A 144,179-nucleotide genomic window follows, 5' to 3' on the forward strand; every position below is an offset into this window, starting at 1 on the left:
TCTATTTCCAAACAGAAGATGAATAGAACAGATTATTAAAAATCTGTAAAGCTCTTCTCCTAAACTGTCTTTTAGGAAATCCAGATCGTTCTAAATTCAAATTATTCCAAGTTCACAGTTGTCTTTAATGGTTGCATGAGATATAAAAGTAGACAGTCTTGGTTCTTCCTGTGTTCTACAGATGATCACATTTTGTGAGTACATCTGGAATGAGTACCGCTCCAATTGTTACTAACATTTCTAAAAAATATTCCTAAAATTCTTGTCTCAACCTTGACAGTTCACAAAGCAAAAGAACAGGAAGTGATATCTGATTAAATAAAATGTGTTATCTTACATGAACTATGAAAAATATATTGCTCTTTTGAAAGTAAAAAAAATTGCACTGTTCTATTGGTTTTGTTATTGGAGACTCGTAATTAAGAAATTCTAAATCCTGGAAAAAAAGAAACGTAACTTTCAAAACTGCTTACAGAATAAAGAAGCTTCTGTAGACCCTACTGAAATCAGTAGAAGTTTTGTCTATTGTTTTGTCAATAGAGAAGCATTTGTCTACATACCTATATCATTAGGTAGATGAATATTTTGCATTTTCACTTAGCAAGCTCTTCAGCTCTCTTAGAGGTGCTCTGCTGAAAATTCTGAAGGAGATTCAAGAAGGTAAACTAATCTGAATTATTCTGAAGGAGAACAACATAGTAAAAAAATTCTACTATAAAACTATCACTGAGTGGAAATATTTTCTGGGATTATAAATATTTATTTTTTTTAAAAAAAGTGACTGCTTTTAAATGAAAACTTTTAGATCTCCATTAACTACTTTTTGTGTTTGACTTCTCAGTTCCTTTCATGGGCTAGGAAACATGTCTTCATGTGTGACCTAACACATCCTATATCCAAACATGTTGGCATTATTATTGATGGCAACAGACAAGAACTAGAACAGGAAGGCTTATGCATGGTTCATGCTATATAAATGGTAACTTATGAGAAGGAACTTCCCTGATTATTTGGGAAGAACAAAGAGAGATCTATTTTTAAAATCAGAAGGGAAAAAACTAAGAAAACAAAGAAACTGCAAGATGTACTTGATAGTCTCCCGTTATCCTCTCTTTAATTGGGCTGTTGCTTTTGGCTGCAGACATCCAGTTCACAGACCATTTTCCATTTCCTTTGTTTTCATTACAAGAACAAGCTGGTTAAAGAAACTCCACTCAGTAATTTTAAACTAAACCTTCAGCATCATACTGTAGGAATTTAAACCTTTCCCACCATTCCTTTCTTTATCTCCTCAGTGCCTTCCCAATCAAATCCTGTGAAAAGCACTTTTAAGAAAAGGCAGGTGGAAGTTGTGTAAATATTCATATCTTTAAGAAAATTCAATATGAAAACTTCTTGCAGTGCTCCACGGCCATTTGCTATAATGCAGTGGCCTCAAACATCTGTTCTCAAATTTCAGTTTACTTCATCTGCCAGGTGTTTCACATTGTTAATAATGGTAACTCACAAATTTACAACAGTCACGTAAGGCAGTTACATAAATACAGTTATGTCAATCAAGTTCACTGCATCTTTCCCAACTAGACCGCATATGACATTTTTCTTCTTGCTCTCTTATCCTAATAAATGGATGAAGACTATATTTCTGTAAAGAGAATCCCTGGAAAATATTCTGGTATTGAAGTCAGAGAAGTCACTGAAGTGCATTTCAGCAATGTCCAACAGTTAACTCAACCAGGAAGTAGATGTGATGTTTTTCACTTCACATGTAACAGAATCGGTGCAAAAAACCCCACTTTAAACTAGTTACTTTAAACCTTTTGGTCCAAATACATAAAATAAGCAGTATTTACAGCATTTTATTCCTTTTGTAAATGCAATGCTTTAAAACACGTTATAAAGCACCTCAGTAAAAATATTCTACAGATAAAAGTATTGAAGTAGTAGGAAAACCCTAGCCATACCACAGCTCACTAATAGAGTCATAATATGGATTCACCGATACCTCAGTTTACAATTATTACAAAGAATCCATGGAGAAACTTACTGAATTTACAATTTTTATACCACTGTGTGAGGATCAACTAGAACTGCAGACAATACCAAATTTCTTTGTAGTTTTCCCAACCTCAGTCAGTGGTGGTGGTGATTAAAAAAAAACAAAACAAAAAACCCAAAACCCCACTGTTCTCATTCTTTAGCTTTTTACAATATTAATATGAAAATGACATTTTAACACTAATGAGTAGTTGTAATTTTTTAATAAAACCACATATATAAATATGGGCAATTCCAGCAGCAGCAGCATTTCTCAGCAGAACATGATTAACCATCCCAATTAATATCATGTGACATGATTCTCAAAAACAAAGTACAGATGTCAACCAGTTATTAGGAGTACTCATACTGTATACAACCAAAATTTCCATGTTGAAAGCTGGGGAAAATTATTTCCTCTTCACAGAAGTATAAATGAAAATAAATTGCTCTGAAAATTAAAAAGAGCATCAACAGAAGTGTTTTTTTTATTGTTTATATTTTCAAATAGAACTGCCATGTATTAATTGCTCCGAATTACAGTGTAGATTTCTTCAGGTTAAGGATATTGACTCCCACTGAAAGTATTAGTTAGATAAAAGAAATGAAGCCTTTGCTTCTGGATTACCAACACAGCTATATCCAAAGCCCTGGAGGTGATCCACAACCCACTTTTCTTGTGTAAAGAAATGTCTTGGAGGTCTACAAGCAATCTAGTTTCCATGGCTGAGGACTAAGATGATGTTGTGACCAAAGATTTAGGTCCATAAATCTTACAGTATAGCATTCTTAGTTTGATTTAGGGTAAATCTTTTCATAGAAAAAGTTTTGAGCCAGAATATATAATTCTCCATCTTTTTCCCGAACTGCATGTGCTCTGACAAACTGAAATTGCTCCAGTGCAAATTCATAGAACTCATTCTCCATTTTCCAGATTTCAGACTGCTGTAGCTTGGCAATAGTTTCTTTTGTGGGAAGTTTTTTCTCAGTTGTTTTCCTAAGATGCGACTTCTTTCCTAAATGCAAAATAAAGCAATAACTTCACTTTCAAGTTCATGCGCTCAAAAAATGTTTACAGTCCTTTGTAATTTACAGAGTTTTTAGATTCTCAGTGTGTTGATAAACTGCATCAGAAGGAGCAGGCTTTAATCCAAAATTTATTAACACAACATGTAGAGTTGGAAAACTGCAGCCCATCTCACTAAATGTTTATGAATCTTGCATCCATTCTTTCAATTCCTCCTGTTTGCTCTAAAAAACTCAGGAAATGAACATTCATTTAAGGAATAAGATTACTCCATATAACCTACCTGGAGCAAAACTAGTGTTTCAAAATTAATTATTTAGATGTTAATCTGGTATCAACTGTTAAGTATTTTAGGGACTGCAGGAGAGACTTCTTTCATAGAACCATCAAAACATTAAAATGTTTTGATGTTTCATGGAAAAAACGTTTAGGATCATTGAGCCCAACCACAAACCTAACACGGCCAAGTCCCAGTCAGCCATGTCCCTGAATGCCACATCTTTTAAATATCTCCACCACTTCTTTACATCTTTTAAATACCTCCAAGGAAGGTTATATTCAGCTCAGACTATGAAAACCCCCGCTGTTCTGGTGTAACTCTCTGTAGCTCTCCATAAAAGAGAAAGAAAGTCTTGTTTTCATGTGATTTCAACTGTCTATTTCTAATCAAAATATAATCTCTACTAATAGCATTTAAACCATTATTCTCCCATCTAAATAGGATACTATAGTCTTATCATAAATGATACATATGCCAGATCCCTGTTCAACAGAGTTTCTGAGACAAAGATGACCAAAATGATGACCAAATTTTCCCCAAGGAGTGCTGCTGCTTTGTAATTAACTTGTTAATACTACATATCTAGGCTCTGTACACCACATCCTCTTCTCCCTCTATTTGCAGATAGAAGTCCTGCTAGATAGAAAAGATAGAAAAGATAGATCTTTTTTTCATCATAAATTGCATGGCCAGCTCCTAGAAACTGAGCTACTTGTTGTAGCTAGGAGTGCAGGAAGATAAACATCTACTTGGGTCTCTGCATCCCTCAGGCTTTATTGCTCAGCCAACCAGGCTGCATTGAGCGCAGTTAATTCCAGCAGGGCTTCTGAGGAAATGGAAATCTGCCACATCAGCCACTTTATGAACCTGAAGCCACTGCAAAACCTTAAAAAAAATTTCTGTTACAAACACATCACAATGTAACATGCAGTATACCTACACGCCTGCATTTACCCGAGCCTTAAATATTTACAATTTGTGCAAGGCAGCAAGATACTTGGACTAGCACTGCCCTGGAAAGAGAGAAGGAGAGAGAGGAGAGAGAGGAGAGAGAGAGGAGAGAGAGAGGAGAGAGAGAGGAGAGAGAGAGGAGAGAGAGAGGAGAGAGAGAGGAGAGAGAGAGGAGAGAGAGAGGAGAGAGAGAGGAGAGAGAGAGGAGAGAGAGAGGAGAGAGAGAGGAGAGAGAGAGGGGAGAGAGAGGGGAGAGAGAGGGGAGAGAGAGGGGAGAGAGAGGGGAGAGAGAGGGAGAGAGAGAGGGGAGAGAGAGGGGAGAGAGAGGGGAGAGAGAGGGGAGAGAGAGAGGAGAGAGAGGGGAGAGGGGGGAGGGGGGGGGGAGAGAGGGGGGAGAGAGGGGAGAGAGAGGGAGAGAGAGGGGAGAGAGAGGGGAGAGAGAGGAGAGAGAAGAGAGAGGAGAGAGAGGGAGAGAGAGGAGAGAGAGAGGGGAGAGAGAGAGAGAGAGAGAGAGAGAGGAGAGAGAGGAGAGAGAGAGAGAGAGAGGAGAGAGAGGAGAGAGAGAGGAGAGAGAGGAGGAGAGAGGAGGAGAGAGAGGAGAGAGAGGAGAGAGAGGAGAGAGAGAGAGAGAGAGAGAAGAGAGAGAGAGAGAGAAAGAGAGAGAGGAGAGAGAGGAGAGAGAAGAGAGAGAGAGAGAGGAGAGAGAGAGAGAGGAAGAGAGAGAGAAGAGAGAGAAAGAGAGAGAAAGAGGAGAAAGAGAGAGGAGAGAGAGGAGAGAGAGGAGAGAGAGAGAGAGAAAGAGAGAGAAAGAGAGAGAAAGAGAGAGAAAGAGAGAGAAAGAGAGAGAAAAGAGGAGAGAGAGAGAGAGAGAAGAGAGAAAGAGAGGAGAGAGATAGAGAGAGAAAGAGAGAGAAAGAGAGAGAAAGAGAGAGAAAGAGAGAAAGAGAGAGAAAGAGAGAGAAAGAGAGAGAAAGAGAGAGAAAGAGAGAGAAAGAGAGAGAAAGAGAGAAAGAGAGAGAGAAAGAGAGAAAAAGAGAGAAAAAGAGAGAAAAAGAGAGAAAAAGAGAGAAAAAGAGAGAAAAAGAGAGAAAAAGAGAGAGAAAAAGAGAGAAAAAGAGAGAAGAGAGAAAAAAGAGAGAAAAAGAGAGAAAAAGAGAGAGAGAAAAAGAGAGAAAAAGAGAAAAAGAGAGAAAAAGAGAGAAAAAGAGAGAAAAAGAGAGAAAAAGAGAGAAAAAGAGAGAAAAAGAGAGAAAAAGAAAGAAAAAGAGAGAAAAAGAGAGAAAGAGAGAAAAAGAGAGAAAAAGAGAGAAAAAGAGAGAAAAAGAGAGAAAAAGAGAGAAAAAGAGAGAAAAAGAGAGAACTGAGAATCTTCAAAAAAAGAGTTTTTCTTTTCTGTAGGAGTATGATCCAGCTGAGAGACAAATCTGGCAGATTAATTAAAACTATTATCAAAACTATTAATCTAGATCTAAAGAATTCACACTAAAAAAGGTAATAAGTAGATGAAATGATCCGTGGAAATCAACTATTTAAATACCTGTCCGGTATAGTTCTGTGGCACCCCTGAAGAACCGGGGCAAAGCTGCCTCCAATAACATGATAAAGTCTTCAAGCTCTTCAGTAACTCCCACAAGGAAGTATTCATTAATCAGATTGTATTTGGCTTGTTCCAAAGCCCATCTGCTTCCCACATTCCTAAAATGACAGAGAACAATTATAGCAAATTCTGATGTCAGCCAACAATCCTTGGTCCCTAGATAGGGATTACTTCACAACAGGACATTTGTATAGGAAAGGCAAGACTTACTCCAAGTTATAACCATCCTAACTTCATGTCCCTTTCCAGTTTCTCTCATCTGGGTTCTTACCTAAAAATGTGAGTTCTCTACTTATAAAAGAGTCTCAACAAAAATATGCGACGTGTGTGTGTGTATGCTTAATGCCTCTATTCAAGCAAATTTTTCAAGGATTTACACTGTCTCTATATTAATACCCTGTCTCCACTTTCACATTAGATACCAGAAATCTGGCAAAAACACACCTTCCCTTTTGCACCTTTCTCTGCTTCTCCACATGGCCAGAGAGTAGATAGGACTGAACAACAGGCACTGACAGAGAAGCTCCCAAGTGGCCATTTACTTTGCTTGTGTTTGAATGAACAGTACCTTTGACAAATAATTGCCCTTGATATCACTCAGAATCTTTCAAATAATCTATGGGGTTTTTTTGGGTTTTTTTGCTAAAGAGCATTTTAAGTCTTTGCCATCATTATACAGTATGTTGTATTGATAGCACCATTTGATTTTGTTTCAGTTTCTGCTAAGTAGCATTGACTACTGGATATCTGGTAAAGGTTTAAAAAGATGAATTTATCCTTATCTCAATTATTGTGTACTCCCTAGGAACTTTAGGAGCTTGAACTAAAATATCTCCATTCCAAAAGGATACTGTAGTCTGCCATAAGAGAAAAATGTCAAGACTCTAAATCTGCAAAAATGATTTTTAAAACTGAAAACATATGTTTTCCCTCATAGCACTAGTGATACAGTATTTTAACATACTGCTAGTTTAAAGAACTGCAAAACTCTTTCAGCAAATCCATTTTCAACAGAAAACACATTACTCAAGTATCCACTGCTTCACTCTGCCTCGCACTTTTATCAACTGGACTACATATTGAAATTTGTTAAAGTTTAGATTTCAGCACTGATGTACTTGACAAACAAGCTACATTTATTTCCCTACCAGCATTCTGAGCTGTGGCCACAGAAGAATGGAATTTGAAGCCAAAGTTTCTCTGGAGCACAGTCGGAACCTCCAGCTGCCACACATTCATCAAAGGTCTGCAACAAAGACGAAACTGAGCTGAGCTTTAAAATCTCATACATGTATCAAACATCTCAAACTAGTTAGTTGCTAAATGTGGTGGGGACAGAAAAACACATATGACGTTCTAGAAAAAAAGTAAATTCAAGCCTTGCTTTCACAGTGTTATCAGGATGATCTATTGTCTCAACTAAACAGGACTTGGACAGTCTTTTATGGTTACAACTAATGAACAATTGATCTTACCTGATACATTGATACCTTTGATATAACTTTAGCAAAGGCTATTTGTCAAAACTAGCAAAAATAGTCAATAAGTGTTAGCATAATTGTTTTCCCCTATAAAAGAAGTCACTAAAGATACAGCATCAAATGCCATCTGGAATTGTGTAATCCTGCAACAGCTGGATGTTTATAACACAGAACATTGTGCATGTTTTAGATTAAACAAGGTTCTATTACATTTTAATTATGACAAATAACTTCCATTTCAGAGACTAATTTTGTTTTGGCAATCAGAAGAACTGAAGTTTTTCAGGGCATAACAGAATATCCCGTACAATATTGCTCTCTACATGGATATACAGCTCTAGTAACCAAGTTTCAACTGCAGTAACATAGGAATGACAAGGAACATAGGAATTACAACAGGAACTCCATTAGTATTGGAAGGAATTTGTAAGTGCTTTACTGTGTCACAATAAAGGAAGTATTTATGGTATTTCTAATCAAGATAAAAGGTCTGTATCTAGGATATATTAAAAAAAACCAAACAGATAACATAGACAACTTTTGAGACTGCTTCTTCAGTATAATTACAAGTTTCTGTTCAAAGCAACTATGTAAAAACACATTTGTTTAATTACTTGTAGTTTAAAACAAGGACAACATAATTTGCTTCTATTTTGAGGTGAAGTTTATGAGATAATTTAAAAAAATTACTGATACTATGCCAAAGTAGGGAGTAAACTGTGGTGCCCTGGTTCACATTGAACTGAGTTTAGAATAGCTTGTACATGTTGCACATCATAGATAAAAACACAGCTTAAGTAGGAAAACAAGACATTGGTATGCATTCCCTAGCATAGTTCTCTAGAGAAATTCTGCACTGATCTATTGTTAAATGTACCTCCTAAATTATGAATGTTTATACTAAAAATGAACTGGCATCTGTGTAAAGAAAGATTTCTGTGCTTATACCTGCAGGTTATTTTACAGTTAATAAGCAAAAGGAAGCAAGCCATTTTCTAAGTAGGCTGAAATAGGACAGACTTCCTTCCACACTTCCTCTTATGCACCTACCTTGGCTGCGCCATCCAGAGATTTTATTATAAAATACCCTTGCCTCTACAGACTCTGCATTTACAGCCAAGCTATCTATGACTGGAAGCACAGGGATACAGAAAACAACCTTGTTAAAACTTCTTCTGTATAAATGCCATGCTATGGACTAGGAGGGGACAAGAGTATAAAGTGCATTGAGATTCATTTCTACTAATAAAACAACTGACTTCCAATAGAAGTATTTTCTGACCTTCCCTACTTTTCATTTGAAGAGCTTTTCATGAATCTACTGTAACACATACTAGAATAAAGACAATGCAATTGGCTCAATCCATTTCTGAGCTTACTGAATTTTAGAACTAATGTATACAAAACTTACATAGTCTATATATGGACAGCTCCCCAGGGACACTTTGGAAAAATAGTACTACCTGATTTAAATGAAAGAAGCCAGAAGTTTGATATAGTAAATCAATTTCACTTCAAATGAACTTGAAATGCTTACAGAACATGTTAAATCTGTATAACAGCTAAGTCTCTCGGACCTAAATAAAGTGGTATCATAGCAACAAAATGAAAAAAGCATCTTCAACAGAAAAACATAAAATAAATAATGCAATTCATTGCAAGCATTATAAACAGGAATGCATTTGACCTTTTTCCCAACAAATCAAAGCTTAGAGTGCAGTCTATCAACCAGCAACACTAAGAATTTTTGGCATGTTTCCCAGTGACTACCTAAACCAGGTTACTTGGATTATAATTCAAAATTAAAATAAACACTGTTAAATTTCACTCATTTTAGTAAGTTTTATGACCTAGTACAGCTCAGACTTGGCAGCATGCTCAGGTTTCCAAATGACTGACCTCCAGCTGGAAAGAGGAAGACAGGCTACAAAAGATGAGATCCTATCTCTCTTTTTAAAATTGCCTTTATGATATCATATTGTATCACCTGTTCATCTGTTTAGCTAGTTCTATAAAGACAAATTTTAAGCTTAATTTCAATTTATTCTTGAAGCTTTCCTTTTCCTATGCTGCTGTGCTGCAGGATGCCTGGACAAACTGAAATGCAGTAGCTGAAGATGGCGCTAAATCCTAAATAACAGAGGAGCAGTTAGTTCCCAACTGGAAAGAAAAGAGGAATGGTCTATTCCCAATATTTAAAAAGCACTATTTGGATGGGAGCAGCATACAAAACGATTACTCACATTTATTAGTTGTTACGGCATTTACAGACTAAGTTGTATTTAGTGCAATTTTTGGTTATTTTTTCAATGTCTCTTGGTACCCAAGCAGCACTTATCAACAAATTAAATTATCAACGTAACAGAAAAACAGTGTCAGCTTAAGAAAATATTGTCACTGAAACTGTATAAAGTGCTCGGCTCTGTAAAGTACAAAAATTCATTACATTTTATAGGATTCCACACTGTTCTAGCTACAGCTTTGTAAACCATACTCATATATTTAATACCCTGCTTTTCTTCCAAGTACTAGAAAAATTCAAACCAACATGGCCAAAAAACATCATACTGCAAAGCATGACAGTGGATGTATAGATTCTTTCTGGAACAAATCCATTATGAAGCCTGGATGATGTTGCCATCCTGAAACTGTATTAGTAGTCAGTGTTTGAATGTGCTAACCTGAACTTATCTACAGCCACCTAAGACATAAGGAAGAAGTACAGAAATTTATGTATCATACTCTACAGTTTCCAAAAAGACATTGAAATGTTTCCATTTAAAAAAAAAATAGAATAAATTGGGTTGCTAATTATATGAAAATAAACAACAAAGCCAAAGCATGAGCAGTTCTACAGCTTTTGGTGAAAAAATGTGTCTCAGTCTTCAGGAAGAGATGTAGCCTTCTTACACAGGAGGATAAGCCTAATTTGCTAATTACAATTCTGGACACTTAATAACAATAACAAAGAATATTTTATTTCATATTTTTAGTAAATTGCAACATACAGTGAATTTATAAGGGTACAAAGAACCTACTAATGCCATGTTCTGCTCCAGTATGGACAGGAAATGGAGAATATAACTTACAAAGCCACCATTATCACCAAGGCTGATAAAAGAACAAGTTGGCTTTTATCAGGGCATTTAAAAAATTGTTTTCACATTAATTTTATTAAGTTAAGCATATATTATTGGGTGTACTTTACCTTTTTATCCCCCTGTTTTCGCCTCCGTAGCCCTGGTCTGTAATCATCTCCAAAGCGCAGAAAGTAATAATAAGAAACTAGGCGCTCTATAGGATCTCTTATGACATTTATGTAAATTGGTTTCTTTTTAACACCAAATCTAAAGTAAAAGAAGAAAAAACATCTTTAAATGGACAAATCAAAGCTTCTCATCTAATATATAAAAACCTGTTATTATTGCTACAACTGAAATCTATACACAGAATACATGACAGTGAAAGGAAGTTTAATGATTGCTTCTTTTCATCCTCATATCCAGTGCATTACATGGATGGGAAAGTAAGTTCAATTTCAGTCTGCCTAAGATTATGATTTCAAGGACTTATTATTAAAGAAACAAACAAAACAGACATATTGTCACACAAATAGGTACTAAACATGTTTACACAACTATCCTGACTCTAGACATGCCTTAACCAGTTTAGTAGCCATGTACATGTTTATAATAAGTACAAGAAGTTTGATATTGAGTTCCTGCTTGCGAACTGGGCTTTGCAATGCTATGAGTGGTTTTCCTGGCACGTCTCCAGTTGTCAGAGATATTAACAGCAGGAAGGCAGAGCTCAGAGCCCATCCATTGCCTGGGTTGAATGCATACAGCTATGCTTATTAAATCTAAGTCTAAGATAGTATCTATAACCGTATTAACTTCTCTATTGAAAGATATTAAATTTTCCCTTAGACATTTACCCTTCGCAAATTTTGATGTACTCCAGTACAAACAGAAGCCTGATGAAATGAGGTGGTTAGCTCATGTGACACAGGAGAAAAATTTAAACCACCAAACTGTTTTGTGCAAATGCTACATTTCAAAACCATCTATGTTTAAGTCAGCTTTTACAATACATTTCTCAGTTTTATTTTCTTTTCCATTTGAAAAGTGCTGTGGCAAATAATTATGGTATCCAAATATTAAAGAGTTTATATCACAATGAAAATTGCAAGTGTGTCAAGTGCCCTGAAGTAAAGCTAGAAGCTGGGAAAAAAAGATCTCTTCTGTTCCTATGCAAACTGGGAAAGCATTCTGCATCGAAAGAGGGCCATTCATGCCTCCTAGCTTGGCTAAAACAGAGCACTCATAGTTTTAAGATGCAGTACTATGATTTTTAAAGGGGTACATTTTACTACCAGATACTATGCATATGAGGAACATTAAGTTGAAAAGCTGAAGAACAGAAATTTAGCAAAAGCAGCAGAAAGGAGGAAGTTAGGAAAAAAATCAATTAACAGGCATTGCTTTTGCCAAAAAGCAGCACTACAGACAGAGAAATTGTTAAAGGCAACAGAAAGAGCAACTGATTCTCCAATGCTGCCAGTAGAGTACCAATGAGTCAGACTGAAGCACTCAAAGGCCGAATTGCTGACATCTGTCTGCATGCCAGCTCTGACTTCCCAGAGCCTGAAGTGTAGAGGGTGTGGATGTTTCAACCATTCTGATGTGAAGTCCATGCCTCGAACTACACCCTCTTTAAGGTCCACTGAAATGCATAAGACATGCACGTGTCCCCTTCAACAGATGACTGCAAATGCTGAGGAAGCTGTAACAAACCCTTTTGTAACAAACCATTTCCATACAGCAGCATACTCAACCAATGAACAGCACATATCAGCGACTTAAATGAAAATTACATTTTCATTTACAATAAATGCTTGTGCTGGATTGTACAATCACCTGCATTTGCACACCAGCTTGCAGAACTAGTTTCAGTTACAGTAACATAAACCTACTAGTAACATAAGTTATTACTGTAACTTTATTAATAATGATAATGAATTGGCAATTGCATTGTCAAAGAACTTTTTTCCCAACTATTTACCAGAGAAAATAGGGAAAAAGAATGGATAAGAAATTTTAAAAGACAGACAGAAAAGGGAAAAAATTTAAAATTTTATTACCATAATTTCTACATGGATGGATCACAATAACCTGTCCTCAATACTCTGAGTTATCACTGGAATATGGTACTTTAATTTTCAGCATATTTTAAGAGGTACTTCTGATATTTGACAGTGGACCTAAGTCTGATGTCTATGTATATGGAAGCATTGACTCTTCTGAAATATTTTACATTTAACTACAAGAATGTTCATTACAAGAACATACCTCACAGCCTTAAAGGTGTGGGCCTTGCCAAGCACAACCAGCGTATTCAAGATATTATTTTAATAATGAAAACCCAAAGTATGAGAAAGCAAGCTGTTGTAGGGAAAAAAAAAATCACTCAGGTGAAAGGATAACAAACAACAAAGACAAGGATAACACAGTCCTGGAAGGAAGATGCAGATGAAAGAAATCTGTGAAATTGCTTAGATGCTTTCTAGATGTAAAATATTTTAATTCTGGGAGTTCCAGTATCTGAAAATGTTTTCAGCTTTATGAACTAATGTATAAAATAACATTCAGCTTTGCTGCACCAGAAAGCTGTTACTCAGTTCAAGCATTTATTAATGTTGAAGCATTTTAATTTTAAAAAGGCAGAAAAAAACTAATGGATTTTGATATATTTTATTTGATTGACTGATCTGTAACTAACTTCTTTTGCCTGTTACTTTTTGTAAACTTGGTGCCACTGGTCGTTTTCAGCTACTACTATAGCTTTTAGCCTTTTCTGATAACGTACTGTATTGGGAATCTGCACAAGCCTTGCTTCCCCATCTCATTCTTTGTAATAAAAAGTTCAAATTAAAAATCATGTGTACATGACAGAATGAGAAATTAAACAGAACGACTAAACAAAAGGAATTATTACATACAAAAAAAGAATTTAAATAAATACTTCAATGCACAGAAACAAAAATGCAGAGTGAGTCAGCAAGAGGTAAAAGTAGCAGTAACTATCATTAACTATCATTAGTATAGTCAAATGCACTGAGATCTGAAAATTCCACTTCCAATTTTAAATCATCTTCCACATGCTCCAAGTGCAAGATGAAGCACTGCCTAGTAAGCATCTTAAGCAAAACTGACTTGTCAGTTCAAGGGGAGGTTTCCTAAGACTGAGCTACTGAGGATCACAGCTTTAGATCCAGAAGCAAAAATAAGACAAGAAAAGAAACATATGAAAGTGGGAATAAAGATATGATCCTGAACCTTTGAAGTCAATGGAAGGATTTTGATGATATTTTATTTAATTTTAGAAGTAGCAGCATTTAACTCCACAAGAATTACTTCAATGCTTTTTCTAGCAAGTCAAACTATTATAGACCAGAAAACTACTTCAAAATATAACTTTTCATATTTTTGATAAAGTACAAAGGGATACTAAGGTAGAGAAGAATTACATAACTTAAGAGGCAGGTGGTGTTACTCTTTATATGAAGCATTTTTGAGACTAAGTATGTTAAACTTCCCCAAATGGGAAGCCAATCCTAAAATAGAACTGTCAGTGTTTCAGAGGAAAGCCATCATTTTCAGCAAAACAAGCTTGGAATTTAGACAAGGAATACCAATCCCAGTATATAAACTTTTTTTTTTTTTTTTTTTTAAGTGAGACTCGGCTACATTTTATCATGCAAGAGAACAAGAGAAATGGGCGACGATCAAGCCCAAACGCCGGCCGTCTGGGAAGGCCAGCGGGCGGCTCTGAGCAAGCTGCAGGTGCCGGGCTCCGGGCGCTAGAGGGCGCCGGCAGCCCGGCCGGAGCCCAGCCGCAGGTACCGCCGCGGGAACGTACTTGGCGAAGTCCAGGTATGATATATGGCCATGGTAAAATCCTGGCTTCATCTCCTTCCAGGAAGTCACATTCTTCACAAATCGGACCTGTGAAAGTGGGCAACAAAAAGTGTTTCTGTACGGCTCATCACATTTCTCCATACACGGGGTTTCCTGGCTTTTAGTCTTATAATGAGTTAGATAAAAAAGTCTATTTTGAGTATTATCAAAAAATTTGTGCCACCTAAAATAGACTTTCCTGCAGCATAAAGATGACCGATTTTAGATCACCAAATTTAATGATCAGAAACTAAACAAAAGCAGAATACAGAAATCAGAAGGACAGTTCAAGGAAAGCTACCACAAAAACATCAAGACAAACATTTATATTTTTGTCAGTCCATTTTATTTGTAATTGTAAAGGAATGTAGAATTCTTTCAGTAGAAATGCAAGTACATATTTGATGGCATTGTCAATGCTCCGTATTCAGTCCCTCAACTAAAAGTGTACCAGATTTACAGCACGCTCTTAGACCTCTTTTACTGGGATGTATGAAATTAATCTGATGGTTCATTTGCTCCTCCATCCCAAAATGCAATGCACAAGTAATCCAGAAATGTTATAAATGCATGTAATGTAAATCAGATCTATAGTTTGCTATTTTGAACAGTCATCTTAAGCCTAACATTTCAGTGAAACTTTCATGCTAAAGCATGAAGTAGCCCTTGAATGAGAGCTGATAGAGCAGTTATTGGCAAACTTCACAAAAATAGGAATAGCTTTACATTTCAAAGAACAAAATAAGACACATGCCCCAAACCAGACAGCGTGATCAAATTAAGTGGGACATGCAAATCCTGATAGAGCTTGGCTTTACTAGATGAACAGAATATTTTAACATCAAAGCATGTAACTGAAGGTTATTTCAAAACTAGTGAATTGGATAATAACGAGAAGATGATAAATTTGTACTGCCTGAGCTGTCTGACAAAGATATGCCATTTCTGAGGCTGTGAATTAAAAGACAGTGTTCTCTACACATCTGCAATATCTTTTCTGTTATACAGAGAAACAGATAACCACAAAGATTCTGAGGTGAGACAAGAGAGACAAAAAAGTTTGAGAGCTCAAGACAACACAAACTAATATTCTGTAAGGTCAAGTGGATCGAGAGTGTCCTGAAGCATAATATTTACCAGCTGAAGATTTTAAGAGGTGAGACTGGCCTGCTGATTCTTCAATTGTGCAAAACTCATGGTCTACAATTTAAGAGGTTGGTAACCTGTACTTATTTCTTTAAACACTGCCTCTTGGACTCTCAGATAACAAAAATTTAAATTACCTTTTAGTAACAGGCAACATTAATTTTTTCAGTGTACAAGTTTCACAGCCTGTGGCATTACAAAATTTAAAGCATATATTGCACATGAAAATGGTGGCAAATTGAGCTGAAAAGCACTGCACAATGTTACACAACAGTGTAACTGCATTGGCTTTCTGTCTGGTTTTGTCCATAGCACAAACTGATAATATGGGACTTTGAATCTAGTTGAACTACCTTAACTGCTACTGAAATAAACCACACTTCCATTAACTGTATCTTTTCAAGGTTAATGACCGGATATTTTCAGTGTAGAACCTCAGCTATAAATATTTCTTTACCTGGCAAAGGTATTTCCTAAATACAAAATATAAATCACCTTTCATTCCTTCACCCACAAACCCCAAAATGTCATGGTTGGTTGATACAACTCTGCAAGTAAACCAGTTATGCTATTTAGGCTGTGCAGTGCAGCCAACATATTAAAGTGTACATTTATGTTTCCATGAATGAGCTTTTTGGAATCTCACATTATCTAGATTTCAATTTCTAACAGACTAGGACTAGACATAAGGTAATGTTAAGCACAAAATCCCAAGGTTTTTGTTTTAGATACCCATGCCAGCATCTGGCATCAAATCATAGATTTTTCAGTAAGTTAGAAAAATCTTCTATTGCCTTTGTCTTACTGTGTTGTTGTCTGCTATGGAAATAATTTTTATGAACATAGGATGGATAGTCTAGCCACTAACACCAGACAAGGTAAGAGAAGGCTAGGAAGGTTTTATAACACACCTGTGACATTTACATCTGTCTTAAGATGGACCTGCAACATGCTAAGCCCCTGAGAACTATAGTTTTTAACACCTGTAACTAGCCTGCAGGTAAGAGATTTTCTTTTTCTCCCACAGTTTGCAGCATTCCAAAAGCCAGAGTTGTTCCAGGTCACAGGCAACCTAATGAGTCTGGATTCACACATTTTAGGTCAGAGATGAATATTCCTCCCTGCTTCATACTGTTAAATATGATCAATTTCACCTTTCTTTTCAGGGCTTAGCAGATACTGGAGCTTTCAAGAGACAGAGAAAGCTTCTCCATCTGTGCTCAATCAAATAAAATTTGAGGTGACTTTAGAAGTTCAGATAGACGTGAATGGAATTCCTGTGAAGTTGTTTCATGGTGCTTTTATATAATCAGCTACAAAGTTGCTTCACAGCCTTTAGTAAGTGGGAAATCAGCTGAGGTTCACTGAATTAAAAAGCCAGATCAAACGCACTCTAGGGACATAAGATGTCCTGAAAGGTAAGTTAAACACATTCAGTTTCTAGGACAGTAGGAATTTAAAACAAGTCCCAGTGAGCCAAAAGGAGGAAAAACCCAACCAGCATACCTGGTCTGAGAAAAAGCCATGTGTGCAAACTAAGTGATGCTCTAAGTTCTTATCTCAGTCCATTAACTGCGACCATCAGTCCCTCTTCTCTACAGTCTGACCACACGCACTCACATGAGCTCATGCACACACACACTCACAGTCACAGACACCCTCACACATGCATGTGTGCAAGAGCCTGCGTGAGTGTGATTGTGTGTCTGAGTGTATCTGACGGCATGAGTGTGAGCATGACTGTACTTCTCAGTGTGAGCGTGTCTGAGTGTGTGTATGTGTTAGTGCGCAAGAATTTGAGTGTGCATGAGTGTGTCCGAGTTAGCTCTGAATCAGAGGGTCAGGAATGCTGGAAACAGGCAAGCAACACACCTTTGGCTGCATACCATGAACAACCACAAGAAGCTCAAGGCAAGGACAGTTGAGAAGAAATTTTGTGAGATGGTGAAAAGATTGAATTCACCAGTTCAGCCACAGAACAGCCAGGATACCTGCCTTGCACTAATAGTCCTTTCTCAGAAGGAAAAATTCAACTGGCACACATGCAGCATTCATACTCAGTAGACCATCTAACTCCAAAAGAAAAATTCTTAAATGTTCACAAGCACATGACAGTACTTCTACTCATAACAGAGTTGCTGCAGCCTTTTCACTCGTTCCACTTCTGACATAACGGAAACCTGCACTAGCAGAGGAAGTAAGTACCACAAAAGCCACTATGTACTGTCCTCTGAGAAACCATTTTAGAATGTACTTGAAAGCAAGATAATGTATTTTCATGCTGCTCTTTTGAGAAAAATCGAGAGAGAAACTGTAGGAGAAAAAAACCCAAGAATCAGAAAACAGCAAGCTGAGGGATTGAAACATTGGATAATTGTAGCACTCATAACAGTACAGAGAATGCTCCTCACACCCACTTTTTAAATAACATATCTAGAATACTTGCTGCAATGCAGAACAGTCATTTAATTTAAAATGTTTTAGATGACAACTTCACCATGTAACAAAACCAATGAAGTTTGTGTGGATGGTATGCCATCCTGATAGCCACAGGCATTCTTGGATGGACAAAGTGTCACTGCTGAAACATGCAAGCAACAAATAAAACTCAACCAAACAACTACTCTGACTTGATTACGAAAAGCAAGTGTTTCTACTACAGACCACACAGGTCAGAATGCAATATAGGCAAACATGGCACTCAGTTTGCTGCAAAGAAAAGGCCACACCTGGGGAAAGAGGGGCAGCTCCCAGGATCCTGCTGCCAGAGATGCTGCAAAGGAAAGGAGGGCTATTGGGAGAAGTTAAACTTGAAACTAAAATGTGTGTTAGGAATTCTTATCAGATTATCTCAAATCAGATACATACTATATTTGGAGTGGATTTTAAATATCATTTTTTTCATATTGCATTCAAGAAGTAAAGGTTTCACATATGGACAGAGAACTTAAAATCTGTTACAGAACTACAGTAGTTTGTAAAAAGTACAGCAGAAAAACTGCACAAAAGAACACTCACTAATTTACAAACTTGTCAGGCCTGAGGCAATCTTCACCTTGCTTAGGGAGATTTACTTTAACTAACAGTATCACTAACAATTTTGTCTCTATGATATGTTTATGTATTTTACTACTGGCACATATACACCTAACACACCTAAATAAGCTATACTGGTGAAGGTGGCATATGAATGTGTCATACTAACCCAAGCCCACACAGAGTAAACATCATCAGCTACCACTCAGCACCCCTGCCATCTCTAGAATTACGCGTGGTGACTTATAGTGTCAAGTTGTTGTCTCCATGTATTAAAGATGAATAATTATTTGTGCATTTTTGAACAACTGTTCAATATATGAAGTTCTTCATTGTCAGCATGTCCCAGTTAATGGCCACCAAGGAAGAACAGTATCAAGTGTCTAATGAACTACATAATTTACCACTTTGGACAAGAGCATGGTATCAAATGAAGGTAGGACTGACAGTATTGTGTACATGCTCAGCACAGACAGATTTTCATTTTTTAATACATTATTATTAGAGAGAAGATGAAGAGTTTCTCTGCTATAAAACAAAGCCAGCAAAGAACAAATTTTATTTAAGTTCAAAGAAGTAGGCATTTAAGATAGCCTGTGTTTAATTTATACCTATTCAATGACTAGCCCTCCTATCCTTTAGGACAGACCTCCATTTCAAGACACAACTTGACAGAAGCAGAATTTGTTTCTGAAGTGCAGCCTAGGTATGACTGACTTGAGCATGATTTTTCATCAATAGACACAGGTTTATTAAATCTTTTGAAAAATCACTCTTTGTGCACTGGTCTTTAGTACTTGTTCTATACAGTGACAGTCTACCAGACTTGATAATCACAGTAATCATATATGACAGTATCACCTTCATACGTAGGAAGCAGTTTTACAGGAGGAAATACTCAACAGTAACACAACCCCACTACCACAAAACAGATTCCAGTATCACCCAAGTCCATTATTTCCTCTGCACAGAGATCCCTACCTCAACCTTTCTCCCACATTCAGAACTGGAAGTGGAGGGCCTTCAGCATCTGCTTCCCTCTGCCCCAGTCCAGCTGTGCTGAGCTGCTTCAGCCTGCAGACATGCACTTAGAGGAGCTGGAAGGCTCAGTGCTGACATGCTGCAATGCAGAGCAGCTCCTGCCTCTGCTGCATATCAGCTTAAGTGATCAGCATACAACTGGCAGTACAGAGTTTGGAAACATTTGTTTTACAGGCAGGGATGATGACAGTGATGTTTCAGATCTCTAACCTGGATTCTCTGCAAGAGCACTCATGATAGACAAGGAAATATTAATGAAAATAAACCAATAAACATGCTTCCTCAGCCCAGCCGAACAAAAACACAGCACTGAACCCTCATCATCTTCTTAAAATACTCTTTTTAAATACAGTATCTATGATAATTTCTAGTCCGGTACTACAGTGATTTTTAATAAGAACTTTTAATGGATGCAAAGTGACCTGTCCTTCACAGTGCAAACTATTTACAAGCACTTTTCTGTATGTGTTTTTATCACCTGTGAGACCTGACCAGCCCCAGTACCAAAGACAGAAGTCTAGACCTGACAGCATGGCACAGTGCCTGCACTACTCAGAGAGCAAATTGCCTAAGACTGCATTCACTGCAGATGGAGATGACAGGCAAGTTGTAATACACAGCCAAAAGAGCTATAACAACAAAGGTCATTTCTACCCCAGTCATGCCCCTCATTAGCTTTGTTTTTGTCCAATAAATAGACACCACCTCCAGAAGCCAAGCAAAAACCTAAAGCTATTAAGAAATAATATTAATTCTCTATGAAGAAAATATGAAAACATTAGATTTCATTTATATTGGAAAATGTGACAAAAAAGCCAAATACATCAGACTACCCAAGTTTACAATAGCAAACTGTTTTTTCTGTGTTCTTCCCTCATTTCATAAAGACATCCCAAATTCAACAGCTTACCTGATCTTGCAGAGACATAACAGGATTATTTTTGGTTGTATTGATATGTAGAACATGGTATTTGTTCTTCGCACAGAGATCATAGGCAATATTTGTGAAGGATGTGCTGGCAGTCTTGGGTACTCTGTTATAAATAATTACCACATCATCTTCTTCATCCACTGTCACATCTTGTCGGGGACCATCTACTGTATGACGTTGCTCTATTTCTCTGACTTCATGCCTTGCAATAGCCCTTTCTGTTAAGGAAGAAAAATATAAAATTTCAATGTAACTGTCAACAATTCTAAAGTTCAAACCTTAGAACACAATCTGGTGAAAAGCAGTAACTCCTCAGCAATAAAGGAAACACTTGCTGTACTATGCATTTCTGACATATCTGAACAAAACTTCATCAATAAAAATGAATGAAAGACAGTCCAACACAGAACACAAAGCCTAGAAAACAATGTTCTTAGGGAACACAGACCATACTCTGATTCACACTGATGTCACTGTCTTTAGACTAAATGTCTCTATAGTTAAGTCTCTAGTGCACTATGAAAATGGCGACATCCCTGAAATATCCCACATAATTTCTACAATACTCCTAGTTAAAAATTATAATAGAAGAAGTAAATCAAACAATTTTAAGAATATAAGTCTTCTGGAAATAGTAGAAATAATAACACCAGAGACCACAGTCAAGTGACTGTGCAGAAGCACTGTCATTCAGATGAAACCACAGGGTTTTTATTTCAATTGATACAAGCCCCAAGAGTAAAGCATTGAAATAAATGGCTTTGCAAAAATTCAATTACTTTTATTAATTTTAAGTTTGATAAGAATAGAAGCAAGAGGTGCCTACAAAACAGGTAACATTAAGGTGAGTGATCTCTGAGTATGAAATACATCAAATAGAAAGAAACATGGGAAGGCAAGCTCTGAACAACACATTTTAGCAGAGTCAGTACTTTGCAAATAACCCATCTTTCCTTTTATACAAAGGGCAATACTCAAAGTAATTGAACATCGCTTCAAGTGCTAAAAGCTTATTTGGCAAATAAAACTCACAGTATTACAGCATTTTCTTTTTTTTTTATGCTGCAGAATATCAAATACCCTGTGCTGACTGAGGTTCAGGTTTTTTTCTGATCCTGATAAGTATGAACATTAATACAATTTGTAATACAGATATCAAAGCACTTTTTCTCATTCATTTATGGTGATACTGCTTTTAATAATGTATTCAAATAAATCTGCATTTGTCAACAGTGTAAGCTGAAGTTGATATCACAAGAGTAACCTGTATTTCTATGTATTATGTTCTTTTACAGGGTATAGCTCTTTATGTACGACAAGCTTGTAACAGCAGCAGCAGCTCTTGACCTTTACTTCCCTTGATTCTTTAGCCCAGTTCCTTCTATTCTTTCACCAAATCTCTTTAATTATAACACAGAATCACTTTTAAAGCAGAATCATCAAACTGTGAATAGCCTACCCTTTAATTCCACGTAAATTGTCTTAAACCACAAACTTCCATCTGTCTGAAATGCTTCAAAGCTTAAACTCACTCACTCTCTCATATGCTCATATCTCACACCCCATAACTAAGTTACATCAGTATGAAAATGTTTGTAGGAAATGCTTATTGAGTATATCTCAATTTTCCACATGACATCTGTTGCTCCCCACTACATCAGTCACAGTTTTTGCTCCTTCCTTTCTCATTTGTTACCTCTCCCATCAATGCTGGCAAATGTCCTATTTTGGAAAGCGATGAGGCAACAGACTCAGGTTTCATCTCTCTGAAGATGGCTACAAAAAAATGGGGCTGGCAACTCTCCCCTTTCTGCCAGTAATAGATTAGAGGAAGTATTTGGTAGGGAACATAGTTAACCATGTGTCTGCACAAGGCTACATAGATACTGAATACCACCTAGAGAGGCTGAAATTAAACAAATTTAATTGGTATTTTCTACACCAGAGTAGTAGATCTAAGCTAGATTTGAATCATAGCTACACAGAACCCCAGGGCTGATGAGGCTGGCTGGCACAGAGCTTCCTCTTTTACATGGAAGAGGGAAACATTTGTGAGAGGGAGACATGATTTGCCAGAGGATTGATGAGGAGTATTCCTCTAATGAGGTATTTTAAACCTTGATGATTCAAGAATTAGTGTGATAAGGGCACTTTAAAGACCATGCATAAGACATAAAAGCCGCATGATTGGATGCAATTAGCAGAAAGGCTATTGCATCCAACCACCTTCAACTTCTTCCCACTGCGAGGGGGAAAGCAAGAACTCAGGTATGGAGCAGAACCTTCACAAGCCTGAAGTATACAGACAGTCCTATTATGGAAAAAAAAAAAAAAAAAAGAGGCTTTAAATTTCAAATGAAAACAACAACTAATCTTTAAGATGAAGCACTGAAATCACCTTTTTGAAATAACTGCAGTAGTTGAAAAACAAAAGTTGAAATGAAGTAAAGGATGTAAACTGCTAAAGTGCAAGGGAAGTTGAAATGAGAAGCAGAGGAAGCACCTGGAAGTGTCTAACCTGGTCAGTCATCCTAAAGGCCTATTTCATTCTTGTCTATGAGTAATAGTTATGAAAACTGCTAGTTTTGTAAAAGTGCACAGTTTTTTCCCAGTCACAAATAGTTGGCAGTTTTTCCTGTGAAATCAGGAAGCTCTTCTGATACTTACTGAAAAGTCAATTTAATTCTTAAAATGATGCATTATCAATTTTATTTATTTATAAGGTTAATATATTATTTGGAGAGAGGAAAAGGTACAGTAATGGTAACATGCTGAGACTAGTCTTTGGGATACATATGTAATCAGAAGTTAGAGAATTCAAGGAGCTAATGGGCATTTTCATCATTTGCTCTTTCTATAAAATTTAAATAATCTTGGAAGTAGCCCTATAATGGCTGAAAAATGAATGATATGTTTTTAGAAATATGGTAGAAAATGCAATGCATGCTTTAAAGATATTTTACATGTGGAAGACAGGGAGCAGTATTTACTAAATATATTGTGTTTACTAAAAATCTCCTTATATGACAGCCCTGCAAACATACCTTTGATTACAAGAACCTGTCTACATAAGGTTGGACTTGTTTCACTGAAAATAATTTCAAAAAACTTTAAAAATCAGGATGGGTGATTTCTTTCCTCTCAGAGATCCAGTGGAAAAAATGTCCTACAGTCACATTGCTTTCACTGAATTCACTGTTGTAGGAAAAACACCTGTGCCAAATTATTAAGAACCAAATGCTTAGACAGGGTTAAGATCATACCCTCTAAATTCTACATAACTACACCCATTTAAAAAGATATGCAGCATTTAAATAAGTGATACCTTTGAATACAAGACAGGTTTTCATAAAACTGTAATACAGAATAATTTTAAGGCATAAGATATTCTGTCTCACACTTTTTTATTATTGTTTGTTTAATTTCACTGTAATACACAATATAATTGCTATACCCTTGGGCTAAACTTTGTTCAACATCTGCAGTTGTCCTGCAAGCAAACTGTCATCAACTGCAAGGACACTTTGCACATAGGCAGTACCAATAACAGTTGCTGAACTGATTATTTACCAACAGATGAATTACTTGCAGAAAGTCCTTAGCTGGCTGAAGTAGCTGCTTTGCAAACAGTAGAACAAGTTTGTTTTCTCACCTTTTTGTCTACATTTTCTTCTAAATCTCCTTTCTGTAACTCAGCCTTTTAGCATAACTTACATTTCTTGAGCCATCCTATTGTAGCAATAAACCAAAAAATATCATAGCTAACAACAAATTGGTTTGCCAGTCACATGCTACTAGAAAATAACATATAAAGGGCAAGTAAGTCTTCTCCTTCAGCAGAAACACTAATAGCAACATCTCATCCTTGCACCTTCATTTCAAGGTCACTGCCCTTTCAAGTCAGGGACGTTTCTCAACAAGCTCAAAAGTTACTAACAAGAAACACTTGGAGAGAAATGGACAGGCCAAGGATCTCAACTAATAAAATCACCTGAGCAAATGTATGGACCCCATACATCTAAAAATATTTGAAAACTCAGATGAACCATATTTACATAATTACAGAAACAAATCACCCAAATAAACAATATTTAAATAATTATAGAAACAAATGACTGGGATCATAAGCAACAGTCTACATTCCTTGCACATTCAAACACATAAATGTCTTAGGTAAAACAAGCTTATTAGCATTTACTTCAAATCCAAGTGTTAACTGCGTACAAAATCTTCCCAAAGAAAACAGTGTATCATGGGTTTTAACAACTTAAAGATTAACAAAATCAAACACTTCAAATTCCTCACATTTTTCACAGAAGCATAAGAACCTCCTGGGATTTCTGAACAAAGAAATCTATCAAAATCAGAAATCCTTCTTTACCCTCTAACTTAGTACTTACCACTCTTGATGAAAGACACATTTAGAGCCTTGCTGGCTGTCAAAATCAAGTTCAACTAACTGGAAAAATGATTCAGAGCATAGTGCTCTACTCTCCCAAACTATGTTCTTTGTCCTCTACATCTATTTTCCTTCTGTACATATCTACAGATATTATTTAGGCTCTCTCTTCAATGTGTCTTATGTGCCTGCCAGGCTTCACTGTGAAAGCTCCCACTCAGATGAAGAAAGACTCAGTCTTAAAATAAATTTTAGCTCAGCAGTCTTCAAGTGTTGCCCTACAGAAGAAAAAGACATGGATTCAAACTTCAGCCACGCTGGCTTGATGTGAAGGAACTGGGCAGCTAGCCTTGATAGCACCACCCCTGAGCAAACTGCTGCTGCATATCTACACTACTGGATGCCACGTTAAACCAATAAGCAAGTTTCTTCGAGTTGGGAACAACACCAAAGCCAGGTGACTTGGTGTCTCAGCTTTCTTTCCACTGTGCTCTCAGGCCAATTAGGCAAGCAGCTGGTAGCCTGAGGCACTGAGCACCTCTCAAGCTGCTTCCCTGCCCCAAAACTGCGTTAAGTATGATTGGTGTAAATACTGACCCCGAGCAGGACTGCAAACTTACTCACTGTGGACTCCTTTCTCCTCTGATGAAGAATGAAACAGCTTAATAGCTTAAAACCAAATCATAATTCTGTAGCAAAGCTCATGTTCTGAATCATTTTCAACACCCACCATGTACACACAGCCTTCATCTGCCACTGAAACGTGGCCTCTCTGGGAGCTGTTTAGCAGCACACAACTTACGAACCAGAGTGCAGCTGTATGTAGATACTTCAGGGGTGGAGAGAAGAAGAAAAAGAATCAATGGTGCTATGACAATTTATGGTCATGGAGGACTTGTGTCACTTTACCCAATTAAATATGAAGGAAAATTTTAGATTTAATTAATAAAAACTGCCTTAAATTTTTACAAGGTATCAGTATTAACATACCAACTTTTTCAAAGACCTTTATAAATAACAACTATATTCTGCTCTAGTTTTAAGTCCTACTAAGAGCAGAACCACCATGGGTTCTCTAGAAACTTAATTAATTAAAGACCAACACATATTTGTGGGCAATAATAATAAAAGATATTTCTAAGAAGCAAAAATGCAGTTTTGTTTAATTTTTTTGAGTCACACAGCAAGAACACTGGTATGCAAGCAGCAGCAGCCCACTGCCCTTAGACAGAGGGTAGACAGTCCTGCTGCATTCCCAGCCCCTCACACATACTACCACCAATCACTTCACAGCTTCAGAAATTTTGGTTAACAACAATACCATTCAGGGAATGACACTTGTGGAAAGCACTGCTACTGCCTTATGCAGTAGCCATAACTTATTCCAGTTAAGAGAGTAACTTGGACCTTTTACTTTCTTCTTTTCTTAAGATATTTATTTGTGTGGTTCAGAACAAATTTCCTAATTAAAAACATCTTAACTCTTAAGGTTTTTTAGTTATTTACATTTTAGACAGAAAAGACTGCTGGTCTCATTTGCAAGTCTAGCTGTCCTAATCAACCCATGAAATACCTGCAAAACCTTTAACATTTACCTTTACGAAGTCTTCAAATTCAGGACAGCCTTAGCACATATGTGCTCTGAACCCAGTTCTGACCTACAGCAAGCAAAGATCACATGCAAAGCACAAACCAGGATGGAAATAGAGTACAAAGCTTAAAATAATACCAGAAAAGTAATTTTAAGCTTTTCCAGTCTGGTCAAAAACCCCACGTTTTCTTCCCCTTCTAAGAATTCAGTTGCCTTATCAACAAGAAATTCTATTGACTAATTTTAGAAATTTTATTGTTTCTTTTCCAGTAATGTATGAAAAGAAATAGGTACAATAGGTATTTTATAATAAACCCCAGTAGTTTAGTGACCAAGTAGAAATCACAAATATAGCCAAAACATTTTCTTTCATAGTGGTTAATGCACTTTCAGAACAGAAGGAAAAGACTGTTCTGTACTTCAGAACTGCCCAGACAGAAGAGAATGGTTTTCAAACTCCACTTTAAACTTCAACAAATGCTCACTGGAACTAGTTAAAAGAAAAAATAAGAAATCCCAACACAGACAACCAAGTAGGCACTGAGATCGGTAACTGAAATCTAATGCAGCAGCTGCCTGAAAATTAGAAGGAGCAATTCTAAAAAGCCTACTACAGTTGCATTGGCATTTGCTATCTCCCTTTATTTCAAGACAGCATTTTTACCAGGACTTTATTTTGAACATGTAAGTAGAAGCATACTGATTAGTGAATAATACTGTTATGGCTTTTATTTTAAACTAAAAGACAAAAGGTTTACTCTTAACAATGAAATCACTATCCCACATCTACATCCAACCTGGTTTGAACATCAGAGCCTGCATTTCTCATTTTTCTGCTAATTTTGTTATGGAAGAGAGATTAGGGTCTGACCAAATACTTGCTTGCTTGCTTGCTTTATTTTTTTTTTCCTTAAGACTATAGTTAACATACAGCCTTATATATTTTTCTTCCAGCATTTAATTGGCAAAAATATCTTAATTAAAGACTATGGATTTAAGACCAAGAATACCATGCATGTACCATTAAGTCAACCTGTCTATTAGTAATATGTAGGACAGGTAAGGGCCTACATCTCAAATTGTCCCAGGAATGGCAAAACTAGACAAACTCCCATAGGAAGTTAGATATCAGATGAATTGCATATTTAAATCAAATTTTAGGTACCCCAAGAAGCATGGTTCCCGGAAATAATATGGCTTATATCAAATACTTGGTAAAATAGCGTCCAATAGAACAGAAAAAAATAGAAGACATAATTTCACCTAATAAGAAACCTTCAAACATTTGTAAATGCTTTAAAACAAAAGGTGCATACTTAAGACACACCTTCAGCTATAACTACAGCATCACTGCTACGACTCCTGAATATTGCACATAATGCTAACTATAAAGTTAGATAAAAATCTACAAAAGCAACATGTTTAGGCACCACGATGTAGAACTATATTTAAAATAAGCATATGTCAAGCAGTTCCATGAGCTTTCCAACTTCAGACTTATCTGTTTTGCTTGACCCAAATGTTGACTTCAAGTTGATGAATTAGCACGAAAGCAAACGCAACAGTCACCATTCATCTTTATTTTCTCCCAGTCACTTGCAATTTCTTGTTTTGTTAGGACAAGTAAACAGCTGTAAAGAGAAGGATGTAATCACACAAGGAAAAGATTTGTGGCATTTCAGAACACCAGAACTGTCAGTAAACTGTTAAGAAGCACTGTGACTATGATAAGAGCAAAGAAAAATAAGTTGCAAACCAGGGATTTGTTCTCTAAATAATAAACCTCAGCCGAGTATATAACAGCAGGGTTTGCTCTTATTTAGAGTGCCTTAGTATCTTAATGCAGGTCTGCAATGTTAGCAAGGTAAGTTAATGGAACTGTTTTTCACACACATAGAGTTGTCACAAGCATTCCACTATACAAATATGCATGTCACTCCTTCAAGAACAATCCAATTCAAATAGTGAAAAAAAGCAGGATCAATATAGAGTGTCTGATTCTATTTAGTAAGGCAGCCTGGAGACTGGTACTTATTTATATATATTTGTTATCTATATTATTATGTGAGCTTTCTGCAGCCATTTACTTCTTTAAAAGAGTATTGACTAGCAAAAAAGCAAGATGAATAATTAAACTGTCTGTTAAAATCATTGAAAGACCCATATGTAAGGACAATGCTGTATTCTAGTAAGTCGTCATCAGTTTAATAAAACTAATTGCTAAGATATACTGTTATTTGCAACATATTGCACTTATACCCCTGCTTGTCTTCACACTTCTTGGCTAAACTAACCTAATCTGGAAAACAAGCTATTGCCATCTGGTCTAACAGCCAAAAAAAGGAAGACAGCAAACAGCACTGCCTTCTGATCAGAACGGCAGCTGACGTGGTTAAGGTAGAAGAGCTAAATATTTTACTAGGAATCTTAGGAAGTTGGAGTACCAAGAATAACCCTACAAGAACTCTGTGTAGCACCAACAGATAAAGCGTGATATTTGCTTAATTGACACTGGCTATGAATAGATTAAGCATTTACAGTGATAAACATGATTTCTAACCTTAATGTTGTTATAGGAGTTTGTGTAAAACAGAAGTTTTGAAAGAAGTTTTAAAAAAACAGAAATGAGCCTGTGTGCTTCATGAGCATGAGGCTGTTAAGTCATTACAGAATTAATTTTCATTAAATTTTTAAAATACTGATTAGATAAGCTCTTGGTTATATTTTTTGTTTTCTTTATGGAAACCATTTATCTTGGTCTTAGCTTAATTTAAGAACTTCAATTTAATTCTATACCCTGTCTGCTTTATACATAAATCAGAAGTAAATTTTATTTTTCCCTCAAAATGTGAATTGTTAATCAAGATATTTGCTATTTCATGTAGCTAAAACATCAACACAGATAAAAAATACTGCTTTATCTTTTTTTTCCAATCTAAGGTTTGCAGCCTAAAGACCTCCTCTGCAATGGAGATCAAAAAGATAAGCATGAATAAAGATAAGCTCTAACAACATATAGACCACTTCAAAATTACATTTCAGGAACATCAAAGCTATTTTAAGTAAATGAAAGTACAAAAGCCCCCCTATTTTTTAATTAAATGCTAGAATTACAGCAGACACTAAATTAAAACTTTTTAATTATCTCTGGATTTATCTGGGAAACTCTTCTTGCTGTGTCCTTCCCCCCTTCATAACTAAGTCCAAGCTATTATCAGGCAGAACTAGGAATAAAAATACAGGCAGCATCAACCTGGTTCGAACCTTTACAAATAGAATAATCACCTGCTTTAAGGGGAGCCCTTCCCCTTTGACTTTCAGAGGATTCAAAGGGGCAGAGGCCCAGTGGACTCAAGGAGTCCATAGAGGGAACATTACAAAGAAGTCCTCTCAACACATACCCTGCCTGACCCTACTCTGGAAGTTCAGCTAGACTTTCATGAGAGAAGCCCACATGAAATCCTCAGTACGAGTATGAAACCATGTGTTATAGAACATTTGTGACACAACTAGCAGCTAATGCAATCCTTCTCCATTATAAGAAACAGTGATAATCATATTTCAAATACTTGCATATCAACATCACTACTATAACATCTCTTTGCAGAAGACATTGATTAGCAAAATCAAAATTATACAAGCCAGAATTTGACCTCATTTCATGTCAGTGTGATATGGAGCTCCTTGTGCCTGGTAAAAACAGAAACAGTCCAAGCTAGTGATGTACAGTAAGGTAGTTTTGTACAAAAAAAAGTTCCCTCTGGTAGCAGAGCCAGCTGGCTCATTGAAAGCCTCTTGGTGTTAATCCTGATTTAGATTGGATTAAGCTTTTTAATTAAAAATAATTATTTTCCTACATGCATGAGAAATATTCCAGTCTTCTCCCAAATCTTTTTATGAACAAGAAGGACTTTTTGATGAGAATTTGTCCAGAACAAAAGGGCAAACAATTCCCTCAACTGCATCTCAGGTAGCTGATACAAAAAGCTACAAACAGCCCCCTTGCTCAATACTTTGGTCCTAGAGCCGTAAGGGATGCAACAGATTTGTATTCATCAATCTCTACCAATGCTTCCTGACCACAATGCAGAATAATTATTCATTATCAGAAGACATACCATCACTGAACTTACTAAAAGTCAGAACTATAGAATGTTGTGCTGGGTAAGGCAATGCCACTGAAATTAAAGTCAAAAAGAATTCACCCCAGTAAGTCCAGAGAAAAAGAAGAATCAAGATTCTCTTTTAAGATTTGAAATTCATTATAATACTTATTTTATGCCAAGAAAGGTGATTTAGCTTTACATACTGTTTTGTTAGCAGTCAGAATTGCACATTATGCAAAGAGTTGACTGGTCTTGAGAAAAAAAAAACAAACCACCCCAAACCAAACACTAGGAACACTCACATATTTGGTCAGATTATCTTTTGCCGACATTAAGACTTTCAGTTGTCAGATTTTATTTTATACAAGCAAAGTAATCTGCTTCCAACAATAGTCAATAGGCTAAAATCTAGCATTAACCCATTTCTAATAAGGCTGAAACCTGCAGAGCTCTCTAAGGCAATAATCCTTTTGGCGCCATTGAGAGCGGAAATGTTTTGAACTCAGTACCGTGGCACTGATGGTATTTTAACTTGATTTTAAAGAAATATTACACGGTCAGCACAGCTATGAATAGCAATGTTAAATCTCTATTTTGAAGAAAAGGTTTGTGGAAACTTCACAGCCTGAGTTCCCAAAGAGGCTGTGACACTGTGCCCTCATCAGGTGTGCAGGTATTGGTCTGAACTCAGCTTTCCCCAGAGAAGCTGTACAGCCATAACATTTCCTTTCTATGCCAGTATGAAAACTACTGAATTAATCTAAAGCACTTTCTCCCTGTTCTTCACATCTCCATTCATGAACCTGAATTCTCCTGAGGTGCTTTTGGTTTGAGCCTCCAGTGACCATCAATGGTTTCTGTATACACAATTTAAATTTTTCACGCTGTTGCATTAAGTCTACATCCTCAAATTCCATAAGCCTCAATTACTATTTTTGCATATATGAATAGTAAGGTTCAAAAGCTCATTTTTATGGTAACAAGCTGCAACCATGTAAGGATATATAAATAATTTGTTGATAATTCAAATAAAGCATGTATGAAAAAACACACAAGTCTTCCCTTCTATATGAAATGGAAGTTACTACTTCAGAATTTTAAATCAGAAAGATATTTTAATCAAACCCATTACTAGAGGGAGGGGCTACAAAAGCACTACTCTGAACTTCTGTGGGGAGATATAGTGATTGATACAGTTTTTTATAAGAAATGCGTTATTTATCTGGTATACTTCAAAGGAAAAAAATACCACTGGTGAATTCTGATGACACATCACCTTCCAGATATATATTAAATAGTGAAGTTGCTCTTTAGACTCAGTGAGTAGAGGGAAACTTGAAAAACTTCTTTGTCATGATACAGACTCTCTGGCAACACTGTTACATAAGGAATAAAATAACATAAAATAAAGTTTAAAAATAAATAAATGGAAATAAATTTAATTTTGACTCATGACACTCAGCAAATTTAATTGTCACCCATGTGACAACAGTGCTCAGAAGACAGCATATTATGTTAGGAACAATTCATACTGAAGTTTGGGCAGAAAAGATAGAGGGAAAGTCATGAGGCAACAGTCCTCTATAGTATGACATGGTGCAAAGGAATCTCCATGATGAGTAAACACTGAAAATGTGCATACTCTCATCCTTCAGCTCCTCAGTTACTCTTCTATATCTACTTCATCATTTTCATCTTCTTTTCCAATTCACAGTTTATCCTTAAAAAGGCAGAAACACTATGGCTGTATGTAAGTAGTAAACACCAACCTCTCTTGCTCATATTAAAATAATTTCTGAAGTCTTATTACTTCTACATTCCTTGATTAAAGTAACTTCTCTTAGTTTCCAAACAGCCACCTCAAAATATTTTCACACCTCTTCTGACACCTAGTTCATACCAACTTATCTTCTCAGGAAGGCAAGGATATCTTGGGCTGACATCAATATGCAGGATTAAAACTGACTCAGGGTAAAAATTCTCACTACATTTCATACATCACACTATCAATGAGAAAATGGGTCACTTTTCACCAAAGGGAAATTATGTATTTTAATTGTGGTCGATCAGGACTTCACATCTCTGTACACTACTAGCCTATTACCAACTGAGAAGAGAACTCTCAAGCAAGATGCACGGCTGTACCACAGTACATCTGCATAGCTATGTTTCAGCAAAACTATGTCAAATTTAAAAGAGTTTATTTTGTCCAACTGTCCCCCTCTCTGTGTTCCCAAAGGTGAACATATTATCCCAATGGTGATTTGGTTAAAGTACCAGACATTTATTCCAGAGGCTATGGAAAAGTCAATGTCACAAGACTGCAACTACAACAGGTGGTAGAAATTTCACTTGACTTTACAGGTGGCACTTAAAAACTATCAGGAACTTCAGTAATTTTGTCTGCCCCATGAACTATTTTAACCAGTTCTTCAGCTGAGGTACAATTTCTGTAATATATTGACTTCTAAAAACTGTATTAAAAATTGTACAGAGTAAGTTTTATTTCAAAATACAACATTTCCTGTTTAACAAAAATGCAATGAGCTGCCATGGCTCTGCTCTGCTTTTGTGCCTTCCAGCTGCTCAGAGGGGGAAAAGGAGCTGGTTTAGGTATTGTGAGGTTTTGTTTTTAAATCATGCCTCTCAACACCTTAGAAGCAAAGGAGTTTCATGCTGCTCCTCTCTGCGGAGGAAAAGGAGCCTGTGCATCAGTGCATGGCAGAGGTGAGCGCAGCGCTGCGGCTGCAGGGCGGTCATTGACACGAGCTGAACGGAGCTGTCTGGCCCAGCTGAGCTGTGGGAGTCAGACTGGCTGTCTCTGCACATCTGTTGTGGATATAAGCATTTGAGAACAATCCCTGCTTTCAGCCCAGATACGAACTCATCCAATATATTCATCAAAAAAGCAGCTGAATCCAATGGCTTTCATTTTCCAAAATGATAGAGACACGCTCCCTCATGACTACAAACGTGACTAGTTCCTACTTCTGAACTTGAGATGGAATACTCCCAGCTCTTCTGTGAAGGGTCACCCTGTGCAAAGAACACAGCCACAGGAGGCAAACCATAGGAAATCAGCTTACTCATTGAGAACAGTTCTGAATTGATAACAACTGAGCTGCAAAAACCTATAGAAATTCACATTCATGCCACTAAAACAACTGCAACTGCCTTGGTGAAAGGAAATTCACCATGGATATGAAACACATTTTTTTCAGGAAGTGAGAGCTCTTGATGATAATTATTTAGGCTATTACAAAGCTAAACCTCACGAGGCTGAGAACAGTTCTGCCTCTCAGAGGCACTTTCAGCCCAATTTGGAAGTCACTGACAGCATCCTGGCTCATTTAACACACAATACAGCCGTCCTTAAATTAGTCCTAAACTGATAAATATTAAAATGATTTGTCATGTTAATTTTATTATTCAGATTATCACTGCATGTGAAAGCAGGAAACTCTCAAGGAGTACAGGTATTTTAAGGTAACTTGATTGCAAAGTTTATAAAGAAAAGCAACAGTAATTTACCATTTATCACAGAATAGTTTGGGTTGGAAGGGGCCTTTAAAGGTCATCTAGTCCAACTCCCCTGCAATGATTTACAGTCAGTTGTACAGAAATCAAGACTGATGTGATGAAGAGCATGAATAACACAGGTAAGGTTTTTTTATTTGCTGTCTTGTTTTCTCACCATACAGTAACACGTGTTTCTCATTACAAAGTCCTTTTCCCCAGCTGGGAAAGGTGAAAATTTTCACTGTAAAACATACACTGACATACATATTTTCAAAAGCTAGAGTTTTAACAGTTTTATCAATTAGTCTAAATCACCTGAGTTGTCAGAATTAAAATTATATCTGTTACAAAAATGCTCCTTAATCTAGTCTTCACTAGCTGAGAAATACACTGCAGAGATCACAGAATTTTGCAACTAAGAAACATTTCAGCAATTTTCCTGTTTCTGTTGCCTAAGGATGTATTTCTGAGCCTAAGGATGTACTTTATTTTCTTATTTTACCTTTATTTTATTTTTTTATTTTACCTTTATCTTTATTTTCTATTTTTACAGTAGTACAACTATGCAAACCTTTCTTTTAAAAAATACTGTTACTAGAAAGAGGAGGCACTATTTTTTCTAATTAGTGGGAATTTTTGCATCAAGGAAGCTGTCTTTCAAATGAGTTCTGTGTCTTCACAATTATATAAAGTACCAATTTAAGAAAATAATTAGTATGTATAACAATCACTTGAAAGCCTATCTCCTGCTATAGGACATTTCCATTGGGCAGCAATCTGGACTGCATTATAAGACACTATTATACATGAAAAGATGGAAATCATAAACTGATATTTAGCTACAGAATTCCTGTCAGAAACTTATATAAAAAGAAAAGAAGGAAATATGCTTAACATTTTCCACTGGCGAACATCAAATCACTGAAAAAAACCAGAGGCATCCATGTAATGCCTATAAAACAGCAACCTATTTTAATCCATATCTTTTCATATCCCTTGCATATCAGATAATCTTATTATGCCTATGTTTTTATCCTGAGGCACACAATATAGGATCAAAACCAATAAACTACGCACAAAAGAACACACACACATTTCAGTTACAGTTAAAAATTAAGACTTCTCATATTTGAATCCTTAATTTTGGCTGAAAATCAGTAGAAGGCACTGAAGCACTACAGAGTTTCACAAGTTTGTCAGAACTGATTATTGTATCACAGGCCAAAAATGTATTAAACTTTCCCATTATAAGTTGTAATGAACTGTCTTGGCTAGAATAGCAAACACATTGTTTATATCATTCAGATATGAAATAAACTTGAGTTGCAAAGATTAAGGTATATAACACCAAAATTAGTATGAAAATAAACTGCTCCCTTTGTTTAAGGGCAAAGTAATATCAGCTGTTGCAATCAATACAGCTATTTTGAAATACAGTATTGTCTTGGATTACACAATCAGAACCTTCTGCTTCACTGCTGGAACTGAAAAAGAAAAGTAAATATTAATGCTATTAAAACACAATACAGAGATCATTCAGTTGCTGAACATGCCATCCAAGAAGAATGGGGAGTATGGGGGGTAAGGTACAGAAGTCATCTGGGTTACGGGAGGTGTATTTCACAACTCATAAAACTGGTAACTTCAGCTACCTGAAAATGATAAAATCTCCAAAATATTATTTCATAAAACTTCAGAACACATTAAGCACCACATGAATGTTTCCGTTTGTATGTAAGTCATTAGTAGTGTAAATTTTTAGTCTGCACATAAGACTGAATTTGCTATTTTCTTTATGGATTTACCAATGAAAGCTTGTAATACTACTATTCTACACATTCAGCTTTTTTAATTTAATTTTTCTTTCTGCACAAATATAATACAAGCAACAGAACATACAGACTTTCTTCTGTTTCAATGGTCTTAAAGACAAATCCACCTTCAAGAACACCGATGACCTCCAAAAATATTTAAATACTGGGAGTGCCTTACTATTAATTACTCCAGGCTAACAACCTGGGGGTTCAGACACAACCAAGACAACAAACTGAATTCCCCATTTCACATGGTGAATTCATGAGGTCAAACTGCATTAAACATGGGAAGGAAGGAAAAGAATTAGAAAGAAAAACTAATGTATAAATTGGCTATCAATTAGAGTATGTTGTGTTACTCCACACTCCACTAAGGAGCCAACTCTGAATCCAGGATTTCTTATTTATACATAAGTTCACATACTGTTGCATAAAAATTCAAAAAGTCTGTGTTATTATTTACTGAGATCTGGGAATAGTCAACACAAAATAAACCTGGCAGCTCACAGCTATCTCAAAGTTACCCTTGGGAAGGGCATCAGAATTCTGCAATATTTGTCTGGACACAGCTAATAAGCCTTGTCATTCATAATTAACAATGTTCTCCTTTTATTTTATACATTATGCAGCTGAATAAGAACTTGTCTGTTAACCCAAACTGGAGAGAAAGAGTCTGAAGGTTTACTGAAAGCCACCATTAAAATACAACCACAGCTCTAGCAAGTGAAGTTAAAATAAAAATAGCCATTAAAAACAAACAAACAAACAAAAAACCACACTAAAAAAGGTGGGAAACCATCTTAGGGAGAAGAAAAATATACCCCTGTACACTACAGTGAAAGAATGCCAGGCACTCTTAAGGGTTAACCAGATGCACTGGAGGTAAAGAAGTAGTGCTACTTCCAGACAAAAACAAAAAAAAAAAAAAATCCAGCAGTTTCAAAAACTTTTAAAAGTTTTTTTAGGTAGCTTTTAATGGACTTGAATGGAAACACTCTGAGGCCAGAAAGCAATGAGCAGCCTGAGGATCCCATCTTCCAACCATTAGGCTTATGCAATCCACTGCCTCAGCCTTTTTTCTATGGCTGCTTTATCAAAGAATAAATACAAATATTTGTTTATAAAGCTGCAGGAATTTGAGGGGCAATGGACATGTGGCTTTCTTTATCAGAAGAGTGACAGTCTTCATGGATCTTTTTATATGTAAGGCAGTTGAGGTAACATTAGGTCTTGTCCTAATGGATTTTGTTTTAGTATCTTCCAGCTCAGAAGTAATATAACATGACATACAAAAGGCTTGTGAACAGGCTGAGAACACTGGGGACATCACTTCAGCTCCCCTTAAACTCCCTCCAAGCACAAACTTCTGCTCTATAGAACAAACCTATTATTATAAAATTACTCAAGGTATTTCTTTGGTAATTTATTAGAGACTGAATAGGAACCAAGAATACAGAGCTGCTGGTCTGCTTAGAGGAAGTTTACTAGCATGTAGCAATACATCCAAATAAGGAACCAGAAGATCTTTCAATACACTTAGTATTTGTGCTGGCAGACACAAATAACAGTAATCAAGTTTTTTGATTGTAGACCTCTAAACTAAAGGGGAAGAATATATCGTCCAATTCCTTTCTTCCCAAAGCTCTGCCACTGGGAACAAAGCACTTACTTCTTGTAGAGGAAAAAAAGCACCTAGTACTTAATTGTAGTACACCCTGAAACAAATCCCAAACTTAAAAACCCCACCCAAGGTAACTCCCTGCCACCACCACCAAAAACTGCTGATCAGTACATAATTATGCCAAGTACTTCATAGTGAAGTTCACAGCTGTGAGTTTTCAGCTGTGATGGCCCTATTTGTGTTCTGTTCACAGCTATCAGTGTCTTCTCAAACACACCTTGTCAACTCTCACTGGTGTCATTTTAAGCACCAAGCCTGCAGCTGTTTTTTCCAATGTGAAATCTCCCCAGTACTTCCTAAACCCTCTGAAGCTCCTACTCCTCTGTCTTAAAAACACCCAAATGTTAAGATGCCCACATACAAGTTGCTGTTGCCTAGTTTCCATTAACAACTAAAAATAAAGTAACAGGAATAAAGCTAAACACTTAGGGATAAAATCACTATTATTCTGATCTAAGAAAATTCACATTTATCAATTAATGCAGAAGCAGTCCAGATTAAGACAATGGCAGTTGAAAGACAGTTCCCCCAGGTCAATACACCTAGAAAAATAAACAAAAATTATGTTTTTATTTCAGTTAAGAGTTTTGTTCTACTTTGCATTCCACAAATTCTATCCCTTAGCAAATTTTGGCTATCTCAACTTTAATTTGTTAAAGTTTATTCTGCTTTAAAACCCAGCAGGAAAATTAAACCCCTTCAAGCCGTCCCATATCCCCTGCCTCCTTCTGATAGTGGAGGAAACACTGGGAGAGATTATAAAATGAAATCACAATTTACTGAAAAATCGCAGTAACCAGAACATTAATAAAAGTGTACAAAAGAGTGTTTTAGCCCCAAAAGGGGATTCACCACAGAACAACCAAAAACACCTCCTGAAGACGGCCTCCGGTGTGGTTTCCCAAAGGCAAAATGGTGAGTGCGCTGGGCCTGCGGTTCATGGGAAAACAAATGCTTAGCTTCCCCAGGCCCAAAACGGGGAAAACAGGGACAAGGCAGAACCTGCTGGGACCTGACAGGGCTCTGAGACAAATCAGCCGACGCTTCTCCTGGGCCTGACTTTGTTGGAGCGGGACTGGAACATTGGGTGCTCGGCTCGGCTCCAGCAGCCGCAGCTCGGGCCTCACACGGCTCTGCTGGGCTCCGTGCCGGTCTCTACCTTTTCTCTCTTGGGGAGCCACATCTTGGGCTCACCGGCGCTGTCTTTCAGCACCAAACCACAAAACCTGCAGCTCGCAGGAACAGAAGGAGCCAGCAGCTGTGGAGAGGGGCTTGGTCCGCCAGGCTGACCCAATGCCTACACAGCCCGAGCCCGAGCTTTCTGCTTCCAGCTGCCTCCTGACAGCCGCGCCACGACCTGCGAGGTATTAAACAGCGCTAGAAACTCCAGCCCTTTTCTCTATAATCATAATGTGAATAATTTCTCTATTTTCAATAATTTTTCATTTTTTTCATTATTTTCAATAGTTATTTTCAATAATTTCAATTATTGAATCGAATAAAAAATTATTGTCAATTATTTTCAGTAATTTCTCTATAATCAATAATGTGAAACAATAATGCTTCACAAGATATTTACCTCTGGTAATTCATATATACTTCCTGAAAAAAATCCCACTTTCACCCTGAAGAAGCTGTGAACACCAGACAAACAGAAATCACTTGGAAATATTTATTCTTAAGTTCTCTTATATATGTCAAGTCTAGATAATCACTATGCTGTGGCAAATGAAACTATTTGGGTTTGTTTCAGTTGTGTTTGTTTTCTGCTCCATGCTGTATTTTTAGAGATTTATCTCTCAATCCAAGTTAGTCATATGCATTTTTATACCTATATTTTGCTACAGAAAAAGAAGAAAAAGAGAAGGAAAATTTCTTTTACAGAATAAAACATTGATATAGCAATATGCAGATGACTAATATACAGATTAGGTGCTTGAAACAGCTTCTACTTCAATCATTTCTCTATTTAACTATTCAGTAAAATGAAACCAACCCTTGACTGACAAAAAATACAAAAATGTCAAATTAAAATATTTTTTCAAGTTCCAGACATATAATATTCTGCCGCTCGTACTGGTGGTCTATAATTATGCAACACAGATATAGCATACTTATGCAAATTAAACTTATGCTAAGGGATCAATTTCTCCATCCTTGAAGTGCAGAGACCCAGCAGAATATCTTCTAGCACAAAATCAGAACTTCCTTTGAGTGGAAAAAATTCTCAGTAAAAAAAATTAAATATGTATATTTGAAAGACTGTGTTCAAGACACTAGAATTCTTATTCCAAAGTGAAAATAATCACTCTTCTGCCTATCACTAGGACAGCCTATTGTCAATATCTATTTTGGAACCAACTATTATATATCAGCTTGAATGATATATAGTATCATTATATCAATATATAAATATCTATAAATATATATCTATATATATCTATATCTATATATAAAATAAATATATCCCAGCACTGAATGAATGCAAAGGTTCACAATAGTGAACTGTTAATTCATGTCCTTTCACAAAGAATCTGGGCAATTAAAGCTTTGCTGTTCCTTCTCAAAACAAAGCACACCATCATATTGTCATTATAACTTCAGCTAGTATGTACACTTTGTACACCAGTCAAACTCTTTGTAAAATCAAACCCAGTAATCATCTTTATGAAGCTGGTCAATAAATTTGTGCTTTACTACCAGAGTGTCTGCTTCCTTCACAGTATTTATAGTAGAGGTGATAACAGATGTCTCCTGCTTTTGTTTAGCTTTCCTAAAATTCCAAATGCCAGTGCAGTATTTGTCAACTTCCTCTGGCCTCTCAATTACTGTACAGAAGAGCTCAAGCAGACACAGCAGAGCCTGAGAAGTACCATCCCTTAACAGGAATGAGGAATGGGCCATGTGTCTGCTCCTCCCCAGCCCTACCTCCCATCTTAGCCTCTTGTCACAAACCCATTTCCATCAGTGGCTTAAGCCAGTATGGTAAAACATGAACAGGTGACAAGAGTTTTCAATGAAGACACAGCAAAGAGCTGAAGGAAACGCAGGACTGATGCTCATTTTCAATGGCCATATCAAAATATAACAAAATTCACCTCCCAGGGACAAAGATTGATTCTCAGTTTGAGCCTCCTGAGAGATTTGCTTCATCTGGAAAGCAGTGCTAGAGATTCTGGGAGAAAGGTATTTTGTTGAAACTCTCTGATGCTATGGAAATGTCATAGTCATTTCAACTAAGAAAAGGTTGGGATGGTAAAAGTCAGACCACTATTTGTTTTGCATAAGGGCAATTGAAAGAAAAATTCATATTTTCTCAGTAAATTCATGGGCTTTAATCAAACAATTCACAGGAATAAAGTCACCATATATATAGATGAATATTACAAAGAGAAAGCAAGTTATCATTGTGTTGCTATTACTGGTCTCAGTTACTTATTTTTTCCCTGCTGCTGTCCTACAGCTGTACACACAATCATCCTATTCATCCAAAAGAAAATGAATTGTGCAATGTCAGTGCAGAATAAAGGGTGCAGTCCGATGGTCTGTGTTTTAACACTGATAATGGATGGCTTACCTCAGTGAGCAGCCGATAGAAAACTGGTTTCTACTGTATGAACCGAGTTCAGGGACAGAATTGCTTCATACAGTCTGCATATGACTTTTATGACAATTGGACACTTGACAGAGTGACGAGTACCGCATTAACTGAGCCCTGATTCTAAGACCGCAAGAATGGCACTGAAACTTCAAAGCAGGCCCAGCAATACTGTTATGGGCACGGATAGTGCTAAGGGATGAAAGACGCTGTCATACAAGCAGGAAAGTAATCCTTTGGGGTTTTGTTTTTAGTCTTATTTCTTTTTCCTATAGCCTCATCTTTCTCAGTTTTCCATTCTACTGCCTGTGCTCTGCCACATCATCATTTGGCCAGAACATTCCATGGAAGCCAATACAAATTTCTCTCACCAGAAAATCTCCTGACTCCAGAAAGGTGAATGCTAACTTTTGGGTTAATTGGGTCAATTAATAAAACAATTAAATACATGACACTCTTGGAATATGAAGAGAAAAAATCCAATCAAAACACAAAAAACTAACCCACCATAAAAAACCCCACCAAAATTACACAGCCAATACAAGTTGACTGGCATTTTCTTCTTAATAAAGAGTGTCACAAATTATTTTCTTATGCCTCCTCTCATAATTTCTTATACAAAATACCATTACAAAGAACAGAGGTAGCACACAAATGAGGTCTGGCATCACTTTGTCTAAAAATATCTATTTTTACCTCTATATATATTTCTCTGTTTCTCTTAGCTTTAAGCTGATTAGGTTTCTACTTTTAACAATGGAGAGAGGAAATAAAGCAAATATAACAAGAAAAAAACCACACCAAAACCAACCAACCAAAAAACAAACAAACAAAAACCACCACAAAAAAAACATTTAAAAACCAAAAAAGCCCAAAAAAACCCAAAAACACCCCAACCCCCCAAAAAACTAACAAACAAAAAAACCCCTGAACCCAAAACAAAACACAAAAAATAACCAAACAAACTAACAAAAAAAAAACCCCAAAACAAAATCCAAACCTGCTTCCTTTAGTATGCAAGTCAAAAAAATTTCGAAGATCTTCATAAGCACCTGTTACTTGTTGGTTCCAAAGAAAAAGTGGTACCAAACCAGCAGAAGGGAATTATGATTCCATGAACAGCTAAAAATGGAAAGTGATCCTCTAAATTAAAAAGGTTGAGAAAGATTAGGGAAAGTTCAGATAAGATTTCTGTCTAGAGAGCTAGCAATAGGAATGACTTATAAAATATCAATCTATAAAACATCATAAAAGCACATCTAATATAGAACTTGTAGTAGGGATAGTTAACATCAGTTTTCACCATGACAGCAGCTTGTACTTTAAACTAGTTGTTAAATTTGTGTTACAGACATGCACATAGTAAAAGTTAAATTTAAAGTCCTGCCCTTTTCCAAATGTTAAGAAAAAGTACTTGATTAACATTATGTAAATGTATTCCTATTTTGATCATGACCAAGCAGAAAGTGTTCATTAAGATGCAAACACAATATGCTGAGAAACTGTCAGTCCACCTCTTTTGCAAATTATTCATTGGGAGTCAGGCACTACGTTAACACAAATTTCTATGACAATAAATACACATAGATCTGAAGTTTAATGCGGGATAAAATGATGGGAACACTCACATTTTGAGTGTTTTTAAATGTGTGACTTTAATACACTGTTACATAAAGTTTCATGACTAGTGATGGTCTGATTTATATTTTGTGAAACAGCATATTTGATACAACTTTTTGGCTGCTCCCCACTAACACTATTAACTTAGTCAAAAGTTTGTAAAACATTCTGATAAAAACTCCTGTATATTTACATTTTTACACAAACAGTAAAACTACTACTGCTAGAGTTTAGTCCAATGTTTACACTGCACTGGAAAACAGAAATCAAAATTAGTGAATATGCTTATAAAGATTAAACGGACAAATGTGCTTTTCCATAGCTTTAAATGAACATTAAAAAGAAGAGAAAGCCAGTATTCAGAATACCAGAACAGGTATTTCAAAGTAACAGAAAAATAAGTACATGTTCTTGTTTGAAGTTTGTTCTTGTAAAAATCTTCATAGATGTGATCCAAGAAGCCACTAATCACACCAAAGGAATTGACACAAACACTTTTTAAAGCAGCTCCACAAGCATGGCACTAAGTTTTCATGTTTGGCCAATATAAAGCAGTGGTTCCTTCCCTGCTCCTTCCTCCAGCCACCCTCCCAGATTCCACAACTGCAGGAATAATCAGAGGGAATGTACTTGGTTAGAACTTTACTCTCTGCAAAACAAATCTGAGTTTCTGATAGCTCACAGGGCTTGATTAGGCCTTTCACCATCTTTGTAGCCTTCCTCTGGCCTCTTCCTAAAAACATCTTTCTTACATTGTGGCACCCAACTGTGTTGCTAAAAACATCTTTCCAACTCTTACAGTGATTCTTTTTTACCCTTTTGGAGTACCACAAAGGGCTGGAAGGTTGCAACAGATGTTTTAAACTCCTTAGAATCTGGTCTTGTTTTTTCTCTTTCACTTCTGTGAATTACACCACACTTTAATTACCAAGCTGAGAAATTAGTGCAACTATTTACTAAATTAATATTATTCTCAGAGCCTGAATTCCTAGCAAGGAGAGTGCTTGTACTGTTGAACAGAGACTTTTTCATAGAACTAGTAAGACAGAGTAACATTGCTGATACCAAGTGTCATTGCAATTACCTACAGCTTTTGGATTCTAAGCTGGCGCATTCCTAAAAAGAAGTATTTTCTGTATGAAAGATTTTTAAAAGTAAAGAAAAAGAAAGAAATATTTCTGAAAAGTACCTAACTAGTATACACTTGTCCTTAATGTAATCATTGCAACCTAGATTTTTTTAGTCCATGGTAGTGCTTTCTTCTATCTTTGAAGTTTCTGGAATTACCATAATGACCACATCTACCACGAGACCTGCATGCCTCCAGAATTTATGGATTTAAACCCACGAAACTCCTTTGAGACTGGAAAACTAATCTTTCCATTTTATAAACAAGGAGGCATAGTACAAAGAAGCCATTTGCCTGTGCATGCACACATGCAGCCCCCAGCCAGAATTTAAAGCCAGACTGCATAAATCCTGGGCTCAGATTCAATCGTAGTATCAGTATCACAGCTCTCTGTAGCCCAGACTGACACAAGAGCAGCTGATATTTCAAGAAGGGTGTCCTGAAATCTTATTCAAGTTTGTATCTCCAAAGAAAGACTTCAGCTGCACACCATAACACATTTTATTTTCTTCTTCACCAGAATGTTTTGTCAAATAGCTAGGTAGGATTTATTTTGCTGCGGCATCACCTTATGCCCTAGTCTGCTACTAATGCAGTCCTCTAATATGCATTAAATTACCTGTTTGGGCACTTGACACTGAGGTAGCTATATTGAAAGTACGTTCTGTGTTAGGTTTGAATCTTGCATACTGCAGAGGGTCAAGACAGCAATGAATTATCTACTCAGTGTAGATAATTCAATTACATTACTGCATTAAGTACAATACCTTATAAAATTCTGTTTAGTCACCAGTATCCTTTGAGAATTACAATAGACACAAAACCATCAGGAAAATAAAAATCAGCTGTTAAAAGTTTACCTTTCCCTACTCAGCTCTCCTGCGTGTATCAAATTACACAAATTATATACTTGAGGGTAAAGAACCAGGTGAGCAAGTATCCAGTCCCTGCAGTATCAGGTCTGACAAGAAATGACACTTTCCAAACTAATTAGAGTTTAAGAGAATTGTGTTTAGTTAAACTTAACTGTACTAATTTGTCCCCTTGAGAACAAAAGGATAGCTGGCTTTCAGAGTACATCACCATGGGACCATGCTGCCAGTACCTGTATAAAGACACACAAAAATTGTTGCATATCTGTTCATGAAGGGTACGCCACCAAGCACAAATTTTATGCAACAAAATTTTAAATTTTAATTATCAGACTTACCTACCATCTTGTGGTTTGCCCTAAGAGTAAGGCCCAAGATATCAGTAATACCATTCTACACTGCCATTAGACATTATCCATTTATCTCAACTATGTGACAATTCATCCTCACATAACAGATTCATGTACTTTGATGTATTTTTCTGAGCACCCAGTGAGACTTGCAAGCTCTGCAAGGTCTGGCACCATGTGCTGTTTGTTGCTCTTCATCAGTTGTGATTTAATAGAGCAGGTGAAAGAAGCTCTGGCAAATCCATTCAAGATACATGTTTCCCCTCCCCTCCAATACAAGTACTAATCATATAATGACTTTTGTAGGTATTTTTAATTAGGAAGTATAAGACTGTTAGAGATGAACATTCTCTTTAAGAGTAAATTTATTTAGCTTTTTAAAAGAAGCAGCTTTATCTCCCAAAAAAAGTCCTTTCTTTCAGGTGAAAGTCCTGCCAAAATTGCAAAGGAAAATGTCAGCAGTGTTAGCCTCAAAAGCAGATGCAGTGCTACGTAAGAACCTGGCTATATTCCTCAGCCTGTTTTGTGGACAGCAACTAGTTCTGAAGAGGTAGGTTTGCTGGCCTTTATAAGCATCCATTTTGTTAGACTTAAGCTCATTACTGCTTGGGTTTTCCACTTAGATACTTGATGTTAAAACTGATCTGCAGTCAATTCTTTGTGCTTTGTGCTTTTGGAGATGAAAACAATTCTTTGCATCTTGCAGTTTCCATGACTGATAATATGATCTGTTCTTTCTATCACATATACATTATGATTTTTTCTTCTTGGGGGCATTGAATAAAGTAATTTTCTAAACATTAGATACATTTTTAAAAAAAGACACTCACATACTATTGTACATTCCCTCTTTATAGAATTAAGAACTGAATTAAGGGCTTCAATAAAAATTTTAAAAAATGTCAAATACTGACCACACTTTATCATCAATCAGTATGTTTCCTGTGCTGATTAGAATAAGAAACCACCAATCTGTAATCTTATCTGTCCAATGAATTGTATGATACTAACCAATCAGATTTTCATAAAATGAAGTTTAGGTTCTGGAAATTCATGATCACTCTCAAACTATGTATTTCATCACTCAAGATACTCCAGGGTCTAGTGATAGGAAGATAACCCCCTCCTCTTCCCAGCTTCCACATTCACTACAGTGCTTTAAAGCTGTGTAACCCTTCAGCTTTCTCCAAAAATTACTGCTCTAAGAACTTGATAATCTAAATCACTGTTTTGAAACTACATGCCCCAAAATAGATTTTTATCCTAATATCTCATTTTTAGAGGAATGTACCAGTTTATGACCCGTTTCCACATTTTCAGGTTTTTCTACAATCCTGATAGGAAACATTTACAAGTAGGAATCAACAGGCCCACAGCAGACCCAATCAATGAGATCAAGGAATATAATTTATCTGCCTGAGAATCACCTTTTATACCTGGCAGTCTCCACATAATTACTCAATTGTTGTTTAAAACAAATACAGCACTACTGGAATGAATGCCATCAATCAGCAGGCAGCCTATACAAATCAGCCACACTTGACTTCAAAGCATTATAGGCAAATTATTTCATTAATTTTTTATTAAGATTTTAATGGTTTTATAATGCACCATACCAACAAATCAGCAAAACTAATATAGCTGGAAATACCACTGTAAACTCTACTGAATTTCCCTGGCAGCAACGAGAAGCTGGTAATGTCAATGTAAAAACCAGGCCTTAGTTCACCATTATTCTCATGAGAAAATATTGTTATGACTAGTTTACTGTAGATTTTCAAGTAACAAAAAACACCCCAAGGAAAACAACAAGCATTTTAGTGCAGTCCTATTGATGCACTGAAGAGCTTGTCAATGTATTCTGGAATTTCATTAAAGTTTACAGTAAAACAAAAGGTCTCTCTTCTCATCTCATTTTCTGCAAGAGCCACCTAATTTAACTTTATAATCCAAAACTCTATTAAGAATTTAAATGTTACTCCACAGCAAATATGATCTGAATGTTTTTATTCATATCTTCTTCCCTCACATCAATAGAAACAAACATATTTCCATTTAGATTTGATAATAAATTTTTAAAACTTTTTTCCACTTTTTCTAGGCAAATCAGTTGCGAACATGTCAGCAGGAAAAGCTGAGATTCTAGTCACAGAAAACAATGAGAGAAATCTACAACAGGAGTCAGGAGTTAAGAGTCTACTCATCTATTTGCAGCAAATATCCAGAGTATCTCTTTCATAGATACGTTCAAATCCAATCACTTTGTAGTGGCCAAGCAGCTCCTCTCAGCAGGGATTTCCTGTTCACCATTGCAGTAGAATGATATTTATAGCCATAAACTGGAGTTGCTTCTTTTCTTCCTTGTTTTCCATTATGTTTTAGGGGTTTATTTTTTCCCAGAAAAATGATTTCTTTCAATAGTTGCTCTGTTTCCCATATTGTTTCTTACCAACAGATGCATCAGAGATGTTTCGGTGTTTCAAAATGGGATGGGGAATTTTTTTCAAAATACTTTCTCTGGAGACTGAGGGAATCAGTTCATATAATTTTAAAAACCATAGTAAGTAATGTGATATCTAAAGGATATGCAGAAAATCAATGACAAAAATGTAGCAAGCTACAGCCAAGGGAAGGTAAAGGTCAGGGACATTCCCATTATCAACATACTAAAAGTGAAGATTAAACCAAAAGCACTGTCCTAGAAATGCAGACCCTATTTGCATCAGGCTATTTTCAGAATTTCTGTATCTTCATTCTCGTAACCAAATGTTGAGGGCCATTCTTTGCTATCATATCTTTGCTAAACAGATGAAAACTGAGCAGCATTTGACTGCAAGCACAGAGTAAAACCTGAGTTAAGTAAAGTACACATTAAAACATCTTCAGGATAGCCAGGGCCAGTAACGTATAACAAAATACATTTACTATCCTGATGAACATACAGCACTCAGCAGCATCCTTTTACAGGTCAATGGGTTTTCTATAGAGCCAGTGTGGAGAAATATTTCTAAAGTAACTCCTCAAATACGCTTGTCTAAATCTGTATGTCCAAATGCACAAGTAAGCTGTCAGGCCATAAATAAAGCAGACTATTTGGCAAGCTATTTATTTATTTCTTCAGACACTGTTTATACTGTTGCATTTCCTTTTAAAAGTGCTACAGCTGTAAAGGTATTTCAGGTTATGTATGTAAGGAAGTACTACTCCAAGTATCAACAGTTAAATTGTCTGTTTTCTTCTACAGGCAGTATTCATAGACCTTACAAAATTTTTGAGCCTGAGAAGACTGATACCCGGGTGGAGGGTCTTGGTGGTGGGGTGGGGTGGGGAGAGTGTGTGTGGTGAAAGCAAGTGTGCATAAAGAATCCATTAATATAATTTTAAGTAATGCAAGCAGCATCAGATACAATCCCTATGCTCTTCTATTTTTATTTCTGTTCAACTGAAGGCTTTTTTATTAGTAAGTGCAGAACTTCTGGTATTTTCAGAGGCTTAAAAAACATTATGATTCTAATCATAAGTAACTGTAAGAGACTACCAGCTGCATGATGCAAAAAAACAACAACTAAGGAAATTCTTTTCAGGCTATAAAAATAAAAGATAGAAGAGTTCTTTAAGTCCTTTAAGCAAGAAGGCTAAAAAAATTATGAATCCACAGAGACAGTTCGGGTCCATGTACAGACTTAGTAAGATTCAGGCTGCCATAAATTGAGTAGGCTGCTAGTGTGCCCAGATATATTTCAATATATGCTCCATAAAGTCAGTCTTTGGGTATATGACATGTCAGAGAATCAAATATGAAGAAATTCCAAAAGAAAACTTGTAAATAATGCAAAATATAGAGCATGTTACTCTAGCAAGCCAAATTATAAGCAGTTTCACTTGAAAATGCTGATTAGAGCAAAATGTCAGGCATAAAGTATGTAAAGAAAAAGTGAGCTATAGTAATCAAGTCTAAAGATGACAAAGATGGATTCCTGCAGTTTTGTTCAAATCCTTAAAGAAAAGCTGCAATCACTTGGCCAGCTGGAGACAAATATATTTTCCTGGCTACCCAGGCTATCCAAAGAACAAGCAGTAAATCTCACAACTCAGACTGCAGTGCACCTTCCCAACTGAAGGCCTTAGGCCTCCAATTAAGCAGCCCAACTAAATCCTAAAACCACTGCACCTTTTCCCCAAAACCGTCCTTGTCTTAGTGAAACTGAAGTGCACGTCAGCCAGCTTTCCAGCTCCCTATCTTCTTTAGATACTGGGAAGAGAAATAATGTTCATCCAATAGCTAGAAAAGAAAGCTTTAGTCGAGCATCTCTATTGACTTCCCACAGAACACTTACCATGGAACATGCACCTGTGTTAATGCACTGAAATTTATGAAACCATTCCACAGATGAGGAAACAGGGACTATGGAAAAACCCACATCTAATGTTGAAGAAAAAACATTGTAGATCTATTAAGGCTTTTTCCTGAGTCCTGAACTGCAATCTTTCAGCTTTCATGAGGTCTTGAACGCAGTGAGTAAAAACATGACAGCTTCAGACAAAGGACAGTTAGAAATAAACACCAATCCTTGGTACTTTTCTATCCCCTCTACCTACCACTCTTTACTCTTCACTAGAACTCCTATACCATACACACCTTCTACCTTGTTCTCCTTAGCTCAATTCCACAGGGTGGTGAAGGGGAATCTGATCTTATAGAACATACATGCTTAAAATACTTTCAGGGTATATTTTTTTATCTTCTTTCTGCTACCCATACTGTAAGATCAACCTTGTAATTTCCTGTTCCCATGTCCAGCAGCAATGTTTCAGCAGCCAGCTTCTATGTCCAAGTATCTATTTTCAGAAAAATAAAGGAGTGAAACAGAAAAAAAACAACCACCAATATACAGATATTTATGCAATATCCACATTCTCCATGGCTCTTTCAGTCCTTATACCTCTGAGTACCAGTTTTGGTACATGGTAATACAAGTCTGATTCACTTTACCTCTGTATCCCACAAAGATTATACAGATTTGGAACAAGCACCAAGGGAAGGAGTAGTGGGGTCTGCCTAAGTCAGCATTGCTGCCAGAAATAATGAATGTCAAAGAACATCCCTAAGACATCTAGAACATTGAGGAATGAATAAATAGATCTGGATTTTAGCCTGCTTTCCAGAAAAGCAAACCCTCTACTCCCTCACTGTAACATTAACTATAACTTACTGGATACCTGGAAACAGAATATAGTGAAGTTAAGACATCTTAACAAAACTAATTAAGAAGAAGCCAAACCAAACAAAACACAACAATTGCCCCCACACTCCCAAAAAAATCTAACAAAAAAACCTAAGCCATGATGTAAAACAAAATTCTTGTGCATTTCAGTGTAATATGACTCAACTTTCGGGAAAAAACCTTACCAAAAACTGAAAACTATTTCACTACATAAGTGAAAAACATTTTAATGGAAAAGAAAGCAAATTTCATTTCTATATTTCAATATATTTGTGGCATTACTTCCTAAAGTTAGAAAAACTAAACTCAGCTCTCCAGAAAGTGAGGAGAGCCCAGTTAGACAATACATTCACCATTATGCCTCTGGAGTTTAATTCTTAGACCTCCGTATCTAAGTGAGATAAGCATCTAATCCTGTACTAGCTGACTGATAATGGCTCAGTTTCCAATTCAGCAAGATAATTAAGCACGTGAGTATTTCCACTTACTTGCACAAGACTAGTCACATTTTAAATTATTTGTTACTGGAAATCTTTAATTTCTGGGGTTTCTCTTTCACTTTTTTCAGGGGTATGACTTCTGTTAAATCTTGTATGATGGAGATATTTACACATCCTATGCATCAAATAATTCTAGTAACAACACCAAAAAAAATGTGTTAAGACCTTTTTAGGAATACACTGTATAAAAGTTGAAGAACTTGCTTGCAAAATTAGTATCATTTGTCCATCACTAACAAAGCAGACACTAATGTTTGATGTGTTTGCTCAAAACAAAGAAAACTGCCAATTTCTTATCATAAATATTGCTTATGTAAAGAGCAAGGCCAAAATTCACAAATTAAACCCTCAGAAGAGCTATGCCTTTGTCTGTTAAACATGTCAGTCAGCATTTGCTGACTCACTGAAGAGAAAACTAGACTTGAGAAATAATGTAATTTAACTCCTTTCTAATGAAAAAATCATCATATTATATCTGCTTAACCCTAATTTGCAGCCAGTAACTTCTACAGAAATTTCACTGTGTTTTTTTTCCTTGGGTCCTAGACTCATATTCACCTAAAAAACTCAACAGTTCTTGACTGCTGACCTCTATCAGCTGTTACTCACTTCTCTGGAAAAATCATGTTTAAGGTCTACAGGCCTTAAGCAAAGTCAGGCGAGTTAGGTCTTACCAGTCTTTATCAGAGGATTAAACTACAAGCCTAAAACAGATGAGGAAGCACGTACATAATACTTTTCTGTCAAAGCGAAACAGCGAGGGTAGCAACCCCCAGCTGGGCAGCAGCACCATCTTCTTTAAGCCCGGCTAGATCCAGAGAGGGACGCCTGTCCCAGGCCCTCTCCATTAGCTACATAAGCACCCAAAGACTGTTTAGTCTTACAGCTCAGAAAGTCCTGGCTAGGAGTCTCAGACTGATAAAAAAGTCAAAGGGCATGAAGAGAAGCAATGTGTGTCCTTGCTTAAAGAAGCCTGCATCTTTTCAGTACTCATCCACTCCTTCTGAGCATGGCTACTGATCTTGTGTATTTAGTCACTACCTTTCTCAGGGCAGAGTTTGCATTCCCCATTTTCCTAATCAGAGCAGTAGAGCTACGACGGTCTTGTGATTTGCTCCATATTCCGCAGACTTTGTACTCTGCTTTTAATGGTAGAGTTTCTCAGTGACACCCACTGAAATACACAAAGCCCTAGAATCTTAGTTTGTGTGAAAACTGAAAATTTAAAATAGCAATACAGTTCAAAGTAAAGACCATCTGGTTAATTTATAAGGCACTTGTGATACCTACATATCTATTACTTCCTCTCCTCCGCCTCCACACGATTACACCTCATTGAAATAGCAAAAACACTTTCATGACAGGGTTCTAGCTCTTTTGGCTAGTTGCCCATGTAAGAACATCTATCCCTGTTACAGTAACTGCAGCTAGAATATATGCCCTATCCTATACAAACACATTGCAAAACCCTAAATACACTAGAGTGTGTAAGAATCTGTATTATAGCCAGTAATACTCCATATTTCTTAACAGAACTATGTCATGCACAACTAAGAAAATTACACTGAGATTTAAACTACACTTACATAATCTACCTGACAAGTACCTTTTTTTGTCATACCACTTCCAAGATTTAAGCTATTTTCTTGTGTTTATTCTGTACTAAAATAGGAAATAATTTTTCCACCACACACCAAAAGTAACTTTCAGATCTCAAACTCCTTTTGTCACCTTTTTTGCTCAAAGCTTTCTTATATCACTTGCTACTGCAAAAGAATGTTAGTAATGTTGAATAATCACACTAATAGCAATGGGAAAATTTTTACATTACGGGATTTTTCCATATTCTTCTGGTTACTCTCATGTGGAGTGACCTCCTACAGCACGCAGTACTCCCCTCCAGGAGTGCTACATTCAGCTCTGGGATCCCCAGCACAGGAAGGGCATCAATCTGCTGGAGCAAATCCAGGGGAGGCCACCAAAATGATTGGAGAAATGGAACGCCTCTGCTATGAGGAAAGGCTGAGAATGGGAATTGCTCAGCCTGGAGAAGAAAAGGCTTCAGGGTGACCCAATTGTGGCCATCCAGCACCTGAAGGGGGCCTACCGGAAAGGACAGAAACATTTACAAGGGGATGTAGTGACAGGACAAAGGGGAATGGCTTCAAACTGAGAGTAAGTTTAGATTAGATATTAGGAAGAAATTCTTTCCTGTTAGGGCAGTAAGGCACTAGAAAAGATTGCCCAGAGCAGAGCTGGATGCTCCATCCCTGGAAGCGTTCAAGGCCAGGCTGGATGGGGCTCAGAGCAACTTGGTCTAGGGGAAGGTGCCCCCTGACAGGAGGGTTAGAATTGGATGATCTTTGAGGTTCCTTCCGATGCAAACCATTCTGTGATTCTGCAATTGTACGACATCTAGGACAACAGAAAATCTAGACACTTAAACCATCCGAAACAGATCTAATCTCTGTGAAAATACCTGCACAATCTGAAAAGGTCATTAGGGAAATGTGTCCTGAACTGAATTAAGTATAAAAAATATTTTTTACAATTTCTGAAGTCAAAAAGTCACCCAAAATTAACTGAACACATCACAGTAAGCAAGAAACTCTGTTTCATATTCACCCAAACTCCCATTTACTAAATTGCATCAAGGGAGAAAATATAATCACAGTGAATTGATTATGCAATTATGATATGATTATGCTGTGTTTTCCCTCTTGGTACAATTTGGTAAATGCATGTTTATGCAAATGTTAAACAATATTCTGCAGGTAATGCAAGTTACACTTAGATTTTAGTGGGAGTATCACCAAAAAGCGAGTCATAAGTGTACATTAATGCCTTACTATAAAAGATTATTTCAAAATACATGACTGTGAGAGATTGTCTAGATTATTACTATGACATCTTATAAATAAATCAAAATAAGCAAAAATTTACTGTGTATGGTAAATATTTTAATAGTCAGAAATGTAATAACAAAGGAAGACCACGAAAGTGGACATGAGAGGATGAGTTGGATTGTTTTTTTTAGTAGTAACAAATTTACAAAATTTCTTTTGTTAATAAGTTGGCCTGGTGTACATGCAGACTTAAATGCCTGCTTTCCTCATCTCTTTGCTTCTAAATCCACAGATTTGTAAAGTCCTAAACTAGAAATTAAAAAGATATATGACATCAAGTCACACACCATAGAATAGCATGAAATCTGAAAAGCACACTTCATATTTTCAATTTCTACTCTAAAAGAAAGGGGAAATAATCTGGCAGAGAATTTTCAGGGTAACTATTTTGTAATATCCTCTTTTCCAACTACTATTAATAGGAATTTGTTCTTTGCTCCCAAGTACTTCTTTACCCTACTAATTCAAACCACATTCTAGACTAGTCAAGGAAGGCTTCAACACTCCCCAGACAAACTGTGTTCATCTTCACACCCCTTTCTCCTGTTTCTTCCTTGGACAGTCCTTATTTAAACTGATACAACATAATACCAGAGCTATGAATTCCTACATTTTTTCTGAAGAGAATCCTATGTCACAGCACAAGGTGTTCTTAAGTGATCCTAACGTTACATGTAGAGCAGTTAATTTCAATGGTTTAACTAGTACCACAGAATCACAGAAAGGTTTGGGTTGGAAAGGACCTTAACAATTCTTTAGGTACAGCCCCCAGCCACGGACAAGGACAGCTTCCACTAGACCACACTACTCAAAGCTCCATCCAACATGTTTTCAGAGCAGTGGTAATTCTGAGTCTTTGCCCACAAAGTTGAAAGCTTCATTCAATATTTTCTACCAGGACATAAACTCACATGGCATAAAGTTATGGTCAAGCTAGTTCATTATTTAGATGGTGAACCCCACTAGAAAAAAACCCACAAAGCATAAAGTTGATCTTGATTGATCCAGACCATTGTTAGAAACCTCACAATTTATCACTGCATTAAATATTTCATTATTCAAGCTTTGCTACAGGAAGCCCCAAGCTAATCTTGCCAAGATCAAATTTCTATTTAAAATCAGCAATAGATAAGTATTCTAAGATATTTCAAAGTATCTGTCCCATTCAGACTTCCAAATTCCAAAACAGAACTGGCAAGATTATACAGAACTGGCAAGATTGTACCGATTATACCAGACAATAATGAAGCAGTCGACCTACATCTGTATAAAGGATTCTTTTTAGCAAAAAGCCAAAGATTACAACATTTATTTTTCCAGACAGCTTACATCAACATGTAGCATTCATTATTTAAGTCTATTTAAGTGTTTTAGTAATTTATTTTTCAATGGTTCAGCTTACCTTGACTTGCTTTAAAACTAATGAATCAGATTATCACCAGATTTCTGCTCAGGACTGAAGCTTGGTGGACTTTACTGGAAGAATTCTTGTAAATATAAAGTTCCACATCATAAAAAAAAATTCTGTTTGTAGTAGTAATGAACCAAGCACCGTGACCCCACTGTACAGTGTGGCTGTTGGCTGAACTACATCAATAGCAGCAACTTGATGCGTCGATGTCAGTACTAAATAAGATTCTAAGTTGCAACTACTTAGGTAACCAATATATGTTTGCATTACAATTTAAAACTATGGAAGAGAAAGCTTTTTTCTTATACTTATCTTTCAGTTTATTAAGAAGAATATGAGTCTGGAATCCAAATATCCTGCATTTTTACACTTTTAATGAACAAAAATATAGCTTGAATTTAAATATTTTGTCCAGACTTCACTAATGCTGATTAGAAAGAAACAGATTTTAAATTGTAAAATGATTCTTTGTGGTAAATAACACCCTGAATGAGGATGTAGAAGGCTTAAGAGCTGTTCTTATTCACATTCTCCCCCAGGAAAAATCACTTTTCAGAATATCTGAAAGCATAGGTAATTGAACACTGGAGTTATAAAACAGATGTATTTCCATAATTATAAAAACCCAACCACCCCAAACCATCCCCTCCCCCCAAAAAAGGCTCCCCAAAAATAACAGAAGGATATGGAAGTTATAGAAACACAAAGAGCATTGGGATACATAAAGATTTGTTTTCCCAAGGGAGACAATCTGATATGCTGGAGTAGCAGTTTCTAGAGAAGCACCTCAGAAAAGGGAAAATGCTGCATATACAGAACTTCAGGGATAGAAGGTTCAACTCAACACAATAACTCAGGTCTATCTATGCTTTCCATACTTAAATTCAATGCTAACAGTTTTGTCAATGCCAATAACTTCTCTCTTAGCAACCCCTCTCACTTGTGAATTAGGCTGGGTAAGATAGGATTTGTCTCTTACTAATCAATGTTTTACCATTTAACAGAGACCTTTAAATTCTGTGTTTAACGATTACTTTCAATGGATGTTTATCAATTATACATTCTTTGCTAAAACAAAAGATAAGATATTCTCAAAAGACTTTTGATCTCCAAAATAGAGCCTGGGAAACCAGTCATAAAAAGTCCATTTTGAAATCTACAAAAACTGAAAAAGAACAGAAAAAATGATGCTCTTTTATACAAGTATCTGCAGAATTGTGATGGATGATGGAGGTTGCACAATCTAAAACCCTGCACCGCTCAGAAAACCTGCAGCTTTGCTGTGATGTGGTCTTATATAGTTTGTAGGAATTGAGGAATTTCACCTGAACGTTGAGGTAAAGAAAAATTGAAGTGAAAGATCATATTTTCCAGTGTACTGCTTCTGAAAATGGTATTTAAGAATTCTGCTTCAGTGACATTTATGTTCAGCCTGTGATACATTTGTAGCACTTAAGGAACCAGAAGAGAAATGTTTCATTCGGGTGGCACTTTTTCCAACAGTCCCATCTACAAATTCGATTTCCAAACCTGATGCATGAGCCAAGACTTCAATGAAAAAATTTACAGTATATTTAGTTATTTCACGTAATAATGAAAAAATTAACCACAAACCCATTTGTCAGGAAATACTTCAGCTCCATTTTTATATATGTTCCCCCCAAAAGCAACGTCACTTAAAAAGCCAACTTAGAACTTCTACAGCAATCTTCACCTCTTATGTATTAAATGAAGAGGGTGCCCTCATCACCAACATAAAGCACTGGGCTTAAGAACAGGGTTAAGTGGCACTATCCACATGTTTCAAGTTGTGGAAAGTAGAAGAAAATCTGTTGCTAGGCTTTGCCAGTATTTTAATGATTTCCCTGTTTTTTTCATTAATAAAGCTTTATTTATGAATTCATATTGTATTTGGAAATTCCTGACTAGTGAAATCTAGTCAGACACTTTACATGGCCATGCACTGACTGTGAAGTCCTTCTTTACCTCCATCACTAATCCCCTCAAGTAACAGTGATGGAACTGCCTGGATGTATCCGAGTGCCCAATCCAAAGCACGATGATCGTGCACTGTGCTGCTCCTCCAGATGGGACTCTGCTTCTACTCCAGCCTAAAGCTCATGCCAAACCTTGACAAGTATCAATGCAAATGGCTCCATGAGGTGGTGCAAAGTCCCTTCTACCATCTGTGCCAAGCAGCTCCACCTTTGGTAGATTGGAAGGTCGGGCCCAAGAGGCAGAGAATCAGTTAAACCAAGAAAGCAAAATCCATCTGGGAATATGAATCAGAGCTCTTTTATGAAGGAGAGGCACTGGATTTCTAAGCACTTAGCTTCCATCCACTGCACTAACACTGACTGCCAACCACCACCAGCTCAGCTCTCACATGGATTTATAACAGCACATTTGGAAAGGCTAAGTCACATCACCAGGGGATTAAATTTTCTTGAATTAGTATTCCAGACATATGATGATCAAACTCCATTACTGCCACTGAGATACATCAATATAGAGAAGCCAGAGCAGAAAAAGGGAACAGTTCTATTATTATACAGGCTGTCCTAGTAGAAAAGGTTTGAACTATTCAAACCAAAGTAATGGCAACCAGTTACAGTAATGGGTTTATTGAACATTCAATTACATTTTTAAGAGTTTTCATGAATTAAATGTGTTACTTTCTAATTGGTGGCATGGGGGCCTATGTAGTATCCTATAGCATTCATTATTATCCTTCCTTTTTAAGTAATAGGGCTTTTATCTTGTTTTAAATTATAAAACAGGTAATCTAAACATATTTTGATTAAATTGGAAACTAGCCAAAAAATGACTGGAAATATTTGCTTCAGTAGAGTAAAATAAAGCTTCTCTGCTGGATAGCTTGGATGAAGGAAAATGACTTGCAGACAGATTTGCTTAATCCACATTTTATTTATCTCTATGTCTGGATACTCAAAATAGGGTAAATAGTAACTAATCTAATAAAACTTCTGTTCTGGTGTCAATCCAAAATCTGAATTAAATGGGAGTTAAGCACAGTAAATACACCAGTGCAACCCTGTGGTTATACAGAACTTGCCATAGGTAGGATATTGGTTCACTCACTTTCAATATTTTTACTACCTGTGATCAAGATTCACTTTTCATATTTTGTGACATGAACAATTAGCATCAGAGAGAAGAAAAATTAAATTTCCACCTGACATGACCAAAATATAGTGGCACTAGAGCTGAAAAGCTGAATAGCCATATTTTTTCAGTAATCAGCATCAGAGAGTCTTTGCACAGAAAGAGTCTGGGTATAAGTACTCATACAAACAATTCCAGTCTGCAAAAGCCACAGGTCAAAGCCTTTATCATCCCTCGCCCACAAAATTAAAGACAGAAATCCTTCCATTTTGCATTTAAAACTCCACTTTGCCAAGGTTGCGTTAGTTCTTAGTTTGCTATTCCCATCTGCAACATGTCAGACATCTCAATTAGATATCACAAAAACACTCTACTCCCATCAGTGTGTTTTGTAGGCAGAAGCTGGGAACAAGTGACACTCTTAAGTTCCAAGTGGATACAAACATAAATAGCACCTCCCTGTAGATCTATATGCAGATCCCAAAGCACCCTAGGAGTCAGGTTTCCAGACTCTGAACTTTCACTGTGCATGACTGCTGTCTTTATGAAAAGAACTCTTTGGCTCAGCTACAGTTGTCATGGAGATAGCAACTTTAATTTTTAGATCTTTAGTATATGTGATATTTCAGCCATATGTTGCATGCATTTAAGTTCTCTACCTATTCCTACTCTTTAAAACTGTGAGAAGTAAGAGAAACTGAATGATGTCAACATTAAAGTAAAATGCAAATCATGTACTTTTCATTGTGGAGAAACACGCTTGCAATCCAGAATAACCACAAATTTAAGATACTATGAGCATACTTGGTTGATGTTTTTTCCTCCAAACCAAGCAGTTCCATTTATGACAAGAGTTCACCCTAAAAATTAAGGCTCTGTTCTTCTGATAAAGCCACGAGATGGGCTTAAATCTTGCACATTATCACAGCAAACTGCTTGTTGTGCATTAGTCCTGTATTAACAATATCTGAGAGAGGTTCCAATTCCAATCACACTGGGGTACTGCTGGGCAGACATCAGAATCTCCAATATCCCAACTGCTTTGCCTGTGTCTCTCTGAAGTCAGACCAGCAGGGTCCTTTACCACAGCTTAGGAGGCACACTAAATGCAGTCTCAGCCTCACAGAGTGGTGATTGCTACAGTAAACATCAGATACACGTGCTCTTGTTAAAAACACCCTCAGTACCCAGTGACAAATGATCGAGCTATGGTCTGGACTCCAGAAAAACAAAAAACATGAAGATTGCAAAATACTGCTTAACTTTAACAAAACAGTTACATAAATAAAGCAGTGCAACTGCTCTCACTTTTGTTATTACAACCATGATTGTCTGTGTTTCCATATTTTCAACTTTACAAAAAAATGAACAGAAGTATAAACTGCTCTACTTCTCTGTCATTCAACAAATTTACATAGGCAACCAGAGGGACAAAGCACATCCATTTATCTCTCAGGGCACCCAATACAGAATCACAACTTCAGTCCAAGCAAAGAACACTCCAACAATATTTCTTCATAAAAAAGAGAGCACTCTACAACAAATTGGTAATTATTTTATCAGCTGCATTCAAGCTCTTGACTTCAAAGCTATGAACATGGATAACTCACCAATAATTCTAAAAGTTTACATCTAAAAGCAACAATAGAAAGCAACTTGCTTTGCCGTGGGAGCAATTCTTAAAATTTAGAAGAGCTCACTTCTTAGATGTAACTATAACCATAAATACAAGTGTAAAGCAGCTGCTACAATCCGTAACTTGTTTTCAATGTAGAGATACTTACCACAAAGGTTTCCAATCTCTAATGTGAGACAATACCAGCTATGGAACAGAAATACAAGCTACAAACGACTCCATCCCCAGCTTAAGCACATCACAAAAAGAAATCAAAACACTGAGACAGGAAAGTAACTTGCTCTCCTCTCAAGAAGAAATTACATTTCAAACATTTCAAACATCAGAAGTATGACTGGTCAATTATAAAACCTAAAAAGCCTGAGTACTTTCTCAAGGAAAAATAAGGGTAAAGGTTTTACTTATGGCAATATGAAGGAAAAAAAGCAAAACCTGAGACATAAAAGTGTGAGCTGCTTTCTCTTCCACTGTACAAATACAAGAAATAAAGAAACATGTTATCTTCATATGTTATATATTACACCAGGACACTAAGAATGTAATTTATCACTCATCCTAAAATGTGTTCTATCATGTTTCATACTGTTGTAACACTGGGAATTATGCAGTGTTTCAAATAAATACCACATTCACACACATTTAAAAACACACTCTGAATGCTACTTAGACCTTTAAAATTAAGATCTGGGTTTTTTCTTGATCTGCCTTCTATAAAGAAATCCTGAACCCCTGAGTATCATGTGGACAAATCTGAAAACAGCTCAAAAAATAAAAGCAGTAGTTGAACAAATATGACTCCATGCCAGTTAAACTATAGATTGGACTGGAACTAGAAACTCCAAGTTAAATATATCCACAGTATTTGATGGATGGTGGATGCTAGGTTTTCCTACCAGTAAAATAAATCATTAAAACCTGCAAGTATCAGCTCTTGAAATTTCGAGTTTGGGGGTTTTAGCTATACCATTATCTCCATACTATAAAAGCTCTGTATCTTGATTACAAATTAAGTTTCTACTATCTAGCAAATAAACTGAAGGCAAATATTTGTTGGCATTTTTAGTTTGAAGATAATATGATAAATTCCCTGCTTTTAATTTAATATAATGCTGCTGTTGTCAGAGTTCTATCTGCTATTCCATTTCATGAAAAATTGTGAAATGTCAGAACACTGCATCTTGCTAACATAACCAGCCACTTCAGCCATACCTGCAGCTGCATAAGCAATCACAAACAGCATCCACTGATGGGTCAGGAGGGCAAAACAGAGGAAAAACAATGAAGTGCATGGCAAGGAGGAGCCTGCTACTGAACCACTCCATACTATTTTTATCCACATATTAAAGTGGTTGGTGGAAAACTATGAGGGTGCAGAAGTCCCATAAAAATGATTCAAGAATCAGAAAGGTACCTTACAATGAGAGGCTTAGGGAATTCAACGTGTTAAGTTTTTCAGAGAGGTTGAGAAGTGAGATGATTACAGGATGTAAGTACCTTCACAAGGGAAAAATACTGCAGGGGTGTGAGGAGGGAGTACAGAGAACACAGTGAGATCCAGCAGCTGTAACACGAGACCATGAGACCATCTATATTCAGATTTTAAGAAACTGTGGCTTTATTTCAAAATACTAAAAGGTTCCAAATGAACAAAGAAAATGCTCCCTTTCTTGATGACATTTTCAAAACAAGACTACATGCCTTCCTGGAAGAAATGGATTGACAAAACTTTTCCTAGATCTGGCTTGAAATTTAAGTGACTAATGATAAACAAAAATCTTTAATTGCCATCTGAAGAGGTAAAAGCTAAAAATCAACACAATGCTGAAGAGCTGTCAGGGATACCTTGAAAAGGATGAATGAAGATGCATTAAGGGACGTGTGGTATTTAAGGGAAGTGTGCTGGGGCATACATTACCTAAAGGGCTTTACTGGTTCAGACCAAGGTTCTAATATCCTGTTTCTGACAAAGGCCTACTGATGTCTGGAGAAAACAAAAACAGGTCAAGCACAAGGTTATATGCTCCTGGATGTACTTAACATCATCCACCTATTTTCAACTTAGTAGATTACTGAATTTTCAGATGAATGATTTTTCTACCCCTAGTTCTTCTAAGCACTTTAATGATCATTTCATGCTTTAGCATTGTGTTCTACAGTTCACCAGTTTGTTTCAGCATTTCTGAGGCTATCAAGTAATAGTTAATTTTTGATTGTTTCTTACTACTGGTATAATAGGGATTCCTTGCTCACTTTATCCATACTTCCCGGCTCCTACCATTCCTTTCCTGACATGTTTTCCCCAGTCTGGTAAGCCTTGGTCTACTTAATCATACCCCATATAGGGAGATGCTTAATTTTTTAAATTATTCTCAGCAGTCACAGATCTTTTCCAGTTCTGTTATAACCTTTTCTATGATGAAGGGCAAGAAAGGCCAGCACCGCAGAACTGCTGCATCCAATAGAAAACAAAATATTCTCCTGTGGCTCATCATTTGTTTTTAACATGCGTTTTTGACCCTTGTTGAGGATTGATCAGCAGTTTCCACAGCGATAACTTCCATAACCTCAAGAACTCCTGCCTCAGTGAGGACAGCCAACTCAGAATTTAAGATACATAAACTTGGGATTGTTTTTCACTTAATACATTTAGATATGACAAGTTTCACCTGCCATTACCCAATCACCTGGTATTGTAAGATTCTTCCCCTGAAAAGCTAATTATCATCAAACAATGCACAATAATCTCTGAACAAGAAAGCGCATATCACAAGTTTCAAACTATGAATTAATGTTCAGTAAAATATGCAAGTAACAATTCTAATCACAGTCTTCAAAAGATTCAGATTTTTTTCTAGCTAGTTAACAGCCTAGAAAGACTTTAAAAAATGTTACACATCTCATTCAGCTACCATTCAGCCCTCTCTCTACAGCATTAGAGGGAGCAGAAATCAGATGTAAATGAGGAGATACCTGCAGAGGTCACACTATGTGATTATTTTACAAAAGCCCACGCAGCCCTAAACTGCTATTCAAAATACATTAAAACTGTTCCCAAACAATAGCACTTTTGTTTGTCTTTTTAAAGAGACTTCTTTAGAATTTAGGTTTAAATGTGCATATACACTTGAATAAAATGCAAAAGCATTCCCTGGGTGCCACTATATCCAGTGTGACTATATTAGAAATTTTAGAAATCTAACTGCAGAAGGATACTCCAGATAAACAGTTTCACTATTGACAACTGTCTACTCCTCACAAGATACCAAATCCCCCAGATTTAAACCAACCCCATCATGTGGCTTTACTGAAGACTGGTTTAGCAACTGGGTTTTTTTACAGTTGAAACTACAGATAGAAAAACTTTTACTATGTGATGTTACAATGTTGAGACCATACAGTTTCAGCCAGCATGGCAGCAACGCTGTCCTTCCTCAGAGAAAGTGCTGTGAAACCATACAAGTACATTTCTTTTGGGATGAACACAGCAATAGCATAAAGGCAATGGGAAAGGGGAGGAATATCAAATTCACTGTCCAGTTCCTATCTCATTTCAGTAAATCTGTGCCTAACTTGCCTTTACAATTTGTATGCAACAATACATCTGTTTAGTGTTTTATGTTCTCCTGATAACACCGCTTTCTGAAAGAATTTATGATACACAAGAGTGCATCATCCTGAACTCATTTTGTTCCCAACCATTTGTGAAATTATTAACCAACTGGTTTTCGTGTGCACTGGATAAGAACAACCATTTTGCACATTAAAAGTTTTCAAAACTTCAAACAGAGTTTTTTATAATGAGTTTTCTGCTTGTTTGTTTGATTGGAGGCCCATTTTCCTGGCATAAATTTCACTACAGTAGAATTTAAAATCATGGTTCATGCAGACACGACTACAATTATATTATTTGTTGATTTGATGTTCAATTTATATTGTGTAGTTTCCAAAACAGAAAAATCTGTTCAGAGACTGTAAATTTAACAGGCTCTAAATTACTTGGACCTAGTGAGTTCCTACTCTTCCCTAAAGCAAAGCTTGCACAGACTCTTGGCATCTTTCAGTTGTCTATCCTCACCCTGCAAGTTGTTATGTCTAAAAATAAAGTAATTGTATTACTGCATATACAGTGCTATAGTTAAGAGTTCCCAGGCCAAATTAACTTAAGATGGTATTTGTAACTGAAACTCTTTTCCTCTGAGGGATTACAAACACTTTGCCATGTTCTGAAGCAACAGGTTTATGACAGTAGAGGTAAAAGGGCAAGTGAGACTGGAAAACATCAAAAGTTCTACACTGTTATTCTGACCTTCTGTACTTCCTCTGTTTTCAGAACCAGACTTCAAAAAAAATCACCGCAAGCCTTGTGTATGTTTTCTTATGAAATTTTTCACCCCCTATTTTCAGAGAGGGAAAAGTTCTCTCATTAATTTTAAGTCCTGACTTTATTAAACTTACAACGTTTTCAGAGTAGCAGCAAGGCTTTGCAACAACCTCAACATAGTTAATGTGGGGAATAATTAATACACAGCAGCTTTTCATTTCATCATCTGGCAAAGGGAGCAGGAGAGAAGGAGAAATTGTCTCTTGTTCTGAGATTATAAGTTTCTTATTTTATCATTATTGAGAAACCTGAAGTTGCACTAACAAGAAGTCGTTTGTTAGTTGGGCTGTGATAAGTGGAATACCAGACCAAAAAGAAACCACAAAAATTTGTATTCATGCAGGATTATTCAGTACCTCTCCCCTCCCATCACTTTATTCTGAAGCAAGTTGGCAGGATGCTTCCATGAATCACATCTACAAAGATCTGCTATCCATTCATACAGATGTCAGTGAAGTATTCCATTTGCAGTATCTCATAAGGAGTTTTTAGTGAAGTCCCTCTCTGACTGGTCCACAAATTCCAGTAACAGAAATACTGCAGCAAGTTTTCCACTTAAACATAAGGCCATGCATTGTCATTAGAAAAGGAACACTGTTAAAATATGATCAATTTCAGTTCTGTGGTTTCAGATCAATATAGCAAGTCTTCAATGAAGAAATAAGACTTCTTGAAAGACTACATTTCATATTTCTAGACATGGGGGGGATAAAAAAATATGGGAAAAAATCGATATATGAGAGGTTGTTTTCAAGAATGTTATGAAATGTTATCATCTTACAAGCAATTTTACATGCCTTTTCTCTTACCAGCATCATTTACTGTATGCTGCTCTCCTAAGCTGATCTTATTTTACTTACTGCTGAGGAAGTGGCATTCAAGCTGCTCACAGCAAAAAGCCATAGAAGTGTCAAAAGCAGGTTAAATTCTTGAAATTGCCAATGAGCTCATAAGACTGAGACTACTTCTGATTTAAGGAGTAGAATAATAAGCACAACATATTTATCCATATAAACATTAAACACTTGAAAGCCTTTAACAGCATGACTTTATTATGAGGTACTGCGCAGAAATTATACACTGTCCCCAAAATAGTCATCAGTCTTCTCAACACACGCTCTCCTCTGAAATGTTAGTTTAATAAGCTTATTTCCAATTAATATAAAAAGTATATCTAACTCTATAAAGGTTTCATTTCAATGCATACATAATTGATAATATTATTATTTATTAAATAATTAACAATCCATATGGACAAATAACTAAAAATATGTCATTAAATCATTTAAGTCCAACTATAAAGAGTCTCTCAGCACAAGGATGGCTGCAGGACTTCAAGGGAAGAAACTTCTCCTTAATTCATGTGAAGTACAATGGAACAAATGACACAGAAAGACCTGTAAATCTCTGTAGACACCTCAGGACAACAGACATCGTGAACAGACTCATGCTTAAACCTACATTATAAATGCAGCACTTCAGAAACATAAGTGAGCTGTGGATCAAATAGCTGGTCAGGAACAGGCTTAGAGAAGCCAAGTTCATGGCCCCAGAGAGGCTGCAGTGGCCTGAGTAAGCATCCTGGCTCATTCAGACCTCATTCATGTAGCTTTAACATGGTTAGGGAGACTAAGCAGTTCTCTGTCAGGTGGCACAAGGATACCAATACAGTTTATTCTCCATAGCAACATTTATCAAATTTTGTGAAGAAAAACCAAGTTTAAACTCAAATATAAATACAAACAGTGGCTTTTTGTACACATACAAGTTTATAATGTCACATACCTGCAATACACTTGTGAAGGACATGGATCAAACACATAGACTGTATTGTTTCTGTACTAGGATGGTTCTTTTGGGTATTTTATCAATACAAAGACTTTTACACACACACAGAAACTGATCAGCTACATCTTTGTGATTGCACAGAGAGGGGAGTAGAGGCCAAAGAGCTACTGACGGCTACTGACGGCTTCCAAGCTTGAGGGCACCATTAGAAGTAACTTCCTGCCATCACATCATCGCTTGTACTGCTATGAATCATCCGAAGGCCCTACAGCCCCAACCTTCCTCCTGCGTCACAGACTAGACTATTTAAAATGTGGGAAAATTACTCTGCCCAACAGACTCTGTTTTATTTGACTGTTACTCCATGTTAAAGGCTGCCCTTTATAGTCTGTAAAAGTTGTTCTGTTCAGTCAGTGGTTCACAAACTAACCTGTAAAATGGCAAAAAGCTCAATAAAATTGTTCTTCATTCTAGCATTGCAGCCCAGGCTTCCAAAGCATAAAATGGAAAATTTCCACAAAACACACAGACAAGGATAGTCATGTGCGCTTTGTTGATCCAGTGGTTGTTAGACTACTCAAGGCAAGAGATCTTAAATTTTCATTAGAAAATGTCACTTCAGCAGCTGGCATTAGTATGTGCTCTTCTTGGATGTCCATGTTAAACCCAGAAATAACGCACCCCCCCACCCCAAAACATACATCAAACCCAACAGTCATTTCTACACCAGCACGAAGTTTAGCTCTTTATCAACCAATCACAAAAAGACAGTGTCACAGCATAGTTTAAATTCAACTATCATAAAATAAAACCTACTAGTCACAAGTCTGCCACCAGAATCAGCAACATGTGCACTTACCACATAACATTCTCAAATACAAATTACGCTGACGTTTTCTGGTCATAACAATCCCTTTACTTAAAGAAAAAAAAAAATCAAAAAACAAAGTATTCTAAATTCATCTGAAATAAGCCTGCAGATCAAACAAGCCTACCCCAAAATCAAATTCAGAATGCTAAGAATCCAGTTAATGCTTTAACTAGTACCCTATAGAAGATGCGAGTCTGATTCTAGTTTGGAAACAGCACTCTGTGATGAGTACTGGAGGTTACAGTGACAGAATGCTTAGTGAGTACTGAAGTGTAATTGAAGATGACTGTTTTAGATCAGGCTATTTTTTTATTTTAAAAAAAAATTAAAAAATCAAAGCCTAACCAACTTTTACATTTATAAGATCACTACTGCTGTCAAGAAGCAGTGTACAATAAAATAATAGCACTAAGATGTGTAATGATTGCAATAAATTTAGTCATAGTTTGCAAAAGAGCAAACTTGGTTGTTTTCTAAATAAATTGTTAGAGAAAAACAGCTACACTTACTAAGGATGCTTTTAGCAACTAATTCATATGCTCTCTGACACTCGCTAACAATTCTTGGATATTGTGCTGTCTGGGATGATAGACCTCCTAAAAACTTAGCATTTGATAATAATTTAAGTGCCACAGGAACATTGCGATACTTTTAGTTATCTTTGACCATTTTATATCAAAAATGAAGCAGTGATAAACTTAAGAAAATAATTATCCTCAAATCATTAAGTTCTTTCGATGTACCGATTGCCCAAAACCAAGATCCTTTGTTCTGGAAACAAATCAATCACTCAAAACCTCTACGAGGATCTCCTAGGACAAAGAGACACAGACAACTCATTAGCATACACCACATTCCCACATCCCATCTTGGACAGCATGCAGTTGCTTAAAATCAAATCACAAAATATGTTACGTACCACAGGAAAACTATGAAGGATGCAACTGAAATTACACAATAGAACAAGATTAGCCAAGTTTGCAATTAATGCATTTTGATCCTTAAACATCACAGCCTCTTCAGCTCCTCAAATTCACTGAAACAAGGTTTTGACCAAATGAAAAAGAACAATCTCTTTTTATGGTTTTATGTCTCTGCTTAGTTAACCATTACCCATTGGTAAAACTTTAAACTACTTTGTGGTTCTGCCTGATCTGTATTTGTAAGGATTATGCATTTTTCCACAGAAAAACTAATTTAGGTCCCTATTTGATTGTGCAACCTGCTACAGCAAAGGTTGAAGGATTTCAACAGAATTTGCAGAGTTTGTACACAAGAAATTCCATCAGGGCCAGAAAACTCATCCAAATCAATTCCTGGCTATCTGAGAGGATGTTCATGTATGTTTCACTTGCAAAGTAATTATCTTTAGATTACCATCTCATGTTTGTATTTACATGCAAATATTTAATATATATTAAGAGATGTAGGAACAATCACTTTATTTCATACTCCTGCTGCTATATGAATACTTGACAGATTTTTTTGCTTAAGTGTCATGTTGTCAGTCATTTAGCAGGTTTCCTCATACTTAGAAAGCACATTATATGTTATTTTTATTTCCACATTGTTTTAAGACATATAATGAGAAGAAGCAAGTATAAAAAAAGTGCACCATTTTCCTAGATTCATTCTTGAAAACTAAAATTTCAATCTCACGTAACATTTAAAATCTTTTCTCATCATTTCCACCAAAACAACTATCTAGTATGAATATTTTATAGCACCCATTGAAGAAATTTATTACATACCATTACTTATTGCAAAACAATATGTGCTTTCAACTGCAACCTTGACACAAGCTTCCATCCCCAAAGCATGCACATATTTAAAACCTCCACATAATCACCACTAATGCTCCTAATACACTAATTCAGTTTCCAAGGGCTTTTTACTATGGATTAAAACATGGAAAAAACCTCAGACAGCCTTCAATATCTTCATTCTTCCTTCACACATTTTTTTTTTCTTTACACTTGATATGTGAATGATTTATCATCTATTTCTTTCTTAATTCTCATATTAAGACTGCCTTGCCATCTGCACTATGCAATCACACTTAAGTAGGCACATAAAAATCAGTAGAAACAATGCTTTGGGTTGCTCCAGCAACCACAAATGTTTAGAAAAATGCCCCCACAAGCATGTCAGGGAGACCATATTTTTCAGAGTATGGTTTGGAAAGCACAGACAGGAAAACCAGAAGAGGATACATTTAAATGTTTTGCTGTTTGATTTATCATTTCTTTGTGCTAAATCAACACCTCAGTTTTATGCTGGTTTTTCATATCAGAAAGGAGAGAAGGGTTTAATAGCATTGTAGAGGATAAATGACACAGCAATAGGAATCAGAAGCAAGTACATTTTCAGAGTGTTAAACCAGTGAAGCCAGCCTTGAAAATAAGCATATTCCCCAATACTCAACGGCTTTGTTTGGATCAGAAAGACTGCGGGTAGCTCACAAATGCAAAAGTTGCCACTGATCCTCACATACCCGTCCTTTCTTCTTCTCTTACCCTCTCTAGAAGGTAATTTTTAATATTCTCCTCTATGTCTGACCATGTGATTACAAGATCAATTTGCCCATAGGCCAAATTCAGTTAACACACCTCAGGAATAACCAAGAAGCCTGACTAATACCCTGTACCATTTTTTTTTTCAGGGTTGGACAAAAGGATGGCTCTCCCTTCCTGTCCAGAAGCAAACACATGACATCTCTGTAGCTCAAGGCCCAAAGCATTAAACTCAACTGAAATCAAGAGTGCTTTAACTTCACACTCCAAGCTCTGATTCCTGCTGGTGGAGGAGCTGGTTACAGCTCTGGTTGCTACCCTGGCTATCACTGGGGTGCTACTCTCCCACCTGAGTGCCAGGCACACTGCTGGGAAAACATTTCATGCATCCTCTGCTAACTTCAATAGTGCTTCTGTGACTTCTCCAGCCCTCTTATACTCCTCTATGACCGGTAGAAATTTTACATCAACCATTCCAAAATTTTTCCTCAAAATGAAAACTTTTTAAATAAAAGCAGCTCCAACTGAATTCTGTGTAGGTTTTACATAACCTTAAATGCTTTGGCCATTGAATAGTTTCAAAGATAAAATTCAAGACTGTACCAGACATGACAGTCATAAACACTGCTGTGTTTAAGTCTAAGCTTAGACAGGTATTTCTGATCATTTAGCCTGTGCTTTTGGCTCAAGAATGTATATTTGTGGGGCAGTTCAAGGACTAGAATAAATATTACTAGCCCACTAAAAAGTAAGGCATTTTGGGACTTTTAGCCAAAACCACCTAGACTGCTGCATACGCATTCAACAGACAATAAGCCCCTGTTTACAGATATAAATCAAGCAGTATGCCAGAAATTTTATAGGGTGTTTTTTATAGCTTGATCAAACAAAAATATTAAATACACTCCTGTTGTAGTTAACTTTAAACCTAAAGAGGCTCTGAGAAAACACCACTGCAAGTTTTGCCCCCACTCAAACCAACAGCAGCAGTGCAATTAGCACACTGAATAACAATGCAGACAGCAAAGGGAGAGATACCCAGAAGCATTTTTTAAAAATATTTGTTTTGATAAAAATAGACAGTAAATTTACAAAACATTCCAATTCCTACTAAATGCTTACACACCAGAAGGTCATTTTTGTGACAGGAAGTCTTCGAACAGCAAATATTCATCTACTCTTGAAGTGCTATCTTTCTAAGGGAAATGGAGTTCAAAAACATATTCAGTCCAATCCCACTACACACAGTTTGAAGTCATCAAATTGGACAGCAAGATCTAATCACCTAATCATAAAACAGCAAACTATTTATTAGGTACTTATCTTCAAAAGCTTGCCTTGTTAGTAGAATCAACAAACTTAATACAAAATAGCTACTCTGACTAAAAATCTATTAAAACAGACTAAATTATTCTCAGATAAAGAGGAGGGCTTTGTAAGGGTCTTTTGTTTGATTTCAATTAAAAAAAAAAGGGGGGGGGCATTTGGAAAGAGGGGCATACTCTAAGACATTCAAAATTCCCAAAGGCACTGATTTGATTACGGGAAAGCATTTTAGTACTATGGTCACCTCAGTTCATAGGATAATGTATCAAGAATATTATTATATTGTAGGTATTTTGCCAGGAAAATACCTTTTAAAGCACACTGCTGAAGGTTTACTGACAAATGAGATGCTGAAAAACCTTAGCTCTGAAGTTCTCACTGGGAGTGCAGCTGAAATAAGATTCTACCAATGAAACACTTCACTCAACACCAGCATAGAAAAAAACCTGATATTATGGCTTTATTTAAAAAAATACAGATCTTCATACAAGCTATTTTGTGTGCCACGTACAAAACCACATCTTCAGAAAGTGATCATACACTTGTGCTCAAGAGTGTTTTGGTCAGGTGACAGGATATGGTGCTTTTGTCCTTCAGCTTGGGAATAAAACCCTATGAGATATTAGTTTTACTGCATACAATGGAAAGACATGGCTGGACTCAGCTTTTGTAAGCATTAATCCTCTCTTCTTGAAGAATAAAAACTTTTAAATTACATTGTCCAAAAAAATATCTTCTCCCCAATTTACATGTCACTCAAATGCTGAAAGAGCCGAAATCTTAATGTTTTGTTATTATGAAGGCAATTTTTTGTCTATTAAATGTTTCAGAATAAGATTCTATTATTTTCACATCCTATCTTTTGACTTCTATAAATTTCTAAATCCTTGTTAAAATTAGTGAAATCCTTTGCTTAGAAGGAATGATCAATATCAACTCTAATATAATCAATTGTTGATTAAGATTTTGTATATTAAAACCCATTGCAAATTCCATATTTTGCAAAAAGAGACTTCTTATTCCTCCCAAGCCCTCCACAGAATTACTGTAAAGAAATGGAAATGTTTCAATGAAAATACAGATATGCTATTCATGCAATTGTCCTGAATATGTTCAACAACACTATATGCAGAAGAAAAAGATAACAGAAATATTGAAAGAGGAAGATACACAAGGAAAATATTAATGGGGAAAAAAAATAATTTAACTGGATTTCCCCCTTCACTTTGCAGAAAGTGAGATGCCTAAGCATAATCTCTGTCCAATTGCTCTCACACCTCCAAGTTCCTTGATATTCTCAAGTCATTTTGCACCTTTTTCAAACTGAAATGAAATGCCACTGCCTTTCAATCTGCTGTCCAAGAAAGATCAATCCTGTACTAAATCAGAAAATATAGACAATTGGGGTGAGGAATATATATCATCATATTTGTATTTCATAGGATTATATATATGATAAATTTATATACTCCATAGTCTCTCTCTCACCTATGTACTTTTTTTATATATTAGAAAAAAAAAGAAGAAGAAAATAAGATTGTCTGAGAGAAAACCCATTACAGAAGTCAATGGAGAATATATGCATTTTAATTTAAGGAACCTAAGAACCCATCCCCACACTCTTTACAGTTTTACAGCAATTATGCACAAGGTTTGCATAAACACTTCAAAATCATCAAAAGCTGTTTTATCAAAACAGCACTTAAGTTTTACATATGTTTCAACACAAATTAGTATTCAGAATTAAACAGCAAGCTGATGGGAAAAAAAATATGTCAGCTGTCTTTTTAAACTTTAACCAGATACAGAAAGTGGACATGAAGAAGGAAGACAAAGACTGGGCCAAAGTGATAGTAAAGTTCTTTCCAAATACTTCTTGTAATTTAATTACCTTATTAAGTCTTTCACTGCCCTAGACTTGTAGCTACTCACAATGAATTTTATCAGTACCAGAAAGCTTGAATAATAATTATTAAAGCAGTAATGCTATTGAAACCATGATGACAAGGATATTGCAAAGGACAGCAATAATATGCTGAATACTAGAGACAATAAAAAGACACATGAACGCAGTTCGGTTCTCTGCAGACACATCTGCAAACAATACCTGTATGGTAAAAGTATGCTCTTAACTTATAGCCATAGAAAGTTGAACTATAGCAATTAAATAATCCCTTGGTAACATACAGACACTCAAGATGAAACCAGTTCCTGACACAGGCACATCTTACAGTAACACTGATATCCTCATTGCTAGCATATTCCTGACACAAAGGCATACAAATCTGTGCAACAGGAATGCCTCCATGAGCATCAATACCTGGAATCTTTAGGGAAGTGCCTGGGCATACCAACTACAATCAGCATTAGCAGTTATTTTGATACAGGCAATTACTGACAGGAATGCCAAATGGAGGTACCTGAGCTCTCCAGAACTTAAAAGGTCAGGTGGCAAGGAGCTGGATGGTGAGTAAAAAAACAGCTGGGCCAATTCCAGCAGGAAAGAGGCTTGCTTTTCTCTCCTAAGTGATTAAGACTTCTCTGAATGCCGCCATTCTCAAGATGCTGGGCTTTGAACACAACAACTTCACAGAGCCACAGGTTTTTGGAGGAGTGGGTGATTCCAACACAACGGATGGGCTTGAGCACCACACGAAGCTGAGGGTTTGGAAAAGACACTGCCTGTCCCCCAGATTGCAGCTAAGAGTCTGTACATATTTATTAAAGGCTGCAGCCAGCTGGCCGAACTTCAGATGCCTCTCAACACTGGAGTCCTTTCACTCAGTCTTTTTTATTTCCAGTTGAAAAAATAATGCAAATACATGCACTAGTTCAGCTATTTTTCTACAGCATGGAACTCTCATTATGCTTCCCAGGCTAGTATTTCAGATACATAAACAGATTTCAAGCAAAGCTCTTACCACTATTTTAATACTGCTTTGACAAGGTTTAAATACACTTTAGATAAGTGACAAAAACTACAGATTGCACACAGTTACACAAAGACTGTCTTTTGATCCATTGAAGTGATAATACATGGAGGATTCCATATGCAAAACCGTCTATTTCCTACGGAAAAGCAAGAATTTGAGGGAAGGCACTCATTATTAGAAGACAAGACCAGTCTGGCCAGAGTAAGTCTAGTAGTGAGTGACTCATAGTTGCCAGTCAGTAGGTATGGAAATTACTTCTTCATGAACTGCTCAAATGTCCCTAACTTCCACAGCCCCACAGCCAGGGGCAATACAAAGCTATGCAAAGAAAAACAAAATCCAGCATCAATTACAGCAGTTTTCTGAAATACAGAAGTAAAAAAAAAATTCTACAATTTATTTCACTTCATATATATACAGAACCATAGAATGGCTTGGTTTGGAAGGGACTTCGAAGATCATTTAGTTCCAATATCCCCACCATGGGCAGGAACACCTTTCACTAGAGCACTAGTTGCTCAGATAGGTGTTGAATCTCTCCTTAAATACTCCAAGGAATGGGGCATCCTCAGCTTCCCTTGGCAACCATGAAAAACTGGAAAGCAATGGTTTCATCTGTTATATTAAATCCAAGGTTTACATAGTTTAACAAGGCCTCTTTTGGAAAGGCAGTATGCATATCCTAGCCTCCAGTGAGAGCTAAGGGGAAAAAGAAAGACATAGGAACTTCCAATCATTGGACTTCAGAGGTATAATTGCAAACGTGACATTTTTACTTATCTTTGCCATGCTCAGAAGTATAAAACAGAAAAGAGAAACAAAGTAAGCACTGGCATGCCATTATGCCATAATGCTGTTGTTTTAGTTGCCTTAGCACAGAGTAAATAAAGGCATCAAATGTAGTTTTTTCTGATTTCCAGTAGTGTTACCACTTTTCCTCTTAGAGTACTAAGGACAGTACAAAAACCTGCCAGGTATTTCATTATTGAAATAACCCAATCTATCTTCCAAAGTAAAAAAACAATGACATGGAAGAACAGGATGTAGAACTCCTTTGAACACTTTCTCCTGAAGTTTTCAGCCTTGAACTCACAGCTATCACTACCAATTTTTAACACTGCATTAATTCACAATGAAGAAGAACACAGTACTCACATTCCTTTGACTGTGCCACAAGCCTTTTCTGTCCTAAAGAGGCGACTGCTTCTTTTCCAGGAGCTCCAAGAATGGTATTGTAGTTCTATGTGCTCTTCAACTTGAAATCTGTACCTTACTAAGTAACATAGACAGGTATGTACTGGCCCAAATCTGGCCTTTTTCAATGGAGAATCTAGAAAGACAGAGTGCCTTAAATGGTGATTACTTCATCCATTGCCCATGGCTGAAGGGACTGGGAAGGACTGAAGGTGCTTTATCTGTTTTCTCAAGTCCACTCAATCTCTCAGAAATGCCCTCAAAATTTATCTAACAAAAATATCTCCCTGCCAGACAACTCCTCAGCACAGCATCTGCTATTAGAAGCAAAGGCACAGCCCTCAGAACATCACCAATTTTCCAAGTTATTTCTCTAAAAGCATGATGCCTGCAAAGTAGGTCCAATATTACTGCAGTTTCTCACATGCAGCCTTCCAGAAGGGGAAAGGTATTTTAGAATATCTTATCGCATTAAGAGTATCTGTTATATGTTAATCAGGTGTTAGAACCAGCTGTTGGGGTACCAGCAAAAGGGGGTGAGATCAAGTCACAGACCCCATTAGCATGTCTGAGCTGCCTTGATGTGTGCTTGGGAATGTGCACAGTTCTATACTAGTCAAAGTTTAGACATTACCAATTTCACAGAAAACAAAATACCAACAGCTGCAACATTTATTCCCCAGAAAGTTATAAAGAATATAAAAATACAACAACCACATAAATAAAAAGTAGAATAAAATTCATACAATTGCTCAATATCACAGTTTTCAATGGGAAGTACAATCATAGTATGGGAGTAGTTTAAAATTTATTCTGAAACTGTCTGGGACAAGCAGAGGCATGGTGAAAGGGAATGGTAAGAGGGAAGCAAGTGAAAAAGTATGATAAAAGCAGCAAGATAAAGCGGAAGAAAGTTCCACTGGATAGAGACATACTAGGGAAGCAGAATTACAGTTCTTATTTCAGAAAACCCAGTATACAATAAAATACCGTCTGAAGGAATGCCTTGGGCTACTCAGCAGCAAATAATAACTATTGTGTAACAGGGCAATATTTAGAAAAAATCTAGGAAATAATTTGCATAGCTGTGTGTGGCCAGACCTGCCAACAATCATAAACTCCTCTTTATAAATGTTCTATGTCCCCCTTTATAAATGCTCAATTACAAAAATAACAATATGCTAAGGAAACATGCGTGCTATATTAGAACAGGCAACTTAGTAAGTTTTCTGAGGGATTTTCCAACAAGATGCAACAGGCAGGCTTATCAACAGGAGATTTTTAACTTCTAAATACAAGAAATATGAAAAGCCTATAATTTCATCATCTCAAAAAAGCATATAATCTTATATGTCCATAAAGCATAAGACTTAATTGTTACAAAGTTAAATCCTTTAACTTCAAGGGAACAGTGGTTTATTAGGCATGCAGTGCTTAGAAAGATACCACCCCAACAAGGGTCATATATGCTAGGAAACTACCTTAATTTTTTTTTTTTTTTAAATCTGGCAATAAATCATCAATTAACTTTTCTTTCCTGGGCTAACAAAAAGAGCCTTAGCCTTTCAAATTATTTAAGTCTTTTTAAACAAAAAAAAAAAATAATTAAGAAGTAAAATATTAAGGATTTCTTTTAAATGACAGACTTCTATATGCTGAATTCAAGATGCTGAATTAACAGATATGAGCCATTATTTTGTTCATCACTTAGCAGAAGAAACCCTTGGACATTACAGATAAGAAGTTTTTCAACATGATTTCCCTGTTACGGTATATTGTGTTTCTCAGACACAGATTTTTCCTAAATGCAATATGTAAACATCACTAAAGTGCTAGAAAGTAGCATTATTATTTAATTCCCCCCCCACCAAACAGCAATCCTTCTCCATCTCCTATCCTCACCTTCTTTCATCAATCTTACAGATTTCAGTCCTCGAATGAGACACTGTCTTCTCACACTTCCCTGGCCAAACCTGAAGAGCTTTTAGTGCTTGGTGTTGTAAAACACTGTTAGTTTAACAGAAGAACTAGAACACATATGAACTTCCCTCTTCCTTCTCCCCACCAATAAATTACAAAATCTTGGGGAGGTAAGAGAAGATAGGGATGGATTACATCCAACTGGATCATTTTTTTGATCCAACTCATCACAAATACTGGCAAATAATGGCAATATAGGGGATGGCATGGTACACATTAAACATGTTAAATGCTAGGTCAATTTATACCAAAGGCAGAGCTGTACTCTGTAGGCTTCCAAAATCCAAAAGGGGCGGTCAGACATTACTTCTGTTCTGTTCCAGGAACAACAGTGTAACCTCAACATTTGCCTTTCATGTGCAATATTCTCTATTAGAGCTGTGCATTCCTAGAGCTAATGGGCATATACCTACACCAGGCTTAAATAAAAACATTAAAGTTCTCACAGGCAATTAGGGACAGCTTAGTCAGGAGAACATGCTAATTTATCATGTAAACCTGAAAATAATACGAAAGATTAATAGCTGAAGGTAGAAATCTCACCAAAAAAAACCTATTTCAAATTCTTCACACTCTGCTTGTGATCTCACCACTACAAACTACTTGTAAAGACCTGCAAAGAAGTTAAAAATAATATTTTGATTTATTTTTCTTAAATCAGGAAGTTATTTTTCATATGAAAAAGCCCACAGATTTACAAATACCCTTTTATAGGATCATAGCACTTTTGTTACAAAAATCAGCAGCAGCAGCAGCATTTGTGATGGTCATTTGCTTATATGTCCTATAATGTCCTATACTTCTGAACTAAGAATTCTGCCAGGGTGACCAAGTTTACCCATATAAAGTCTTACAGAAAAACAGTTCACATTCTTTTTTTTCACCCAGAAACATGCTCCAATTTCACCTTACAGGCTAGACATTTTAAGTTATTAAACTGAAATTAAGGCCCCCAGCTGTTCACTACAGAATCTGGAGTTGCTCATATGTGTAAGATTTGGATAAAGCCCTTTCTGTCCGGAAGTATAATTGAACATTTTCAGAACTGCTGATAAGACTGCTCAATTATTTTGCTATCAAATCTGAAGTCATTTGGTTTCCCTAGCCAATGCCTAACTCTTTCAATAACTTTCCAAGATGACAGTTTATCATATGATATCAATGCAAACACATGGCATAGCTCAAAACCCAGTCCCCAAACGCTGTGCAGTGAGACTTCTGACACAAAGCACCCACTGAAACCCTCAAAACACAAAAGAGCAACTTTGTCCTTACCCTCAAATCATAGTATCACTTCACACACACCCACACCATTCTTTTAGGGGGCAGGGAGAAAAATTGGCATTCAAAGTGCATTAGGCCAATTAATTACTTTGATCTGGAGAAAAGCATTTTCCATAATGCAGCTCGCTGGAAATCTAACCAATCATGATGGTAAAAAAACAGCCGTAATGAAATCTTAATCTTTGCTAGTCAGAAAATACACACCAAACATGTGATAAGGGAGACATTCAGACAGCTAGAAGCTTTTTAACAAAGCATAGTCTCACACTGAGAACTGGAATCCGAGTTCAAAGCTGCTGCAGAAAGTCCTTTTCCCCTTCCTTCCACAGGTTTTGGAGAGCCACCAGTAAGTTGCACAGAAAGCAAATCTTTCCATCTTACTTTTAACAAACTTCACAATAGTTTTCCCTTCTCCTTAAGAAATAAAATCAGCAGAAGATAGTAATTAGATTCTTGTTCCAAAGCATTATGAGTATTTTAATACTCTAAATAGGTAAGTTAAACATGTCCATTGCATATATATTAAGGAGGAAGAAGTTTTACCAGCAAAATCTTTATTCTCACATGCATTATGTTATTCTTTTCATGCCAGGAGGTAGATTTCCCTAAAGTAACATACACTGTCAACAACAGCAGCATTGAAGCCATGGCTATGAACCACTTCAAAGCAGATGCATACAAAAATACCACTGAACCTTCAGCACTACGACAAGATTGGCTTTCTTTATCTTCCAATTTCATTCATTTTCTTCTTCAAATGTTTGTTTACAGTTATTGAGACCCTGCAAAAAAAATGCCTCGATTATAATTGGTAAGAACTTTCACTTGAAAAGTATGCAGAGTAAGGACCTCTCTCAACTCAAGCAGTCAACCACTTCAATTTCCAGGGTCCTAATCGCTAATATGCAGTTAAGAGAGAGTGAAGTGGAAAAGAAATTCTGTGGAGTAAAATCCCAAAAGCATTCATACAGCTCAACATTTAGTTATGTAGACTCTGTTAAAAACTCATTGTTAAACTTCCCACATCACTCAAATCAGCTTCTACTGTTAATACCAGAAGGAATGCGATGTGCACTTACAAACTTAAATTTACACTAATAACTATTGTTCAGAATCTAAATATCTTAGTATAGTCAAATAATAGGAGAAAGCAAATCCACAATGCTTGCAAACCAGTTCCTTATCTTGTATACACCAGAAGTCTCAGTGCTGTTTTCACAACTCCTAGGCACAACAAACTAGGTTGAGAATGGTGTTTTTTCACATCCTGGAGACCCTTAATTAAGCAATGCAAAATCTTTACAAGTTCTGCAGCTGTACATACAACAGACAAAGTAGTAAGACGTTACCCACCAGGCAGATACTACTCTAAAAATATCCTTTTAAGGCAGGAAAAGTAGAGGAAATTTTACACAAGAGATTTCTAGTTCATTGCTATTCACTTAAGTACAGCTCAGTAACAGTCTAGGAAATCACTAACTACACTCTATAAATACAATAAATAACATCCTACATTAAATGAGAGTTAAACAAATTACCTATTTGTCATTAGCAGCAATATGTTTAGCCTTCTTTCCTTTACACCTTGCTTTCCATTACGGTGCCAAGCGTTAGTAAAACGTCTGAATTAGAAATCAGATGTGAAGATGGTAATTCGCTGCAGCAGCAGCAGCAGAACCAGCCTCAGTTTCGGCACCAAGGCTGCTGCTCTCCTCCCTCGCCAGGTGCCTGAGGAGGCACAGGCAGGCCGGCCGCTGCTGCCCACGGCCGTGAGCACCGCGGCTCTTCTGACAAAATCCCTTCAGACACCACAGACACATTTGCGTTCCCAGCGCTGACCTCTCACAAGTCTCCCGGTCTCACGGAACAAACAAATTAACTCAGAGGCCAAGGCTGCCGCGGACAGCCCCTTCAGCAGAGCGGCCGGCCCGCACCGATCCCGCGGCGCTGGGGCACGGCAGCGCACGGAGCCGGCGGGAGCGGCGCCCGCCGGGGCTCCCCCAGCCCGGCCGCGCTCCCTCAGCCCCCGGCGCTACCGCCCCCCGCGCCGCGCCCGGCCGCGCCCGCCGCCGCTCACCCAGCTTGCCGCGGGACTCCTCCAGCTTCTGGATCTGGTTCTCCAGGAACAGCACGGCCACCCCGAAGACCAGCACCGCCAGCAGCTGCAACTTGGGCGGCAGCATAATCCTGAGCAGCCCCATGAGCAGCAGCAGCAGCGCCGCCCGCCCGGGATCACGACATAACGCGGGGCCCGGCCCGCGAGGGCCGGCGGGAGCCGCGGGGACGGCGCGGGCGAGGAGGGACGGAGGGGGCGGGGCGGGGGGGGCGGACAGGGCCCGGCGCCGCCGCTCTCACATCGCCGCGCGCACGGTCCGCAGCGCCCGCCCCGCCCGCGCGGCCCGGCCCCCGCCGCGCCCCGCCCGCCCTGCGCGCGCTGCTCGGCAACCGAACGCCCGGCCGCGCTCCCGCCCCCGCCCCCACCGCCGCCGGGCCCCGCGGCGGGCCCCGCCCCGCGGCCCCGCCATTGGGCGGTGCTGCCGTGGCCCCGCCCCCCGCGCAGTCCGATTGGCCCGGCTCGGGAATCGCTCCGCCTCCCCCGCCGCTCAGAGCCGCCGGAGCGGGGAGATGTCCCGCCTACATGCGTCCCTTCCGGATTGGAAGGCGCTGATTGAAGTCCCGCCCATCCGCCCAGCCTCGTTGGGCACAGGCACCACTGCCCGTGGGGAAAGTACAATACTATTGGTCGGAGCGGCTGTCAGTCATCGGGCTGGGGCCGATGCGCCGGTTGGCAGCAGTTCCCGAGAAAGGGGAAAAGGCTTTATTCGGGGTTGCTTTCTCAATGCCCGATCAGCGTTGGGGAACGGCAGTTCCTCCGGCCTCGCTGCAAAGCGCCGCTCGGAACAGACAAAAATATCTTTGCTCTAGAATTCCAGAAGATATTCTGGGTTAGCTCGTGGTGCCGGGGAAGGGAGCAAGGCTACCTCTCCCGCATCAGGCGGTGTGTCGGTCACCCGCGGTGGGAGAGGTCCTTGCGCGGCCCCCGCGGCGCTGGCAGGGGCGCTCCGGCACCAAGATGGCGGCGGCGGCCGAGCTGGCGGCGCTGGGCCGGCGCTGGCTCTGCTGGCTCCTGGGGCTGCAGGCGGTGAGAGCCGGATCCGGCGCGTTCGCGGCTGAGCGCGGCCGCAGTTCCTCAGAGAAAGAGCGGGTGTGAGGGCGGGGGAGGCGGCGTGAGACGTGTCCCGGTGCGGGAAGCGCGGGCGCCTCCTCCCGCTCTTGCGGCCGTGACCGCCTCTTGCTTTCCATGTCGGAGACTGGTCTCTGCTTCTGTCTTGTTTCTAAAACAGTTTGTATTGGTGCTGCCTTTTTTTTTTTTATTCAGTAAATTTTTTGTGTGTGAAAGCAAAGCAAGTGTAACGCGTACTTGGAGCCAAAGCTTTGAAGGAGAAAATGCTGATGAATTGAGGTGCATCGCTTGCTAAGTGTCTGAAATCATCTTGTTCTGATGGAAATTTAATTTCTGAAGTGTGAAGGGTTTTTCCAGTCCCAGTCAGAGACATTTACGACGTTTAGAATATTTATTGTTTCAGGAAAATAATCATATTTAGTTAAGATACTAAAAATAGAGTAAAAATATTAAGGAGAGAGACTTCTATTTCTTTTTTTCTACATCTCTCTGTAGTTTTACTCTCAAGTTTTTTTGAGCTTGCTACGTAACCAAAACTACTTGAGTGAGGAATTGTCATATGATGGAGCCTTTACTTGCTTTCATACACTGTTAGTGTTTTGGTTGGTTCTTTCTCACATAGACACAACCCAAAAAACATTCTCAGGAGAGTATTTGCCTTACTTTCACAGATTATTTAGGGGTCTGTTGGGCAAAGGTGTGAGGAGAGAGGCTGCTGGAAGCAAAGTGCCAATGCCAGTAGCCCTGTTATTGCTCCAAGGGGAACAGATTTAAAAGATGACAGTAAAGCATCAAAGGGGTGGATGGCAAGCAGCAAGATGCAAGAAAATTGTTTTAGTTACTACCATCATTAATTTAATAAGTGAGCAGTAATTAAAATGTAGCTTCAGCTGTGTTTGGAATGCCCCTTAGGGGCTTTTTATACTACTGTGTCATTGTTGTATTTCTTATTGCCAGTATCACTCAGAAAAGATAAATACTTGAGAAAGATAGATACTAAATACTTTGAAAACTAAATACCTTAGTAAAAATCCTTAAAAAAAGGATAAATTATTCCAGTAGAACAGGGTTTCATTTTTGCTTACCTGTTATACAGTGTCCTGGAGGAAGAAGAAAAATAGCTTTCTGGCAGACAGAATAGTGATTTCAGAATACCTTTTTTTTGTGTATTATACTTCTCTGTTCATGTTTTAACTCTTATTTTTTTAGCAGATACAGAGAAATAGAGTAATGAGGCACCTAATATATTTTCTACTAATTCTCAATCCATAATATTTTTAACTGTCACATAAGGGGCATGTATTTCCTTCAGCAGTAGGTTGGCCACTTCAGCAGAGGAAATGGGGTTTGCCTCTGTCTTACTTGGCTGTGCTGCATGGATTAGATGGCATGTGAATGTGAGGAGAAGTCTGTTCTGCTGAATGACAAACTTACTTTTTCTTCTGTACTTTTCTGTTTGGCCCAGTATAATTCTTCTGATTCTTGGCTGTTATCATCCAGTTGAGTTTGCTGGTGCCTTCTCACTCGCCTCAGAACACAGTGGTGCTGATTGTAATGTTGGTGCTTTGGATGTAGTAAGTTTTGCCTGGGGTCTTTTACCCAGACTGAAAAGCATTTGGGAAAGCTGCCTTCTTTCTCTCCATTCTTAATTCCCTCTCCCACTTTTTCCCCTCCAAAGCAGGCAGCTAGGAGGGAAGGTTTAAAGCTAAGGTGTGAGAAATCCATATGTAGAAAAGTGGGAATGTGAATTTGCTACAAGAAAGACATTGAGGGGCTGGAGTGAGCCCAGAGAAGGACACTGGAGCAGGGGAAGGGTCTGGAGCACATGTTCTGTGAGGAGCAGCTGGGGAAGCTCAGTCTGGAAGAAAGGAGGATCAGAGGGAACTTACCAGTCTCTACAACTGCCTGGAAAGGAGGGTGTAGCCTGGTGAGGGTTGGCCTCTTGTCCTAGGTAGCATGTGATGGGATGAGAAAAGCATGCCTCAGGTTGCATAAGAGAAAGTTTAGGTAGGATATTAGGAATAATTCACTGAAAATGTGGTCAGGGACTGGAATGGGCTGCCCAGGAAAGTGGTGGAATCACTGGAAGTGTTCAAAAGACATGTGGATGTGGCACTTGGGACAGGGTTTGTGGCTGAACACTGTGGTGCTGGGTTAGTGGTTGGACTCAGTAATGATCTTAGAGGTCTTTCCCAACCTTAGTGATTCTATGAGAATAAAACCCAAGTAACATTTAAGTGTTATTGGTTGTGTTACTTTTGCTGCCCATAGAAAGCAGAACTGGTGTTTTACATAGAAGCCATGTAATTGAATTGCCTGTTATAAAGTATTGCTGATAAATCAGAATTGCAGGGTTTTGTCTGCACTTCCACTTACAGTATATGCAATTTTCCTGTAACATTAATGCTAACATGAAATTAAAATCCTACCTGTATGTCTGGTTGAGCAGTTTGGTTAATTTCATCACTTTCTGGTTGTGTTTTTCCTGAGCTTAGCTGTTACATTATTTTCCATGAGTGTTTTTAGTGATCTGAAACTTACTGAAATTCTTTACAAAGAAGAGGCTTTGAAAAGCTGTAAACATGTGCATTTCAGTTGAGTCATTACCTTTGGGTTTTCTTCTTAACTTGAAGTTAGCAATAGGAAAGCAGTAGGGTATCAGAAGTGTATCTAAATTAATTTTGGCAGGTCTGATACCTTGAAATGTACATATTATGAGTGTCTCAAATTCTCTGTTAGTTTAAGATCCTTTTTCTCAACAGGGTGGTGTTTTGAACCCCTGGGCTGACTATTTAGGCATTACTGTAAAACAGTCACAAGAGACTTACTTGTTCTTTCCAATCCTTATAGCATTTAAAATCATCTTTAAAAAAAATAAAAAAGATACTAAAGTGTAACATTGTATTGACTTTCAGGTAAGTGTTTATGGAGCACAGCTGTCATCCGAAGCTTGCAGGGAGCTGGGCTTCTCCAGTAACTTGCTGTGCAGTTCCTGCAACCTTCTTGGGCAGTTCAGTCTGAATCAGTTGGATCCATTCTGCAGGGAGTGCTGCCAAGAAGAAGCTCAGCTGGAAACTAGAAAGGTGAGTTTTGGACCAAATTCCTTGTGGAATAATTTAACATGTCAAGTTTATGAAACTTTTCATTAAAAAGAATATATGAGAATCTGGATTATCATTTAGAGCGGAACATGCAGCATTTATTCATAGCCTAATATACAGGATCTAGATATGCAGGGTTGCCATACTGCTGTAAAACAATGTCCCTGTACCAACAGGGGAATCTTTAGTTCTTTGGCAGCCCTTCTCTGGTGTGACGTGACCATAGGTGGGAACTATATCCAGCTTCTTTTAAAAGGAAGAGACATGGGATTGGAAGAGGGCAGAAGAAGAGGATGAGGAGAGTGGTGCTTGATGACAGCTCCTGCTTGGTCAATGACCCATAGCATAATGGCCAGGATAGCTCAGTTCAGTCCTGGGCAACAAAAGGCTGGTGCAGCCTTCAGGTCAGTTCCTGGTGTGGCACAAACCTGATAGGAGCAGGACTGCTCACCTCCATCCTGCAGCAGTGACAACACCTGGATATTTTGGGAATGATCTCTCTCAGAGCTCATACTGTGCTTCGATCAGTTTAAGGCAAAACCTTTCCTTTATCTGTGGTAAATAAATATCTCTGTTCCTTAAGGTATGTTATCAATGAAGAAGTTTTTTTAGAGTTCTTGAAAGAATACATGTTTTCTAATATATGGTAATTTAAAAGTTCAAGAATATAGTGAAGACAAATCAATCACCAAGATAGTAGAGGTTTCAAGGATGAGAGGTGCTGAAATTATTTTTAGTGGCTAGGAGGTAATGAAATAAGTGACATAATGAAATTAATGTGGAAATCTAGCAGGTTTTTCCTGTCAATTAAATTCAGCCTAATATTTAAAAAGGAAAGTCTGCCTTTCAATTTTAATAAAACCAGTAATTACAGTGCTAGGTACAATATATTAAGTATCAAGAAGCATATGTCTGAGATTGGCAGAGAATTAATAATTAGTAATTTCCTAATACTGACAAACTTTAAGTTGTAGATTTTATGTATTAATGAAGTAGTATTGTAGTATTTCAATACAATCCTTATAGGACTTGATATGTAAGGCTTTTTCTTTGCTAGATATAGAAACCTTATAAAGGAAAGTTTGTCTTGGGGAAAGCTTCAGTTCTTTTAAATGTATATATATATATATATATATATAAATATGTACATATCTATACATATGCATAAACAAAACCTGAAGTTTCAGAATAAGGTCTTAATGAAATGTACTATCAGGGAGTGGCAGAATAGAAAGGGTCTCCAACATGCTCAGTAACAGTTGTGCTGGCAGCAGCAGCAAGGCTTCCTGTCCTTGTGTAAGGAGAAGATGCTTTAATTTGCTCAGGTAATATTCTTAGAGTTTTGCCTCTGTGCACAAGATGTAGCACAAGAACTTATGGAGCAGGACAATTTCTGTTGTCATTTGATGAGAAAATAAGCTAGCGGAGTTACAGTGCATTTCTGTCAATGTAACCTCTGAGAAATACATCTTAACAATTTATCAGTAACGTACTTAAGGATGTAACTTAGTTTGCACTGTAAACATTGCATTAATAAAAGTTGGATCAAATAACAGAAATTAAATTAATAGATACTCTTCTGAATTTCCTGAATCAGACATAGATTTCATTGTGTGGATAATTACACTTTCTATGTAAGGATAAGGAAATGCCATTTTGTAGTCAGGACTTCACTCTGTAAATATTATTAATCTGAAAACATCTTTATTTTATGATCAATGTAGTAAAATAAATAGCACAGAGCAGGACAGGGTCTTAAAGATTTTTGACAAATTCCTTCATAGTAGACCAAATTTCCTTGTATATTCACAGGAAGCAAGAAATTGTATGTTATAAGTTGTTAGGTTTTTTAATCTATTTGTGTTGGTTTACCCAGTTTCATTTTTTGCTTGGGCTTTGTGGTAAATGTGAACAATGTAGATTTTGATTATTAATTTATCTTTTTATTTCTGTGACATTTCTGAAGAAATGTGATACAAATGTCACTTGAGATTTGGAGCTAATACGGTGAGCATCAACTTAAATTATAGGAGCAATTATGATGGTATTTTCATACGTTTTCATATCTGAGTTTGAATGCAGGCTTTCCATATTGTGTACATTAATAGAAATACTGGATTGTTCTAACATTATGATTATATGGTTTATTATAGCATCATTTCTAATTTTCTTATGAGTGCTGTATCAGAAAGTGAAAAATTTTTATACTGTTACTACTGCTTAGAAATATATATTTCAGATTTTGTGATTGATTGGAGGTTTTACTTTTTTTTTTTTTTTTAAACTCATACTCAGTGACTTCTCTTGAAGACTAGCCAGTGGAAAGTTAGTATTTAGAGACAGTTAATATTATCTTAAAAGATTGTATTCAGAATCATCAAATTTGAATTGACTTATGTTTTAATATAGTGCTGATTGTAACACGTATCTGTAATTGAGCTTGAGATTTTACTATTACATAAAAAATTACAATAAAATTTTTAGTAGCTTCTTGCTAAACAAGAATTTTCATGCTGGGTATGCAGACTATGGAAACTGTATGCTGCCTTTTGCTATAATTTTTCCTTCTTGTTGATTTGTTTTTTCCCTGTTACCACAGAAATCTTCTTTCAAATGAAAATTTGATATTAAAGAGTCAATGAATGTTGTAAGTTCTTAAAGGTTTCTTTTTTTCCTACCTTCTTGCTTGTAGAATTTTTCATCTTACTCTGAAAACATGCATCTCAATGTAAGATGTTTGACTTTCTGATTAGCAGCCTGGCATGTTGCTGAGCTCCAGAGCTGTGGTGCTCTGGATTTTGTTAAAGCTGTGACTCCATACTTGAACATCCTCCAAGTACAAGAATCATTCTTCTCTGAACCACAGTCCCAGTACGTGAGGTAGTTCACTTGTTGCCTGAGCAGGTATTGCTTCCCAGGAGGTGGCACAGCATGTTGGTTGTCTGTGCTACAAACAGACTTGCCAGCTACTGGAGTTCCAGGACATGCTTCAGGATTTTAATTTTACTCTCTTCGCAATTACATGGCAAATACTAGAAATGGGGAAAGCAAGAGTTAGTTTATTGCATGACTTGTGCCTGAGTTCTAAACGAGAATTTAAAATTAAAGGTAATAGCACATCTATCTGAGATTTTTTACATAATTGCTGCTTTCCTCAAATGATCTGTGAAATATCCTCAGGCCTCAAAATATTTCATGCTGCATAGTATCAGTGCAGCCTCAAATGAGATGTTTACAGATTTGAACGGTTTCATAGCCTTGAAAGAAGTGTATTTATTAATCCTACTCTTGTTATTGGTCCAGTAGTTTGTGAATTGACATTGTGGAAAATAGCTGTGAGATATTCATGTTACACAAAATTTGTCTTGCTCTGAACTTCTGCTGACACCTGTTCAGTGAAATATTTTAATTACTTCATAATTGGACTGTGGGTTAAATGAAAAAATGTTTTGGTTATTTTCTCTTCCTCTAGAGATTTTGTATGCAGTCTCAGACTAATTCAGAAGCCAGCTTAAACAGTATTGCTTTAGACAGCTGCAAGTTTTAAGCCTCAGTCTGTCAGATGCAGAGTACTGCTGGTGTGTAAAACATAGAAGGATGAAATGGAGGTGAAGCTAACTGTGCGTGAAATTGTAGTAGCAGGAGAGATTGTCCATATTTTGCAGTAGCTGAAAATAGCTGCACTCCATCTGCAGCTTCGCTTAGGCTGTGTGACCACTTCAGACATAGCTATAAGCATATTCCATTAATTGTATATCATAATCTTAGATTTATCTCAACAATGTATCTGTGTCAAAATCCAAATTGATTTTAAAAATCAACTCTGATAAAATTTGCAATACATTAAATTTCACAGTTGCACTTTGCAGGGTTGCTACAACCCAGAACAGTTATCAATATAGCTAAATGGAGCTTTGAAAAATATATTTTTGCACATATAATAATATATGTTGAACTTCAGCATTTTAAATTTCTACTGTCAAGTATTTGTCATGTTGTAATGTAAAGGGCTTGGTGACTTAGAAAACATGACACCAGATATAATGACTAGGTGCTTCTTCTATTAAAAAACAACAAATCAAATTGAAAGCTTTCTTAAAACTCCACCCTTTTACATGTGTAGAATTCTTAAATGTGCTCTTATAAATTACAAGGCAGAATGAGGTGACATTCTTGTTCGGACTTACTTTTTAAAACTGAAAAAAGAATTTACAAAACTCACAATTATTGCTGGAAGTAGAATAACTTGAAGTGCTTTTAACGCTTCAGGCTACTCCTGTGTGACCCAATTTACATTCATTTTTCAGGTTTGTTTTTTTCTTTTCATTACACTAATTAAAGCGCTACACTCAAATTGCTGTTGACTGCTTTCTTGTTCTGCCAGAGGCTCTTAACATGAATAGTTCCACTCTCATTGGAGCTTCCGCTTTTCAACTCAATGGTTAAAAACAGAGAACTACTTAGAATTCACTGACATCTCAGAAATGTAAAGTAAGTCATATCAAATCTTACAGAAATTAATTAGAATTTTAGTTTACTTCTTCTAGCTGTTTCTCAAAGCCCACATCTTTTTCTGTCTTTTGATGTGTCCTGTAAAGTCTCTTGGATACTTGTAGAAAATCAAATTATGTTTTTACCTATCTGTATTCCTTATTTCTAACGTGTTACACAAAAATGGTATAAACTCATTGGTTTTCTAGCAAGTGTGACTTCAAAAATAGTGTGATTCAATGACAGCATATTTTATTTAACATTCAGGTAAATAATCAGGACTTTCTAATTAAAACTAATATGTCATATGATGTCCTTTCAAAGTTTGCTTTTAACTAAATGTCCCATACAGTTCATACAGGAATGATTTTATGGGCTATATTAATAGGGAAGTTAGGGGAACTGAGGTGATGCTGTTCTCTCTAATTGAGAAAGTCTCTTACCAGTACTATTCCTTCAAAATATTATTCACAACCATTCCTTGTACTAAAAGTGCGCTGCAATGGATGTCCTTCTCAAGAACTTTTCCATGTACACTCTTTCCTTTCCCTCTGTACACAATGTTATTGGCAATGAAAATTAATGTTGACAAGAAGTAGTCCTAGATAAGGAAGGTGCAGCAAACTAGTCAATGCCTAAGACAGAAATTTACTGCCTTTTGTTTGGCTCAGATTCACCAAGTGTTCATCTCTGTCAGATAAACCAAGATAAAATATATTATCTGTCTGTAATAGGGTAAGGCTTACCCATGGAAGAGCTATATCTGATCTTATCAGTGAAGGGAAAAAAAAAAAAAAGATTAGGAAAACTACAAATGTGAATTTCCTAAATGTGAGTTTCAGTTGTTGATGTGCATCTGTGCTGGTCAATAGAATAGCTTTAGCTAATTAATGCTGACCATCTAGATAAAGTACTGGCATTTGACTCTACAAGTGAAACTTCAAAAAGTGAAAGTCTCAAAATTTAAGAAGCACACAAGGTCAAATAAATATCTCATAAGATCTCTTCTCACTGTTTTCTTTCGAAAGCATCTTTCCAAGATGCTTTATTTTTTAACAAAATCATGGACTGGAGAATAAAACAGATGTTCAGTGATTCTACTTCTAGAGGTAAGTAGGTGCTTATATAGAATCAGATGGTATAGACCAGAATTGAAACTTGACCTGTTGACTTCCTATGTGTACTCTTTCGCTTGCATAGTTCTATGTCCAAGTGAGAGCCTGTACATAGGAACCCCTTCTCTGCCACCCTTCTCTATTCCACCCTGCTCTCCACCTCCACTTACACTGGATATTCATACCACCAGAGGTCTGAAGCTGGTGGTTGCTCCACTTCTCCATTTTCTTTCTCACCCTTGGGCCAGAACTCTTGCTTACATGAACTCACACCAAACATTGCAGAGACCAAAGTTAATAAAAATAGGCTGCCAGGAGCAGAAGTTGGTTTGGAACTTTTTGGTGATATTGGATTTAAACAGCAGAAATGTTTATAGAAGCCTGCAAGGAGGGTATTGTTCAACAACAAAAATAGCGATGGATGATACATTTCCTGTATACTGAAGAATGTAATAGTAATGCACAATTATATTTTGTATGTACAGAATAAAAAGTCTCCTTTGAGTCTCCTACTCAAAGCAGACCTCAAATGAGGATCTCCAAGAATGCAGATTATACAGTCTTCCTTAATAAATTATTTCAGTGCTTAAAGACCATGATTGTGACTTTTTTTCAGCCTTATACTCATTTGGGATTTCCTTCCACACAAATAAATGAGAGCTTAGATCCTGCTTAGCTTTGTTCAGAGCAATTTGCTGGTAATGCATATCACTAATCACAGGAGTACTGCTGATTCATATAACTGGCTTTTGACTGTTAGACTCTGTTTCCACACTCTTATTAGAGTTAGGCATCTCCCTTCACAGGATAATGAGCTGTCAGTGGTAGAAGTTGCTTTGTTGCTAAATTTACTGATGACATCAGTTCAGAATGATGTGTGTGTGTAGCAATGACTTTTTTGGCTTTCTGTATTACAGAGCAGTAATTCATAATGTTCCTGGCAGTGAGGCTTTCTGACTGCTCCCTGTTAAGCCACAGATTCTTACTCATGTTCTGCCTCCAGGAAAAGGAAAGACAAGAGTGATTTTGGAAACCTTGAGCTATCCATATAAGGGCATTCTCTGCCATAGAAAATATTTTATAGTTTGGATTGCATTGTTTATTATTTTAAAGTTTTCTAGTTTAGAATACGAATTTTCTGGTAAAAGTCACAAATGAACTGCTAGTTAGAAGAGTTTAGAAAAAAAGCTAAAGAAACTTTCAATAAAATCTCTTTTGGCTGTAAATTTCTCAGAAGAATAAATATTAGTTAACCTGTTTTAATTTCTCTGTGTGTGGATGGAATACAGTAAAAATTGAATTGCATGCTTTCATAAAAGAGATAATTCACCCTATTTTTCAGTGCCATTTTGCATATCCCAAGGAACTAGCTATTAAGAATAATTACATCCATGTTTTTCCTGAAATTTTTTGAAGTCAATAAGAGATGAGGAGCTGTCTTCTGCAGACCTGCTTATATCATAATATGAAATTAAAATGGCAGTGAATTTTATAACAAACATTGTTTACCTTAGAAAGAGAGTTGTTACTAAATGTTTAATGGAAGATAATCTTGTACCTGAGGCAAGTGAAAATTCTAGATGTTTGGCTGTTGTCATAAGTTTGCTTTTCTGCTTGTTCTCAGAACTTGGCTATTTTTTTAAAAATGTTTGATATTAGGCGTGGACAGTACACACATTGGAGAGAATCCAGGTACCATGAAGTAGCTTTTGACCCTTATGTGGCTCTGCCTTAATAGCCTGTTTAATTTCACATTTTAAGACATGCTGGTACTGTCAGCTGATTACAAACAGCTGTACAAATCCAGCCTGAATGACACTTTGTAACCTGTGTCAGGCAGGGTCACCCTGAGTCAACAGTTAGAAGAAAGCAGCATGCAAAGCTTAAGTGTCATAGAAGTAAAATTAGATATAACTTGCTGTATATTATTAAACTTTTTGTCACTTTTGAGCTAACATAATTTTATTATGATCAAGGAGCAATCTCTGTTCAATACCACTTTGCAGTTCAGTTTGGTCTGAATTCCTGTTTGGTTGTAAACATTTATGGTTATGTAGCAGGAATGTCACTTTTCTTCTGGAGTTTTCACCATGAGTAACTGGTAACAATACCATATCAATGTATAAATTAAGTACTGCTGGAATTGTGTTGCAGAAATTGTGTCAATTCTCTTTCTAGTAGCAGGTGAAATGTTCTCATTCATGTAAGTTAAATTTCCTTATTTTTACAATGCATATTTTTAATTAGCACAATTCTTCTGCAAAAAGAAAGTGTTACTGCTGAAGATAAATAGATCACGCGGACACAGGTCGAGGTGTGGTGAAAGAAAGAGCCGAGTTTATTTTTCCTCTCAGGATTTATAGGTTTGTGACCACAGCCAGGGGTTGGATGGTCAGGATAACACTTTCTCACTGCACTGGCCATGAGAGATGCCCATCACAAAACGTGTAACAGAAAGAATGTACACATATCTATGTTTACAGTTACTGTCCTGGGAAAGTCTTTAGAAAACCATGTTAGCAAGCTCAGAAGCTGAGTTTTCAGGGCGACAGTTCTGCTATAATTAAAGCAGACATGACCAATAATGTGGTTTGTCTCTTCTCACTTGTGAATAGGCTGTCCTGATTGCATCGGTGTGAACTGTCACAAGAGTTTCAGGTGCTTTCCAAAAAGTTTTGAATAAAACTGAACTCAAGTTGATGCTTTGGAAAGGAGGAGGCAAAAGTTCAGATATTGTCAATGTAACCTTAGAAAATATGCTCTTAGAATGTTGTAAAAAAAGCTAAGTTCTTTTTTTAGATGCTTACATGAATTGGCACTTGTTTTGGATTTTAACATGGACACCAGAAATACTTTAGAAAGCCTTTGTTTCATTGCTTCTAGTACTAAACTCACTTTCTGAGCACTAAAACAAGTGAAGCATTACTTTAAATGAACTGACTCATGAGTTAAGCATTGTGTAATGAACTGACTCGAAATGTTTGTGTGCCTCCATGCTGAGTGATACATGTCATTCTTATTAATACTTGAACACAGTGACTGCCTTCACAAGGAAATTTGGAGAACATCTGCTCTGGACAGAATGACATGGTAGATATTAACAGCTAGGCTTTTGTGGTAGGCTAAGTGATGCGAATAAACCTGGGATTTTTGCAAAAGACACCTTTGTTTAGAGTTATAAATGAAGCCAGTTGATTCTTCTTTTTTTCTGGTCTAGCCATCAAGAAAGCAGCTGTTTGTCTCAGCATGAATCTAAACCTTTTTGTACCAGAACAGTTTGGTTTCAATTATGGCATAATTATAAGCTCAAAATTTAGACATCAATGATTGAGCTGTTTTCTTAAATTTCTATCAGATATTGGCCAGGAGTTACAAAGTGGGAATAGTGAGTTGTTACAAAATGTCTTACATATTTGAGATTCCTACAGTGATTTTGTTCCATAAAAATTCTTGTTTGGAAGGAAAAGACTAAGAATAATTTGCAGTAATAAGTATTGAAAAATGCTTCATTTTACTGTTGTCCTAAATTTGAGTGTGCTTATCATATGATAGACATACATAAAATAGCTAATTACCTAGATAGAAGACTACTTATTCCTTTGTCTACTTCTTTATACTGCCTTGATAGAAAAATGCAGATAAATAACTGTCCATATCAGAGAAATCAATATAAATGTTCAGTGGATTAGTGAGTGTGCAGAGGAATGTCTAAATCTAGAATTGCTGATAGAACTGTTAAATACTTTTTTTTAACCACAAAGAGAAAAGGTAAGTGAAGTTTATGAACCCCTTCATGTTTCCATGTGCCCTTTTTCTTCCATCTTTGTAATTACTTCATGTTTTAATTCCAGAGGAATTATTCAAGCTAGTATCTGAGTTGTTTATCACTGCCTTTTTAAATTAAAACCTTGATTTGAGTAGTGAAAAAGCTTTTTGAAAGTCTGGTGTTTATGATCTCTTGAGTATTGTTTCATAGTATTTCTGGGTTTTAACAGTCAAATCTTAGGGTTTTATCTTAAATACAATGTTTAGTTGAAAATGTATCTGTAGTTAGGCAAATTTCTGAGATGCTGTTCTGAACAGATAATGCAGTGTAACATTCTCTTTTCACTTTCCCATGAAGGTAATGATTACTGATTAGTTCATGCCAAGAGAGAAGTTGAAATTTCCCTGCAAATGATTAGAGTATTTCTTACGTTCTAATTCATAGCATTTAAGCAAATACTGAGTTGGCCCTGAATCAGAATTTGAATATTCAGAAATGAACTTGTATTTCTGGCTGTCCATGATGCCTCCATACAATAGGTGACGGAATGTCAATAAAATTGTCTTTGAGATTTCTGTCGTATCATGTGTGGTTTGCTTTTTCAGTGTGGTTCATGAAGGTTAGTTTTAATTAATTTACGGTTCATATTTTAAGTGAAACATGAATTTATGTAATTTCAGTGAGGTTATATTTTTCTATACCTAGACTTGCACATTTGTTATGAGAACACTATCTAAAAGAATTAATTAAAAATTAAAATTAAAAAATTTAAATTTTTTAAATTAAGCTAATTCTGTCTGCTTATCTATAAGCAGTGGGGTTTAAGGCTTAGAAGGGTGTGATTCGGCATGCAGTATTATATATATAGTATATATGCTATGTGTAATATTAAAATGCCTAGCTTTGGAGTATGAAGTTCTATTTTGGTAGTGGAAAATCTGTTGTTAATTTAAGATTCACCAAACTATAGAATCATTTTCATCTTGCAGAAAGAATCACAAAATAACCTAAAAATATGACAGTATGCAAGATAATTGAATGGTTTTTTAATTTAGATAATTTATAAAATTGAAATTAACTTATATTTTAAGACTGAATCTGAGTATTTTGCATAGCTGACAGAAGTGATTGGCAAGTATCAAAGTTAGCCCAGCCTGTACATATTACTTCACCTAAGGCCTGTTAATGTGATCTGACTTCTTTCTGTAAACACAATGAACTAAAGTCAACCAATAGCCCAAATGGGAAATTTAAAGTCCCTATCTTATATTTATTATAAGTATTTCACTGTCCATGTTAAGTTTAAAGTGGAAACTAAAATTTCGTTTAATGAGATTAAATGATTAATGATTAATATCTTTGGGGAGGAAGAAATAGTTTTCCCTGTTACTGACCCGTAATTCCCATTGTAACATGTCCAGTTGCATTTTTTTAAATGAAATTTTGCTTACACCAACAGTATATCTCAAATGATCTTTTTTTTTTGTTTCTACATTTTTAGTGTAATGAATGAAAATTATCATGTAAAGTGAACAGTCAGTTGTTGCATAATCAGAGACAGGTCTGGAACTGTGATTCTGTCTAGGATCTTACTTGTAATTAGCATCAACAGTGTAGCATATTGTTTCCTCAGAGAAAAATAGTTCAACAGATAACACATTATAAATAAACTAGTAATTTAGATTACTTTTGCCATTAACCTTCTGTTTATTATTACAGCTTTATGCAGGAGCTGTCCTAGAAGTATGTGGATGAAAACTGGGAAGGTTCCCTCAAGTCCAGGGTAAGTAAAGCCACTTGTATTCCTTCAAATTTGAAATACTGTCACAGCTGAATGACAAAAGGTACTTTTAAGTACATTATAAGTAGCCATAAATTCAGTATATTATATCAGTAAAGTTACATTGATCTGAGACTCATAGAACTGGTCTCCAGTAATTGATAGATGAAATTATATTGTGCACTTATGGAACAATTTTATTTTCACAGATCCTGCCATGTAATTGTTTTATCAGTGGATAATGACAGTCAACTAACAGGAATGGAATACAGTAGTGTAAGAGGAAAATCAGTACCATCAGTGTCTGGTGGTAGGAAGTTGCAAGAAAAGAATCTGTGAGAAATTTCAAACTGGACTTTTCTTATAAATTAGGGAAGAGCTTAGGATAGCAGTACTATGGTTATTTTGGGGTTTTTTCCTACAATGAGGACTTATATACCATACTTTCTAATACTGTACTTTGGACATAGCTGGACATAAGTACTAATTTAGCTTTAGAATTTAAAACTGCAAAAACAGCATGTTTCCATCTACTGTGAAAAGTATTAATACCTCCCTGTTTGAAGGCTGGTTGTGGAAAAAAATAAGATTTTAAAACATGTTACAATTTACATAAGTTGTACTGCATTATATCTTTTCCTGCCACCTCTGCCCAAACAGTTGAATTGAATGATTGCAAGGCCAGACCAAAGCTCTTTTCTCTTTTCCTCTGTACAAAAATGTCAAAATTAGAATTCTTTAAATGACTTGTCCTACTTCAGGGATGTGAGGAAATTAACTTCATTAGTGCAGGAGTCCATATTATCTCCGTGACCATTCAAATTTAGGAAACATAAAAACGTTCCCAACTGGTGTTGCCCATTCACTCAGCTGCTTTATGGTTTTGGATTTGTAACAGTTAAGTGCTCATTTGAGCCACAGGTTTGAAGGAAAAGGTTAACCTGTTAGCCTGACTCCAGCCTGTATTGTGTCCTCAGTTATCTTCATGTGTAGGTCCTTGAAGGGAATGGCCCTCAATTCTTGCTGTGTGCACACTTTGAAACATATTCCAAAGACTTGGAACAGTGCAAAAGGGAAAACTTGAAAATTGTGACTAGGTTTTTTTGTTTCTTTCAATTCTTGGTTATCTAAACCTCCTCAAATATTTATATTCCATTAATCATATGGCTTACTTTTTAAAGTGGCTGGATACATTTCATTGTTTTTTAAGAAGGATCTCTGTTTTGACCCAGTTTTGATTTTGACAGTATTTTGTACATTAAGAATTGAAAAAGGACTGACTAGTGCACTTAAATTTCTCTTTTGTGTTTTCATCACCAATTTGTGCAGCTACTCAGTCTAAACTTACCTTAAACAAATTTACAGCTAGGGTATTAGAAGAAGTTGGAAAATGGGATATGTATTAGAAGCATACTTAGAATTTTTTAAAAGCAGTAGACTATATTCTTTCAGCTGGTATTTGTCTTCACACTAGTATTAATCTCAGAATACTCAGATTTTCTCCTTTATTTTAACTTCTAACAGAAACAGTATTTAATGTCTCCATCTTAAGACATTTACTTTCAAGAAGTGTTTTTATTTCAGCTTTTCACTTGGACGTTTACTATGGACGTAAGGTTGCCTCAAGGTTATGCTGCTGGTTTTGAAGCATTGTCTTTGTAGGCTTCATTGAACTGTGCAGTCTGTCACTGACAATGTCTCATTACAAATAACTCAATCCTTTTCCATAGCTTCTGTGAGGGTTTTGTTAAGAGTTTGTTTAGATGTGTTTGGTTTTTCTCCCCAGAATATACACAGAATGGCATTGTTAATTGCAGACTGTGTATATATTAGAATTACATGGATTAGTGTAACGTATGTAACTGTGAAGTCTTGACCTTTAAGTACCTGTGTAAATTGTTTTGTCACTTCGCTTAGTCCCACAGACTTTGATGTTTCTCAGGCTATGTCTGGATTGTTTTATTTGGCTAAAGGATGAACAGTGTTGTTTTGTTGGTTTTTTTGTTGCGGTTAGATTTTTTTTTCTTGTGAGATTCACATATTTAAATAGTTAAAGATTGAAATCAGTTGAATTAATAAAGGTTTGTAAAAGTTACACAGTTGGAAGAAGCTGTGGGTTGCTCAGTCCTTCACTATTAAAGTTTCTTTCAAAATTACTGGTTATATAAGCTTCAGCTATAAACAGTTGCTTAATACACCTGTGTGCCTGAGATGTGAGAATCGTTACATATGGAATATATCTGTATATACTAGGAAGGCAGAGGAGTGAGAAGTGGTGACAAAAATCTAGTCCTCAGCAAGAGGATGGAAAAGTCTGGTCTTCAGCAAGATTATCTCAGTCTTGAACTGGATGTTATTGTTTGTAGTGTCACACCAAAGTACTAAATTTGGCTTTTGTGAATATGACCAAGCATGTCTATTAGGTATTTCAGATACAGTTTCTTGTAGTAAGTCTGGTAACAGACCATATTTCTGTATGTCTCTTTTAAATTCAGTACTGAATCTTATTGATAAGATTCTGAAGATACTGAAGATAAGATACTGAAGTCTTATTGATAAGTATCTCTTAAAAATAAATAGCCCTATAATAAATGCTGTACTCTGAAATTAATCCCTGTATTACATATATTTTGAAACTGTTCTGTATAAAACTGTTCTTAGATATTTGTCATTTAAAAGCACTCCATCAAAGTACAGTATTAAAACCTAATATTAAAACCTAAGTGAGAAGATTCATAGATAAAGCAGTATCTTAATATACCAGGTAACACAGTGACAGTTTTTGGCTCACATCCATAAAACTAAGGCTCTGGAATAGAATAATGAATTGGCTGGGTCAGTGATTAATGTAGCATATTTGTTTTATGTTGACTTTTCAGTGGCAGCTGTGTTCTTTTCAGCATGAGATAGGAGATCAGTGTTTAGACTCCTACATTCTTTCCAGTTTGTTTAAAAAAACAAATTAGACTGTTTTTTTCAATGAACATTCCTTTCATATTTCTCTCCATTCTTTTTTTTTTCAATCAAATAATTCTCACCTTTCCTTGTGTGACTCTTTTAGTTAAGAAATGGTTGTGTTCCCAGCAAATCTGTTCCAGAAACAAAGTCCTTAATCCTCAGACTCATGTAGTGTACAGCTACATTAAATCCTTTGACTTCAGAGTCAATCAGCACTTCTATATCACCCAAGTTCTCCAAGTGTTAAGGGGATTCATTTAGCTACTAAAATGTAATTTCTTATGAGATTGCATTGTATTAGGTAAGATCACTCATTTCCTAGTTATTTTAATCTGTAATTCATAAATACTGACAAAAGAAAGTTAGAAAATTATATTAACCTTAAATCTTGCACGGATAAAAGCATTACTAAAACTCTTGCTAAGAAATATGTATATTACAGTGGGAGACATTCATTGCTTTATCATAATCTTTTGTGAGCAGATGAAACACTAATTAAAACAATACTTCCCTGCAGATTCAAAAATGTCTCTTGCCCAACTGCTTGTACAAAGTACCCTGTCTTTTGGATTTTTTGAAGTTTTTTTCTTCAGGCTTGATTTGAGCTCTGGCTTAGATTAATTTCTGAGAGCATGTGATGCTTTTTATAAAATCATGAACAGCTGCATTGTAACTTGATTAATAGACTACAAATAGTAGTTATTGATGTGCCATATGAATTCTTAAATTTAAATTTTTATCCCAAACTGAGGTCCCCAAAAGGTACAGAGTTATAGTCATTAAAATGTAAATAAGTGCTTGCTGTGTGCTGTAGTTCAGTCTTTTTGCTCAGCTTTCATGATAACTTTCGAAGCAGACTCATACCATCTTCAGAACTGCAGCGCATGTATTTGTCCCCAAAACGTCTGAAGGAAGACATTAATGCTCTTGTCTTGCCCAGTGATTTACATATTCACATTTCTAGCAAGTATTGCCAATTTTCTTAGCAATGCTCTGCTATTGGTGGCATTATTCAATGTTGGAATTTCCTGTCTTCCTAAAATGTCCCTCTCTTAGTCTACCTTTTGTTTTGGTTTTTCTTTTTCATGGCTTTAATACTTGATAATTGGCAATGCCTTAGTAAAATGGCTTTTAATTCAAGTTCATTTCAGGTACAAAATGGTCAAGTCTGTATAGTCGAGTCCTTTGTGCCTTTATTATATAAAATTGTGCAACGTTATGCACAAACTTGGGTCTCCAGTAGAATTTCTTATTTTCAAATGGCTTGTGTTTAATAATTCACAGCCAAGCAAGCAGGCTACCCTTTAGCTTATCTGAAGTAATATTACACTTGCTTTCTGTTTATTCAAGTTAACTCAGAGCAACTGTTTGTTCTGCTTGGGGAGATGTTTCATGTCCATATTGGGTCAGGAAGTTCTCTTATGCTGTGTCCTGCTGCACCTCAGAGAATAGTGCAGGTGTGTGTGTAGATATACACAGACTTGCCCTTTTGGCCACAGTGATTCTTAGATTCCTACAGTCTCCATTTAGGGCTCTGGGATTTAATTCCAACAAACTAATTTTCACACACTTTCTTATTACACTTCTGTGTTTGGTATCGAAACAAATGGACTTTATAACAATAGCAGTGAGTTCTCCTTTCTACTGTGTTCATAGGTAGAGGCTGCTTTTAGATCTTTAAAAGCACTGTTCAATGGGGGCCAGGGTTTAAAATGCTTTTACACACTTGATACTTCTCTGGCCTTGTAGCTGTAGTTGATTGTGGTGCAATCCTTTCTGCTCTTCAGGAACACCTCAGGAGCACTTCCAACAGAAGTGCTTTGGTACTGTTCATGGTTTGTCAGAGCATAAGGTGAAGTGATTTTGCAAAGCTGTCTGGAGAACAGCTCTGACTTCTGGTCCGGTGTTTTAATTCAGCAGAACATGGTGTCATGGCACCGAGCTCAGAGTTCATCTTACACAAGTCACAGTGGAAAATGCCTCTCCTGCTCACCCATGGATAGATTAGAGAAAGGTTTGTTTCTCTGTGGTGTGTAATTTCTAAAGTTGCTACAGCGAAAAGAAAATGGGGAGATAGCCTGGGTAAGATTTAGTATTAAACATCAAACTACTAAATAATGGTGTATAGATGTGCAAGTACCATTTAGATATAGAACCATAAGAAGCAATATTGATGTCAGGGTATAGCGGGGAAACTGTTGGAGCAATTTGAAGGTGGAGCATTTGCACCAAATCCCATGATAAGCAGGCAGTCATGTGTCCCTAAATGTGCACTGTAGCTGCATCTGACTTCCTAACCTCATCATTTCAAAGGCTGCTAATTCAACTCAAGGACTGATTTTGTGGAAAGAAAAAAAAAAGTGATGGGATAATCTGTGTTTTTAATGCATGCCAGTATTTGAGTTTCTCATTATAGCTTCCAAAATTCAGAATATACAAATTATTTGTACATTGAGTGTTTTTCTTTGTTGCATTGCAAACTCAAGTGAGTGATGCAGAAAGTCACTATGATCAGCATTAGAAATAAATATGCCATAACAGAAACTAATTTTGTTCAGGAAATTTCAGGAAAAATGTTCTGTAGTGCTTCAGCTTTCAGAAGATTTAGACATTTGACATTGATACAAGTGTGTAATAGCTACTTTTAGTGTTGCAGGGTGTAATGCTGCCTATAGAATACTTTCCTCTTCCACCTAATGCTGTTTCCACTTTATGTGAGTTTGTTCAGTCCAACACTGCAGCCAGAGAACAGCCTCTTGTGTCCAAATAAGCTTTTATCTGTCACTCAAGTAACAAATCCTTACACCTGTTACAAGCTTAAAGTGCTGTAACTTGAGGGCCCTCCCAAAGGCAATTTTTTATTAGTCAAGTTCCAAAGTTTGGATTTGCTTCAGAAACTTTATCCATTTTACTATGCTCCCTTAGCATTTTGCTATTAGTTACCCACTGTACTGACTACTTCTTACAACCTTCTTTTCATATAAAGCCCTAGAGACTGATTTCAGCTTTAGATTTAAGGTGAAGAAAAATGTGGAAAAATTCCTCCAGAAACACTTCAATAGTCTGTGGACTTAACAAAGAGTAAGAAATGTCTTTGCTGCTTTTTTACACATTACTTTTGATGACAGCCAAAACAACATATCACAAGGGCATGGGAAACACCAAAGTTGAAAATACATCTTTGACTTTAAATCAGAATTGAACTGCAATATGTGAGCAAGTACTGTTTATTTTGTGCTATTTGAAATTGTTATACACAGCTTACAATATATTAGTGCATAGTCCTGTAGAAGGAATAAAGACAATTCTCATTTTCTTCAGGGGCCTGGTACATCTGGCAACTCCATGAGCCCTTGGTATTTCTTTACCTTGTTTATATTGTGTAGTAGTTGGTGCAGCAAGCAGAGTATAGCAGAGTATATGATTTTTACCTGTACTGGGAGCTCGGTGGAAGAGAGAAGAAAATAAATGCCACTCTGTATAACCATGCTGAGAAAGTGTTAAGGTAACTGTCTGCAGTAATGTAAAGATAGGTATAAAGATGCCAGGGGATATCTCTGCAATTACTGGGAAAGCACTACACTTTGTCAAGCAGTATGAAACATTAGTCCTGAGGTTGCACTCATCTCCATGCACCAGCTGGATGCACTGCAATTTGTGAGAGATTCATTGTTGTCTAACCTTGAAAAAGCAGCTTTAACATGCAGCTGGCACTCTTGTAGGAGCCAGTCTGTACTGACAGGGTTCATCCTTGGGGAGATGCTACTGAGATACTACAGGAGCATCCTGAATCCACTTAATGTCAATATAGATACTAAATTCAGCTTTTAGCACAACCTGACTTTGAAATGGAAGAATGAGGACTGTTATTTTCTAAATTTTAAATATTTCTAGAACTCAGTCATTCATTAGGGTGAAGTGCTTGGAAGTAGGGGATTATGTTCACACTTTGTCCTGAAACACTTCATACTGTCTTTTCAGAGTTAAGGGTAATGCAAGGTCTGAGTTGTGCTGTAGGGACACAGGGCCTGTGCTGCTGTTAGCACCTGCTGACATGTGCTGCAAGTGAGGAGTGGTGCAGCAGCAACCCACCTCACACCTGGCCTTCTCTCCATGTAGCTGCCTGACAGCCCATACAGCTTCAGGAATGTCAAGACAAGAGGAAATACGAGCTTCTTTTCCTGTTCCCTGGCTTTGTTTTCTTGGTGGTATTCAACACATAATGTCAGAGATCTCTGCAAGACAAGATTGTCCGTCTTGTTCACCAGAATAACACCTCTCCCCACAGCTTCCTGTGCACCCTGTCCCCCGCAGAGCTGCAGCGTGTGTGCAGTGTGCTGATGAGATGGGTGTCACATTCAGCCTCCCTCACAAAGCTGATCCTCAGCCAGACTTTGATCGCTCCAACGCTTTTCCTCACATTTGCGTAGCAGCAGCATATGGGCCAGTCTGCTGAAGGCTGTCAGCTGTGCGTGCAGATAAACTGCCTTACGCAGTTGCACTAGTGTTCAAGGAAAATCCAACAGATAGAATTTTTGTTTGGATTGCTAACAAAAATAGGTGTTCCTTTGGCGTAATAAGTTTAGTATTATTAATTTTGTGAAGGTACTAAGATTTTAACATTTAAATATATCCTAAAGCATAATTAAAAAAAATAATTTGGGGAATACTTATTTGAAAGCAAATCTACTTAAAGTAAATTTTAAAGTAAATCTACTTAATGTAAGTAGAGAAGAATTTGATTTTCTCTCTTTTCTCCAAACTGTAGCTTTTGTCAGGAGTGATAAGCCAAAACTCTTCAGGGGACTGCAAATCAAGGTAAGTTGTAGCCTAACTTTTTTGTTTGTGATGTTAAGAAGAACTAGGTTTGGTGGAGACAGTCCTTTGGATTGTTCCCTATTTGCTGATCAAGTAATCCTTTAGTAGAGGACAGATATTTGCATTGCCAGTGTGAATCATTGTAAGTTCCTGCTAGTAATGTTGATTTGTTTACTGCTCAGTAACTGTTTGGTACTGATTCTTTGGTGGTGGTGAGGTTTTGGTTTATTTTATTCTTGTTCGGTTGGTTTTAATCCCAGAAAAAATATAATTATAGCAGATGGGAAAAGAATCTGAGGAATGTTTATATTTTCTTACTTTATAGATATCTTGGATTTACTCAAGCTTTATGTCATAATTTCTTTTTCTCCTGTTTTGTTCTCCCCTACTTTTCATATGGAGCTGCCATTTCCATACATTCAGTGATTCTTGGGTTTTTCTTTTTCTCTGTATACTTCAGACATCCAGCTTTATACAAATGCATATACTGAACAGTGTTTCTTATAACTTGCATATATGCAAAGTTGCATAAGCTGCACTGCCTTAAGCTCCAACAATTCTTTGGTTTCTAATCTAATCTAAGACTTCACCTTCCTCTTAAAGTCCTATGTGAACTTCAAGTGTACTTCAGAGATACACATCTTGATTCTCACATCTTGTGCTCCCATCTCTATTGCCCAAATGGCACCATCTGGAATCACTTCATAGCTATGCATGGCTGCAATAAGTGATTTTTCTTCTCAGCAGCAGATTCTATGTAAAACAGATTTCCTCTGTCTGTCTCACACATTCATGTCTCTGTGTCCTCCAGTTTCTTTCAAAAGCTTTCTCTCCTTCTGTATGTCTGTTTCTTTTTACTTTGTAGGTTTATTGAACATCAGAGCAGTCTAGACTACAATTGGTATCAAGTACTACCAGAAAAAAAAAAAGTGCAAATGAATCTTTTTATTTCACAAGACTTGGAAAACTCAATAGAGGTGCCACTGGCTTCATTAAGTAAAACCAACTAGGTTAGCTCAGTTGAGCAGTGGGATACTCCTGGGGAAATCTTTCCATACTTAAATGGTCAGAGCTTTCTGATACTGTTAAAAGCTTTTATTTGCATTACTTATTTTGGGACTTAGTGAGCTGGAGAAGCACTGAAGAATTATGTTACCAGGAAAGCATGGTAGGCACAGATACAACACAGCAAGAAAGAATGTGATTGCATTAGAAATTGATAGTCGAACTTTGACCTGTTAAAGTGTCCCAGAATTTCTAAAATGGTACAAAGGTTGTTGATTGTATACGAAAAATCATTCATCTAGCTTTAGTAACTTAAAACAGTTGGAGTAAATACCCTCCTTCAAAGCCAGGCCGATGGCATTACCCCTCTGCACATGCATTAACTGCTGTGGCGCACCAAGGAGAACAAAGAGATGTTTCTGACACCCACCCCCTTCATTTGACTTCTTCCTCCACTTTCCTCTCTCTGACATTAAATGTTAAGTCAGAAGTCTGAACTGATTTAAATCACTTGAGAGCAGGGTCATTGTTAGCATGGAGAATGGATTTCCCAACCAACGTAACTGACTTTTCTTCTTTCCCCCCCAGTATGTGCGTGGTTCTGACCCTGTACTAAAGCTGCTGGATGACAGTGGGAACATTGCAGAAGAACTGAGCATCCTCAAATGGAATACAGATAGTGTGGAAGAATTTCTAAGTGAAAAACTAGAACGTGTATAAATCATTGCTTTCTGTCCTTTCCTTTTCATATTTTGTCATGGTAATCTTCTCAGATGAAGTGCACTACAATTGAAGAAACATTCCAACATCTATATTAGTTTTAAAATACCTGTTGTGCTGTACTAAACATCTTGTAATTAGAAAGGAAGCTTCAGCACACATATCTGACAAGTTGACAAACAGTAGCTTGTCTTAACATTATTATTTCACCTCTTAATGCATTTATCACTAAGAATGCTTTGTTTCAAAGTTAGTTATGCAAATCTCAGTTTGTTATAATCAGGTTTTTTTCCACAAATGCTCTTAAAACTGAAGAGCTTCAAATAATAGAAATGATTACCATGCTTTTTGTATGCTGCTCTTTCTTAAGGAAGTTAGAACCAAATGCAATTTATCTCCCAAAGAAACTTGGCTACTAATGCTCTCTTTCATTTGTATTTGAACTGTCTTTTTAAAGAAGCCTTGTTTACAGTGAGTACCTAATTCACAGGTTTGAAAGCTGATGGAGGAACTCATGCTCTGATACTGTGAAACATTTAGTAAGTACACTTTAGTGAAGACTACATAGAAAACCTCTGAGGTGTATGAAGTCAGATGTCAGGTGTGCTTTACATCAAATGTTTTGCTTCAGAAAACATGAGCTATAACTCGTGAAAAAGCTTTCCTTCCAACTTTCAGAAGTTTATTGGAAGTTTGTTTATGAAATTAATTTGGAAACTGTTCTTTTAAAATGTATATTTTTCTTTCTTAGTTGAAATTTATGTGAATAGGGAATATAGACAGTATGTATGGTAATGAGTCAAATCCATTAAGACTTGTTGGGTTTTTTCCACTTAGAGTCAATAAATATGGTAATCAAGAATAACGTGGGGTTTTTTTTTGAAGTCTAATTAGCAAATAAGTGTTCCACGTAATTACTTCATGCTCACCAGATTTGGGTTGGATGGGTGTTATGCAATGACCTGAAGTGGTACACAGTTCTTGTCTTCATATGTAATTTTATATCTCAAAACATTTCTCTATGATTTACAGACTTTATTCCCAACTTTTGAGAAGAAATCATCAGCTTCATAGCAGAACAATAAACCTGAGACTAAGACCATACTGAACTATCAGAAGTAATGCACTGAGATGATTCTTCAGTTTGAGTTTTTATTCCCAAAATATTCTTATAAACTCATAGAGAGAGTGTGTGCAGCTGACTCCTGTTCTTGTGAATATGCTCCTGATCTTCCAGATGACTCAGGGTGAGACAGCTACAATAGTGGTCACCAGTGTCTTGGAGAAACATGACCTGTACATAAAGAGCACAAAAGAGCAGCTTGTGCTGACTTACCAGTCAAACATGGATTTGTTCTTGGGACATATGATGTGTTAGTCACCAGATAAGCTACAACCAAAACATGTGGCATGACAACCCTGTATTCTGGTAGTAAAAATATGCTGCCATCCACTGGTCTTTTAATACGCTAACTATAAGCAATACTCGCCATTCCTGTGTTTGCCAACAAGGGATTTCAGTTTCTCTATTGACTTACCAAATTTGTTTCAGCAGAATATTTTAACCTTGTTCTTCTCTCCAGCTTTACCATTCATCAGTGAGATTGCTTTATTTGATATCTATCAAATACTTCTCTTTGCTTTCCTCATTTTTTTCCACTTCCTCCTGAACATGATAGCCAGTGGTTTTCTGACCTTCAGCCTCCCTTTTATTTCCATGTCTTCCTACTGCCAACCCACTATTTCACCACACAGATTTTGTCTTCCTACAGTAGATCCTTCATGGCTGCTCTTACTTGTCTTTCAGAGAAGCAAGGAACTCACTCTTCAATGCATAGGCTGGAGCTTATCTGGCCCTATCACTTCAGCCCTCGACAGGAGTGGGTCACACCCCAGGAGCAGGATGACCCAAGACGTGACCAGAGCACTTGCTCTATGGCTTTTTGGCTGTCATTCTGCGCTCTGAGGAGACAAGGATGAGAGGGAGATTTTTTGCATGGGATAATAGAGGATTTATTGCTCTGGCCAATCTTGGGGGCAAAAGACAGAAAATGCGAGCATGCAACAGCTGAAATAGGGAGGCAGTTCAAAGGGAGGGTACAAAGCATGAGCTAATCAGAGATATCCTGGGGAGGGTAAAAGGCAGAGTTCACAAAATCATCATCCAATGAGGGAGGTAGGGGGAGAAATTGGGTCACATGGACTAATCAAACGTTAAATTTTAGGGGGTTTCCGAAGTGGAATTCCAAGCATGTGGGTGGGCCTAAGGTAGGACTGACAGGAGACTCAGGGTAGATTGACAGCGTGGAGTGGGAGGGTCTCATTTGGACCAAACCATCAACTTGAGCAATAACAGAACATACCATTACTAAGAAACACATTGCAACAGCTCTTGTACCAGAAGATGACCTTCCCAGACTGGAGAAGGATGATAGGCCAAAGAATTTCTCCTCCAGCATAACCGAGTTTTACAACAGTCCCAGTGCTGTTTCTGCAATTTCTGACCTTTTCCAGTACTGGTTCTCAAGTATTTTTATTAAGGACACTGGAAATAAGCTTTTCTCCCAGTTTCCTCCTAGGTTCCTGATTTGCCAATTCCTATTCCACATACTAATCTAGCCATGGATTCATATTCCCGTTTAAAAGCATGCACAAGGTACATTCCTATAATTCCCTGTATATAGGGAATATTGAGAGTTCTCACTGATTCTGTTACTGGGCTGCTGAGCCCTGATCCTGATCAATCTTCAGCTTTTAGCAAAAGCTAATTACCTACACTGCTTGACCTGTTGGCTGTGCTCCATGCTGTTCTAAAGTGTGGAATTCATACTGTTCTGCCTTTATTCTTTCTCATTCTGTCCTTTAGATGATACTCAGGTTCTTGGCTCTACAGATGTGTTAGGAACATTTAACATTCTGGCATAAAAGAGCTAGGCTTTGTGCTAAAAGAGGCAATTAGAGTGGGGAATAATTTCTTTTGGAAATTCTTAAGTTTCTATTTATTGGTGAGAGGTTTTTTTTTTCTCCAGTCTGCAGCTGTGAAAATTCATAGAGCTCAAAAGGTTATTTTGGTTTGTGGCAATTAACCACACAGAATACAAGGTTGAAAGCTCCTGTTTAAAAAGGAAGTGATTCATTTTTACTTATAGCCATGATAAGCACCCAGTACTTCATGAAAGGCATTCACTCAGACTTATGTAAGAATTATTTAATCTTATATAATACTCTTGTTGTGCCAAATCTTGAGAATTAATGAAAGGACAAATAAAAGCAGCAAGCATGCATGACTGAGTTGGAACATGAACTGTCCATCTACTACTCCTATCTTTAAGAAGGGAAAAAAGCAATCCGTTTGCAGGAGAGAATATCTGTGCTTCTAAGAAAAAAGTGTGTTGTACACTCCATTTTACCCATATATATGATGTGTAGAGGAACTTGAAGCATAGTGTGTAAGTCATTCGGAAGGATTTCCTGGGTACTTGCTTAGTCATAGATTCCTGTAATGTGAACCTGAATAACATGATTGTAGCAAGCGAAAATCTGTTTCAGAGCTAAGGGAAACCTTCCAGCAGATATTAAAATCATGGGAATAAAGCAAGTATTCCATGCTGTATCTGTTTTATTGTTTCAGCATACAGACAGAACAAGAACAGATAGTCAACTTAATGAAAAGCACACAAAAAAACTGTGTTCAGAAACCTGAGCACCTGTTGAGAATGGTTCTGGTTTTGAACTTGAGCTTTCAGAAGCAGAATGTATCTTCAGCCAGGGAGATTAGACACCACGCCTCATGGAAAAAAAAAAAGAAAAAAACCAAAAAACTGTTTTAGGTGTCATTCTACTTCATTAGCATAGATGCTGGATTGTAAGAGCTGCAGTAGAATTTCTCTACATTCTACACATAAAGGCAAGCAAGCTCAAATCTAACAAGATGGTTTCCAAGAGTTCCTTGCAAGGAATACCGACATTTGCTGGTTCTTGGATTCTGTAAGAGTGGTCAGACAAAGCATTAAATTTTCTTTGCTAGCGATGCTTTGGGCACTTAAAGTAAATGGACTTGGAAATTTGTCAAGTGTGCTTGAAAAGGGTCCATTCCATGAAATGCTAAAACACAAGAGTATTTATATAAAAAACAGCTAAAGAAAACTTCCTGAACTTGTGTGATTTTCTGAAGTTGTTAACTGTTAATGCCCAGCACAATTACTTTGAAACAAATTTGCTATGATGTCTAAGAGGAAGAGCCCAAGGGAGAAGATAGCCAAGGAGACACAGAAGAGCCAGCCTGCTGGTATGTTACTGTACCCTGTGGTTCAGAGCACCAGCTTCACTCCTAAATGCATTGTTCCAAAAAGTCTAAGCAGAAGATAGTGAAGAATATTCTCAGTATTTTTTTCCTTATCACTGGTCATGAAGGATGGATAGAAGGCAGTGCATTATGAAATTACTCACTAGTGAGCTCAGACAGAAGATAGACTACAGAAGTGATCAGAGAATTCTAGTATTGATTGATTTAAACTGGAAACATAGCTCCAGGTGAACACAGACTTTCTCAAAGACTACCTGATTATGTTATGTTCTGAAATAGACCATCTTCATCTTCAGGAATGCCCATCAGTTTTGTTGCTGTCCAAGATAAGGTGTCTTAACAACATGTTTCAGTTGCCCCTCATAGAGTGAAAGCCTGACATCAGCACATGTCCACCAATGTGCAAGTTAAAGTGTGTAAACTCTGAGACATGGAACAGTTCTCTCAGCACTTCCCGCTACTAAGGAAACTGTGATCAAAAGAGTTGACCATTATGCATCAAGCCAGCACTGCTTTTGAGTCATAGTCCATTTTGTCTGCTCTCTGGCTGTGTTTTCAAGCTGTCATGGTTTAATCCCAGCTGGCAGCTGAAGTGCCACTTTATGGCATCCCACTCACTCCCTTTCCACAGTGGGATGGGAAGGAGAATCAGGAAAGATATTCAGGGATGTTCTCTTGACAATGATCTTTTGAGGTTGGATTTAACTAGGTTAGTTAGGCACCTTTCTGTATCTCCCCTTAAAAATTAAAGTGAGACTTGTAGAACAGACTAAAGCATTCCTCATCTTAAATATGGGCACAGTAAAAATTCCACTTTTTTCTGCTGCAGAATGTATGTAATTTCAAGGCAGGATGTCTGTCAAACCTATCTCCTGGCTATTGTTTCTGACTAGGAAGTTCCATGGGCAAACACAGATGTTTGGTGCAGGAGCATAAGCAGAGAGCAGAATCATTAGATAATATTTTTGCTCTGCCTTTTCCCCTGCATTCTCAGGGTTTCTCAGTGTTACTCTAGATTTTAGGCCATCTTGCCCAGTTTTTGGAAAGCACTAATCTTTGATAAGGAAAGGTCTTGAGGACAGACACATCTTCAAGCAACAGGGTTTGGTGGCTTATGGTGAAACACCTCAGAGCCTCTGTACTCAGTGCAGGTAGGCTCCAGCCTGTGGAGTTTCCAGTCATACTGTGATTTCTAATAATGCCAGGTTGGTTTTTTCCCCTCCTGGGTCTGACAGCAGAGCTGTAATAAGATGACAAACCATAGCTTCCCTCCACTGTCAGCAGTAAGGAAACAGCCTCATGCATGCTGCAACAACCATGCTCAGCTAGGCATGCCCCAGCTGAAGCAGCTGTGTCTCCAGAGTGGAGTCTTGCTAATGCTTTATAGGATTATCTGTATCAGTCACACAGTATCAAGTTTTATGACCTGTCACTTCCGAACTCCAGGGCCCCTGTGGCACACGCCTCCCTGGGAGTCTGGGCAGGCTTTCCTCACACAGGACACTTGGCCTCCCTGCGGAGGAGCACCACATGCAGCAAAGACCCCAGGGCATTGGCCAAGAGCCACCTTTGACCTTTCCAAAAGGTTGCTGAAAGGACTGTGACAAAAAAGATCCACAGCCTGATTTTCCTGGTTGCATGGAGTAGTCAGAGGTGTGTCACTGGCCATGGGACAGTCTCCCCATGACCCCCCAGCTCAGCCTGGACCTCTGACCCTAGAGCAGCAGCTCCCTCTGGTACTGTTTCCCCTTTCCTGTCACACCGGAGGTGACAGCCCACCAGCAAATGCAGAGAAACTCAACCAAAACAGAGCTTTTACTTCCTAAACCTGGTGGCAAAGATTCAGGTTTCCTGAAGAAAAGCATGGCAGCTGTCACCAGCCTTCATAACAGCTAGGCCAAGAAATAAGCCTTAGAGATCATTTCTGCATCACTGGAACAAAAGGCAGATCCTGCCATGAGGCAATGCACTTACTGCTGTCAAACAAACTGGGGGACACGTGACCCACCCGAGGAGGGGAGTGTAGGTGTGAAGGGAGAGCACAGCAGTTCTCCACGCTCCGCTGTCCAGTGACATCCTGGCTGCCCCTGCTCCTGCCTCAGCACTGGCCACTGCAAAGAGGGACTGGTGTCCACTGCAGCAGAGGGTGGGAACCAGTGTCAGGACTGCACTGAAGTGCTTTCCTAAGGGGATCTGAGAGACACAATATCATGTCAAGAAGCGGGTGTAAGAGTGGGCTTTTCCTGCTTTATATCTTTTAAATAAAATTACTTTCCTTGTCCTGTGTTCACACCTGTGCACAGGTCCAGCTCCATCCAGCTGTAGCCTCCCTGGCTCACCCTCTTCCTAGTTTGCTGACAGATTCTTCACCATTAAACTATTTTATTGTCACTTATCATTGTAATAGCTAGGGATTGCCATAAATTATTTTAGTGTAAGTGAAACACAGGCCTAACATGAGCAATGCTGCTGTTCACCATTCATGCAGGTACAAGCACTGGAAGGTCACAGAATTTAGAAGCATTTATTACCCTGTTTCTCACCTTTTCTGGGACTGTGCCCCAGCCATGTCCTGCTAAGGATGGGAATGTGGTGACCAGCCCCACTCTCAGCAGAATGCAGGCTGCCAGCTGCTGCTTGTCTCACACAGGCACTGCAGGGGCTCTGCTCTCACACATTCTCTGAGCCTGAGTGTGGTTCATTTTAAGTTAAGATACACGTAGCCATATCTCCCTTTTTAACATAATTAGTCATTTAAAATGTAGAGAATTCAACAAGGAATACCACTTACACACTATAAATCTGTATTCAGTGAGAAATTTTACCCCAGTTTTATTTTACATCTTTGGTTACAAAATCAGAGGGAACACTTCATCAATTCACCCCGTGTTGAGCACTAAGTCAAAACCTGGACTAGAGAAAAGAGTCATGTAAGCTATGAAGATCACATGTGTGTGACAGATACCATGTCTGCCCCACAGCAGCACCATTACAGACATCTTCCATGGGTTATTGTAAAGGCAGTGGTGTACAAACTGCATTGAAACAGCCCCCAAATGACTCTGGATGAACTTCTGTGGCAGAGTAAAGAGTTTTCACGTTATCTAAATTTCATCATCCAGGTAGGAATTCCTGTCATTAGCAGATAGATTCTACATCTAGAAAGGCCCTGCAGTGAAGTGTCTGAGTGATGAGTGACACGTTCCCTATTAGAAACCTCCTTTTGTTCAAGCACTAAGCAACACCCAGAAGTCCCACCCCAATGGACAAGGCTCCATGTGGTATGGGAGCACAGTGTGAAGGTGCTGGCTTTTGAAGTGGGTTTCTAGTGCCTTAGTTGTGCGAATCATCTTTGAGGAGAAGGGAGGCTCTTTGCCTATGTGCAGAAAGCCAAGGCTTGTGAGACAAGCAGATTTTTCTTAAAACAGCATCATTACAAGAATGACTTAAAAACTCAGATAAAAACTTTCAGCTAAGCCAAAGTGCTGTGAGACTTTCTGAACAGTTTACATTGCTTTGGTGTCTCTGACCTGCAGTCTACACAAGTGCAGCACTGAGGGAAAAGTGTACAGAGTGAAAGAGCTGGTGCTGAAAATCCCAGCATTATAAGATAGCACATTCCAGGTGTTTTCCTAGGAAACATCTCCCACTTCCATTTCACAATAAAGGAATCTGGACCACCTACTAAGAACACAGTGACACAAACCAATGCACACTAAGCAAGGACAAGTATGAGGGTCACATCAAAAGCACACAAAACACTAATGCAGGCAAACTCCCTTCCCAACTTCACAGTCCAAGACTTCCCTGAACACAGCCATTTGACAAAGGATCTTGCCTGATCCCTTCAGATATACATTTAAGGAAGGACACAATTGTTCAGGATCCTACTGTGAGGCTTTGAAATTATATTTAGCATATTTGTTACTGACATTTGCTGCAGGGTTGATTGGATGACAAACAAGTACAGTAATCACCACTGAGACAGATTCAGCGCTTGGCAGCAGGGCCAGAGTGGCTAAAATAACACTGTTCTACACAGAACATTATTTTTCCCCAGATGCAAGGAATTTACTGCTGCAAGGCAGTTAGCATTTAATTCCACCTTACAAATATACATAATCTGGAGGTACAACCATCCGACTCACAAAGGCACATTTAAGAGGTCTGCTGGACTCAAGTAATGCTGTCCCTTGCAAATGCAAAGAACAGAGACATCAGCATTCTTTTAAACTAGAGCAAATAAAGGTTAGCTTCAAAATGTACAGGATTTTGCATAAACTGAGAGCAGCTCAGTGGAGTACAGACACTAATGCCACTGCTCCAGTCCTCTGCAGCCAGAGAAGCAGCAGGGCTAGAAAAGGAGCTGTTGGGCCAGAAAGTGTCTGGCAGCGTGCAGTCTAGGGAGAGCTGCTGTCTATGCAAGTCTCATACACAGTGATCAAAGTTGCTGTGAGAATTAAATGAAGTTTCCTGCACACCTACTCAAGTTATTTGGCACCAAACTTTAAATAGCTCTCCAGCCAACTGTAAAATGCTTTAAAGGCAGTAAACTTCCAATCTAGCCCATCACACCTATCCAAGAACTCACACACAACCAGCCTCCCCTCATCTCTAAACAGGTTCCTTATTTATGCCAAATTTAGCTAACACTATTTATCCGTAGGCATGTCTTTGAATTATATAATAATAATATAAATAATAATATATTATAGATATTATTTATCTTTTTATATAGATCTATAGATATACAATTTTATATATAAATTAATATATAATTTATATATATATTTATATGTAATTTAAAATCTATAATTAAAAAAGGAAAGAAAAAATATATATTATCTACACTTTTTTACAGGATTTAACATAATCATTGAAAAGCTTTAGGTCCTTCCCTTGTTACCAGTGATTTCTCCACACCTCTCAGCGTATTAGTGAACACATGCTACCTAATGGCCTCAGTTGGGATTGCAACTGGAACCACAGGGTTTCTGCTGCACACTGACAGCTGGAGTAATTCAGCTATAATAATCAGTAATTACCCCACCATCCATAGCCCTACAACCTCTTAGCTTCTTGCTCATGAATTTTGGCAGGGTTTGAGCCTGTCTGGGAAGCTGGAGGAAAGAAGAATCTGCTCATCTCAGAAAAGGTCGCCTGTGGCACCTGTGGGGCAGGGAAATTTCAGGCTGTGGTGGTCAGCAGTGCAGCAGCTCTGGGGGAGGCAGGACTGGCCTGAGGGCAACCAAATGTGACTTGCAAAAGCCTTAGGGCAGCCATGGTAACCTCACTTGAGGCACTACAGTCACTGTATCCTGCTTTGGAGTGAAAAAACTCTTACCTCCCTAAGTATGTTAATAGTAAAATCTAAAGATCTAAAAAAGCTAGAAAGCTTTGAATTGACAAGGAAAAGAAAATCCTTACAAAGTTGACACCAGCAGTGATTCTATTAGCACAGGATAAAAATATGTCTGATCTGATCCAGGTTGGATTCTGTCTCTACTTCTGTATTAAGTGTCTGCCAGACCTTCTCACAGCTGGTGCTAAACAAAACAACACAGCAAAATAAAAGTTTGGGAAAATTATAAAGTAGTATCAGGGTCTCTTTTCATTCCATTAGGTGAGAAAGAAATCTATCTAAAATAATTTTTTCTTCTTACTATTAATACAAAATGTGAGCGGAGCCCTTGAGAGGTCATGTCCAAACCAGCCTTTACAGGAGGATATGATTAAGGCACAAGACATCAGGAAACAGCAGCCCCAATCACCAGATCACTAAGATGATGTGGATGAATCGTCCCCCATTTCTGTGCTGCACAATCTCCCAGGTAAACAGAGATAATGACACTCATCTTTGTAAGGGAAGTTTATGATCAGCAATATGGAGACATTAAACTGAAAATAATGAACAGTTTCTCTGCACAGGGAACAGGATTAGAAGATTAGAATTAGCAATTCTCCTAGATGCTCAGTATTCTCTATGAAGAGAATGCTTTTCTCATCAATGCTTTTCTCATTAGAAGATGTATAATGGTAGATTTGGGGAAATAATGAAATTAAGCCTCAGTGACATGTGCCCTTCCCTTTTCCAAAGATACATAAAACATAACTCCCCAAAATCTCCAAAAAGGGGATTTGAACATTTTCAAGACTTCTAACATACAAAACCTCCCTGTTTTTGTGAGACTCCCAATGTATACAAATATCACTGTTGAGCATCTAGAATTAAAAGCAATTTAATTCAGATGTAAAACTGCAAGATTTCTTGTTTCAAATGTTTCTCATGTACTTCAAATGTATGAAGAAACTATTTTCTTCCTCATTACTCCATTTCCAGTACTTTTGCTTCTGTCTATAATTGTGTAAAGATTTTAAAACTTAAATTAATTTTGCAATTCCAAATAACTTTCCTCAATTGCTCATGTCAAACATCTATTTCATATTTTTAAAAAATTTATAAAACAATTCTGTGCTGTCAGGAGGACAAAGTTCAGATTATTAATTGCATGTAAGATCCCCATGCTAATGTATTTCCTGTCATTCACTTCTGGTAGGAAACTCTTTATTAAAGGCATAACATTCATACAGTAGTTCAGTGTTTGCCTTCATGGTACATTTCTTGCCGTACAGCCGCTAAGGTACAGAATTCATCAAGTTACCCAGCTTGGAGGGGCTTCTCACCCCCAGATGTCACCCTGAATGCTCCATGTCACAGCTCAATGGTAAGAGTAGCAGCACAGAAGACAACTGAGGCTGTCAGCTTGACTGATGTTCTTTGCATCTTCACCAAACACAAATTTGCATGGCCAAATTAACGAGCTTGTAGTGTACTGCCTTGTACTTCCAATAATAGCTGTGTGATTAATTGGTTACAGCCCATTATATTAGAACAAACACAGCTAGGAATTCTGCTTAAAGAAAATGAATCAGGATTGGACTGCAGGCTGAGTTTAGCAAGGATTCTCAGCAGTTCATAAATTCTTAAGGTGAATGAAATGGAAGAAAAAAAGGAAAACAGTTTCAAGGAGGTCTGAGATACAGGGATTCAACACCAGCCTCATAGGACTCAGTACTATGAGCCTAAATGAATACATATCTTTGGCAGTCCAGGAAAATGAGACAGCCTAATTCTGCAGTCCTTGTTCAAACAGCACTTGCAGCCATAGTGCCAGGGAGGCAGTGACAAATTTCCCATCACTTTTTATAGGGTACAGACTCTCACAAGAGTTCTTGTTACACAGGATTCCAGAAATTTATTTATGGCTCATGGGGCTTGATAGCCCTATTCCCTTTCCCAAAAGTATTTCTTTCAGACCAGATGACCACCTGACCCTCTGAAAGACCAGCTTTGAATTGGGATAGGGGAAGCCACGAACATAAGTACTGATAAGGCATTTAAACACTAAATCCTTTTGCTCTAAGTCTCATGTGGAATTGCATGGTTAGATGCAACACCACAAATTCTGAAAGAGGGATTAAAAGGTAGCATGTTGCACTGCAGAATTTCACACAGCTTCACTACCTTCCATTGACAATTTCAGTCTACATTTTTGGGGAACTGAGAATCTGTTTCCTTTTATGCTCAAGTAATTTGTACTGCATACAAATGAGAATATTTATGCCTGTTCATTCTAGGTGAAAGCATAAAAAATACTTACGGGACTCCTGCCATAAATTTGAGTCAGAGAAGTAATGTGATGTCTTTTGAATAAAGAACATTCACTTCATAAGCCTTTCATCTTTGTGGATTGTCACAAGTGCCTTTCTGTCTACAACACTGAAATGGTGAATTCTTGGGCCTTCTAAAACGCAAGCAGGAAGAAGTAGCCTATTGCTGTTCCCCTACAACTTCACAGGGCTGCAGTACCTGGCTAAAGCCCAGACCAAAGATCCATTTCACAATGTCAGTTTTTAAGCCCTCCCAGCTTTCAAGGTAGGATGAGGCACAGCTCAGCTATTCCAACCAATACTGATGGTATTATGTGGACTCCAGTACCAACATTTTTACAGTGAGTAACACCTTTGATTCTGGAATCCCAGACAAGTTGTGTACAAAGTACAGACATAGCCAGCACAAGTCCTGACAAGTTTTATATTTGTTCTTCTGTTTTCTGAGTTGCAATATATTCTTGGTATGTTGTAACAATCAGAAAGCCCATGTCAGCTTCTTGTAAAATTTGAAGCACTCACATCTTTACCATACAAAATACAAGATGAGGCCAATCCTGCCCAATTTGCTTTTTAAAGTCATCATGTATAAATCCCTGGCTATGATGATACACGCAGAGAGACTATCAGTAGACTACCAGGCCTGTTCAGCCCTCACTAAAGCTGACAGAAGTCCCTTTATCTACAGCAAAGAAAGCCTGAAATAAACTCTTCCTCGACGTTTGACTTACAGACCTGTATACATATAGGAGACTACTATATCCTTCACCAGTGGAGCATTTTGTATACACTGCAAGAAATGTATCAGTCCCGTATCTTTGACTGGTGTATGTGCCCACTGTAAAAAATCTCTAACAGATTGTATTCAGGCTTTCTTCCAATACTGGACTCTTTAGGAATTAGCAATTTCTACCTTCTAGAGCTACTTATTTACTCCTAAATACTTGAGTTCATTTTTGGGGGAAAGTATTCTGAAAGCCTTGATGGCCAGTTTCATAGCAAGAGTCAGTCTTGGGAATGAGCTAAAAAGGGAAGACAAAATAGAAATTCAAAGCATCTCTATATTTAGTGCCACCAGAAATAAAAAAAAAAAAAAAAAATCAGGAGAATTATTTTAAGACAAATTATATGGTGTGGTCAGACTAATTCCTAGTAACCAAGATGTTGGCCACCACTGATCTAAAAGCATGCCCCTAATTTAGTTCTGTTCAGTTTATTATATCTTAAATGTATCTTTCAGTGACTAATGGCATTATGCTGTAAGGCGAGCTCTTGTCATATTAAACTTCAAAGTTTAGCGTGGCATCTTAATACTGGAAGATATAATGACTCCTGAAGAAAACTAAACCCTCACAAAGCAACCCATACCCCCAGTGGGATCTGCTGGGGTACCTTCACAGTGCTTTGTATTTAATAGCACTGATACTTGGAGTCAGCACAAATTCTCAAATGCCTGTGCTTGAAAAGGAACATCATTATGACTTTGTGGTATTGTCAAGTCAAAAAGCCAGACAGAGAGAGTGCTGACAGCAGAAACTTGTTACAGAAACCAAGCAATAAAGATCATAATTTTCTGACTAAAGTAGCTACATATGTTGTACCTTCTATGTTTATTTTGTTGCATGTCTGATTGAGACAATAGTAAAAAGCATTGCCATGGAATATTAAAATGATAATTGATCTTAAAAGAGGCTCTGTGGGTGCACTGGTGCAAGTATTAAGGATGAGCAAAAACCATTTGTCAAATGCCCAGACTGAACTTTGACAGAGCTGCTTGGTAGAAAGCATTCTTTTAGGAGATCAGAAAGCCCAGATATAATATATGACACAGATGCACTCAAGTTGACTGTAGTACACTGAGCTTCTATATTGCTAGTTATTTTGAATGGCTATAGATGCAAATTAACTCATTTTATATATATTATCACAACTAGGCTACTAGAATATAACTCAGGTCACTCTTGCACATTTTTCAAGGACTGAGTTTGAATCTAAGAGGCCATTATTCAGTGCTCATAATCAAATTAATTGATTTGTATTTAATCTCATTTAATCTAATGATTTACAATTAACTCCCAGATTAAACTCTAAATGTGTTATTGATATCAGAACCAAAACAGTTTTAATGTTACCTTTTTCCCTGGGCTAGATTTAAAAGTGAAGCTTTTGTATGTTCTGTATGTTTTCTATGTTCCTTCTACTGAGAAAAATACAGCAAAATGCAATTATGAAGATGCCTTTTGTAGCCAAACTTAGGGCTCAATTGTACAGCTACCTGCATGAAAAGAAAAAAAAAAATCAAGCTACAACTACCATACATAAATAATCTAGATTATTATCTTATCATTTACTCTGCCAATGTTTAGTTCCAGAATACACCTATACATTTTCATTGCTTATGTACTTTCATTGCTTATGTATGTAAGCCCCATGCTAAGCATATACATCATCTCCAATTATTTGCATGGTTTTGTCAAAGTATCTTTAGGTTTCACATTTGGCCATTTCCCACTTTGCCTATCCTCCCAAAACATCACAACCATCTTCTGGTAGTTTCTGTTGGACACAGACTTGCTGGTCATTGCCTAAATAGCTTGTAAGCAATTCTCTCAAGTTTCTTTTAGCAGAGCACCTGCAGTTATTAAATTTCATATTCTTCAATCTTCATATGCCTTCTTTAGTCTACAGCTACAGCATCTGCATTGTAACAAGACATTACTTGAAGATATGGGATATCCTCACAACTAGAACATATGGGTTTAACTGTATCCTTTCCTACAACTTCCATCAGTTGTAGTCAGTACATTCATCAGTTGTAACAGTCAGTAAATTGCAATGGTGACACTGTGGCAGCACAGTAATTCCTGTACTGTGTATGAGATACAGAGATGCCAGCTCCAATCCCAGCAGCAACAGAACTGTAGTAACACACTGCTGTTTGTGGGCTAATTATGCTTGCACTTCAGAACACTAATTAGTTCGGGCAGAGCCCTATGCTAAATTCAGTATCTTTGCACAGTCACACACTCCATGGATACTTCTTTCCATCCTCCACCTTCCCACACACATTTGTCTCAATTAGACACTGCATACTGATGGGTTTACCTGTGGCCAAAATTCCCATATGATGAGAATTTTGCTCCAAGATACACTACTACTCCAGAAAGAAACGGAAGTAACAAAAAAAAATAAAAATCTCACCGTTTGCAAGAGATCCAAATCAGAATTTCTGTTCAGAATCAGTAAGAGTTAATTTTTAAGCTTGGCCTGGCTAAGAAAGCATTAAAACCAGAACTTATGGCAGAAACTATATAAAATTACTGTGTAGTTTTATAAAAGTATTGATTTACTGGCACTAATGATATTGTATATTATCCATCTGCCACAAAACCTGATAAGCTGTGATGAAGATTCACTCAGGTTTGTTACAGAATATAAATGTGATGACTATTCTACTTGAAATTGTTCAAAATCTTACCATTAATTAGAATGTAGTAAAATGCCAGTGAATATAGGGAAAAAAAGCATACACTGAACAGCCATGGAATTATTTATCCCCTGCCTGCGCATATCCTTGGGTATCAATTCTGAATGCACTTAGCTTGCCAAACCAGTTATTAAATGTAAAGTAATGCATATACTATATATTTTTCTGTGCTTGAAATCCGACAACTACAACTTTCACATAGTATTATTTTGGCCTGGTTTACCTTTTCTCCTTTCTTTCAACCAATAAAGCTTGTTCTAAGAAAACAGAATTTGACCAAAGAAATAAGAGACTCAAAGCCAAAACCACTTATTTTCATATTTGTTGCAAAAATCTTTGAGTCAGCAAACAAAACCAAAAATTTCCAGTAAATTTCTGCTTGAAAGTTGTCACCAAAGTGACACAGAAAGAGACTGAGCTTTGGGACTACCTGCAGTAAAGTTCTATTCAGTGTAACACAAGTACAAACAAGCACCGTTCTACCAGCTCCCCTTCCCAGGGGTACAACAGTGAATCTCAAAATAGGCAACTTTAAGAAAACAGTAACGAGTTTCTCTACTTAAATCACTTTTGGGCTGAAATGAAACAAAACCAGGAAGAACTGAGAATATGGATTTTCAGCATTTTTAGACAGAGGGTCAACTTCTATTTCTCTCACACACAGCTTAAGCTGTTGACATATAACAAAAATTTTGACTGCTACCAAATGTTGCCTTCACAGAGCTGTACTACTCAGATTTCACTGAATGGCCATCATCATTAAAAATGCTGCTCTGTAATGTTTTATTGCACTTAAATATGAAGTAAATAGTCCAGTATAGCAAAGAGTCATTCTTAAAAATTATCCTGAATATTCTACAAATTAAGTCAAATGAACAATATTGACTGGAATTTAAACACATTTCATAGCAATTCACACTAGAGAGGACTGCAGAAGATCATCACTGTGGTCAAAATGGTTCAGTCTTTTTGCTTCTAAACTTGGGTTTTATCTTCCTATTACTTTCATTCAATGCATCATTAATGATTCATGGTTATTTCTACTTCATCAGTAACTATTATTATTGCTCTCTCTAGTATTTTCATTTAATAGACAAAATAAACTTAGGATTTTCTTGACAGTTACCTCAGGAAGGTTGCAATTGAACCAATGCAATATATTTGTTTTAATTTAATTTTTGCACTCTAAAAATGGAAGAGTCTATTTTTGGAAGTGAAATTCAAAACAAAAAACATCACTTTTTAATTAAATAGACATGACACCTTAATTAATATAGTTTTATCCATCCCACCGAAGTAATTTCTGTTGCTAAATGTTTCATCACTACATGCTTGCAATGGCAATGTTAAAAATTTCTTAAGGAAAGGTCATTGCAAACAAAGTTACTGATCAGAAGCAGTTAGCTAAGCAATGGTACCAGTGTTCCCTGAGAGCTAGAGTGGACTTCTGGTAATGTTGTATCATGTGCAAGGAGAATAATTTCCTTCTCCAGGGACAGAGTTTCCTTCTACAAGTCCAACCCAATTAACTAAATATACTGAAACTAAGAGTAAAAGAAAGAAAAGAAGATTCCCCTCAACTACACTTTTAAAATCTTTTTACAGCCTTAAAAATCTGCTGCTTATGAAACATTAAAGGTGCAGTGTTTAGGAAAATGTTATTTTATTTACAAATAATACTACCTTCGATAAAGCCATTTTTAGAATCAAAATATTTTTTCCTTCCTGCATTAAAAGGAGATTCTCTTGCACAGCAAAATGCCTAAAACTAATTGAATCCAATTAGAACATGACAAACTGTTGCATAAGAACTGGGGAATCAGAATTTCATTACAACCTATAATCCGAACAATTGTATGCTCGTCTATACAACTACTTAAATGTAGGGAGACAGTGCATATTTGGTTAGCAAAATGCAGTGCTTAATTTAACATAAAGTTTGATTTGCAGTTGAAAGAATTTTTATAATTACTAATCAAGCTGAATTAGACTCTTTCCTGGAAAGCAATTAAAGGAAAAAATGCAAGGCAAGGTTAAAAACAAGTCAGAATGCATGTCCCTACTTTGTGTCAATCCACCTAGGTGCAGCTTAAAATCTCAGCATACTGGAAACTTGCCTTAAATTTTCAGAGGTGACTAAATGCACAAGACACTCAGCAGAAGCCATGTGTGCCTCAACACATCTGAGCTCCACACGTGATGGGAACAGAGCCATGTGGTTTATGCTTCATGTTTGGTTTTGGTTATTCAAATAATATGCATTACACATGCATCAGTTCACAATAAGTTTATTTTATGTGAAGAAAAGCTTTGCCATTAATGAAAAATTTCAGTAGAAAACAGTACCTCCTGCTTTCAATCTAGATTACTCAAAAGTAGAAGCTTGTATTAGTGAAAACTTCAGTAGAAACAAATCCGTAGGAAACGTTCTTGGCACATGAAGTAAAAGCTTTAAACACATTAAGTTTGAATAGAGTATTGACCGTGCAACCATGCTGGCAGAAAAGCCAGTTTTTAATGGCTGGTATTTGTCCCTCAAGACAATAACATGGAAGACACATAAACCTGCTTACGTAACGTTAATTGTATATAAATATGGTGTTGCCATAATTGACAGTCTCTATTCAGGCCAACCATTTAGTTCAGCAGTTCTAAATAAGTAATAGGCACTTTGCCTTTCTGATTTCCCCTTTCACCCATCAGCCAGTCTGAATCCATGCCAGGGATACTGTACACTGTTATCACCTACAAAAAGAGAAACACGTTATTATAAACTTTGTTTGCAAGGAAGAGAGTTACATTCTATCATGTGATTCCCAGTGTCTTGGAATTGAGATTAAGCAGGTTAAACAGAGCATTTACTATGACCATCCATGGAACATAATCTAATGCTCATAAAAATTATTTCACTGGTCCATGAAAAAGAATAGACACAGTATCATATTTTGAACTCCCTTTTTTCTGTTGAAATTCTATTAATTACAGTTTTTTTCTATTATGTTTTATCTTTAAATCTTGTGTATCCACCCTCAGCCTTAACTGGCAACCTAAAAGAAACTTCTGTGGAGTGCATGATAGAAAGACAGATGGTGTTGATCTGCTACATCTCCATAGAAAATCTAAGCTCACGGTTTCTAAGTCACTATCTAGATAAGAAAAAAGTCAAATAAAAATACTGAAGTAATGCACATTTAAAAACCAAAAAATCCTAAATTATTTTTTTAATTTCTTCTTCAGCATTATTACCAGGTGGAACTCTGTTCCAGCACTGTGCTACATCATCTACCTCCATCTACTTTGTACACTCTCTGACTTACGACTACAACTGAACTGGAACAGGAATAAACACAGCACAACCTTCACCATCAAAGCAAGAAGTAGCTGTATTTTCATATTCTTCACAAATTGCAATATTCAGTATTTGAAAGACTAATGATATTGATAACAGTGCTAAAGGTGTGGCAAAAAGAAGACTGCAGAACTGCATCTTGACTGTCTAGCAAATGCTCTCACAAGCTAAGATGGTGTCATAGATATTGACTCTCACTCCAGGATATTAGGATTTACAGGTAGAGGACAATGCTTCAAGGGTATTATTGAAATTTAATTTTAAAATATCAGCTACACAGACTTTTTGATATAGCACATCTTAACTGACTACTCACAAGCATTCCCATTTTATTTTCAAATGATCAAGGTACATAGAAAACTCTTACCTCATCTGCAAGTAGGGATAATTCACTGCTGTTTGCAGCATCATAGTCATAGAGAACTCTTGCTTTTCTGCTGCCACTTGATGACCTCAGTTCACTGAGGCCTGAAGCAACAATTGAATTGCTTACTGAAGGCAATGAAGCAGAGGCTGAGGCCAAGACTGGGGGAGTAGAAACACTCTGCACAGGAGTTGTGGAAGACTGATTGTTGTTAGAGAGGAAAGTAGATGGAAAGCTGTGAGAGAAAAAAAAAAAATACTTCTGAGTGAATCTGTTTTGCACAGGACATTACATATGCCATTACATGGCATACGTGCTCCCATGCCTAAATTAGCATTCTTATTTTTATCAGCAATAAACACCAGCAGATAGCAGTATGAGAACAGCACTGAGAGTTGTATAACATAAATAAAGATACTTGTTCCTGATAAGTAGCATAAATCAAATCAACATAATTTTAAAGAAATACTGCCACCTTAAAAAACCCTGGGCATTTGTCTCTTAAAAAAAGGCAAAACCAAGAAAGCCCTGTTGGTCAAACTTAATTCAGACTGTACTTTGATAAACATTTCTTTTGACAGCTCTGCCAGGAAAAGTAGCCTCCACCTCCTCCTGCTCATTCCTCAATTATGTGGTTACACAAAAGATTGTGCTGACGAACCAGATCAGGGAAATATAATACAACTTAAAACCACAGCCTCTGTCTGAAAGCAAGAAAAACCACACAACTATTTTTGTAATCTAAATCAGTTCATTGATTCAGCTAACTTCATGCTGTGAAACAAAATGTATTTTTTACACTAAAAATGAATATATCAACTTAAGCTCCTCATTTCTAGGTCAGGCTGCTACTTGCTCAGTGCCAGCTGTAGTGCTTGCCAGACCCTCCCATGAAGTCAATTAAACTCATTAACCTGAATGAAAAAGAGGGGGGAAAAAAGTGTATAATCTCCTACTTAGCTAATGAGCTCAGTCACAAAAAACTGTTATGAGTGACAGAGCAGATAGAAGGGAAAGCACAGAATAGCATGACTGAAAAATGGAAGGAGCAAAAAGGAGAGCAAAGCAACAAGAGATTTTGGGGCAGTGGAGTAGGAAGAATGGACCAGCAATGACGAGCTCTGAGAATGCCTCATGGCACTCTGCCCTACATGCTGGGATGCAGTTCTGTGGCAGGCTAAACTCATTTATTTAGCAGCTGATATAACAATTTCTTGTCCCTTTGCTCCCTTACTTGGTTCTAACATCCATCTGGATACTACTTTAAGAGTAGGTCAACAGAGGTTTCAAAAAGTGGCAGAGCTGATGCAGTAAGAAAGGGCCAGCATCTAGGAGGTAGACTGAGTCATGATGACCTGGAACTGTAGTTGCATTTCCTTCCATTCTTTTGACCAGTGAATTCCCACAAGTAACTTCCCTCATCAGTCCTTCTACATGGATACCTTTTCATGAACATCTGGGATACAAGCATATTACCTCCCCCTCCTTTTGTTTGCCCACTCTTTTAACATAAGGAAGATCTATCCATACCACACATATAAACCCACCAGAAAATAACCTCATCTCATCCCTTCCCACCTCTGCTCCTCAGTCAGATTCTTTCTGAAGGTGCAGTTCAGTGGCAACTCTACCCACATAAATCCAGATCAGTATATTTCCATCACCATGTCTGCAGCATTACTAGTGCTCATATGATCGTATGAGGAGTCATTTTAGGGAGCTGATGCAGGTAAAAACTAAACCTATCAATGCAGCAACTAACTTTTTTGTTCATGTGACAATAAATAGTGGAACTAATGCAGCCCATATCTGTAACAGCTGCAGCACTCCTGCGCAGGTTCCAGGTTCACACTATACTTAAACTGGTAAATGCTCAGTGCCACCAAACAGGGTGGACCCACTCCTGTACCCCTTTTTATTGCACAAAACCTCATACTCTATAATTTGAGTCAGATCTAGAAATCTGCTGCTTTTGATTCAACAATCTGAACTACAAAAAAATCAGGAAGATGCTAACTTTCCATAGTTAACATGTTCAAACATGTTCACCTTGCAGTCACAATTGTACGTCACTGAAAGGAAAGAGCAGCAGTGTAATGTGAAGGACAGCACTAGCCCCTTGACAGTCAGAACAAATTGCATGTAAAAATTGGGAAGACTTTCAGGAAATGGTTCTGAAATTAGGTAGCAGCTTACTACTGTGCAAAGGAGGAAGTCCCACTTCCTTCTCTTAGCATACCTTGACTCCACTTGATCATAAAGAGCTGGTTCAACTTACCAAGAACAGACTGCAACTCCACCATTTTTTTCCATTTGTTAGATTAGTTTTTTAAACTAATTCATCATGTTGCCTGAACAAATCAAACAAGCAGAATAAAGAGAGCCAAAACCAGACCCCAGGTTTCTGTAGGTATAGCTCAGCTATGCCTCATGATGTATTTATTACTTGATTAGCTGGCATTCAACCAGAGGGATTTAATTTTAAATGACAATCAGCTGTTTCTCGATATTGCTAAATGACTGTTTAATATACTGCTAAACCTGTTCTCAGTTAACACAGTAATTACCTGCAAGTCATTCTGCGCAGTTCAAAGGGTCACCGGTTTGTATAGTCAGTGGAATTATAACCACTCTGTCAATCAGTGGGACATTAAGTCTCATTCCTTTTGCAAAGCCATATGTAAGGCATTTTACTGGAAGGCTTTAGCTATACAGAGGTTGTCTGGTTCAGGGTTTTTTTTATTCTGAATGCTTGAGCAACAGGAGTTTCACAGCTTGCAGAGCAAGATATTAGTAAGAGATAATCTGAAAAAAAAAATTATGCCACAGCTTACATTTGTCTGTCAGGGAAGCTGAGAAACTTCAGAGCAAAAGCAGTTACCAGTTATCAGGAAGAAAAAAAAGCAGCCAGAGCACCAGAATATTTGAAACAGATTTGTTTAGTTCATTCTGAGGTACTGAAAGTAAGGATAAAGGGAGATTTGATTTAAAGAATCAATCTAGTCTCATGGAGGGGAAGCTGTACAGAGATAAGCAGCTGGTGCTGCCTTGAAGAGAAACATCCATAAGAACATGTCAATTTATATAAAGAGAACTGAGTACAAGTTTTCCCCCCCACCTTCTTTACAGCTGCCTCTGGAGGGTACATCAGGAAGAACAGTGCTCAGCTTAGGAACAGGGAAGGGGTTTATGCCCTAGATTCTGACCCAGGTAAAACATAATATGCATCTCCTCAGAGCAGCAGGTTTCTGTCTCAAGTAACAAACTGATGTCACTTAGAGGCTGAACACCTCTGGTCCGTCAACAACATCAAAACAAAACTCAGTCCTTCACAGTTCTTGGCTCTTACATGAGAATAATGCGCAATACTGTTCTCAGATGTGTGAAAAGCTGTGTAACTCAGCACTATGTGTTAACCAACACAGCACTGGCAGACACAACCCAAATCTAGCTGAGCTCCCCAAGTCGTTTCTTTGGTCTGCATGTGCCCGCATTACCTCAGGCACAGAACACAAACCCTACTCATCTGCTTATTTAACGCAAGTGCTACACACCACATCCCTATAAATGGAGACACTTCCAAAGCAAGGAGCACAACCTGAGACCCTGTCCCTCTCTGTTATACTTCAGTGGGATTTCCTTGCACAACGAAGGAAAGACACACCCAAGATTTAATACCACAACTATTTTAATCCACGTAGGCAGAGAAACTTCATTTCACTGTTAGAGGCATTTAGAATTTTGCAAAGTTTCCATGCTTTTGGTCTTGTACCAATCATAGCAATTTTATTAAAAATACTAATCAGATCACAGCCACATAAAGGAACATCCTTCTGTTTTCCTAAAGGCACTATTTTCTTCAAATCCACTTCTTTTTATACCTAGTAGCAATTTACACAAATTTTAAACAAAAACAGCAGTTCTGGGACAAGCTATACATCCTAAAGCAGAATTTAAAGAGGAACATGTTCTTCCTTAGAATAAGGGTGCTATATTTAAGGCCTTCTGTTATATTAAAAATATCCTCCCAAAATAGTTATGTAAATATATTTCACTTAATTTCTAATTTAGAAGTTGCTTTCTCTTAGTACCGTAAATATTTGTTTTCAAGCTTTCAGTGCCACAACTTGTATTTATTTGTATACATTTGTAGATATTTTATAGTTGAATATCTGGAATGTATTAAATTGGGATGCAACTTTAAAGACGTAGCTTTTTTTTAGACTGAGGTTTTAAATACTTTAAACTACAGTTTAGTAGTTTAAAGTCTTTAAACCACACATTTAAACAAACTGAGGAAATCAAATGCCACAGGAAGTTGCAAGTCAGGAAAAGGATAAGACTCAAGAACACTTTTGTTTTTACTTCCTCATCAGGGAAAACATAAACAGAGAGACCTCAGAGACAGTTACCTACAACAGGCACTACAGTAAACTTCTAAGCACAGACAATTCCTTAGTGCGTGCACTCATGTAAATAGCATGATCTGCGTAACACTAAGAAAGGGTGACTTCTGAAGAATTAGAATAGAGAAACTTTATGAAGTGTAAGCATGTACATCTCTCTGCATTCCCACCAATCACACATAAAGGATTAAGAGCACAAACTAACGGCAGTTTCTTCTCTTACTTTAAAAATGCTAAACCCATGAAACAGTAAAACAGGACAAACTTGTTCATTCTACTGTGTGTGCTCTGGATAATAGACAGGATGAAGTAGATTTCTCCCTATATGATATCTATGCTGGCAACTCAGTTAAGAGTGGAGAACAGGGCTTCATCAGAAAATCAGATAATGACCTGTAGTGAATCAAGAAGCAACATAATTTATAGGAAGTATAAAAACTTTTCCCACATTGCATAGTAGTTCAGTAGCATGAAGCATAGGACAACTAAATGATTACAAATAAATCTCTAGAAATTCCTTTTTGTCACACTGATGTTACCAAGAGCTCACATTTCTCAATCACACAATATATAACATCTCAGTAGATCAACTCTCAAAAAGCATTAGTGTTGTGTGTAGGCTTAGGGTAATAGTTGCACTGGGTAATTACATATTAATTACCTGAGAACAGATACATTTCCTTTCAGTCCAGCATGCCTGTGTGTCCACCACTGTTATATCAGTGTAAGTTTTCATACTATTCATAAGCATTTATTAAAAACTGAGCTTTTTCTTGCAGTTTATGCAGTATTACTACCTTCCAAGTTGTTTCTGGAGATCCAGCATATATTGGTAACATTGTGCATAATAGGTCATCTGAGCTTCAACAAAGTCATTCAGGCAGCGGAGATGATGTGCCTGTAATACAGCAAAGAATTCAAGTGTTTAGTCTGTAAGTTAATCTTTCTGCACTAGAAAGAGTAGGCATCTTGTCAGGTGCTAATGCCAATACTGGCACTTAGGGATAAACACCAAATAGGCAGAGTGCCTGGATTTACCAGGTAAACAGGATAAAATGTCACAGAAATTCACATACTTGAGTAAACATTTTTGTGGTTTCAACACTCAATTGATCTGCTGAATGGGAAGCTGGGTATAAAGAATGAAAATTAAAGCTTCTACATTCTGCAGGTTAATGGGAAAGCAAAGTTAAATTCAGTGAATATTAAATTAGAATTTTTAAAAAAACCAGCCCTTGTAGTTTGATGCTTTAATGCACGGAAGCAAAACCTCATAGACCAGAGTTCCCAAATAGTTTACTGCAGCTATTTTCAGAAGGTGCCCTGATATTGACTTTCCCCCTCAACACCTTTTGGGTACTCACATGTGTGCTGCTGATTCCTTCCAGCAGCAGTCTGGTAATCTCTGCTTGACGGTCAAATTCACTCTGAGTAATTCGCACTTCCTGTTCAGACTAGAAATAAGAATGCAGGTCAGGTACTGGTACAGTGCTCTGTGCTACACCTGCCCACTGCAACAGTCCCACTTGATGCACAACTCATACAAATGCACAAATCACAAGCTTAGGTATTTGAAATGGGATTTTTCTTTGCAGATATTCACTAGGCAAAAACAGTAATTGCATTCTGGGTTCAGAAATGTTGAGGCCCTGTGTACACAGCAAGCAGCTTTATTATCAGACACCTACTACATGTGCAAAAGAAAGGCATTTCTTTGCCAACAGCATTACCCCACCTCTCCCAATAAGAAACAAAGTGCTCACTGGCACAACCACATCTGCACCAGGGGTTTGGTCAGCATACCCAGTGGCAGCCAAGAATAATGTAATTTTCTTCCATACATCAACTTAATAGGTCTCTGATGAAATAATTCAGGGTAAATCTCATATTACTTTTGCCAGGAAACTGCACAGCAATCAGCTGTACATAAATCTTTGATGTGAAATTTTACCAGGATGTCTCATAATTTAAGGCCTTATACTGGCCACCAAACTACAACAAGTATTTCTGGAGCTTGTAATCAAGAAGTCTTTGAAAATTAATAAATCTGAACTACAGAAAATGTTCTAACACTTGGTGTTACAATTAAAGTAAAATTTCTTTGAAATGATGTCATACAAATTTTGTATTTCAATAATTCAAATTTACTCCCTGTTACATATAGTTCTCAAGTATCAGTGTTACACTAGTTTTAAAATACTTCAATCTAGCACAGCCAAAATTACAGTACTTTGGAGAGGGCGAATAAAAAAGGACACTAAACACATACAAAGAGAATATGTGCTCTAAGATTCATTGTTCCAAGACAGAATGTCCTCAGCCTAGAATCTGGATTACTTTGCCTCAATGCTTATAATTCATTTAGTGCCTTGTTTCTAAAAACAAACCCATGGGCAAAAATCTACATTAAGTCCAAGATGCAGCAATTACTATCCTCAACAAAGGAGGAAATATATTTTCAGGAAAATTAATGAGGTGATACCAGTAAAACACTGGTTTCAAAAGCAATTTATGTGTTTGCAAATATTCTGTTCTTGCATGCAGCTAATGTTAATCAGTATGAAAAGTCACATGGAACCTCAGAAAAGAGCACAGAAGAATGATAGTCACATAGGAAATGTTTTTCCATTTGAAGTTGCTGCAACCGGAAGGGCTTACACAGTAATTAAACAGTGAAGAAGTACCTAAAGAAAACTGTGCTTCTTACTCAAAACTGAGATAAAGTGTTTGTATCAAGTTCCAAACTAATCAAGTCTTCAAAGTTTGTTGAGGAAAGAATCTTTGCTTGGAATTTTCTGATTAAATTTGAATTACTATCACTGAAATCCATCTGTCAGTCTTTGAGAGAAAACGTAAGAACAAACAGAAAAGAAAGCTAATCTGATAGCCAAGAGGGGAAGAAAAGCAACATCTTAATTTTCTTTTAAAAACCCATCAAAGCAATAAGTAAATCATTTATCTGGAGAGAAATAGTTTTGTCTCTTGCTTCTGTGAAGTCAGCAGTTGCTAATGTGTTTCTGTCTCCCTGTCAGGTAAGTAAACAGAGGAGAATATGAACTTAGAAGAAAGGGACATAGCCATCAGAATAATTACGTTTGTTTCAACAATGTTCTAGCAAAACAACTACTTTCTGTAAGGAAAGGAAAAGAAGGTAATGTGGTAACACATATTAACTTACCCAGTACACAGTGCCTTAAAATATACTTACAAAAGCCCGATGTACTGGTTTTATAGAGATTTACATGAACTGAATTATGTGATGTCTTTAATCAGTTTTGCCCATCCCTATTTTCAGTACTGCTAGGTGAACATTAGCAGGACAACATATCTATTCTACACCTGGGGGTAAAGGTGAAAACCTGCCGACTTTGGGAAGTCTGCTGACTTTGGCCTGATCACCTTTGTTTCTGAACAGGGTGAAGAGATCAAGAAGACAAGACTAGATTTCCCAGCTGCAGTTGTATTGTGTTTTAGGACCATTAAAAGGTCTCACTAGGTACATCTCATGAAGATTCCTCAAAATGGTACTTGCTCTGAAACTACCGAATATGAGCCAAATTTTTGAATCTGAGTATTCATATGTAAATAATCTCCCCAGATTTCACACAGGAGTACAGCACCTCTTAGAAATACTGTGCAATCCTGCAGTGAAGGGACAACACACATATAAGCACATGAAATCAAATCACCTCCCTAATGTTTTACTAGACATGCTTTTAGTAAAACACTGGTAGTGGATATACAGCTGTGCCTAGTATTTAATATTCCTTCTGAAATGCAGAGTTAGAGGAAGCAAAAGTTGGTCATTACCACCATGAACATATTTTATTCTAACTCAAAAAAAAAAAACCCACTGTAATTGAGCCAGAGATGACAGGATGGTCTGAAATCTTAGCTGGGAAGCTTATATTTAAATTGAAAACATTTATGAATTTCCTTCTCCAACTCTCAAACTCAGAAGGACAGATTGCCTTTAGAAATGTGAATGGATTATTGCTCCATTGGTTGTACATAATGTTGTTGTTTCTTCTCAATAGTCTCTGCTATTTATATACTAAATAAAAAAGGGGACTTTGAATTACATAATTTATTACAAGAGCTAAAGTTTTTTGTCTTCTTTATGCTACAGTTAAGCACTTTGTAGTACTTCTTCTTTCCAAGACACAATCTGTTAAATTCCACTATCCTTAAAATTGCTTCTCCTTGTGTCTGAAATGTCAATAGCTTCAAGATTAGTCTTCATTATAGCAGTATTCTTTCCCTGCCATTTTTTCCCTCAACATAGGACCAGCAGACAGGTTTCCTGCTTCCAAATGTTACTTTACTTAATTAAATAAATAATTCTCAAACTTTGGGATCAAAGTTGACTTCACCTTCCTTTCACTTTAAATGCCTGCCTCCTTCCCTCTGAACTCACAGTCATCCTCACCTGTGCGCACCATAACTCACAGAAAGTTGGAAGAACAACTCCCACAACTCCCAAGATCTCACTTGAAGCTGCATATCCCAGCTTCTCCCTACACCTCCCACACCTGCCTAACTAGTTGCCCATTAGAAACCATACTCCAAAGCCCCTGCTCTCCTTCTATTGACATAATTTTAATTATCCCTCCTTTACAGAAATCCACTAAGAAATCCCTCCCTCCCTGTCAGCAACCCCCTCACAGCCTGTTGCCAATACTGGTTTGTCAGAGCCAGTGAGCCTGACAAACAGCCATTCTCAAGGCACCGCAGCAGCTGCTGCCTAACATTCCATTAGCTCCTCTGAGTTTGTCCCTGGGCAAGGGACGGCATGACAGAGAAGGCTGCAACACCCATCCCAAGCTAATGCTAAGCTTACAAACTAGCTCTCAGGACAGGTGCAGTTTTCAGATGTGCCTACCCCCTAACTTAAGCTGCTGAAGGTCTAGTGACACTGGGGAGAAAGGCGAGGTGCTCCATGTTCTGGGCAAAACTTGAAGATCTGTGTTTTCAGCAAAGTTTAGATTACTAGACCCCAATGTTTCTGAAAATTTTCAAATAAGCTCATTCTTAACAGGATATCATACCAGTAAATTTTGAGAGAAGTCCTGTAGATGTCTATTGTTTCTTGTCCCATGAGAATCATATGGTACTGGTGTTAAGTGACAGCCAGAAACAGCTTACTATAAACAAGCCCCAGGCATTGTTTTGCTGCTGAAATCTGAAAGGCCCTGGAGGGACCCAGTGCATTCTGATGTAATGCATCAGGCTGCTAGCATCAGACTGAAATCAACAACGTGTAATATCCAGTAGACCAGCACAAGTTACAATTTCAGAATTCCGCAATTTTTAAATGGTTTACTTACTTTTGTCACTTCCTCAGCCCATATCTAGTCAGCATTAAGAGTGGGGGAGGAAAAAAATAAAAACATACAAACTTAGACATTGGTGGTACTCTATTACAGTATGTAATCACACTTTGGCTTTTAAGTACTTTCCTATCCTCAGAACTTCACAGGGATTTAAGGAGTGCTACAAGTCAGTTGCCCAAAGCCCTTGATGTACAATGAATCTATTATGAATATGGATAGCATTACATCTATGAAACAAGTTAGATACTGAAGAGAGTGTGACTGGTAGAATTCATATATTACAATAATCTACTTAAAACAAGCTATTACAACGCAAGACATAACTACTTAAAAAAACAATATGAATCAGACAAACTAAATTACCTTAGGAGGAATTTAAGTTACCTAAATGTGTTATAATAATGGAAAACTATTCTCGTTTTTACATTGAAACAGATGAATGCTTTCTCTTGCTAATTTTGTTACTAGTTTTCTATTTCACAAGCACTTTGACTGAAAGCTAAATTTAATTAAAAATGGTACAGAGGTATTTCAAATTGAGTATTAGAGTAGTAGCAAGCAGCACAGCAAAATCACAGAACAGCAAGGGATTTAGTCTAGAAGTTAATTACTTCAGCTTGCTCTTTCAATTCCCTCTTGCAATGTGGTTCTTTTTTAACCTTCATCTTCTGCCACTGTAAGATGACACAACCAGGAGTAGGAAGAAATATGTAAAAAGGCTGCAGGAGCAAACTGTAACAAATTTGCTCCTTTCTTAATCTGATCACAGCTGAGAAATCTGGAAAACTAAATTGAGATGAGACCCAATATGCTGTGCAGATCCAAACCCCAATCAGAACAGGCTGGACAGCACAGTCTACGCTGCACAAAACTAATTAATACCTTTCTCAGGTGCTTTCACAACTATGGTGCTAGAACCAGCTGCAATAGGGAGTCCTTGCAACAAGTTTAGGATATATTGTACTCTAAGTTAATGGCAAAACTTATGTGACATTATTCAGCAGCAGCTCTTTGTAACACATTGCTTGAAGGGAATAATTTCTACATGCTCCTGGCTGTTTCACGTAATTCACTTGTACACATACTAAAAAGATAGAAAAACAAAATCATTCCTTTCCTCCAAAAGCTAAAAATAATTTCAGAAGTGAAAAAATAACTCATTTGTATCCTAAGTTTACATTCCTAAAAATCACAGAAATTAGAATACAATACTGCGTATTTCAAATTATCAGAAATAATGTGATTAAAATAACATCCAATGCTGTACTGACATAAGTGTATTTAGTGCATTACACCAATCCATTTTAAAATGGAAAACATCTGAAACAAGACCAAAATTAGCTGGATAGCAAGAGGAAACATTTGACAGGAAAATGAATGAACACAGGAGGCCAACAAACCTTTAGCCATTTTACATGCAGCAAGTTGAGCATGTAAGAGACATTTACCATAATGTTATTCTCTTCAGGCTGAGAGGTGTTTAGTTGCTTAAATGTACAGATAAAAAAAAAAGCAAGTTACAACACTGTGAATATGGCAGGTAAATAGACTATCAGCACAAAGCACTGCAAGTTTAAGCTAACCAAGACTGTGAAGTGAATACAGATAAACAAAACAGTTTAGATTTGGATTTTAAACACTGAACTAAGCTGTTTCAGTTGTACAGTAAGCATGGAACAAGTAATTTTCAAATTATTTTTCCCAGTTATAAAAATATGTAATCACATGTAGATAAAATTTAGCACTTTAACCTGTCACAGAAAATGGTAAAGCATAAAAATTTGCATCATAGCTCAATACAGTTCACTAACCTAACAGTCCAGTCCTGTTTGTTAGGTTTCTTCCTCTATAAATAAGAGAGCCAGCAGAATATGACCTATTTGCATCACACCTACATCCAGGTTAGTTCTCACTTCTATGTTGCAGAGGATGAAGAACTGCAATTTTGTTATTTCTGCTGCCATTCTACAATCTGTTACTTCTTAAACATGCACACTGTTGTCAAAACATAATTAAACTTAAAGTATAGGCAAAATAGTGAAAAGGTTTAGAGTTTCATGCTCTTCCAGCACTAAGTTACTTGTGCATAAAACAGCATACTTGCTGTATGAATACTCAGGATCAAGCAGTAGCAGCAACAATTGGCACCAAGCTCTGAACGACTGCACTGGTGATGGAATTAAAACTTCAGGCTTATTTATATATATATATTTATATATATATACACACACATAATTTTAATACTAGGCTCAAGGGGAACAACTCCTTATGGTCTTTTTACTGCTTTACTGCTTTATAAAGTAAGGTACATGCCTGCTACCACACCACAAAGGAAGCTAATAATAAAACCCTTTTTTTTTTTTTTTTAAACTTAACTCTGAATAAAGTCAAGGAAAGGAATAGTTTATTATCCAATGCTCCTCTATCCACTGCTTCTAAAGTGTAGTACTGGCTGATCAAAACCCTTCTCTGTTCTCCGTTGTTAGTCTTACAAATTAAAAAAGCTTGACAAATAGAGAAAGGACTTGTTTTGCATAGAATTTATGTAAGGAAAAATGCATGCATAGACTTAAATGTACAGATGGTTTAAATACAGAGGGACAGTGTGCATGACATGGACTGACACACAAGAGCAGAACTGTCAGGTAGAGATTATGTTAGTTTTCAGATGGATCATGATCCCAAAGATACAACCCACTTCAAAGCTCAAGATGATGTCTCTAAGATCTTTCAGGACAAATGCCCATTTGGAAAAGCCAGCAAAATCTGACAGTCCTTCTCCTGCCTCTCCTGTATGTACACTGTCCCTGTGTATTTAAATTGTCTGGATTTCTTTATTTGCATGACCCTTACTGCATTAATCCTTTTAGGAAAAATCACTTCTCAGTCCATCATTATTAGCTGCCAAACCTTTAGGAATGCAGTCAAAAGATAGCTATGAAAATACTGTAAATATATCCTGGTGAAACTACATACTACAAACAGTCCATTCCTTCATTGAGAGCATTTTAAGAGTTTAAGAAGCAGTAACCTTTCTTTCCCACTTAATCTCCTTGAATAAGCATTTTTTGAGGGAGTCATAATGGTTGTTATGTAAGTTGAAGAGTCTCACCTCTGGTGGTGTAAAATAGTAAGCAATACATAAAGAGAAACCACAAATCTTTTTGAAATAGAAAAATTAAGTATAGATAGGTTCATCAGTTGAAAGCAATCATACACACACTTCAACATTTGCAGGAATTCAAGTATTTGTATTTACACTCATACTGGGAAGTTATATCAATTATTTTTTGACAGTATGGGCTCATCTACTATAAAACAAGAAGAGAGTAAGTAAGCTCAGCTTGATAGAATATTTAAAAGTAGAAGACTAACACCTTGACCAGTAATTCACTTCTGTTTCCTTGTGTTCCACTAAGGCATTTCTTACAAAAGTATCTAGAAAAACAACCAGGGTAAGAAGCTAGGACTGGAAACATAACCAAGCAGTCAAGTTGATCAATATGTATCAATCAGTCTGATAATTATGGACCAACTGAAAAAAACCCCTCTACTTACTGCAGCCCGAGCTTCTGCAACTTTTGCCTTCTTCAGTCTGGTTTTTGCAGCATCCAGATCCAGTCTTTTATTTTGTAACAGTTTACGTTCTTTCTGAAAGTGAGTTAGGTTAGTTTGTGAGAATGGGTACACGTACTCAAAAGCAAAAGACTGTCTACTTGGAAATGCTTTTAATGAAGTACCACGTAAAAAAAGTTCTTCAGTTGAAGAGAGGCAGAATTAGATCCTAATTATTCTCACACAGTTTATACTCAGTATGCATACTTCCCATAGAAGAATAGGTACCAAACAAATGTTTTCATCATTATTTTGCTTTTACCTCAGCAAAAAACCAGAAAATACTCCAAAGGTACAAATTTTGCTTGAATTTTTCTGTTACCTTGAGGAAATACACCATTATCTACTACTACATCTTCAAGACTGACAGTTACGGTTGGTGTGAAATTCTGAAAAATGTACAATTCGACTTACAGTAATAGTTTTGTAGTCTCCTTCAATAAAGTTCCTTAGGGGAGTGAGAAAGTTTATAGCAGAAGTTTGAATTAGTTCTCTATCTGCTGCCCCAATTCGCTTTTGTGTTTCTCCACATTTAATGAGTGCATTTCCTGCAAAGGAAAAAATATGTTAATCATATTGTTCAGGCAGGGGGTTAACAAAACAGATTGCTACAGTCAGGGAAGTCTAGGCCAGCAGTTTGAAAAACAATCCAATGCCATGAAAAGGGCCTTCAAAAGAAGGAAAATAATGTGCAAAAAATTCAAACCCTCCCCAAAAAAACCCACTCCAAACCCAAAACTAAACATCAAAAAACCTCAACATAAAAACAAACAAAAATCCCACACCAAAATAAATTACCACACAAACAACAAGCGAAACCATTTTTATTACAAACAATCACAGGTCAAGGCAAGATTTCAATGAGACCACATTCTAAAAATGGAACTAATTATGGTAACTCCATAGAGAGCACCTATTTCAGAGCTGGATATCATACCTACTTATTTTAATCCAACAACTTCCTCTCCTAGACAACATTCTTAAGACAGGAGTAGTTGGTAGCAAGGAAAAAGCTTATTAAGATATGGAAAAATAATGTGCTTTTCCTCAGCCCCACCTATTCAAACTTCTAAATATGCATTTATACACAAATCGAGCAATACTTTGAAATTCAGTTGCAAGTTAAGTATTGAAACTGAAATTAGTGTATAAAAAGGAATTTCAATAGCCTGACACTGCTTAGTTAGAAAGGACATAGTGTTCAGAGAATAAGACTTCATGACACCACCTGAAACCCTAACAGTGTATCTATATGCTAACATTTTATCTTATTTGCCCGAATTCAAAAAATTCTGCAGCTTAAGGGACAGTGTGCCTCTAAGAACAACTCTGTTAGATATTAAAAGGTAAGACTTGAGGTTGATGATCAGAAGAAAGGCCACAGATACATAAAATCATGTGGAAGTAAGAGGAACAAAGCTTGCCATTATTGATTTTGGCATAAGAATTCCATAAAACATTTACTTTTATTTAATTGGATTTTCCTTTTTTGAAAAGGAACATCATTATTTACAGATATAAGGAAATTATTCTTCACAGAAAAAAAGTTCTCTCCCACAGTAATTTTGAAGAAAGTTCACTCTCTTCAATTCTATCAGACTTTGCATACCATAATATATACAGACACCTGCATTTTTCAGTTGTTTAAATTAAATTAACAGCTGAATTTGTATCAACAACTTTAAGAGTTGAGGAGAACACTAGAATTAGACTTTTAAATTAACAGCAGTGTAAAAATATTAGAGGTAATACCCCCAACCATCCTGTCATAGGTATATAAATTTACTAGAGAAAGAATAAAATTTAGATTTTGTTCCACACTACTCTCCTTATCAGAATATTATATATTAAGAAAAGCAGGAATACTGTACAGTTAAGAGAGGTTTCTTACTACAGAAGTCAATTTCAGGTAACATTTTCACTCCAAACAACAAATAAAAATTAATAAATACTGTCAAATGTGCAGATGTGTTCCTTTAACAAAGAAGCTAAACTCCAAAAGTAGTTGTTCTGGTAAGATAACTATCCATCCATGAAGATGGATACCATTCCAACTGCAAATTCTGTTTCTAGATTTGGACAAAAACATCATCACTCATCTCCTAAAGCTCAGTTATACAGCAAGTCAACTCAAAGTGATACAAATGTCATTAAACTGTTTTATCTAGAGGAAGACAAGAAATATAATTTTATATTGTTAAAAAAACCCTTTATATTTTTTTTTTACTTCTTACCATAGGCAGTTCCTGGGCCAAATTCATTCCCGGCATCAATCATATACTGGCCTAGTAATTCTGGATTATTCATGCGACTTGGTGCTTTGCGGTCCAGCTTCTCATAGACAAACTCTTCTATTCTGGCATCTAAAAATGTTTATTTGAAATAATTATTGTCATTCAAAGCACAAGTTAGAAAGAGAAACAAACAAACAAGAAAAAGGAACACAAAAATAGAATTTCAAAATCCAGCCATTAAGCTAAACATTAAGTGAACAATGCTGAGCTGGAGATCCTGTTCTTAAAAACTGACCATGTTCCATGTTTGCCATGCTATGTTCAAGTGTTTCCTAGAGCCACCTGAGAAAGTGAAAATTTATACTTTTCTTCTCCATTAGCACAGTTATACAGCTTTTCAGAATTTTGATCAGAAGTCTTCACAGTAAGACCAATAACAGAATACTTCTTAAAAAGCCAAACTGTCTTCTGTTCCCCCTCCAGAAACAAGATCAAAACTGTTCACTACAATTAGCAGTTGGAATTAAGTTCAACAACTACCCTAAACTCCCTATGAAGATATTCTGAAAGTTTGATAGCCTCAGAAATTATTTTATCTTTCCCATGCCCCATGCTCCCTTGAAACACTCTGAAAAAAAACAAAACAACAACATTAAAAGGTATTAGAAAATGTTTCATTTCGTGTTCCTGTATTTTCTTAGTCTAAGCAACAAAATTATCAGGAAAACTTGACAAGCTTACATGATACCCATCTATCATAATACTAAACCACAGGGAGCTTCTTAGGTGGAAAGGCCTCACACACCTAAACAGGGACTCTGTAATTCAAAAAGCAAACTCATCAGATACAATACCCCATTTCTCTGACCAATTGCTTTAATTTCCCACCTAGCTGGCTTTATTTATACAGCCAGTATGAACTAATTTCAGCCCACAATAGTACAGACCACCACAAAAAAGTTTTCCATTGAACAAACCTGCCACTTTAATACTACTTATTAATTAGACAACTTTCAACAGCAGTGGAGTAAATAACTACTCTCCCATAGAGGTCACAAAAATTAATCTAAGACAGACAATTATGGGTACCAGTGCACTCCCTTGGCAAAAAGGGTGAACCAAAAATAATCAAAAATTATTTGTTTTCTTTACTTAAGACATAATATTTATTTTTTACTAAATCACAAAAGAACTGGAAAAAATCTAAGTTATTAGACTATTACATGGGTCTGATCTATAGGTACAATTACAAATGGGACTGAAAGTGATTTTTCCTCCCCCAGACAGGGTCACTTGACCAATAACCACTAAAAGCAGCTCCCTGCAGCATGTGAGCCTTCTCCCAAATAGGCCAACAAACAGCTGAAGTTACATTCACAAAGATCACTGCTCAGTGCTGAGTATTTTTAGCTGTCAGAAAATGGACTGGTGAGCAGAACTGAGATACTACCATATATCATCCTTCTACTGAAACTTCTCTTTACACTTCCACTAGCCTCCAGTCAGTGCTTTGATACTCAAAGCCTACAAGTTTCTGAAAAAGTCCAAGACATATTATAAATACTGAATTGAACAAAAACGACAACTATTTCCTCTGGCTAAACAAAAGTAAAAATTCGAGCTAGAATATTCTGCAAGTTCTACTGCATCCTTCCCACATGATTAGTTGTTTTATTTTTTTTAAATACTGTTTTTATGGAACTAAAAGATGTAACACACTTCCAAAGTAATACTTCAAACATCTCTGTAATAAAGAATTTATCTACTTGGCATTAGAGAAGTGTTAGCAGTTATGATTTACCTTTACTAATAAATCCTAGCTCAGTATGTCACTACAAGGAGAATATTTATGTTTCCAGTGCAGAGGTAGTAGCAGATTTGTAAAATTATCATTTGAGCAAACCTAAAGGAGGTTTAGATTTTTTCAGTGAAGTAGTTCACCCATGGACTAGACACCTGTTCTTGACTTAAAATCTAGATCTATACATTAAACAAATTCCTATAGCTCCAAACACTGGTACAACAGTAGGATGAGTCTGAAACTGATCTCCTCAACATCACTACTCATAGCAGTAATTTCAGAAACAAAAAAAAATGGAACACCACAAAACTCCATTTTTTCTGCCAGTGTTTTTTTTCTATTACTGTTACAGTAAGAGACTCAACAATGATGAAATCATATTTGACAGTTTTTTGTATTGCTTAAGTAGGGTGCTCATTCTTTAGTAATGGAATTGTTAAAGACAGGTATTTTAGTTCATCTTGCCTGCTTCAAGCTGATTTGTATTGTGAAATAATGAAATAGTAATGAAGTTTCTTGAGCCACTGTATCTACCCCATGAAGAACTTCAGAGTTCTTACAGCTATCCAAGATATCTGGAATTAGAATGGGAAATTCAATTAAACAGTAAACAATTCAAAAACCCAATCAACCTGAGACTAAGCAGAGTATGGAACCAATACAGCAGTTCAAAAAGCTCTGTACAAAGTTTTCCCCATTTGAAAGGTTCAGGAAGTACCAGCAATTGGCAGTGTCTCCAATTCTTACCAGCTCTTCAAAATGTGCTTTGCAAAACTGCAGCCTTCAAATTTTAAAACTGCCGTATTTAGTCATTACTTATGCAATAGCTATTGCAGCAAATATTTACATATTTATTGCATATCTATTAATTCAAAAGTTGAAAACAAAAACCGTACTTGGATTTGGCTGCAATAAGACTTCTGTTTGCTTCATTATTTTTTCTGTCCACAATTTAGTGCATTCTGCTTTGCTGAGAAGGTTCTCCAGGTGAGCATCCAGTTCAGTCTTCTCTGCCTGACCAAGCTTTTCTTCTGTGAACTGCAAGTTAGGTTAAAAATATTCAGTTCATAGAAATAATTTTCCAGAACAAATTTAAAACAGTCACTTGTATCAGTCTGAAGATGATGTTTTAAAATATATAACCATTACCCAGTCATCAGTAAAAATCCAAGGACAAATTTGAAAGCTATTAAGTTTACCAACACATCCATACTGTCAGGTAAAAAAAGGAGCACGAGGATGTTAATCAAACAAGGATGCAAAAGGTAATTTATAACATTATGAAGAAATCCTCTGCTAAACTTGGTATTGAGAATTCTCACGTGAAGTGTTTTGTCCAATTTTCCACACTGTGCTTTAAAACATTAACCAAAATGAAAGTCCAGAGGTAATAAAACAAAAGTGTACTTCAATCTTGTATATTTTGCAATTGTTTGCCAACTACCCTCGTGTAAAACCTGAAGACAAAACAGATTCCCATGGCAGCTACCTTGAATATAAAAAAATACCCTGTCCAAAGGAAACAGGACAAAAATAGGGAGTTTAAACTTCAGTAAGAAGATTTAAATTATAATTAGACATTAAAGGAAGCTTCTAAAGACAAGGATTAAAAGCTAAAACAAACTTTATTGGGAAGTTGTGAATTATATATTTTTGGGGGTGGGCAGTGTTTTGCTTTTTAGAATAGGACAAACCAGTGATTGATAAACTCTTTAAATATCTTGTTATGCCTTACAGAAACACTAAGATGACCTCTGCTGTTCTCATCCAAGCTGTGATTTCAGTGACTATGAAGTACAATATAACTTCATTTAGCTAAATAAATCCATCAGACAATTCATTTCACGACACAAAATTCATGCCAAGTCTTACTAATCTACAAGCACTTTGTTTTTCAATCTGAGACAGGGAAAAGCTACACATTTCACATCAGGGAACCAAGCAAAGCCGGAAGTGAGGGTATTGCCTGTCTCTCTTCAGAGCAGTAATTCCTCACAACAATGATGATCTCATCCCTCGACAGCCCCACCGTTCAAAGACAGGCATTCTCAGGAGAATCTGGCTTATAATTAAGTCACTAACAAATTTACCAATTAGGAACTTCACAGGACTGGAAGCATTCAGACTGTCCAATTTCATTCTTAACAAGTTCTTTGGTGGCCAGTAAGAAACAGAATACAATAGAAGTAAATTGCATTGTCCATGTTTGTTTTAATTTTTGTCACATGTAGATTAACCAATTTGGATAGCATGCACATCTTGATAAGTGCTTCTGGCATTTGCAATTCTACATAAAAGCAAACTGCAGTCATGAGAAAGTTCAGCTGGTGTATAGGGAAGAAGGGAATTTATTCATGGATGTACTACCACTACTACAGTTTAAAAGGCTTTTAAAACTATGCCAGGTGTTCTCAAGAACTTTGTACAGATTCTTTA

The 144,179-nt window shown here is 37.1% G+C and overlaps 3 protein-coding genes across 4 annotated transcripts in view; 1 reads left to right on the top strand and 2 right to left on the bottom strand.

Moving 5' to 3' along the window:
- Positions 1–2,242: 2,242 nt before the first annotated feature.
- On the bottom strand, positions 2,243–80,567 carry HS2ST1 (heparan sulfate 2-O-sulfotransferase 1). Its single transcript, XM_005521003.2, has 7 exons — positions 80,317–80,567; positions 20,466–20,704; positions 14,295–14,380; positions 10,582–10,720; positions 7,041–7,138; positions 5,833–5,990; positions 2,243–3,053 (listed from the first exon to the last, which is right to left on the bottom strand). Exons 1-7 carry the CDS (start codon positions 80,438–80,440, stop codon positions 2,827–2,829), a joined length of 1,071 nt encoding a protein of 356 aa, XP_005521060.1. The 5' UTR covers positions 80,441–80,567; the 3' UTR covers positions 2,243–2,826.
- A 663-nt stretch (positions 80,568–81,230) lies between these two features.
- On the top strand, positions 81,231–106,042 carry SELENOF (selenoprotein F). The gene is made up of 5 exons (XM_005521004.3): positions 81,231–81,381; positions 84,339–84,506; positions 95,616–95,679; positions 103,403–103,452; positions 105,046–106,042. Exons 1-5 carry the CDS (start codon positions 81,313–81,315, stop codon positions 105,175–105,177), a joined length of 483 nt encoding a protein of 160 aa, XP_005521061.2. The 5' UTR covers positions 81,231–81,312; the 3' UTR covers positions 105,178–106,042.
- Positions 106,043–122,913: 16,871 nt separating this feature from the next.
- The window catches only part of SH3GLB1 (SH3 domain containing GRB2 like, endophilin B1), a 22,839-nt gene continuing 1,573 nt past the window's right edge, over positions 122,914–144,179 (bottom strand). Inside the window, exons 2-10 of one of the 2 annotated variants that reach the window (XM_014250831.2) lie at positions 142,640–142,781; positions 139,943–140,071; positions 138,123–138,256; positions 137,652–137,744; positions 134,088–134,111; positions 130,125–130,214; positions 129,558–129,658; positions 124,358–124,589; positions 122,914–123,386 (exon numbers count right to left, since the gene is read on the bottom strand). In XM_014250831.2, the coding sequence (XP_014106306.1) occupies positions 123,279–123,386; positions 124,358–124,589; positions 129,558–129,658; positions 130,125–130,214; positions 134,088–134,111; positions 137,652–137,744; positions 138,123–138,256; positions 139,943–140,071; positions 142,640–142,781 (1,053 nt within the window). In that variant the 3' untranslated portion in view covers positions 122,914–123,278. The remainder of the gene's footprint in view (positions 123,387–124,357; positions 124,590–129,557; positions 129,659–130,124; positions 130,215–134,087; positions 134,112–137,651; positions 137,745–138,122; positions 138,257–139,942; positions 140,072–142,639; positions 142,782–144,179) is intronic. The other variant, XM_005521007.2, reaches the window with a different exon arrangement.

This window comes from Pseudopodoces humilis, chromosome 10, assembly GCF_049639895.1.
Source record: "Pseudopodoces humilis isolate 2021_Gansu_Grassland_sample_001 chromosome 10, ASM4963989v1, whole genome shotgun sequence".
NCBI classification, from domain to species: domain Eukaryota; kingdom Metazoa; phylum Chordata; class Aves; order Passeriformes; family Paridae; genus Pseudopodoces; species Pseudopodoces humilis.

Bases quoted from the DNA above. Each gene is read 5' to 3' on its own strand.
- HS2ST1 (XM_005521003.2), bottom strand. From the start codon at position 80,440: ATGGGGCTGCTCAGGATTATGCTGCCGCCCAAGTTGCAGCTGCTGGCG. The intron at 7,139-10,581 runs GTAAAGTACACC...TCTTTGTTGCAG, and splicing joins GAAAACAGGGGGATAAAAAG to ACCTTTGATGAATGTGTGGC. The intron at 5,991-7,040 runs GTAGGGAAATAA...CTGTCATTTTAG, and splicing joins GGCCACAGCTCAGAATGCTG to GAATGTGGGAAGCAGATGGG.